At 49.7% G+C, this 123,261-nt stretch overlaps 3 protein-coding genes and 1 long non-coding RNA gene across 9 annotated transcripts; 1 reads left to right on the top strand and 3 right to left on the bottom strand.

The window, feature by feature from the left end:
• Positions 1-10,069: 10,069 nt before the first annotated feature.
• Positions 10,070-33,450, bottom strand: SLC41A1 (solute carrier family 41 member 1). 3 transcript variants are annotated; one of them, XM_010963274.3, is made up of 11 exons: positions 33,340-33,450; positions 29,736-30,750; positions 21,369-21,476; positions 20,177-20,248; positions 19,420-19,564; positions 19,139-19,285; positions 18,374-18,521; positions 17,432-17,511; positions 16,392-16,526; positions 15,958-16,106; positions 10,070-12,654 (listed from the first exon to the last, which is right to left on the bottom strand). In XM_010963274.3, exons 2-11 carry the CDS (start codon positions 30,108-30,110, stop codon positions 12,469-12,471), a joined length of 1,545 nt encoding a protein of 514 aa, XP_010961576.1. In that variant the 5' UTR covers positions 30,111-30,750; positions 33,340-33,450; the 3' UTR covers positions 10,070-12,468. The 3 variants fall into 3 exon arrangements, with proteins under 3 accessions (XP_010961576.1, XP_010961575.1, XP_074208052.1); XM_010963273.3 differs by lacking the exon at positions 33,340-33,450 and adding an exon at positions 32,455-32,891; XM_074351951.1 differs by lacking the exons at positions 10,070-12,654; positions 33,340-33,450 and adding exons at positions 12,661-14,877; positions 32,455-33,202.
• Positions 33,451-45,005: 11,555 nt separating this feature from the next.
• Positions 45,006-64,928, bottom strand: PM20D1 (peptidase M20 domain containing 1). 2 transcript variants are annotated; one of them, XM_074351950.1, is made up of 14 exons: positions 64,670-64,928; positions 62,711-62,797; positions 60,875-61,107; positions 60,339-60,425; positions 59,177-59,310; positions 58,765-58,884; positions 57,881-57,956; positions 57,440-57,501; positions 57,119-57,197; positions 55,091-55,162; positions 49,109-49,277; positions 46,946-47,045; positions 46,504-46,602; positions 45,006-45,732 (listed from the first exon to the last, which is right to left on the bottom strand). In XM_074351950.1, the coding sequence occupies exons 1-13, from the start codon at positions 64,830-64,832 to the stop codon at positions 46,551-46,553; spliced, it is 1,434 nt and encodes a 477-aa protein (XP_074208051.1). In that variant the 5' UTR covers positions 64,833-64,928; the 3' UTR covers positions 45,006-45,732; positions 46,504-46,550. The 2 variants fall into 2 exon arrangements, with proteins under 2 accessions (XP_074208051.1, XP_074208050.1); XM_074351949.1 differs by lacking the exon at positions 46,504-46,602.
• On the top strand, positions 49,980-55,079 carry LOC123619219 (uncharacterized). The gene is made up of 3 exons (XR_006727751.2): positions 49,980-50,384; positions 51,876-51,992; positions 54,909-55,079. It is a non-coding gene; the product is annotated as an uncharacterized LOC123619219 (long non-coding RNA).
• Positions 64,929-73,219: 8,291 nt separating the features above from the next.
• SLC26A9 (solute carrier family 26 member 9) lies at positions 73,220-99,463 on the bottom strand. 3 transcript variants are annotated; one of them, XM_045522817.2, is made up of 21 exons: positions 99,384-99,463; positions 92,189-92,331; positions 89,373-89,512; positions 89,155-89,265; positions 88,331-88,506; positions 86,476-86,640; positions 85,760-85,912; positions 85,345-85,427; positions 84,510-84,657; positions 84,111-84,224; positions 83,840-83,917; positions 83,204-83,380; positions 81,411-81,517; positions 80,608-80,677; positions 80,393-80,485; positions 80,141-80,254; positions 79,225-79,506; positions 78,104-78,158; positions 76,642-76,787; positions 75,077-75,148; positions 73,220-73,632 (listed from the first exon to the last, which is right to left on the bottom strand). In XM_045522817.2, the coding sequence occupies exons 2-21, from the start codon at positions 92,311-92,313 to the stop codon at positions 73,585-73,587; spliced, it is 2,457 nt and encodes an 818-aa protein (XP_045378773.2). In that variant the 5' UTR covers positions 92,314-92,331; positions 99,384-99,463; the 3' UTR covers positions 73,220-73,584. The 3 variants fall into 3 exon arrangements, with proteins under 3 accessions (XP_045378773.2, XP_010961571.2, XP_045378774.2); XM_010963269.3 differs by having other exon boundaries at positions 83,204-83,299; XM_045522818.2 differs by lacking the exons at positions 89,373-89,512; positions 92,189-92,331; positions 99,384-99,463 and having other exon boundaries at positions 88,331-88,459; positions 89,155-89,263.
• Positions 99,464-123,261: the final 23,798 nt, after the last annotated feature.

The following is a 123,261-nucleotide window of genomic DNA, read 5'->3' as shown; positions in this document are numbered from 1 at the left end:
AGACAGAAAATAACAGATGGTTCCGCATTCTCACTCCCACAATCCCTAGTCGTACACCACCACTCACATCATTTGAGCTGGAAGCGAATTGGAGTGCTTTGAGCATCTTCCATTTGTTGCTGCTTTTGCTCATGAATTATGATTGAACTACAGTTTTGCAAATATTTTTAATTTTTTAGCCTGTAACTTTTCTGACCTGCCTGCCCTTTAGGTAGGAATTAAGGGGACATGAGCTTCACAGCACAGAAAATAACCTCCATTTTCTATGCTTTTTCCCAAGAGTAGAAGAGAAAAAAACAGCATGATGGGAAAACAGCCCTGCTCGGATCTTTTGACAGCTTACTACTTACATTCTGTGAGGAAAGAACCTCAGCATGGTTCACAATGTATTTAGCCCAAAATGTTGGTTACTCAGGTACAGGGGGTCAGGCTAGGCTACTCATCTTTCCGGCTGTCTCAGGCCCCTTTTCAGTGGCCCTTTCTCAATCTCCATTGGCTTTGACATAGTTGAGCACTACCTTGAAATTTGTTTCTTACATGGCTTCCGTGACACTGTTCTTTCTTGTTCATCCCTCTACCTTTCTGATGATCACCTTTTTCTTTCATGGTTTCCTTCCATCCCATCACCCCCTAAGTAAATATTTCCTAAGGCTTGATTCTTGGTCTCTGAACTGATTGTTCTTTAAACTGTTTACTTTAATGAATTGCTCTTGGCTTCACATTTCTTTTTGTCTAAACTTTATTTATATCTTTATCTCCAATCAGTTCTGTTTAACTGCCATAAAGGTACCTTCAATTGGCTGTCCTGCGAGAGCGTCCCTCACTGCATCACCACAAAAACATATTTCTGTCCCTAGCTTAATCATTTTTCCCTTTACTCAGGCTTCAGACCTGAACATTTTTATTGTATTGCGGTTAGAACACTTAACATGAGATCTGCCTCTAAAGTTTTAAAATATTCAATCCAATACAAAAAATACAACATTTTAAGTGTACACTGTTACTCAGTATAGCTCTAGAATATATTTATCTTGCTTAACTGAACATTATGTCTGTTGATTAGTAATTCTACATTTCCCCCTCCCTTCAGCTCTTAGCAATCATTATTCATTTAACTATTTGATTCTATAAATTTGTCTATTTTAGATACCTTATGTAAGTGGAATTATACAGTACTTGTCTTTTTGTGACTTGGGTATTTCACTTAGCATAATGTCCTTAAAGTTCATCCATGGTGCTGCTTATTGCAGAATTTCCCTCCTCTTAATGGCTGTATAATATTCCATTGTATGTATATATACCACTTTTCTTTATTTGTCTTTTAAAGGACATGTAAGTTGCTTCCTTATCTTAGCTACTGTAAATAGTGCTGCAATGAACATGACAGTGCTAATATCCCTTTGAGATTCTGATTTCAAGTCTTTTGGATAAATTCCCAGAAGTGGGGTTGTTGAATTATATAATAATTCTATTTTTAATTTTTTGAAGAAACTCCATTCTGTTTTCCATAGTGGCTGCACCATTTTGCATTCCCACCAACAGTGTACAGGGGTTCCAGTTTCTCCACATCATCGCCAACACCTTTTTTGTTGTTATTGTTGTTGTTAATAGCCATACTCAGAGGTGTGAAGTGATATCTCATTGTGGTTTTGATTTATGTTTCACTGATGATCAGTGACATTGAACTTTTTTTTCACATATCTCTTGGCCATTTGTCTATCTTCTTGGGAGAAAGATCTATTCAACTCCTTAGCCAATTTTTAAATCATGTTATTAGTTTTTTGTTTGCAGACCTTGAGCATTATTAATATTTCCTTTTACACACATCCCTCTACAGCCCCTCCCTTTTAAAAAGTCAGTCACCAGCCCTCCAGGGCCCCGTTCTCTCCCACAAATATGAGCCCTAGACACTGGAGTTCCTGGGAGGGTGTTCAGGAGAGGCCCTGAGGGCAGCCCCCCTGCCCCCACCCTCCAGAAAAAAAAAGAAAAAAAAATAAAAAGTCAGTCACCACATCCTACTGATTCTTCCTTCAATGACATCTCTCCCACTCATCCTTTATACTTTGTATCCAGTGCCACTTTTCTAGTTCAGGCTTTCATTACTCATACCTGGATCCTCTTCAAAAACCTGTTTATTGGTCTCCTTGATTTTCTTTTATCTTCAGTGCATCTTATACAACCAGCCAGGATAATTTTCCTGAAACATCATTGTTCCTTCATTGTCTACCAACTACCCCAAAACTGGCCAACCTCCCTGAACTGGTGGCCAAAGCATTCTATACACTGGCCCTTCCCTACCTCTCTCACCTGATCTCCAGTGGGAATCTCCCACCTCCAGAAGGGGACGCTCCTTATACTCTGTAAATCTCAGTTTCCCTTTTGACTTTGTATGTTTCCTTTGGGTGCTTCACCCATCAGAACACCTGTCAGGCTTCTTTTCACACACCTAAGTCTGACCGCCCTTTAGATTCTTGAACTTCAGTGAGCACGAAAATCACTCAGGGGCGCTTGTTAAATATGGACATTCTGAATCTGCCAGGCTGGGGTAGGACCCAGGGGAATCTGTCGTTTTGTCAAGTATGAAGGTGATTCCGAGACCAGATTCCGTTTTGAGAAATGCTGCTTTAAGGCCTGACTTCAGTATCAACCCATTTAGGAATATTTCCCTTATTACCACCGAACTTATTCATCGCCTGGAGCCTTCACAATCGGTTTGACTTGTGGTCTTTTAACTATGTGACCAGTTTATAATTGTTTAATTTATATGCAGACAATACGTTGCAAAGTAAACAAGGATTTCTAATACAGAATTTTCGCTTTGGCCCTGGTTGTCTGTAAGAGGAACTACTTTAAGTTTTCCAAATCAGAAATGTGAGGATTGAGGACTTAAGATGGAGGATTAGCAAGTTCCTAGTGCTACCCACCCAACCCCTCTCAGGTCACAGAGTTTCTATCAAAAGAGTGACAATTCCTTTGGCGGGGGTGGGAGTATTACATTTCTTCCATAGTAAGTTGCAGTTTCCCAGAAAGACAGTTATAAATTAGACAGAAGGAAAGCACGGAGTGCCACACAATGGATCTGCACGGACATGTTTGGAACACAGGTTTTTGGCAGCTGGGGAAAGCGGTCAGCCTTGCTCTGTTTCTATCACACTTCCTACAGGTCCCTGCCTCTCTGCTTTTTACTTCCCACTTTTTCTTTAAAAATGTTTCAAACCCATAGAAAAGTTAAAAGAAGGGTACAAAGCATATCAGTATGTCCTTCAGCTGGATTTTCTTTTTTCTTTTTCTTAAATTTTTTTATTGAAGTATAGTCAGTTTATAATGTGTCCGTTTCTGGTGTACAGCATAATATTTCAGTCATACATATACACACATATATTCCTTTTCATTATTCATTACTGTAAGATATTGAAGGTAGTTCCCTGTGCTGTACAGTAGAAACTTGTTGTTTATCAATTTTATGTATATTAGTTAGTATCTGCAATTCTTGAACTCCCAATTTATCTCTTCCCACCCTCCCCCCCCGTAACTACAAGTTTGTTTTCTATGTCTGTGAGTCTGTTTCTGTTTTGTAAATAAGTTCATTTGTGTCTTAAAAAATATATCTTCCACATATGAGTGATATCACATGCTATTTTTCTTTCTCTTTCTGGCTTACTTCACTTAGAATGATGATCTCCAGGTCCATCCATGTTGCTGCAAATGGCATTACTTTATTCTTTTTTATGGCTGAGTAGTATTCCATTGTATAAATATACCACAATCTAGTCATCTGTTGGTGGACATTTAGGTAGTTTTCTGGATTTTCAGTTACTGAGATTTTGCCCCTTCTGCTTTGTCTCTTTGTGTATGTGTACTGAACATTTAAAAGTAAGTAGCACACACTTCATCCCTAACACTTAAGCGCACAGGCCCTAATAATTAAATTCTCCTATGAAACCAAAATACCATTATCACACCTAAGAAAATTAACCATAGCTCTCTAATGTCATAAATAGTTTACAGTTTAAATTTACCTACATCCCTTGAAATATTTTCCTCATTCTCCCCACCCCCCAGTCCAGACTACAATAAAAGTCGGTGCATTGCCTTTGGTTGTTTTGTTTTTTCAATTTTTTAAAAAATGGAGGTACTAGGGATTGAACCTAGGACGTTGTGCATGCTGAGCATGTGCTCTACTACTGAGGTATACCACCATCCACTTCTCCCCATTAGTTTTTTTAAATGGAGGACTATGCTGTATCCAACACAGTAGCCAGTAGACATATGTGGTTCTATATTTAAATTAATTAAAATTAAATACATTTAAGAGTCAGCTCATCAGTTGCACTGGCAACATTTCAAGTGCTCAACTGCCATATGTGGTAATGGCTACCATATTGGACAGCACAGACATGGGCTATTTCCATTATCACAGACAGTTCTATTGGACAGCATCAGTTTACAACAATCCTCTGCCTTTTTTTTTTTTTTAAGCTTTTCATGACACTGATTTTCTTTCTAAAGAGTCCAGGCCAGTTGTATCGTTGAGAGTCTGGGTTGTGAACCCACATTCTGGGTTGTCTGATCTTTTTCTCAAGGTTAGATTCTGGAAAAATGTGGTTGGTAGGAGCCATACATAAAGGATGTGGTGTACCGCTTATTGCATTGCTAATTTCAGGTTGGTGATGCCTGCAGTATGAATTCAATAAATACTTGTTAGAGAAGTGGCACAGCACCAGGAAGTCTCCTAAGGGCTTGGGAGCTTGACTTCAAACTGAGGAGTTTATATAATTGCCACAGCCTCCAGCACTGAGCTAGAAACAGAGCAGGAAGATATTTCGTGACCTGAAATGGAGACTGAAGTGACACAGCAAGTGGCCCAGGAGCACGGAGGAGAGGGAGGGACCGAGAGAAGGGTAAGGCCACTGGGCTATAGCTGTCCCTCAGCCCCTGGCTCCAGATTCATTTAAGTGATCATAACTTTTTGGTGATTGCTTCAGGCACAGGAAGCAGCTTGGTGAGGTGCCTGGGGCTCAGGTAAGCATTCAGCTGGAAGCTTCCACAGCAAGATGCTCTGGGAAACCCTCTAGAGAGAGGCTGGCATCCTCAAAGGGCAACTTGTGGCTCACTCCTCGGCAGGCTTGTGCCAAGAGTCTGTGGCTGGCTTTGAGCCTGGGAGTAGCTGGGGAAAGCATCTAACCTTAGATTTTACTGCTTTTGTTACCACATTTGCCTCCTTCCATGGATTCCATCCCATCCACCCCAAATAAGGATCAGGGAAAGAAGATAGGAGAAGGGGTAGAGGGGAATTTGGGGTTTAAAGAACTGAGTGTGTGGTCCCAATGTCAACGTGTCACTGAGAAAGTCACATCTATAAAATGAAGGCGTTTCCTTCCAACACAGATGATTCTAATTTTCTATGTCCTTTCAACTCTGTTAGAGGAGAGCAAGGCAGAGATTACTGTACCCATAAGCCATCCTTAGTTACCCACCAAGAATTTGGAAACACCGTGGCCTTCCTGGGCCTCCCAGAGGTAAACACTGAAACCAACATGTAGTAAGAGGCTCCCAGGAATGAGACTGGACTGAGGGTATGAACAAGTCTAAAGAAGAGGTGTGTTGATCTGAAGGGAAGCTGGTCAGTCTTAGAGGCAAGGAAAGGAGACACCAAGAGGGGAATCGTGGCCACACTGCTCTGACTTCTATGTGACGGACACCAGGGTCTTAAGAGACCTTCTGGCCGGCTGTCAGGTGTCTGTATTGTGGAAACTCACGCAGCTGACCAACAAGGCCTGACGCCACTTTATTTTCAAGTTACAAGGCAGGCTTGTCTGTTAGGATTCCAGAGTCTCCAGGTACCTTCTGCTCCCCGCCTTCCTGGGGTGCTTCCTTCTAGGGAGTAAATGTCAGGCTGACATGTCTGTCTGGCCCACTGACCATCTGGTCTTATGCACAGGCCTTTGTGAATTTGTGGCCCTAAGTTGGCCTCCCTGAGATGATTTCTGGATGGGATTGAGTTTCTGGGCCTCTGAGGATGAAGCTGGGCTCAAGGTCATGGTGCATTCACCCAGTGGAAACCTATGAAGCTGGCTGGTCCTCCTCACTGCACAGCTGTGCAGCCTCAACTGTACCCAGGCCACCGATGAACAAAACCCAGGGTGGATCCAGGCCTATTAACTTCTCAGCTCACTAGTTCCTTCATGTCATCCCCAAATCTATATTTGGAGTATTCCTCTTCTTATTTCAATCAACATTGTATAATAATAATAAAAGCTGATGTTTATTGAATCTGCTGTGTGCCCAACAGCCCCCCAGAGAAGGCATTATTGTCCCATCAAGGGACAATAGAATGGGACAACGGGACCAAAAGAAGCTAATTATGGCCACCAGCCAAGAGAGCTGGATTCAAATCCATGTCTCCCTCTTAAGTTTGTGCTTAATTGTTATTACATTTAAAATTAAGCTGCGTGAGGACATGAGGGCAACTTCTTGGAAGAAGAGTAGAGCGTCTTCAGTGTGCTTTCCAAGAATTGCCTCATTCCAAAAGCAGACATTAGGACTCTCACTTACTAAGCTTAAAGAAGAAGAATCTGCCTTGATGGGAGAAGGCAGCCTGGCAGCAGTGCCTGGTTGGAGGAGTAGGAGAATTCAAGTGATGCCCTGGGCATCCCAGAGGACTGTGGCTGCCAGCTTTGACCCTGACACAGGGGAAAGATAACCTAGATGGTAAGCAAACCAAGAGGTAGAGAACGTAGCAGACTGCGTGGGCACATGGCATGCTGTTCTGTCCTCTGTAGCCTGGGAGGTCCAAGGCAGAAGATCAGTGGCTGTGTTCTGCACCTGGGAGTGGGTCCCCTGAGAACTTCTCAGGCAATGGTGACATCTCTCTCCTACTCCTTCCCAATCTGTATCGAAGGCTAGTTTGAATTTTGGCTTGGCAATCTTTGTTACTATCCTATATTTGACACTCTTAGTTTCTTTTCCCACAGATTTCTTACTCCTAAAAAGCAAATACATAATTTCTGAGTAACGTGTGAGGTAGTCAACAACATAGATAATGTACTTGAAAGTCACACATGTGACAGTCTGTGCAAAGTCAAGGACAGATAGACATGTGGGTGTCCCAGCCAGGCCACAGTTTGGAGCTCCCTTAAAGCAATGTTCTCTATTTACTTGTTCAACATTTCTTTGATAAGAGTGAAGAGAAAATAATTTTTAGAAAGACTTTTATTTATTTTTATTTTATTTTATTATTATTATTTTTTAATGGAGGTACTGGGGATTGAACCCAGGACCTCATGCATGTAATCACACACTCTACCACTAACCTATAATTTCTACCTGTCCCCCCACAATAATTTCTATAATGTTCAAAATGAGAAATTTGTCCTAATGTGTTCAAAATAAGGAATTTATACTATGCACTGAGTATGACATAATATTTACTTGTTTGGAATGATTTTCATTTAACTTTTTAAAAAAATCACCAACAGCTAGACAGTATTAGTCAACCACACTTAACTAAACATGAATATAGCCATGAAGTCTTTCAAATTATGTTAAATTTTTTTTCTCTGGCTGGCCAACTGGTCCTCACTTTTCTGCAGTTTGTTTTCTTACCAGCTTAAAAAATTTTTTCTCCAAGTCATATGTTTTCTTGGGTGCCATATTAAAATATTTTCTAGCTAGATAATGTAATAAAATACACTCTAGTGCAGTAAACAGCACTATACTGTGGATTGTTTAGCTGAAGGACACAGGGATTTCAGGAGACTGTCAGCAAGCTGATCTCAGGGTTGGTCGTGTTGCCTGTAATTATGTTGCAAAAATGTCATCAGGGCTAGGCTGGCGCCTGGCAGGCATGCTTTTAAATGTCCACTGGAAGATATTGTCTGTTTCAGTAGACGGTTAACATTGTGCAGCAATATAAGGTGTCTTGAGGGCAAAAGTGAGAAAACAGGCAGCATATTTTTGATCATTTCAGTAACGTTTTTGTGTCCTCTACAGGGACACCTTGGCTAGCTGTTTCATCTGGCTCCAGGCATGGTGACTGGGAAGGCACTGGGCTGAGAGAAACCTGGGTGTGAATCTATGAACACGGGCAAGACACTTAAACCCTTCTGAGCCTCAGTTTCTCCTTTGCAAAATGTTTATAATATCCATTTTGCAGTGTTATTAGAGATACTTTTGAAGTTGTAAATAAGGCTATTATTTAAAAGTATATCATATTGTATAGTATACTGTATGTGAAAATACTATACAAATAATAATTAATAAGCAATTATCCTTTGCATTAATCCTTAATGGCCTTACTAACATATTGCTGCTTTGAAGAGTTAGTCCTAAAGCCCAGGCCTGTTATAAAAGACTGATTTCTTTAAAAAAATTTAAATTTATTTTTATTTTTTAATTATTAAAATATAGTCAGCTTACAATGTTGTGTTAATTTCTTGTGTATAGCATAGTGATTCAGTTATTTTCATAATCTTTTTCATTACAGGCTATTACATGATACTGAATATTGTTCCCTGTGCTATATACAGTAGGACCCTGTTGTTTATCTATTTTATATATAGTAGTTAGTATCAGAAGGCTGATTTCTGGGGCAGGAGAGGGTATAGCTCAAGTGGTACAGTGCATGCTTAGCATGCATGAGGGTCCTGGGTTCAATCCCTAGTAACTCCATCGAAAAACTAAACCTATTAACATCCACCTGCAAATAAACCTAATAACATCCACCCGCAAAAAAAAATTTAACACATTGTAATGGACTGATCTTCAATTTAAAAAAAAGAAGGCTGATTTCTTAAATGTTTTCATGGGGAGGGGGGAGGGGGGAGGGGGGAAAGGTAATAATGCAAAGTGTTGGCTGTTAATTAACTCCATGATGGGGAATTCTTTCACAATGTATACATACATCAAATCATCACATTATATACTTTACATATCTTACAACTTTGTCGATTATACCTCAATAAAGCTGAAAAAAAAAAAAGGGCTGATCACCGAGATGGGTAATGCTCAGCACCGTGTGCTGTATAACATTGTCGTACATCCTTGGGGAACATGTCCTGGGTGGGCAGTGGTTCCCAGCAGAGGCTTCTGAGTCAGAAAGACCTGGGTGGGGCTGCACTGTGGCTCTGCCCTTCCCTATCTGCCGTCTTAGAAAAACTGCTGTCAAAACACGTTTGTGTGTCTCATAAGGTTGTGCTGTCACCCTGCCCTCCAAACTCAAGTCATATGAACTATTTGTGGTTCCCAAAAAGCAATGGGCTCACTTCCCTGCTTAGCTTACTGTTCCCTTTCCAGGATGGCTCTTTCTTCTCCTAACTCCTGTTCTTCTCGCCTTCCTCCAAGACTTCCCTGACCCTCAAGACTCAGGTGTCCTTTCCATCTGCCTGCTCCCCAACCACCCTCCATTTATCCCTGTGGCCAGTGTATTGACATCGCCTAGGATTTTAGGGTTTAATATGTGCCAGGCACAGTGCTTAGTGCTTTATGTCAATTCTTTCACTGAAGTCTCCTAACAACCCGAGGAAATAGGTCTCAGTACAGATGAGGACACTGAAGCTCAGAGAGGGTAAATGATTTGCCCAAGGTCACACAAGTCCAAGCAGAGGAGCTGGGATTTGAACCCAGGCCTGTCTGACTCTAAATCCTTTGCTGTCAATTGTAAATTTCTAAGCACTTACAGGGTTGAGCACAGTGAAGGCACGTGATAAGGACTCAACACATATAGCTATTGTTATTTTGACCCAAGCAGATTGTAAACCTCTGGAGGGAAGGAATCTTAATCCATAAATGCTTGTACCCCCTGCACTTCAGCCCAAGAGAGGTGTGTGGATAGCAAGGGCAGAGCAAGGCTTCTGGAATACGTCCCAGAGCACCACTGAGAAACGGGTTCTCAATAAATGACTGACGTTGGTTTTCTATCACGTATCTCTGTAGTTAAGAGATATTTCATTTCTGGCCACACTCTGGCCCCTTTCCACTTCCGTGTGAGGAGAGAACCGGACTACAGAGGGGCCCCGAAACAACAGTGGAAGTTGCTTTTGGATGAGACACATAGGAACCACCAACCACCTAAATAAACGTCCTCTTTATTTTACCAAATATAATTTATCAGTTACGTTGACATTTGTCAATTCAGTTATAGTCACTATAAATAATTCTCTTAAGACACAGTTCTGTAACTTTGTAAAGGATATAAACCAATGTCGCTCCTTGCAGCCCGGCCATAAGTACATGCAGTTTGTGCAATCAGGGGAAGAGAAACCCATCTTCTGTGAGTGTCATGAAGTCGTGAGGTTCCTTTTCTTTCCCTCTCACCCCGCAGTCCTCCCTCGGCACGCACGCAGACTCAGGGCATGGGGCACGCCTACCTGCCTGCATTTTCCATAAAGGAGGACACCTCCAGGGCAGCCTGGCCCAACTCCAGGGATGAGGGAGGGGTGAGTGACTGGGGCAGGAGTGACTGCTGATCACAGGTGCACAGCCTTGGAGGCAGAGGAGTTGGTTCGGGTGTCTGTACAAGAAAGCGTCTGTGTGCAAATGTGTTTGGAGGTGGAGGAGAAGATGAAAAAAGGCCCGAGGAAGAGCAGAAGCAAGCCCAGGCTGGTGTTAATTAGCTCTGCTGGACACAACCCCCACGAGGTAACCTCTATGGTTCCGATTCTAAGGTTCTAGATGCCGGAGGTGGCCTGGGTAGAAACGGAGGGAGAGGAAAGTGTGTCTGGAGGTTCAGGGCAAGTTCCTGGGATGAAGCATGGTGTTGGTAAGAGACAGGGTCACTGTCTAGTCTTCCCCTGGGGATGCTACAGAGGGGAAGATTGATAGGGAGGCTGTGGATAGAGAGGCTAGAAAAGACCTGCATCCTCATGCCCAGATGTGTACACACGTGAATGTGGATCTGTTCACAGTAAGGGTCACAGGGAAGGTGCAGAGGTTCCAGTGTTCTTCCACTCTGGTGCTGGGCAGAGAAAGGTAAAAGTAGCTGGTTGGTGCCAGCCTCCTAGTTCTGAATCCTCTTTTGGGTGGCTGGTGAGGAGAGTTGGAGGGAAGGGAAGGTGAGGAAGGGTCGTTTAGGGAAATCAACCATAGCTGAGCAATGGGGCTGGGGCTCTAGCTGTGGTCAGTGTTGTATGGAGGTGGGATCTGGGAGGGAAATCTAAGGGCAGAATCTGGTTTGATGATAAAGATAGAAATACTTACAGGGAGGAAACTTTCTCCGCCAGATTGAAAAGGGCACACGGCCTTCGTATCTGGGGACTGAGGCCAGGTTAGAACTGTGTTTCCCTTACCCCTGGCTAGTCAGTGCCTGGCACAGTAACTAACACATAGTAGGCACTCAATAAACAGTGCTCAATAAGCTTCAGACCATGCCTGCAGGAGAACTCCTACTGGGGAGGCTGTGTTTGTTGAATGAGTGAATGAATGAATGATGAACATGGGCAGAAGTCAAGAGAGAGGAGAACTGCCCTCCCTGGCATGGAAGAATGAGTGATTTTCGGAAGTGCCAGAGTCGAAGATGACCACGTGATTATGTCCTCAGGAGAAACAGCAGCAGTGAAACACCCCTGGTTGCCCTCACCCTCCCAACCATTCTCCACATGCCCATTCTCCATCCCTAATCTCGGAACCCCACCTAGCAAGCTCTGGGGAAGGTAGTGCTTAGAGACAATTAGAGATGCAGGTTGAACAGAGATAAAGAATCAGTCCTCTGGGCCCAGGGAGGAAAGATGTAGATCTTGGCAAACCTATAGGTGGACATGGGTCAACAAGGAGACCAGACCACCACTCATTTCTTCCTGGATGAGACAATCTGCTGGAAAAAGATCAAAGGGAGGGGTTGGTGGTATTTATCAGGCAACTGGGTGGGAACCAGGTACACAATTAAATAGTCCACCCCACTCTTTTTGAAAGCAGAAGGGCAGAGAATAGGGCTAGGATTATTTCGGGCAAGGAGCAAGCTGTCTCCTGCCTAGCGCTCTGAAGTTGGTCCATTTCTAGAAGAAGTATGCATGTGGGGGAGGGAAGAGGAGAGTGCTATTTCTCCATCTGTTCAACCAAAAAGAAAAAAAGAAAACAAAAACAAAACCGAAAAAACCAGAGCCCACTCACAAAGGGTTTCCTCATTAGGTGCAAGACTGAGTTTGCTAAAGCTACACCAAATAGCCCCAGATTCCAGACAGAAACCCCTGCCCCGAGCCCCTCACCTGGAGGCACCCACCATGAAATTGCACTTGGTGATTGTCTCAAAAATCAACTTGTACTGTGCATCGCAGTCCATCTGTCCTGCCTGAATTCTTGCTATACAAACTTGGCTCAATGTATAAAAATTCCCATTGAAAATAATGAGAATTCAGTATCAAAGTGAAGTCCTAGAAAGAGGTGGGAGTGTGGAGTGGAGGGGGGGGGAAGGAGAACAAAACCCAATTTTCGAAAGAAAGTGCAGAGGGGTGGAGAGGAGCTTGAGTGGCCAGGCTAGTCCCCCACATCCGTGTCTCGGTCCCCAATGAGCCAGAGAACGTGGAAGCTGAGTGCTAGGAGCCCAGTGCCAAGCAGGTCCCCCAGGGCCGTCAAGTATGGGATGGAGAAGTTGTCCGGGTCCAGGCCCCGGCCCCACATCCAGTGCACCATCCAGTCTGCGATGTACAGGAGAATCAGCACCTGGAGAAACAGAAGGGCCCAGCCTGTAGCCATCCCCTCTCTCCAGGGGGAGCCAGAGGCCACACGATTGGACCCATTCTTTGCATCACAAGGCTTGGCCGTCCACAACCCTTAAGCTGGGACAGCTCATCTTTCCACCCGGTAACCCCTCTATGTTCCTCCACCCCACAGTTACCACCTTGAACAGAAGACAGGCGTATTTTGGACTCTTTGGGAAGGAAGATGTCGCTACTCCCTGAGGTCTCCCATATCCGCATTACTTTCTGCCTTCAAACCTACCAAACAGGGGGCTTCCTAACCTACACCCGACTGGTTGCAGGAATCCATCCCTTTGGCCTCTAACACCGGGTCATCCGATTCTCAGGTCACTCCAATTCCCGTCCTGTTGGCCTCTCTGGGAGCCCGGCAGGGGGCTGGGGGGTAGGGTTCGCCTTTCATACAGGGATTTCTCCTCAGAGCCAAGTGGGACAAGGACAGTGTTTGAGGCTGCTGCCGGCACAGTTGTCTGAGTAACAGTTGATTATCCCAAGCTGGCTTCCTCCTGACCCCTTCCATTCTGCTTTTGTGGGCGCAAAGAATGCAAGTGTATGTTAACATTAGTCCTAGCGAAATAGAATTCAGAATAAGTCAGCTAAATATAAAGCAGACAGTGCATAGCAATTCAAAAGACATTTTGGATTATCTGCTGCTTTGGTTTATCTGGGCCCTTGCTTTTCTTCCATTACTATAGAAAATAAAGAAGGATCTAGATTAGAAATCTTGCTAGTGGGCCCAGGACCAGCAGCACCGACAATAACTAGGAGCTTGTTAAAAATGCAGACTCTCAGGCCTCACTCTGGATCTCCTAAATCGGAACCTGCATTTTAACAAGAGTCACACGCACTGTTAAGTTGGTGATGTATTTGATCTAGAATACCACGGGGCAGTGGGCGGGCCTGCGTCTTCTATATATCCTGCATGATCCCTGATGTTCGGGCTTTCTAAATGACTTCATCCTGTGTGAGAATGAAGTGGTTTCTAACGGTAAAGCTCCAACACAGTCATCTGGGAGGCTTTACAGTAATTTGTAAATACTGTGCTATGCAAATTCTGCCCAAAGGGGCTGAGATACAGGAACCAGGGCTCACTGGGGGATCCGGAAGCCAGAAGTGACACCTATTTTTAGGCAAACTTGGTTGCTCTCTTGTCTTCTCTCTGAGGAAGCCAGGGGTTACAATTCCAACCCCCATCACATTCCCCGTGGCCCTGCACACGGCTGCCCTGGACTCCTGTGTCCCTGGCCCCGGCCTGGGTGAGGGCCAGTTCCTCCCCCTGCCCCCGCCCCTTAACTTCACACCCTTTCCAGCAGCTGCAGAAAAGTCCCAAATAAAGAGCGTGTGGCCAGGAGGACTTTGGGATGTGCCCCAGGAAGGGAATGGCAGCAGCTGTCCCCACATTCCAGCCTCCCGAGCAGGCCCAGGCACACGTGGCTGGGAGGTGGTGGCAAAGGAATCAGGAAGAACCTTTAGATCAAGTGCTACACCCCAGCCTGCCGCAGCCTGGAGAAGACAGCAGAGGTGACAGCAGCCTCCAGCGTGTTCCTACTGGGGAATGGAGCCAAGGCACATCCTTCCCAATGTAGGCTGAGGGCTACCCCCCAGCCACAGACCCTCAGCACACACAACCCTCCCCTTTCCCACCGAGTGCACTGAACCCCAGCACAGAGGAATGTGACAACTTGGGGTAATTGCTGCGAGAAACTGCATGTGGTGGATTCCTAGGCCAGTCCTTGCCAAGATGTCCTAACACATAAGTTGGGGATGAGGGGTTGGAGGGATAAAGGTTAACCAGCAGGGGACTGGTTAAATGAAATTATGGTGCATCTATACAACACAAGAGAATGCAGCCATAAAAATCAGTGTGCTCTTCTCTTTACACATCGATGTGGAATGATCTCTAAGACAGATTGTTAAGTGAGAACAGCAGGGCGTGGGCAGCACGTACAGTGCGCTACATGTGTGTTAAAAAGGAGGAAAACAAGAAAAACATGTCTGTTTGTTTGTATAGGTACAGAATAAAGCTTGAAAGATATACAAGAAACAGGAAACACCTGGGGGGGGATTAATTTGGAATTTGGGATTTACAGATACACACTACTGTATATAAAATAGATAAACAAGGACCTACTGTATGGCACAGGGAACTATATTCAATGTCTTGTAATAACCTATAATGGAAAAGAATCTGAAAAAGAATACAGGTACATATTACAACTGAATCACTTCGCTGTACATCTGAAACATTGTAAATCAACTACACTTCAATTAAAAAAATTAAAAAAATAAACAGATCACACCAGTGGCCTGTGAGGAAAAGAACCAGATGGCTGGGAAAAGGGGAGAAAAGAAGACTTTTTCACTGAGGTTTCACTATGAACCTTTAAAAAATTTTGAACCATGTGACTCTTACCATCTATTCACAAAACAAATCTGCAGGAATTTAAAATATAATAATACGGGTGAGTTTGGCTATGAAGGGGTTGCATGAAGGAGCCTTGTGGTGATGGACTTCTGTATCTTGACGGTGGTGGTGGTTATAGGAATGCACATAGATAGAGCTGCATAACCCTGCACGCACACACACACACACACACACACACACACACGTGTGCAAGTAAAACGAGTGCGCCTGAGTAGCTCTGTGGACTGTACCAATGCTGATTTCCTGGTTTCGATGCTGTGCTGTAATTATGTAAGATGTTACCACTGAGGAGAACTGGGTGAAGAGTCCATGGGGTCTCTCTACATTCTTTTTTGGGGGGGGGGCAACTTCTTGTGAATATATAATTATTTCAAAATAAAAGTTGCAAAAATGTAATAAAAAAAAAAAACCAGGGAGAAAGCACCATCGTATCACAGAGTGGCAAGGCTGGATGTGAGACACAGATTATCTAGTGCAGCAGTTTTGACACTTTTTCAAGCTGTGAAACCCTTTCTTCAAATGAAATCTCCCAAGGAAGCCCAGCACGTAAACAGAACCTGCAGAGCTGCGTGGCCTGGCCAGTGGGGGTAGGCCACCCTCTCTGGTCCATTCCTCTCAATTTACAAATGTATTATTGAGGCCCAGAGAGGTAAAGCAACTGGGCCAAAGTCACACAGCATGTTAGTGACTTCGCCTGTTCTCCTGAGCCCCTGTCCGGTGTTTATCGGCCACCCAATCACAGAGAAAGAGGTGGCCAAGTGTCTGATGGGCCAAGCCTGGACCTCCCCCTCCCATGTCTGCAGGGCAGCCCTGGCCCCAGCCCGTGCCCCTGCCAGTCCATACCTGGAGCAGTGCAGCTGTCATGTAGAAGATGATGAAGATGAGTGTGAGAGTGGTGTGCCCGCCCTGCATACAGCTGATGGTGTAGAGGAACACCAGGTGTCCTGGAACCACGAGGAGAAAGAGGACCCGGGCCGAGCGAGAATTCACATCTGGGACCGGGGGAGAGAGGGTGTGAGAAAGAGGAGACCTGGCTCCAGGAGGCCTTTCAAAGTCAGGAGGCCCTACGCTATACTCTGGGCCAGCAGGAAACTGACTGTCCCTACGTCTCCATCCTGTGGTTCCCAGCCCCCAGGGTGTCCCAGGCAAGGACAGCCTTCCTGCCTGGGCTCTGCCCTCCAGAACCAACAGAAAAAGAGAACCCATGTATCTGGGCCATAGCTGTTTCTTAAGTGATGGCGTGAACCTAGGAGGTGGGGACTCTGGCATTACGTTACCGGGACTGAAGAAGGTGGTACAAGGGCTGGGGCAGCGGCGAGGGGCTTGCTCAGAGTTCTCCCCTGGCATCCCGTTCATGTGGAGGAAGGTGGAGATGCGGCTGGCCTGCACGGCCACCAGATTGCCCCCAACACCTGCAGAGACACACAAGACCTGAGACGTGGTGGGGCCAGGGAGGTAGTGCATGGCCCCTGCACCAGTCCCTAGGAGAAGAATGAGACACTAAGAAGGAAGACAAGGGTACCCCTTCTCCAGAGAGTCTTCCAGGCTCCTCGCATCCTCCTTACTATGGAAATGTGGCATTCCCATGCACCCCTGGCGTGGCTGAGAGCGCAAGGAGGGACATGGGCAGATCTGCAGACTCAGGGAGCCTGCCTTCTCCACCAGAGCAGCTGGCACACCTGCTGTCCCACACAGCCAAGGGGACGGGGCCCTGCCTTGCCTTAGCCCCTCTCGGAAGCTCTGCACGGACCCAGCCACCCAACGCTAATGCACTGGTTCCAGTAACCAGTTTCAAGCATTAGGTTTGAGCTCTGAACTCTGGTACCTCTCCCAGGAACTGTACTAATTACTCTGCCTTTCCACCCCAACCTATTCCCTCAGCCTTGCTTTGAGCCCTGGGAAGCTGACTTCCACAGACTGCATCGCCCAGCCTCCCTTGCTGGCTGCTTCTAACTGGGTCTGTTCATCAGAAGGCACCAATACACAGAAAGGGTGGGAGGAGAGAGAGGTTGGGTATTTCTTTCCTGATCCCTCCTGCTTTTTGGCAGTGGCTAACCCCTGCGAGGGGCAGAGAAGGGCTCTCTCTGGGCTCCTGCAACACCATTTCCTCCCCCTTGACCCTTGAGGACCAGGGCTTCCTGTTGTTGCTCCCCTCTGGGTCCCTCTACCCTGCTTCCACCTCTGTGAGCAGCCCCGTCATTAAAGTCTTGAACTGAGTTGGATTCTCTTGCCTGCTAGAACTCTGACTGATATACAGCCCCCGAGTCCTCTGACCCTGTCCTCTCCTCCCCACCGGCAGCTGACGTCGAGACCTCACCATTAATCACAGGTGTGAAGACAGCCATCCCTGCAAAGTTGGGGTCTGAGACAGTCTTGTCCAAGATGAGGCCTCCCACACTACACAGACACAAAGACAAGATGACACAAAGATCACTGAAGATTTCGGTCCCTGGGAGGAGAGGACCAGGCCCATCTGGCTGTGGGCAGCAAGGTGGCTCCCAGGAGTCCCTGGTCTTCCAGTCCTCGCTTCCTTTGCCAGAAGCAGCTGATGTTCTAACATTGACATTGGCACAGTGCCCCGAGCAAGCTGGTGGTGCTGGGTCAGGCAGCCGCCTCCGGTACCCACCCCCAACGCTGGCCGAGGAGCTGCCTGCTGTTCTGCCTGCTCAGTATTTATTTCCCCTCCTGGGAACAGTGCTGGGCTTTTCCTCAGGGAACCACCTCTCTCGAACTCAGTCACTGTGGTTCGAGTGACAGTGCTCCAATGATAGCAAGGCCCCAGGCCCATCCAATCAGAGCAGCACATCCCCAAGGCCACAGTGATTGGCTCGGGGATAACCAGGTGACTGAGTGAGAGCCAATGAAATTCTATAGTGGGAGTCTGTGGAATTGTTGAGAGAAAGAAACTCTCTCCCCATCCTGGAATTAGTAAGCATAAGAATAGAAAAGTGCAGACCTGGAACTGTAGGCCAGCACGGAGGAAAGCAGAACCGACAAATGGAGACTGCAGGGCCCTAATGATGTCATTTATGTCCCTGAATGCAGGTGTGCCTTTTTAGTTCCCTAGCCAACGTGTTCTGCTTTCTAATGAAACCCATTTCAGGTGGCTTCTGTTGCTTGCAACAGAAAGACATGTGTCTGATCCACCGGTGAAGGCATTTCTAGAGTCCATGCCACACTCCCTTTTTCCACGGCTTAAAAGAGAGTCTATGGCAGGGACGGGGGAGGATGGGGGTGGGTATTAAGAGCCCGAGCCTACCTGCTGATGGCCATGGCAATGATGACAGGTTCCCAGCCCGAGTACAACACCTCCCTTGTGGCTGGGCTCCGTCGGGCCAGCACCACCCAGACAGGCAGCAGGGCCACGAAGAAGGCACACACCAGGGGGTAGATGTATTGCCAGACACCTGAGAGAGGCAGAGATCAGAGAGGGAGGTGAGCACTGTGCCTCCCGGCTCGCAGCCTCCCCTTGGCTCAGCCTGCAAATGTCCCAACAGATCAACAGTAATACCATGGTAAGTGCCAGTACATATACTGCCTCATTTGATGCTCACTGTAAGCCCAGGAGGTAGGCAGGGCCAGCCTTTTCCATTTTGCAGATGAGGAAACCAAGGCTGAAAGCTCCTCCCCAGACATTGGACATATTAGGGGTAGGGACCAGATGCCAGGTTTCTTGCTTTGATCCTCAGAAATCCCTGTCTCCCCTCCTCTTCTTCATTTTGCAAGCAGCTTCCAGCTTTTAGTTCCTTTCCTTTGCCTTTCCCACCTTACCCCTCCAAGGGAGGTAAGAATCCACAGGACCAAGCATATTTCTCAGATATTTTCACCCCTGCTCCTACTGCCTGCATGAATTTGAGATAAATACTTAGCCTCATCTCTTGAAGGGAGGGAGTTACTACAAACTGTGTTCCAACCAAATCGTTAAGAACATAGAAATCTTTACACATTCGTAAACCCACTACCATCTCTCCCAGTCCCACACAGGAGTCCACCCTAGTCACGCACTCGGTGGCCTCAGCCTCACCCTCCTCCAGGTAGAGTCCCCAGCTGATGCCTGAGAGCAGTGCCAAGGTGATGAGGTCGCCCAGGCTGGCAGCAATGGGCGTGGCCACATTGTCTGGGTTGATTCCTATCTTGCGAGAGCCAATAATGACTCCAATCATGATCATGCCTGGGGAGGAAGGAGATGGGCCAGGCAAAGTAAGAAGAGGTAAGTAGGCATTAAGCAACAAAAAGAGAGACTGGAGGTGCCAAGCTTAGTTGACACCTCTGGGCTACTCCCTGCCCCTCCCTTCCCTTCCTTACCCAGGACCAGGGAGGCAATGAAGGCTGTGGCCACGCTGCTGGCACAGAGCAGGAAGGCATGCGGGATACTGAAGTGGCCGTCAGGGATCCAGCCAAAGACGACGGCCGCGATGGAAGCCAGGAAGCCCACCACCGTGGCCTGCACCTGTGGAGGGGAGTGGTAACTCGGAGAGCAGAGAGCTTCTTAGCTGAGGTCACTGAGCACTTAGCCAGACCTCTTCCTGGCCCTCAGCAGCCCCAGGAGGCAGGCTGGGCCGGACTGTCCAACCCTCCCAGGCTGGAATAATCCCTTTATTTATTTAGTTTCACACCAGACACCAGTACTGGGGAGTGCACTCTGCAGGAGCCCAGGACATGTTACTAGCTGAGTGAATATTCCTCTGGGGATAGGGGTGAGACTTCAGTCCAGACACAAGGCCTGAGACCAGTCTGGAAATTGTGTGGCCTCATGGGGAGATGGGACAACAGTGGTCCAGGGCATTTCAGCACCCCTGAATCTCCTCCCGAGTCTGATCTGTGGGGACACCAGCTCTCTGGACCACTGGAAGTCAAGAACTGACACTGGAGATACTAGGGTCCCCCCATCTTTGCTGTTCTCCTAGGAAACCTGGTTACCTCCTAGAGTTGCTCTGGGAGAAGCCAGCTCAGCAGGACGCGGGAGCTTTACTCAGGAGCCAGTGGGGGGCTGACCTGAGCCTTCCAGATTCCTGACCAAGGAGGAAGCTTAGCCCACCTTCTCTGGTACCTGCTGTCTTACCTGGATGAGGGCCATGTTCCCAGTGATCATCCGCCAGAGCTCCTTGGGTGTGTCCATGTGCCCAATGTTGGCCTGGGAGAGGGGGGACAAGGATTCTGGAGCTCCAGGCTGGAAAAGGCCTGTAGCTCCGTCCGTTAGGACCCTGCCTGGATCAGTAGGCAGTGCATGTGACCTGAGACTCTGGGACCAGGGTACGACCCGCAGGGAGAGTGAAGCAGGGGCAGGGGGCTGGGATGAGAGGGAAGGAGCTGAAGAGACTTGAGGTCCTGCAACGGGCTGGGGGTGAGAAGGGGGCTCCCACAGCAGGGCTCCCCACCCTCTTCCTCTCAGGGCAGTCACTGAGCGGAGGCAGAGTTCATCCTCTGCCCTTCTCATTCGGGTGGCTTATTCCCACCTGGGTTAGAATGACATGATGGATCCCTGGCTCTGAAGCCAGCCTGCTCTATTAGGGAAGGAAATCAGCTGCGGGTGCAGGACAGAGGTTGCAAGAGTGTTTGGGAGGGAGCGAGGTGGCACGGGTCGGCCGGGAGTAGGGCCGGCTGGGGAGGGCTAGGCTGGCTGCCACTTCTCTCTGCTGCCTTCTCCAGGCTCATGGTTATGCAGGGACATCCCTGCCACCTGGCTCCCCTGGCGTCCTGAGTTTTATGGCTTCCAGCCCAGGGCCCTGTATCTGGTTCAGTCTCTGAACCATCATGGCTGATCTAAGCGACTGCGGGTGGGGGGAGGGATGAGCAGCCCCTCTTCACCTCTTCCTTCACAGAGAAGCAAGCGGCCATGGGGGAAAGGGAACGGGATGGGAGGCGGGTGCTGGGAAGGCCTGGCTCTGCTCCTGCCCAGCTGCAGAGTAGGGCTGGAGATCAGAGGAGGCCCCCATCTGTGCAGGTGGAGGGAGCAGCATGAGCCTTGCCTGTCAAAGCTGCACAAACAGTCACGAGGTGGGTTGCGAAGCAGGGGGTGGGGCAAGAGTCCAGGGATGGCTGGGACATCCAGAAACCGAGCCTGGGAACCACTCTGGGCAGGGAGCCCGTGCCCAGGAGCTGGACAACCAGCCCGGGATCTCCCTACACCTTTTTACCCCAGCCCCACACCGCAGCCCCGGGCGGCTGAGAGAGGGCTGCAGCGGTCTCCTAGTCGGGGTCTGTGCTGCCCGGAGTCCTCTGTGTGCCCCACTCCTTCCCGCCAGGACACTCACTGCGGTGGAAAGCCTCGATGCCAGGGTCATTTCCAGGTTCCCCTTAAGCCCCAGCAGCGCAGGCACCAGGATGAAGACCTCCGTCACCTTCTGGAAGACTTCCCAGTGCTACAAGGTGAAAACAGAACCCAGGAATTTCAGGGCCCCAAAGGGCTGGCACCGAGGTTGAACGTGAAACTAAGTTCACCTAAAAGCGAGTACCCTTCTTGAGTTTATGGTTAATCACTCTATCCAAAACTTTATTCCCTTTCTTGTCCCCTCTTCCTCAGTCCTGTGCTAACTGAACACAAGCCACTGGAGTCAGGTGGCTAGGACTGCTGAGGTCAGTGATAACACTGTTGAAGTACAGACTCAGGTTGTTCCTCCAGGGCAAGATGAGCTATCAGATCCTTGGGTCATGGACCATCGGATCAGAGTCTCTTAAAAAAACAGTAGGCATCCAGACTCCGAAACTACAATTAAGAAGTGTCACAAGATGATGATTAACCCCCAGCTTCTTTGCTCTTCCCCTTGAAAAACTCTCAATTCAAAGACTGAGTGGGAGTGGACCGGAGGCCTATCTTCCACTCCCTTGCTTGGCGCCCCGCACGAAGCCCTTCCTTGGCTGCACACGCCGCTGTCAGAGTTTGGCTTTCTGGCTGTGGGCACATGCACCCTTGCTTGGTTACAACTGGACAGTCTGGGGGCAGGGGCTTGAGGAGGAAATGGAATCAGCAGGGAGTGAGCACATCAGCTGCCTTTTCTCCAGGAACCCTGGAAGCAAACCAAGCCCATGGTGCTCCGAACAACACAGCCCCCCTTCCTGCCACCCAGAAAAGGGGGGGGCGTAGAGGGTCCCTTCCGGTCAGGAGACCCTAGCCTGGCTCTGCTTCCTCTGCATGCTTTGTGGGGCCAGGGGAAAAGACATTGGGGACCCACAGAGCTGAGTCACCCTGGGCTGGCTTACACCCCTTTGCGAACCTCCCTTCAAATCACCTTCAGTTTCTCTGTGGCCTCAGCCTTGGGTGGTGTTGTCTCAGCTGTTGAGCGCTGGGCTCCACGGGGCTGGGGTTGAGGAGATTAGAATTTGTTTGGTTTCTATCTTCAAGGGTTCTGGGCCTCAGCCACAGCAACCCTCCTTCAGAAAGGGCTCTGAAGTCAGACCCTGGCCCCCAAACCTCAGAGTGCTGGTCTGCAAGAAGCTTTTTATTCCCCCTCTGAACTCCCTCATCCCACAGACCTTCCCAAATCTCTCAGCTAGGAGAGGGGCGTGTCCCCCTGCAGGAAGAGCACTGATCTGGGAGTCAGGAGATGTGAATTCTCTCCCTGAGACACCCCCAGCCCTGGCTCTCCGCCCTCCCTTTTCTTCAGCTACATCTTTTAAGTCCGCACTTGGTGCTAGGCTAAGTGCTCTATGCGCGTTTTCTCATTTCATCCTACCAACCTCCCAGTGAGGGAGGAGCTATTTCAATCCCCATTCTGTAAACGAGAAAACTGAGGTGCAGAGAGCACTGCGCTCCGTAACGCCAGGAAGAAAACCTGCAGGAGCCAGGATGGGCTATTTAAAAGCTACTTTAGTTGCAACTGAAACTGAAGATGGGCAAAAAGTCTGGGACTGCGCTTCCTCCCTGGCCCCGAGGGCAATGTGGGTTCTGTTCGGTGCTCCTTTGTTTGTTTTAAGAGTGGGAAACATTCAGGTTTGGAGAGGGGAGGGGTCAGGCGGCCAGGCAGAGGTATGCAGGCAAATCCGAGCATCCTGGTCAGGAGGGAAAGTGCTCTGATGTGCAAGGGAACTGGACTGAGAGCCTTGGGTCCCCCACAAGAGACTGCAAGGCTGGGCCTCGTGCTCGCTCCCCAACATCCTCACACAAAGAGCAGTGGAGGCACCTTAGACAAGTTACAAGGGCCTTGAGCGCCTGACTATAAACCGTACACTTCAGGGGGCAGATCAGATGGTCCCAAAGGCAATGCCACCACCGACATGCTATAGTTAAAGATGAGCGAGGCTGTAAATTAAACCCACAATGAGGTATCACCTACACCCATGAAGATAGAAACTATTAAAAAAACCCAGAAAATAACAAGTGTTGGTGAGGTTGAGGAAACATTGGAACTGTTGTGCACTGTGGATGGGAATGTAAAGTAAAATGATGCAACCACTATGGAAAGCAGTATGATCTCTCCTTAAAGAATTAAGAGAACTACTTTATGATTTAGCAATCTCCCATGTGCTAAAAGAACTGAGAGCAGGGTCTGGAAGAGATATTTGCACATCCATATTCACAGCAGCATTATTCACAATAGCCAAGAGGCAGAAGCAATCCAAGTGTCCCCTGATGGAAGAATGAATAAACAAAACGTGGTCTATACACACAAGGGAAAAGCTACGCAGCCCTGAAAGGAAGGAAATACTGTTACACGCAACAACATGGATGGACCTTTATTTTATTTATTTATTTTTTTAATAACTTAGTTTTACTTTATTTTATTTTTGGCAGGGGAAGGTAATTAGTTCTGTTTGTTTGTTTGTTTATTTATAGAGGAGGGACTGGGGATTGAACCCAGGACCTCATGCATGCTAAGCATGCGCTCTACTATTTGAACTACACCCTCCCCCCAACACAGATGGATCTTAAGGACATAATATTAAGTGAAATAAGCCAGTCACAAAAAAGACAAATACTACGTGATTCCACTTACATGAGGTATCTAAAGGAGTCAAATTCCTAGAAACAGGAAGTAGAATGGTGGTTACCAGGGGCTGGGAGGAGGCGGAAAAGGGAAGTTAGTGTTCAGTGGATACAGTGGTTCAGTTTTGCAGGATGAAAAAGTTCTGGAGATCTGTTTTACAACAATGTGAATATATTTAACACTACTGAATTATACATTAAAAATGGTTACAATGATAAATTTTATGTTTTCTTTTTTAAATCACAATAAAAAAAAAAGGGTGAGCAGGGATATCAGAAAGGGCTGAGGCCAGGATTAGAGACCAGGAGAGGCTGGGCCCTGGGGTGTCTTATGGAGGCAAGGACTCCTCTTTCCCTGTTTGAGTTTTTTTGGGTATGGGTGTGTTAACGGTGATGGCAGCAGGGTGAGTCCCTACCAGGACCCTGGGAAGGGCTCATCTCATTAAGCCTAGATCCTACCCTTCCCTGAGCTCCTGGCCTGGCCCCTCACGGGTGGAAGGCCCAGGACTCTTTAGAGAAGCCCCTTTCTGAAGACTAAGGATGGGAAAGAAATCCCCTCTCCCCCGGCAACTGCTGCTGAACTTTCAGGCACCCACAGAAAGAGTCAGGAGGGATGCAAATCCCTTCTCACCCCTGAGGCCCCCAGAGCGAAGGCAGCCAGCCCCAGTGAGCCCCATCCGCCCTGGAGGAACTCGGGCACTGTTACTCTTGGACACGGCTGTGCATACCACCGGGGTTCCAGCTCCCAGCAGGCAAGGCCTTGCACCTCCTCCTCCCTCGCCTCAACTGGACACGCAGCTCCAGAGAGGAAGAATTCCCTCCCCTCCCCTCATCAGGGCAGCCGACTGTGGGTTTTCAAAGCTCCTCTCAGAGCACAGCCTCACATCTCCTCCTCACTGCAAAACACCTGCCCCTCCCGGCTTCTAAGCTGTCAGCTCTGTGAAGAGCTGAGGTCTCCAGGTAGGCGTATGTAATATACGTACACGTACTGGCAGAGTGAAGAAGCCCGGAAGGAAATACTCCACGTGTATGCCAGCAATATTTTCTAAATTGTTTGTAAGGAATATTGTTTGTCTTTATGAATGAGAAAAAATGTATGAAGCTCAGCTAAGTGCTCCCCCCGACCCCAGGCTGCCACTGTAAGCACTCCCAGGTCCTTCCACCTCCCAGCACACACGCACCCTCTCCTTTAACTACACGAGGACCTGGAAGGGATGGGGTTTTAGTGGTGATGAGATGCGGGATAGACGGGCGAGGAGAACCAGCAGCTGCAATAATAGCCGCTATGCAAAAGTCTCCCCAGCCTGTCCAGGAACAGCCTGAAACCTCCCGTCCCCGGGCCCCCAGCCCAGCAAAGCTCTGAGCTGGCACTTGGGTCAGAGTAGCCAATTCCCACACACATACTTTCTTCACCCACAAAACCCTCGCAAAGATGATGCTCGGGCGTGGGAGTCTCTGACGTGCCTTCGGGTGCGTGCACACACACACACACACACAGACACAGACACACACCGACACACACACAGACACACAGACACGCACACACAGACACACACCGACATACACACCGACACACAGACACGCACACACAGACACACACACACACACTCAGACACATACGCAGACATAGACACACACACACCCCGACACATACACACAGACGCACACAGACACACACACAGACACACAGACACACAGCTCTGGGAAGAGCCCGGGAAGCAGGGTTAGGCTAGTGAGGTGAGGAGTGGGTAGAATGTGTGCAGACAGTGTCTCTCCTTCCTCCTTAGGCCTAATTCAGGCCCATCCTGTTCATCCTGGCTGGAAGCTCCTGCCCCTGAAGTCAAACTGGTCAGCCAAGCGCTCACCCACGCCTTCCTGCTCTGCTGGGGATGGAAAAGGGCACATGTTCCAGGAAGCACTGGGTGGGAAGTGGGGACAGGACGGGACACCAGATTTCACTGCTTCTCAGAAATGCTGCTCCTCTTCTCTTTCTCTGTCCTTGGCGGGGAGTGGGGGCTCACTGGCTCCTGATATTTTAAGGGTGAGGGTAAGACTGCAGCCCCCGACACTTAGAAATAATTCTGATTCTGAGCAATCAGCCTAAGTCTCGCACCTCAGTGGCCCTGCCGCTACTGCTTCCCCGTCCTGCCAGCTTGCTCGTCTATCCCTCACTTCCTCCAGCCTCAAGGGCAGACCCTCCCCTGCCTTTGATCATTCTGCTCTGAGCCTTCTTCCCCTCCAGGTGGAGAGCAGCTGGGAAGAAAGTCACAGCCCAGAAGAGCTGTCGTCAAAGACGTGAAGAAAACTGAAATCCCTAGAAGCTGTAAGAACCAGGCTGCGGGAGGACCTGGGACGTTGGGCTGGAGTTGACCTTTCAGGGTGAGGGCTGGGTCAAAATAGATCAGAGTAAACCCAGCCTTCACCTGAGGCTTTCCCCTTAACCCGCAGACATACTCGAGGTGTCACAGGAGAAGGGCCCCCAGGCAACGCCTGGGTACAGAAGGCTGTACAAAGTGTGATAAAAGGGGTGGTCATGTGGAGCCCGCGTGTCCTGCCCAGGAATGCCAGCAGCCGCGGGGGCAGGCCAGCCACGAGAGGAATGCTCTTTCCCGTTCCACTTCCCCAAGCTTGCCATCCGCTTTCATCTCGGTGGATTCCTCTGTATACACAGCAGGGCAGAAAAGGGGTTATCTGGGGGAAGGAGGGGTGTCTCCTTTCCTTGGGATCCTCAGCAAGTGAGTAGTGAGTTAAGATAAGGACCTAGGAGTCCCACCTGTCTTAACACAGATGGACGCTCCAGTGAAGGTTGGCACGCCACCTCCTGCCACTTCCATCCGTCAAAATATTAACTGAAGAGGGGAGTGAGATGCTCTGCAGCAGCCTGAGACCAGACCAGGAGGCGGGGCACAGCATCTCCAGCATTCTTTCCCAAATGCTATAGGAACTTTCAGCCTCAGTAGGGAGCATGCAGCAGATCGCAGCCCACTTTATCCCTTCCCCACTTTTGGCCGGTACGCCAGCCCCTTATCTCACTGCAGAGGCTGGCTGTACGTGCTGAGTGGAGAGGAGGGCAGATAAGAGGAGACAGAAATGGGCCTTCTGGGGAGAGACTGGGGCTTCTGCAGCCGCGGAGGGAAACAGGGGGCCCTAGATCAAGGAGACATCTTGCAGCAACACTGGGCCTTCTGCTCAGTTGTTTGGAGGCACTGGGAACACTCTATAGCCAGCTCCCGCAGGTGGCCCCAGCCTCTTAGGCACTCCCAGATCCTGTCCCACCGAAGGCCATCTGAGCTTGTGAAGGGGGGATGCAGGTGTGAGCCCTTAGAAACCGTCCTGGTCTTCCTGAATCTGAGGCTGTCAGTCACCCCTCTCACCCCTCTGGATGTGGAATAAGAGTCTCCCTGTGGTCTCACGCCCTGGGCTTTTTGCTCCCACCCCTGCCATGACATCACTGCAGCTATCTGCAGGGCCTGCTCCGGGCCAGCTGCAGCAGGGAGGCTGGGGAGGGGGACAAAGACAAACCAGTCATTGTCATCCATACCGACCGGACCCTAGCTCTGGGGTGAGCCGAGGTGGCACACCAAGGGCAAATGCTGGCCATCTGTGGGCACACTGGGCTGGCTTCAAATTTCCTACCTAGGTCTCTCAGGCTCATGGCTGAGGGGTGGGGGTGGGGCAAGAGGTCAGAAGCCTTTTCTAGCTCTAGAACTCTCTGTGTGTGGGTTGGGGGGAGGGGCTCTCTAAGAACTTCTGTTCCTGCTCACTTGAGAATACAACTCCAATTGTTCCAGATTCCAGTCCACCCTGTTCTTCAGGGAAAGACGAAGCGAGCAGACTCCTCCCAAAGTCTTTAACCAATTGGCAAACCATGGCCGCAGTGAAGGCCACAGAGATTAATGGCGCAGGTTCTGAGTCAGATGACCAGGTTGACTTGTTGACTCTGAGCCACAGGCTACCTATCAACAAATTATATTCTACCTACAGGCCTACAGAAGGGACCCACCAAATGCTCCCTGCTGACATTCTTATTATCCAGAAAATAAGTTCACCGCCAGACCCTGGTTCTACACCCCACTGGACGCACCAAACCAGACCTGGGAAACTCTGCGAATGAGAACCAAGGCCACAGGAAAGGGAAGGAAGACGTGGAGGAACGGCCACTCTGGCCTCATTTCTCCTCCTCCCATGACCCCCACTAACTGCCCCGGGAGGAGGAGCAGCCGCCAGGGGGAGGAATCCAAAGCCCACCTTCCCAGACCCGGGCCGGCTCCCTCATCTCCAGGAGAAGCGAGTCCCCAGACAACAGGCTGAGGGGAGAGGAGGCAGCACAAGGCATTTTGGCGTGACATAAACACCATCCTCATCAGTATCCAAAGGTACAGGCTTCTCCTAAAGACCCCAGTCAAAGTGGTCCAGGTGGACACTACCGAAGCAACCACCCAGAGCCACCCACCCTCAGTTCCTGGGACACAGACATGGACACATGCCAGCAGGACTCTGTATTACCACATGCATCGTTTGTCGGGTTGACTTGGCAAAGAGGAGGGGATGCTGAACTCCACGTCCTCTTGAGAGATTCCATGGTCAGGGACACACTGGGCTGGGGGGTGGTGGCGGTGGGGAAGGACAGGGGATGATCCCAAAGAGCAAAGGCCAGATCTCCTCCAGCTTTTGTATTTCTCTGAGTACCTAGGACAGAGCCCAGCACTATGTAGGAATTTGATGAATGCTAATGATTAACTTAGATAAACCCAGCACCTTCAGAAAGCTCTGAGTGCTCTACTGAGCTTCAAAGACTCTAGCTAAAAATAAGACTTTTAACTATCTCTGGGACCTGGAGGTTCTGGGAAAGTCCTTGCTCACAATATACTAACGCAACATATCCCTGGCTCTTAGCTTCCGGGTCCCACCAATTCCTCTCCTTAATTCTACCCAGGAGCCTCACAAAGAACTCTCTTTGCCCATAGCAGATTCATGAAAGACAGGTGAGGAGTAAGGAGGAGAGACAGGTCTGCCCAGGCTTGGTTATATTTTGTCTCCATATATGTCACGTAATTAGCACTTTGATCATGTCACCGCCCCCACCCCCCACCCAAATCAGGTTATCAGACAGCATGTGCCCAACCTCCACCCCCATTCCCCAAGGGGATCCTGCCAAGGTTACAGGCAGACAAGCATCACGAAATGCCGTTAAGAACATTCCCACTTAATCTGAGACCCTCTTGGCAGCTGGACAAATTCCTGCCCAGCAGGGGGATGGAAGGGAGACTTGAAACTGAGCTTTCTACTACGGGTGTCCTTGAAACCCCAAAGTAGAGGCATAAAAAGAAAGCATAAAGAGGAGACCCATCTAAATGTCTCCCACTGAGCTGGGCTCAGCAAGGATGCCCAGGAGGGATGGCAGGCAACAACCCTGTTCCATTTCTCCTCTTCCAAGCCCGAGCTCTGGAACCAATTCTGCTTCTGGTAAGCAATACTGCCCTGACCACCTCCCTGGGGCTACCGGGCTTCCTAGGGCTGCTGTAGAAAGTAACTAGACCAAGAAGAAACCAAGGACATGATCCAAAGGGAAACAGTATTCTAGGAAGCAGCAGCTGCTTCTGACAGGGAGGTGGAGGAAAGGCTCCAAGAGACAAATTCCCAGGAGGAAAAGGTGGCTCTGGGCTCAGGGTCAAGAGCTGCCCTACCCAGGTCCTACCTGCACGATGTCCAGCACCATGCCAGCAGCCACAGTCCCAAAGCCTGCCAGGAGGAAGGGGAACAGCACTTGCAGCCCGATGGAGAAGGAGGTCTCCTTGAGCGGGGAGGGTGGTGCGGGGCCACGGTCCGTGCTGACGTCGTCACTTTCATTGCTCTGGCTCCCGTTCTCCAGCAGGGCGTCCTCCTCCCGAACCCCCTTGGCGTTGGCCCGAGACTCGATCACCACCACCTCTACCCCAGCCTCATCGGGCCCCAGGAACTCTGAGGTCCCGGCCAACGGCTCTCGCCCAGGGCCATCAGAAGAGCAGGGTGAAACAGGAGGGCCAGTCCCGTTCAGCTGGTGGGTGTCCTTTGGCTCCGGCTTAGAGGACATGACGGGAAGGGAGGAGGAGAAAGGGGAGCTTTCCTCTCTTTTTTGGCTTTCTCTCCCTTTCTAACTTGGGAAAAAACTTAGTCTTGGGGTGAACCCAGGCTTGATTGCCGCGGGACCTCTTCCCACGGCTCTCCGCTCCTACCAGGCGCTGCAAAAACTGATCCACCAACAGGCAGCCCCATCAAGCACTGAAGCCACGAGCTGGAAGGAAGCAAGAAAGTCTTAACCAGACTCTGCAGCTGGCCGCTAGGGGTGCAGATGCCTGACCCAGCCGGCCAGCGCCGGGCTTGGGGGAGACTTCTCTGGCCTCTTCTTTGGTTCTCAGCGCAGGCTCCTCTGAGCAGGGGGCATCCAGAGGAGTAGAAGAGCCCAGTCAAGTCTGGGGTGCCCTCTGAGGTGGCCTTCTTTCATGAAAAGTAGCTTGAGTTCAGATCTTTCCGAAGGCAGCCTTGGGCTGGGGCTGCAGCTCCTTCCCCGGCCTCTGGCTGGGCTCTTTTCCACAGCTCCTCGGGCTCTGCTGGTCCCAGGGCAGTGTCTGCCGTCTCTCTCCCTTCTTCCAGAGATTTCCTTCCTTCCTGGGAAGACCTCGTAGCTTCCCAAATCCCTGGTCCTTAAAGTCACAAGAATCTGTATGGAACACCTTACGTGGGAAGAAAGAAGACAAGAAAAGGAGAATGTTACGATACAGAAAGGGCAGGTCCTCCTGGCAGAATTCTCCCACGAGGCAGGCATAAAGAGTTTGCCATTTGCCTTCCGTTTTTCACTAAAGTCACCCATTCCTGCCCTGAGACATTTGGATGTCCAACAGGCACCATTCCCGCCATCCTCCCAACAGGCCACCCCCCGCCCCACAGGGATCACCACCATGGTCAACGGCAATGAGATGGGGCCCGCCTGGGACTGGGAAGATGCTGGGCAGGAGGCCTTGGCATTGCCTTCTCAGCAACCCGGGGTGGGCAGGGATGCCCTGGCAGGGAATCCCTTCTTGAATGCCCAGTAAGAACCCAAGATTATTTAGGTGTGGTCTCCCAGTGGGGTCAGTTACAAATTCAGTCACCAACTCCCTGCCACACAGCCACCCCGCTGTAGAATGTGATTGTTTACAGTCACAAGACAGCCACACAGGGCAGATAAGCAGGGAGAATTTGACCACTGAGTGAAGGTCCCCAGACCCCCTAAAAGCCCTAGTCTCGGAGGAAAAAAAATACCAGGAGGACTCCCTGGGCAATGGGGCAAGGCTGCCAGACCAAGGCCAAGAGCCAGAGGCCTACCCACTCCTGCCCTTGAGAGTCAACAGTGTTACAAAAAGCTCAGACACTGACTTGGATCCAGGCCTCTGTCCCTACTTCTCTCCCCCTGCTCTTGGCCTTGTGAGCTTGTCAGATAGGACAGGGTGTTATCTCAGTTTGAAGGGAAAGAGGGTAAAATGATTGGTTATTATGCCCACATTTAGGTTCTCTAAGTTCGCCCTGTTCCCCGGGGTTACTGAGAGTTGGATATAATGGAATTCTTAAAAAACAAAAACAAAAACAAAAAACAAAAGCACCAACCGAGGAAAAAAAAAAAAAAGCAAAACAAAAACCAAAGCAGCATAAGCGAAAATGCACTTATCCCCAAATGCACAGTCTCTTTAGCTTGAATGGCCCCACTTTCCTTGCCTAAAGGAATCCCCAGGCCTTGATCCCACCCTATTCCATTTCGTCAGAATAGCTCTCACAAGTAAAAAATATACTTAAAGAGAATTTCCCTAGGAAGGGATGAATATGTCCTCAAGTATTCCAAACACACGCAATTAGTCAACTACAGTTTGGGAAAGGGTGGCTCAAACTCCAGTAACTGGCCCACGGAAATTGTTTTCTCTTTCTATCCACTCACGTCACCAGGACTATCCTTTCCAGTCTCCTTAAACACTGTCCTGTGGTTCTTTCAAAAACCCTCACTAGAGATCCAGAAGCAAACCTCTGAGCAGGAGAGAGTTCACTGCCCTTGTGCCAGAAAAGTTTCTGAGTCCGCTAAAACTTGACCCTCCCTCCTTCTCCCGTCTTCCTGGCAGGTCACCTAACCTGGAAGGGGGCTCGAAGGGAGAGAAGCCAGTCCCTCACCCAACTCCTTCCTGTAAAGAGACTTCAGAAGGGCCTAAGGCCCTGGGATGAAAGAAGCGAGAGTGACCCAGGATGCCCTGAGGAGTGGACGAAAAAAAGACCGTTTTAGTATCCCCAAACCCGGGGCGGGTGGAAGGGGGTAGTAACTGGGTGTCCTCCCGCCTCTCCCCGATCAGATTCAGCAAATGCGCTGCGCGCCAGGTCTCCCGCCCTCCGCCACCCACCCCCTCAACAGGACTGACCTGCCCCTCGCTTGGGAGGAAGGGGGGCGCCTGGCGAGTGGCAGCAAGGACCCGTGGTCTCGGGGGGTGCAAGGTTCCCCCTCTTCTCATCACTTCTCCTCCTCGGCAGTCCTCCTCGGCCCCCGGCGTGCACCCCCACACCCCCAGGCAAGGCGAGCGTCCAGCCGCGACACCCAGCTGGCTACATTTCGCTTCTGCGTTACTGCGAGGCCGCCGCACCGCTTCCACGAGGGGGAGGTGGCCGGGGAGGGCAGAATATACCGCCCCGGGCTCGGGCGGGGGGCACCCAGACGGGGGACCGCGGGGCCGAGCTCACTCGCCCCAATCGCTTCTTGCCCGCGGACTTGGGCCCGACTGGTTGGCTGCTAGTGGCAAACGTGATCTGGGGCAGACTGGGTGGCACCCCCACTCCATCAAAAATAGATTCTAGATGGACAACAGCAGTAGCCAATCGGGGACGAGGCGGGGGCGGGCTCAGCCTCGGCCCGGCCCCTTTCCTTCGCTTCGTGCCCCGGAGGCGGGGCGCCGGGGAAACGCAGTGCGAGGAGTGACGGGAACGCGGAGCTGACTGTCGGTGCCGCGAGCTCGCGGGTCCCAGCGCCCATCCGCTGGCGGCCGGAGGTTCCCGCTTCCCTGCCCTCCAGGCGCTGTGCCATCTCCCTCAGGTCGTCTCTGCCGCGTCGGGCCCATTCCCTCGTCCTTCGGAGGCGTGTGCGCCTGTGCGCGTCCACTCCTGCGTCTTGAATGTTTCCTTGAGCCTCTGGCCGTCAGCAAGCCCGGGCAGCCTCTCTGTGGAGCCAGCCAGCTCTGACCACCCCCCGGGGCTCAAGCAGCCACCTCCGCGCTCTTTCCCCGCGCTCGGTACCCGGAGAGAACCGTCCTTACCTTGTTCCTGGATACAGCTCCTGTCCTGCTGGCTTGTCACCTCGCGCTTCCGCCGGATTCCGCGTTCCTCCAAGCGCATGGCTCAGCCTGATAGAACTGGCCTTAATAAAGTCCCGGCCTAGAAAGGGGTGGGGATGGGCGGGCGGGCGGGAAAAGAGGTCAGACTCACCGCTGGGGTTCCACGCGCACCACCTGAGGCCGGGGCGGAGGGGAGCCTGGCTTCCTCTGACCCACCGATCCTGGTGGCAGCATGGGAAGAGCTGTCTCCATCCCAGGCTAAACGAAGTCCAACTTTCCCTGACGCACCTTAGGGGATCAAAGAGGGGTGTTCCCATTTCGCCTTTGCCACTTCCTCCCTGGGGTATCTCCACCTCTCCAATGCAAACTCGGTACCAGTTCTTTTGGGGGATGTTTTTGTGCAGGGGGTGTGACCTCCATAAAGGAACCGCCACCCCTAGGTTTTCCCCTCTTGTCAGTGGAACCTGTGACCAGAGGTTCCTTCCTGTCATTTTCCTCCCGAAAGTGGCTCAGGGGGCATTCGAGCATGACTCCAGACCCCTGGATGGGGTTTGGAGTAGAGGTGTGCCTCGGAAGAGAACACAGTACTGGTATGAAGCTTTTGGCTGTCCCTGCCTCTTACACACACACAGACACACACACACACACACACACACACACACACACACACACACACACACACCAGCATACACAACCACAGGAGCAGGTAATTCCCTTGAACAAGGATGACAAACATACAATCTAGCCTCCCACCTCCCACTCTAGTAATCAGAATTATTCCAGTTTGGCTGCTGGGACATTTGCCTGCAGTCTTACAGCACCCACTAGAGGAAATGTTAGTGTCAAAATTGGGGTTCTAATTTTGGCTACCAACACTGAGTGTCTCTGCCTGGAGACAGAAGTAACTGCTAAACTAGGAAATCTTGGGCTTCGTCCAAAAAGATCCATTTTTTAACGGGTGATGTAGGGTCGGGTGGGAAATTAAGACTGATGTATCTGGAGACTTCGGTTAGGGGCTGGAAACAGTTCCTGCCCTGCTTCATTCAACAGTCCTCCGTGCTTCCTTTTCATCTTGCCACAACTCAGCCACCTGTATGTAAAATCTTAATCTGCCTTCTATTCTCTTCCCACCTTCTCCTTTTTTTAAACTCTCTGAAAGCATTTCCCCTCTCCTGTGAGTTTCTTTTTTTAAAAAATTGAAGCATATGAGATCTATGGGAAAGTGCACAAATCCTAAGAGTGCAGGTCAACAAATTATGACACAGTAAATATACCTGTATAACCGCTATCCAGATCAAGAATCAGATCATTACCAGCACCCCAGAAGCCCTCCTCATGTCTCTTCCCAGTCACTACCCCACACACCTTCCCAAATTAACCTCTGTATAATCCAATATGTTAGTTTTACCTGCTTTTGAACTTTATATAAATGAAACCACTCAGTAGGTCTTATTTTGTGCCTGGCTTCTCTCACTCACTATTATGTTTGTGAAATTGATGCATAACGATGTGGTGGCAGTAGCTCATTCATTTTCATTGCTGCATGGTATGTCATTGCAAATATTGATGAAAAGTTAATCAATAGTCGATATAAGAAAGAAACAGACAGTTTTATTCACGCCATCCTGAGGATTATAACCTGCGGGTCAGTCTTTCAGAAAGCTCTGTGGCCTGTTCCACCTGTTGCAGGTCAAAGCACAGTTATATACGTTTTTGAGACAAAGGGTTATACATCAAATGATGTATTGACAGTTTGTACAATCCAGAGCTGCAGTACAAAGCAAGTAGTGGGTCCTTGTAACCCCTTACAAGATCAAGAAGGACTGTTACCTCCTAAGGAGGTCTGGTTAAGGCAGATGCACCATACACACCAAAGGGAAAGAAGGAGGCCCAAAGGGCAGAGAAGAATTGTATGTTTAAATTTTTCTTTTCTTGCCATGAAATATGAATTATATTTCATCACCATTAAATGCATATACCACAATCTATTTTTCAATTATTCTGTTGATGGACGTTTGGCTTGTTCCCAGTTTGAAGTTATTCTGAATAATGCTTCTGTAACAGTTTGGTTTGTGTCCTTTGGTACACTGAAGTTTATATTTCTGTTGGATATATACCTAGGAACAGACTTACTAGGTCATAGAACAGACCTATGTTTAGTGTCAGTAAATGCTACTAAATGATTTCCAAAGTTCTCCTGTTAGTTTACACTCCTTCTGGGAATGTCTTCGCATTCCAGTTACTCCACATCCTCATCAGCACTTTACAGTGTCAATCTAAAAAGATTTAAAAATTTTAGCCATTCTGATGGGTGTGTAATGGTATCTCATTGTGGTTTAAACTTGCGTTTCCCTGATAACCAATGAGGTTAAGCACCTTTTCATACATTTATTTGCTATTTGGATATCTGTTCAAGTACTTTGTCCATTTCTTTTGTCCATTTTCTACTAGGCTTTCTGTCTTATTGCTTTATAGGAGTTCTTCATACATTTCAGATATGAGTTCTTCACTAGCTATAGGTACTGAAAATATTTCTGTGAGTATATAAGCACAGAAGACGTCAGTATTGGGAGCTTCTGAAGCCTCAAGGCCACTATGTTGAGAAGACTATAAGCTCTATGTCTATTTTGTGTGTTCCCAGCTCCTAGCACTTAGTAGGTACTAAATAAGTATGTTGATTGGATGATGGATTAGATGGATGAGACCCATCCAGGTAGTTTGCCCTGTATTGTGCTGATCCCTAGGGCCAAACACTGAGAGGGGCTGCGGGGAGCCGATTTCCTTCTAGCCCTGCCCGCTGTGACCCTGGCGAGGGGAAGACACCCAGCCCTCCCCTACTGAAAAAGCAGAAATAGCTACAGTCTGTGAAGAGAGAAGCACGGATGTAGGAAGCAGAGGTCACAGATGAAAAGACAGGAACTAGCAGCAGGTAGCAAGCCAGCCAGATGCTTCAGAAGGAGAGACTCAGTTGGGGGGGGGGAGGGGGTGGTGGTGTCAAGGAGACAGTGAGGGTCTCTGGCATGACAGCAGACCTTTATGTAGGTCATGTAGGAGCTCCTCTGGCTTCAAGATATGCTTACTCTTAAAGCTTGTCAGCCCAGAAAGTTCTTCTACTCTTTGCCTCTCTGAAGGATATGCCCTGAGACTTTGGTTGCAGAGTCTCACCCCTACTTCCCCATTAAAAAAATCTCTTTTTTTCAGATATGGCTTTAACTTCCTCATGGCCTGTAATGTCCATCAAGAAGATGGAAGACCACTGCCAGTCTCTTCATCTCCAGGAAGCCTTTCCCCAGGCCTGCTGAGTTCCCTTCTGTCTTCTGTCACTGTCTTTCTCTCCAGCATCCTCTCCTTCTCCTCTCTCAGCTATAACTGATACCAGTTCAGGTCAGACGTCTCTGACCCACGCCCATTACTATAGGAGAGAGATTTCCCCCTTGCAACATGGTCACAAACTCACTGCATCCCCATCCAAGGTCCTCCAGAAGACAGTGAGGCTAGCAGCAGCTCCAGGATTTTCTATATAGGATAAGCTTGGGGTAGCAGTCTAGTTGGAGAGGGCGATGATGTGTCATGAAATGGCATTTGTATAGCAAGCACAGTGTTTCACTTAGCATATGAGATTTTTGGTGGGGGTGGAGAATTCTGGAGAAGGAGGAGGTGTTGATCACTGCCAGGGGCCAGTGGAGGAGCCTATGAGAGAAGGACCTCTGTGAGCAGCCTTCTTCAGTCTTGCTTGGTGCTTTTCCTACCATGTGGTTCATTTAGCCATTATCCTGGGGTCCTCCGGGTCCCATGACTTTCCTTCATGGATAGTTGCTGTCTACCAAAGGCTTCTCCATGGATGACCTGGATACTTATCTTGCAACATCATAAAATTCCAGAACCCTGTAAATCCTGGATCCCCCAACGAGCATGGCATAGTCACAAGACTAGCCTAACACGGCTGGAAACTTTTCTGTCTTTTGTTTCTGCCAGGGAAGGGGTGCCTCCTCCCATTTTTCCCCTTGCTATAACCCCTCCCTTGCTGTCTCCCTCGCAGAGGTCAACTTCTTTCCTGCTGCCCAGAGCTAAGGTGATATCCCCTTCCGGCTTCATTCAGTTCTAGGAGGATGTAGTGATGGGGGTGGGATGGGGAAGTATGGCCATCTGTGCTCACAGCTAGTTGCTTTCACCATGCCCTTTGCTTCTCTCTAATTGAACTCCCTTTTCCCAAAGCCCCCTGGAGACTCTCCCTCGATTCCTCTAGCCTGAATGGTTCCAGGTATTTTGGAACTGCAGTTCTGAAATCACTGGGTATAACTGGAAAGACATAGCAGCAAGCAAAATAGTCCGGTGAGCTATAACTGGGGAGATGAAGTAATCTTTGAGAGGCAGGGCTGCAGAGTGGAATGTGCCACAGCTTTGTAATCACATGGGTTTGAATCCATGCTCAGTCACATATTAGGTATGTGACCTTGAGCAAACTCCTTTATGTCTCTGGGCCATATCTAAAAAATGGAGACACTATTCTTTCATAGAGATGCTGTGAGAATTAGTGACATCATGGCATTTGGAACATTTCCCGCACATAGTAGGAACAGTATGATCTCACCAAAGAGGAAGGAAGAGCCACAAATAATAATTAGGCATCTGGAAGGGAAAGCTCAGGCTCTTTCTGGGAATCACACTGAAGTCTAGACTTCACAGAGTTAAAGGGTTAAAGATGGCCAGTCTCTGTCACACGGATGTGGGTGGGGCGATAGTCCAGGGAGGTATCACTCCTGCAGTAAGTAAGTCATCAGCCAAAGATGAGTAAACTTTACCTTTCCAGGGACAGGATGCAAGAAGATCGCATTTTGCAAACCAGATTATCTGGTTTCAAATTGCCCTCAGTGTTTATTGCCCTTTGATTATCCACTAGCCCAGGGTTTCCTAAATAGGCCTCGTCATAGGAATCACCTGTGGGCACTTCTTTTAAAATATAGATTTCCAGGCCTCTCTCCTGGAAATTCTGTTTCCAGAGATCTGGTGTAAGGCCAGGAAATCACCCTTTTAATTAGTGCCCCAGATGACTCCTATGATATGACCTGTTTGGGGAACATTGCCCCAGTCTGATGGTTCTCAATCATGGCTGCATATTAGAAACTTTCTGGAGGGCTTTAATAACAATATGCCTTTGTCATAGGAGGAAACACTGAATGCTAGGAAGGCTCTGGAAGTCTTCAAAGACATGGAGATGCTTCAACTGAGTCTTCCTGTGTGGATTTATACATTAACTCAGTTAATCCGAATAGTTACTCTGTGAAGTAGGTTGTTGCAGTATACTAGGTCAAAATCAAGTCAGTGGATTGGAGGAAAGTAGGTATGTTTAAAAGTTATTGAGGTTTGTCATTAGGGAAATGCAAAGCCACAATGGCATACCACTTCACACAAACTAGGTTGGCCATAAAAAATAAAGAGCAAAAAACAGAAAACCTAACAAGTGTTGGTGAGGGTGTGGAAAAATTGGAACCCTTGTGCATTTGCTGGTGGGAATGTAAAATGATGTAGCTACTGTGGAAATACTTCAGTGTTTCCTTAAAAAGTTTAACGTAGAATTAGCATATCACCCAGCAATTCCACTCCGAATTATAGGCCCGAAAGCATTGAAAACAAAGGAGAAAAGCATTCTAGTTAGAGAAAACAGTGAAACGGCAGGCAGGCAAGGGAGAATGTGGCGTTTTCAGGGAACAGCAGGGTGTTGTTCAACAAGTGGCCTCATGCATGTAGAGGAATGGAGGGTGAAAGATGAAAGGGGAGCTTTGATGATATAAGTTATACAACTTAAGACTCATTTCACATGCACCTATTGTTTTATGTGTTGGTTTTGTTTTCCCACCCAGACTACAAAGTCCTTGAAGATGGAGACGTTATATTTTTACATTTATATTAATTTTTAATGCCTTACGTTTTAAAATTTCTGTGGTGTTTGGTAATGCATGCTACTTTTTAAAAAGACTATTTTTTACAAGAGCAGTTTTAGGTTTATAATAAAATTGAGAGAAAGGTACAGAGATTTCCCATATATCCCCTGCCCATGCATAGCTTCCCCCATTATCAACATTGCTCACCAGAGTGGTACATTTTTCACCAAGGATAAACCAATTTGACACATCATAATAACCCAAGTGCATAGTTCATCTTAGGGTTCACTCTTAGTGTTGTATATCCTATGGGTTTGGACAAATGTATAATGATATCGCTCTACTATTATAATACCATACGGAGTATTTTCACTGCCCTAAGAATCCTCTGTGCTGTCTGTGTTCATAACTTTCTTCCTCCCCACATACTGATCTTTTTATTGTCTCCGGAGTTTTGCCTTTTCCATAATGTCATAGAGTTAGAATCATACACTACATAGCTTTCTCAGATTGGCTTCTTTCACTTAGTAATATGCATTTAAAATTCCTCCGTGTCTTTTTCATGTCTTGATAGCCATTTTATTATTTTTATTTACTTAAATTTTATTCATAGTTTCTTTTCAGTGCTAAATAGTATTCCATTGTCTGGATTTACCACAGTTATTTATCCATTCACCTACTGAAAGATATCTTGCTTGCTTCCAAGCTTTGACAATTATGAATAAAGCTGTTATAAATGAACATGTGCAGCTTTTTGTGTAGAAGTAATTTCCAGCTCCTTTGGGTAAATACTAAGGGACAGGATGGTTGGATCATATGATGAGTATGTTTAGTTTTGTGTGAAACCACCAAACTGTCTTCCAAAGTGATTGTACCACTTTGTATTTCCATCAGCATTGAAAGACAGTTCCTGTTGCTTCGCATCCCCACCACCATTTGATGTTATCAGTGTTCTGGCTTTTGACCTACAACTGTAATGGGTGTGTAGTGGCATCTCATTGCTTTAGTTTGCATTTCCCTGAAAACATATGATGTGGAACATCTTTTCGTATGCTTATTTGCCATCTATATATTTTTGATGACCAAAGGTCTTTGGTCCATTTTTAAATTGGATTGTTTAGACTTGTATTGTTCAGTTTTAAGAGTTCTTTGTATGTTTTGGATGACAATCTCTTATCAGACATGTCTTTAACAACCTAATTTAAACTTACAAACTTGGTTCTTCTTCCTCGATTGGACCCTTAGATATTGAGTATCATTTATGGTGCTCTGTTGATGACTCCTGAATATGACTTTTCTTCTGAGCTCCAGACTTGGATGGATCAGCACTTCCCACTTGTCACATCCTGGAGCTCATCATCTCCTGGATATCTTCTCCTCCTCCAAATTCCCATGTCAGTGAATGTAGTCACTCTCCCATTGGCTCGGATCAGCTAGCTGGAAGTCCATCTTGTCTCCTTCCTCTACTTTTCCATCTCGCTACCATCCATCAGTCACCATGTGCCATCCATTGACTCCCCCTCCTAAAGACTTTTTTTTTTTTGGATTATATTTTTTGAGGTAGAATTCACATAACATAAAATTAGCCATTTTAAAGCATGCAATCCATTAACATTTAGTGTATTTACAATGTTGTGCAACTATTACTTCTTAGTTATGAAACATTTCATCACCCCTAAAGGAAATCTCTTAACCATTAAGCAGTCACTCCCCATTCCCCATACGCCCCCCACCCCAGCCCCAGCTCCTGGCAACCATTAGTCAGCTTCTGTCTCTATGGATTTCCCTATTCTGGACATTTCATAAAAATGGAACCATGCAATATGTGAATTTTTGTGTCTGGCTTCTTTCACTCAGCATAATGATTTCAAGGTTCATCCAAGTTGCAGGATGTGTCATTTCTTTTTATGGCTAACAGTCTATAAAATGGATACAATGTATTTATTTTGTTTATCTATCCATCTATTGATGGACCTTTGGGTTGTTTCCATGTTTTGGCTATTGTGACTAGTGCTGCTCTGAGCTTTTGTATATTTGTTTGAATACCTGTTTTCAATTTGAGTATATACTTAGGAGTGGAATTGCTGGGGAATAATGGTTATTCTATGTTTAACTTTTTGAGGAAACAACCAACTGTTTTCCAGAGCAGCTGCACCATTTAACACTCCCACCAACAAATGTACAAAGCTTCTAATTGCCCCACAACTGCCTCACTAACACTTGTTTTTTTCCTTTTTTTTTTTTTTTTTTTGATTATGGCTAACCTAGTGGATATGAAGTGGTGTCCCATTGTGGTTTTGATTTGCATTTCCCTAATGACTAACCTAAATAACTTTTTAATACGCCTACTTTTCTCCAATCCACTGACTCGATTTTTCAACTGTCACATTGCAATAGACTACTTCATAGGGTAATTAGGATTAAATGATTATCCATTCACACAAATATATATAGACAGATATAATTATTTAGAACAGTGCCTAGCATATAGTAATCACTGAATAAGTGTTAGAAAGAAGGAATAAAATGGAGAAGAGGATGAGAGGATGGAAGGAAGGAAAAAATAACCTCTTAACTGTTCTTCCCTTTCCCATTGTCCTTAAGTCAAGTTCCAGAATTCCTCCCTTGACTTACACGGCCCAAACAGGCCTCCTTTTAGTTTCCTGAAGACATCGTGCTCTCATTTTCACACTTGATTTTGTCTGGTGCAACATCCCCACCCATCCTCCCGGCCCCGCCCCAACTTTTTTTGTTAACTCTTATTCTCAGCTTACTCATAACCTCTTCACCACAGAAGCCTTCCTGATTTCCCCCGACCAGGCACCATGGAGTGTTTCAAATAAGACATTATCTGTTAGACATGGGCAAGAGAATGCCTTGCCCTGGGCTTCATGTTTTAGAAGGTACCATAGATGAAAAGCACAAAAGACCTAAATCTATTAAAAACATAGGGGTGTTTCTGTCACGTGGGGTTCAGCATTCGGTGCTGGCACGCATACCTGGTCAGATTAACACTTGTTTCTGAGACTCAGGCTCCGGAGAAACACTTCTCAATATAAATTGCCCTATGTCTTCAGAAAAGAAAAAAAAATTGCATCTGAAATGCCCTGAAGGTTTGTGGGGTGTGTCACTGTGAACTCGGGAGACAGACATAACTTTGGAGTGAAGGGTGGAACTGAGCTGTCAAAGTGCTTAGCTAAGCGAAAAGAAAATTGACGCGTCAGATCCTTCCTCTCAGATAGTATGACTGCAGTGGATTCCTGCAGGACACGTCATTTCCCAGCAGTGCTGGGCAACCATTTTCTTGCTCCTCTTTGAGTTCCAATTTCTGGTTCTGGAGGCACTCGTGAATGTATAGGATGTGCTACACTGCACATGGTGGCTGAGGAACACTTTGTAGTATTAAATAAGTCATAACATTCTTACCTTTGTAGCTCTGGATGTAACATACATGAAACACGATACCTACCCGTTTTATTGATAGCCACATGGACACTGAACACAAACATTGCAAATAGTTTCATTTTTATCAATATATTTAATTAGGTTTACATTTTCAAAAAAAATGAATGAAGTGTCCAGCTCTTCAATGGGAACTTTTTGTCTCTTTCTATTATTTCCACTGGAAGAAAAGAATATTGGATCTTGAAGTTTTCAGAAACCCAGGTTCAAAATCAAGGGACTTCAGCCCAAATTTACTACTTTCCCTTCCCACTCTCCTTGCTTATGAATAAATTGTCTTCCTTCCAATCTTAGGGAGTGAGGTCTGAGTTAAAAGCTTGAGCTAAGTCCTTGATGGGGGTGTGCGGTGTCCTTCTGATTCCCTGCTGGAGCTCCTTCAAGGTGGATTTGAGGAGTGGTATGATGGATGTAGGTAAGGGTGGAGGAAAGTCACAGATTCATTGTCCCATCCTGCCCAGAATCTTAGGGCTCATGTTGTTCTGGCCTGACCAGTGCTTTCAGCTGCTCTTTCCAGAAGCCTTCAGGGGCCATAGGCTGGTATGTCTGTGTTCTTAGAGCCAGGATTTGGACCAGTTCCCTCTCAAGGCCTTCCTTCCCCCTCAGAAGACTATCCTTTCTGATGCTAGAAGAGAGTGGTGAGACCAGAGGGAGAGAGGGTCCCCTGCTCATTCTTCTCCCAGTCATCCCACAGATCTTTAGAGACCTGGCTGTCCCCAGAGTCAAGAAGGGAAAAGACTGAACCCAGAAGCTGGGGTGGGGGTGGTAAGGAATGTTGGCACATAGAGGGAGGGGTGTGAATAGGGAGAGGTCAGCCAGGGGAACCCAGAGAGCTTGAGCTAAGACCAAACCCAACAGCAAAACAGCCTTTGTCCTTGAGGTCTCCCTGGATCAGAGTGAACGAGCCACACACCACGGCCTCCTGGGGCAGGCAGTGTGCTGTAACTGACAAAGCACAGGACTTGGGAATGTTTGAGCTGCGTTTGACTTCTAAGGCTGCCCCTTAAGAATGGTGTGATCTTGGGCAAAAGGCTTCTCTGAGCCTCAGTATCTTCTTTAGGACTATTAGCACGGGCTTTGGCTTCTGCCCCGATACCTGCACGACCTTGGGCAAATTGCTTAAACTCTGAGCCTCAGCTGTCTCAACGGTAAAAACCGGGGGAGTGACACTTTTGGAGTTGTCAGCACTAAATAAGATAATCAATCGACGGGAAGGAGATTTCCTCAGTAACGTAGGATCATGGAAGAACAATGAGCTTGGGGTCAGGTGACATGGGTTTGAATCTGCCCCCTGTTAGATGTATAACCTCTCTGAGAACCAACTCCTCCTTGGTAAGAAGAAGGGCACCTTCTTCACGGGGCTCCGATGAGATAAGGTGTATGAAGGCACTTTGCACAGCTCTGTACGAATGAGAAGAATCCTTTTGGTTCTTCCCTCACCCTCTAACAAAGGCTGTATAAGTACTGAATTGGCCAAAAAGGGAGGGTGAGGGAAGGAATGTGAAATCTTAGGGGGAGTAGCAAAAAACCCTCAAATAATCCCTGCACTGTGTTTCTAACTTCCCATTAGGCCCAAGCTCCTAAAAAACAGCTCACATCCCCAGGCAGGCAGATGGGACGGGGCAGGGGGCTGTGAAGAGGGAAAAGGAGCCCACTGCTGTCAAACCCCAGGAAGGCATGGAAGGTCCTTGCCTGGAGAAGAAAAAAAGGGAGTTTTTCAAGTCCCAGCTCCCTCTGTGTCTCCCTCCATGACCTCATCTCCCTTGTGATCCACAAAGCACAGCTCCCAGCCTTGAGCCAAGAAATGCTGCCTTTCAATGCCCCCCACCTGACAGCTACTGAGCAGATTCAAATATGCTCAGGCTTGGATTCCAGAGAAAAAAGGCAGGAGTTCCGTAGCCCCCAAAGGGAGGGCAGTTCGACCTCCTCTCCTGCCTGATCAGCCAGGGCAGAGCCCCTCAAGCCAGTCCCCCACCCCATGCCCTCCAATTCCCTGGACATGATGCCAGGGCCAGAGCCCTGCTGGTCCTGCGCTCCAACGAGAGGCTGGGTCATGAGTGCCCTTCTCTTGGGAGCCCGGCCCGCAGGATGTGCCAGGGAAATGTTTCCACAGATTAGTGCCTCCTGGGGTGGGACAGCAGCAGCAGGTGGCAGGAGTAGGACAGGGGAGGGAGCAAAGCCCCAGGAACGCTTGGGAGGAGCCCAAGGACAGAGGCTTCCTTCTCCAGGCTCCAGCCTCCAGAACCAGGAGGTCTGGGGTTCCTCCAAAGCCCTGTGCCTCTGTTTCACCCCTCAGTGACCAGTTGATGTTGCATAGATCATTTTATTTGACCAACTGTTTGGGTAATTATGGTAGCAGAGTTTGACTAAGTCCTGCTCCAGGGGTAGAACAAATTAGAGGGTAGGGGGAAGGATGTAGGGGCAGGAGAGGAGAGATGAAAAGTCAGCTAAATAACCCAAGGAGAGTGGGGGCAAAAAAGGGAAAGGAAGTTACAGTAAGAAGAAATATATAATTGATGAAGACAGCCTAACAAGTATGTCCTAAATTAAACACTTGTAAAAGGTAAAACCTGGTTGTTATTTTAAAAATCTGCATTTAAGTCAGGCCTTAACAAGGGGCAGTTAAATCACCAGTATAAGACAGACAAGCCAGGTACCTTCTAAGATCGGGCCAAGAGGGCAGTAAATGCCAGTCAGTGGATGGCTGTAGTCCTCGGGTGGAAAGGAGAAACCAGATTCCTGCTGGCCCTCCCTTCCCCCTGGCCTTGCTCTTGGGTGAGTCTGAGGAGTGAGCAAGGCAGGTGGGCGAGGTTATTATAATGACCCAAGGTTTCATCAACACTGGCTTTCCGCCTTGGGTTAGTCCTGGCCCCAGCCTCAGGCATCCCTGACCCAGCCGGCTCCCCGACCTCATAGTTCGTGCAGGTGAGGAGCTGGCATCCGGTCTGCGTCAGCATTCTGGATCAGCTCAAAGATGAATTTCACCTGCGTCTCATAGGCTTGGACTGAGATCTTTTCGTTGATTCCATGGATGCTGAGGGAAAGAGATATGGGGGGCAGAGTCCACTGCTGTAGTACAAGTGTTATTACAGAGCACCCCCTCACCCTACATCCCCGGAGGCAGCCATTTGTAAGAAGTGAGGGCTCATATGACATGTTGGTCATCACTCCAGGATCCCTGACCATGGCAAAGAACAGTGCGGGGAGATAGTAAACTGGGGAGTTCAGAATTCTCTCCTGCTCTGGAATCCATTCGATAATTTCTCCTTTGAGAGGAAATGATCTCTGTAATTCTCTCTTTTAGGCCAGAGTCCCAGCTAGACTTATCTCTAAGCCAGCACCCCCACCCTCACATTACTAGGGACACAAATGGAAAGGGAGGGCAGCTCCCCAGGGTACCCACGGGGTTCCCTACTTCACTGGGAACTTCACCACCAGACCTGATGCCCACAACCTGCCTCCCCAACATAACACAGTTCAACACCTGACCAAACCACACCTGTAACCTCAAAGATGAAAGAATATAAAGAAAAGCTACCCCCTCGCTACTCCCACCTCTGTGAAAAAATGAACCAAAGAACATCCCCCCATGAAATCTATACTTTAGCTCATATTCAAATATTTTTGTTCTGTTGGCAACTGACTTACGATGAGGAAATCAGGGCTGGATATGCTAAGGAGCAGAGGGCTAAATGGAACCCCCCCACCCCACACACACCCCGGGACTAACAAGTCGCTGAAGAACCCACAAAGCAGTAATTCACACGCAGTAGTTGAAATTGGTGAACATGTCTTCGGTTCCTACCGTGGGTGTTTCTTTTGAGGATTCAAAGCACGAGCCCACCTTTGACCTCATCCGTGTTTGCATTTCACTGAGTGGTAACTGAGAACTCTGGAGTCTCTCCTTTTGGGGGAGAAAATGAGGTCCAGAGGGGAAGCACTCTCTCAAAGGGAGGCAGAGCTGGGATTAGCACCCAAGGGTCCCAATTCTTACAGGCTCTCTCCAATCATCTGATTATCCCCATCCCTGAAAAATAGTCACCAATTCCCACAAACTCTGGGGAGTGACAAGACTCTGGTGCTGAGGGAAGTTGGCCAGTTGGGTTCTACAATGTCTTAATTTTAGTTTGTGCAACCCCAGGTTTCCCCCATTCTGTGGACTGTCAGGAGAATGGGGTGGGAAACAGATAGGTCAGTGTATCTCCCCTCTCCCCACCAAGCTGTCCAAACCTGTTGCACTCACACACCTGCGGAAGCCCTGAGGCTGCAGGTAGATGGGGTTGAACCGGTAGATGCCAGTGGTGAGGTTCGTATAGTGTCTGCTGTCTGTGTTGCCGATGCAAATACCTAGAAAGGGAGAATCAAGAGGAATGGGGCTTTATGAGAGCAGCCAAGCCAAGACAGTGGTGGCAGGTGGCCTATCTGGAAAATCAGGACCCCTGAGTCACCCCAAAAAATATCTGGCCCCTCTTTGGGAGCCTGCAGCTATGAATTTTTATCCTCAGGCTACTAATTCTCAAAACCTTTCTGAGAAACCATTTTAGCCAGGACCATGGGATCTCCTCTCAAGGGCATTAGTGAGACACCTCTTGAATGGTCCAAAGCTAAGTACCCTTCTCCATGATGACCAGGGAGGCCAATAGGTTCATTTCATACCCATTGCCAGGTTATCCTAGAAATCTAGACATCCAGAAATCTAAGTATCACTTCTTTATTGCCTGAGCTTTCTTGTATATCACCCAGGCCAGAAATAAACACTCTCGGGGGTAAATTTCCTGGTATTCTTGTCCTCTGAAGGAGGACTCTGTTTTCTGAGAGTCAGACTTCAGGTCTGGAAAGCCCCAGGACACTCCTGGTGTCCTGCGCTCTTAGTGTCATGGCACTCCCCAGCTGGGGCTGGGACTTGTCCCTACTATAGGAGGGGACTTTGAAAAAAGGCGCCCTGGAGCATGAGTTAAGGATGATATGTGTTTTGTTCTATTTTCCACTCCTGATTTCAAATGGGTAATCAGCCCCTTCACAATTCCTTGCTTTGGGGATTTCTGCCAGTTGATGCCTGCCTATCTTTGTTCCGTGAAAAATCAAACTCTGTTGATGGGATTATGGCAGGTGCCCCAGAAGGCAGAGGGGAGGGGAGGGAGCCTTTGAGGGCCTAGAAAGGAGAATCAGGGAGTGTGAAAGCCGGGGTTCCTAGATGGTGGGGACCCAGTTCCTGTTCTGTGGCAGGAGTCCAAGGAGGTGGCAAACCTCGGAGGGTATGTTCAGGAAGGATGTTGGGTCTAAAGTCAAAGATCCCACTCCCCAGACGGGCCAGGAAATCAGAGGAAATCTGCAACCTGCAGTGACCCTGTGGCTGAAACAACGGATGTCTCCGAGGTAACCATGAGGACCCATGACCTCAGGCTAAGGGACCCTGATGCCATGTTGCCACATAAGACCCTGAGGCCTGATTCAATGTGGGGGTGGGGGTGGGGGTGCTTGGAGTAATGTCTGAGGTTGAATTTCTGAGGAGTGAGTCAGATTTAAGTTGATTTTTAAAAAGTCTGCTTTTTTCACACCTGAAGAGTTTATGGATGCAGAATTTCACTGTACTCTCCTTAAAAGCCCATACCTAGCATGGGGGCAGGTCCTAAGAATTAGCTTGGAAAATGAGGGAATCCATGACTAAACCCAGAAAAAAGGCAAGTGGACACAGGGCCTCACATTAGAGCATCTCTTCCTCACATCACAGACCAGAGATTCTCAAACTGTGGTCAGCCATCATCTGGTGTCAGAATCCCCTGGGGCATTTGTTAAAACGGCAGATTCCAGGGTCCTCTGCAGAGCTGGCTAACCCCAATCTTTAGGAGTGGGTCCAGGTAATCTGCATTTTAATAAGTTCCCTAGGCGATCCTCTTCTACTCTGGAAATTGAGAACCTCTGTCTATGCAGTCTGTAGATCTGGAAGGTACGCTGCAAGACTGGGGAAGGGGCCGAGAGGCACTGCTGCCGGGAGAGGTCAGGGGGTTCATGCAAATGATACAGTCAGGAGGACTTTCTGGGCTGCAGATTCCGAGCTCTGTTGCTGAGCTGTTATTCTAGAATGGATCAGAACCTACCTTGGGGGGAACCTGGGCCCCTCTGCGTCTCCTCTGAAGGAGGGGGAGGCTGGGCTGAATCCTCTGAGAGTGACTGGCCTAGGTTAAACAAGGACCCAGGCTTGGTTGACCTAATTGTTTGTTTCTGCTCCTTTCCTGTTTGCTTTCTCACTTCCACTTGGAGGGGAAAATACAGTTCCAGTCCCATCATGAGAGGAAGCAGCCAGCTGTTTCCAGGCTGAACAGCTGGGGTGGGAGTGGGGCAGTGAACACTGGATAGGAAACAGTCCCAGCCCTCACCGCTCCCCCAGCCACCCCTGATGAAGTCATTACCTGGGACAACAATGTTGATTTCCGGGAAGACAGAGTGTATGGTCTGGCGGAGCAGCTGGTAGCCCAAGGCCTGATAGTCAGAGGGGCTGACCGGCAGGGGGTCAAAGGCATCCAACACCTGGAACTGGACCCGGTCATCAGCCACAATGTCCTTGGCTAGTTTTAGGACCTGGAGGGAGGAAACAAAGAGAGTTCAATTTCTTATCGATCTGCCATCCAAGTACCAGGTGAACTGACACAGTCCTGCTTTCTCTCCAGCAAGGCAGAGCCCTGCGGTTTACAGAGGGGACTCATTTTAGCACTGGGACCTCAATTTCAGCTGACTGGTGGTAAGAGATAGAAGAGCTGGGTCTTTCTGGAAATCTCCAGCAGGGGAGATTTAGGTTAAGTGTTTGCGAGGCTTGCCTTACAGCCACGAAGCAGGCGGGGGATTGGACAATCAGGAAACTGTGTCCTTCCCCTTGGGTTGTGAGCTATGGGCCGGATGAAACTAGAGAAGAGACAGCACAGTGGAAACCATCTCGAGGCAGGAGGAAGAGATGTGATGACCTCACTTCAACCTGGGAGAGCCTCAGACAGGTGGTGAAAGGGTCACACACTTTTCTTTCTTTCCCCTCTCTGGGCATCCCTGCTTCCTGTTTGCAACCAACTGCACCGGAGCCAGGAAGATGAGCTCAACAGACAAAAAGTCAGGAGTTGGGGGACTGGTATTCAAGTTCTCTCTCTTTGCCTCCTTTCCTCAGGAAGGAACCTGAGGAAGCTTCTAGAAAATTTGGTCTGAAATGACTAGGGCAGGACTCAGCAAAAGTCCTGGTCCTAGGCAGGATGTAGACCAGACCCTGAGGATCAGAACACACAGAGCCATGTGGGAATGGACCAGGGGGCTGGTTTAGGGTGGCCCACCCAAACCCACCCAGCTACCCAGAGATAGCCCCAGCACTGGTCTCAACCCATCTGATTGGCAGTTGCTTTAGAATTGTCTCTGGGAAAAGGAGAGAGTATAGCTCAGTGGTAGGTGGGGTGTGTTGGTTGAGTTCAACCCCCAGTACCTCCATTAAAAAAAATTAAATAAATAAATAAACCTAATCACTCCCCCAAAAGCAAATAAGAAAGGAAGAAAGAAAGAAAGAAAGAAAGAGAGAAAGAAGAGAAGAGAAGAGAAGAGAAGAGAAGAGAAGAAGAAAAGAAAAGAAAAGAAAAGAAAAGAAAAGAAAAGAAAAGAAAAGAAACGAAACGAAACGAAAAGAAAAGAAAAAGCTGTCTCTGCTGTACAAGGGTGAGTGTCTCATGGCTGGAGGGCGTTGTCTCATGAGCACCCCTTTTGGGTCGGTGTCCCCTAGCAGCATGCTACGAGCCGAGTCTGGAAAGGAAACGAAGGTTCCTACTTCTGGCTTAGAAATCACCATTTTTTCTGCCATTGGACTGGGGGAGAGGTCAACTCACTCACCAGTGCTTATTTTCACTCTAGCCCGTATGTCCAAAACACTCTAATACAAGAATATAAAGTCTTGATATATTCTTGACCCACCGGGAGGTTCCCAAAGTCATCCCCTATAAGGTGGGTTGGGACTGTGCCCGCTGCCCCCCGCCGAGACGGCACACTGACTGGACCTCCTTCAGTGAGAATCATAAGAGTCTAGGTTTCCCACCTCATTCCTCTATTTCCAGGGCCAAGAACATAAACGGCATGCAGTGAACGTTGGGTATACAAAATTGAAAGATGTGAACCAATAAAAATAACAGTGGGGATTGTCTCATTAAGTAACTTGCCCGAGGTTTATAACAGTCAGTGTCATGGGCTGTGTGCCCGAGCCTGGTCTGTCTGACTTCACAAGGACGATGCTTTACTGCTTCCACAGTACAGACAGGCTGGGGTGGAGTGGAGAAGAGACAGAAAGACGGTGGTTTTCATTTAAAACAAACTCCTTAGTGGTATGAATTTTGAGCCAGAATTTGAAGGATATGAGACTGACGGAGAAGAGACAAGGGGTAGCCTGAGCACGGAGAGAAGCACGCACAGAAATTGAGCAGAAGCACCGAACTTTGTCGCTCAGGTGGCCACTTGCAGTTGTGTGACTTCGGGCAAGCTCCGTAAGCTCTATGTCTTGGCTTGCTCATCTGTTAGCACAGGATACTAGTAGCACCTGCCTGGTAAGGCGGTTGTTACCCTTACCGGGATATATGCCATGTGCTTAGCTGGTTCCTGGCACACAGTACACACACACTCCAATATATTTTAGCTGTTATTTGCCTTTTTAGAATAGAGGGACCACCCTGGGTGATAATCAGAGACAGAAGGATAGGACCAAGGGGAGGGACTCATCAGTGGTAAGAGGACCTCAAAGGTTACTTTAGAGCAGACTGACCCATCATTTCTTTGAGCTCCTAGTCCTGACAGCCTAGTCCCACACTGTGCTGACTTCTGTTTTAAGCAAACTCTTTTTTCCTGAATCCCTCTCAAGTGAATGATAGATTCGTCTAAGGAAAGGACAATGAATGCTTAAAAATTGGTAAGGTGTTTAGTTAGCAAGAGCAGCTTCGTCCTGCTGTAAGGCTGCTCATTAGAGCATCCATGACAGGTTGTCATTAGCTTGTGCTTGAATAATTCCAGTGGCAGAAAGGTCACCATCATGTGTTTTTAATCTATTCCACATTTGAACAACTCTGTTATGAACTTCTTCCTAATAATGAACTGAGATAAAGCTTCCTGTAGCATCTAACTTCCCTCCATCTCTCTCTCTCTTTTCTTTTTTGATATTCTATGTAGACCACAGATACAGGTACTGGACACATCAGCCGCATTTCACCTCTGTTGAGATGAGAGGCCTGAGCTCTTGCTGCCTGGATGCTGTTCCCAGGTTGTTGCTCCTTCTTGGGTCTCAAGGTAAGTAGCCCTCAGAGACGGCTGACTACTGTATTTAAAGCTGCTCACCCCCTACTCCCTCCTCCACAACCATTTTGTGACACTTCATCCTACAATCGTCTTTGTGGTCCCCGCTTCTTAAAAAACCACCTGGTTCATTCATTTGATTACTTGCTTACTGCTGCCTCTTCCCCGTTAGCATGTAAGCCCCAGTAGGATGGGGATCTTGGCTGTCTTGTTCAGCATTTTCCCAAGTGCTTGGAAGGATGGCTAGCCCATAGTAGCCACTCAGTAAACCCTTGGCGAATGAATAAATGGAGGAAGAAAGGAATTTTCTGTAAAACACTCCAAACAGGTGGACATCCATCCTCTGAGAAGCTCATTACCATCCAAGGTGCCATACTCGAACATATTTAAGTGGGTGCTCCTTGAAGCATCTTCCAGTGGCCTTATTTCTACTCCCCGAGGCCCACTGAGAATAAGCTTTCCTTTCTACTCAGTGGTCTGTCACATGTCTGAAGGCTCTTGTTCCTCAAAGATGGATGCCAGAGACCTATCTGGCATCTGTCTTTGGGACAGACCACTTAAAGATGGAGGGAGAGGGTTCTCAGAGCCATTTAAGTTCCCACTTGACCCAGCCCAAGGCTCTGCACCCTCGGCCCTCAGACCAGCAGGGAGTGTCCCTGATGCATGGAATCGGAGCACGAGGAGTGGAGTGACCAGGACAAAGCTGTGTGCTTTTGGGACGATGGGGTCTTTCGTTCCTCACTGGGGCAGGTGAGCAGGATGGGCCTGGGGATTCCAGGGAATTCATCAGATAGGTGGGGAAGGAAGGCCATGGTGGCAGGGGACTGGAGGGGAGGGAAGAGTGCCAGAAGCCGGGGAGATGAAAGCCCCAGCTGGGGGCAAACGGCCCTTGGAAAGGGCATGGAGTTGGAATGAGGCTGGAAAAAAACTGGTGGAAAGAAACTCAGTGAGGGGAATTCGGTGATTTCCTGGCCCCATGAGCCCCTGGGGAGAGGACAAAGGTTGGCACTGGATGAAAAGCAGCAGAGCCCAGGTCTCACACTGTCCCAGCTCCCCCTCAATGCTGGGTGATGCTGGGCAGGCTGTCAACCTGTCCCCCTAATTCCTGCGGCCAGGGGTGTGCCTCCCACCCTCTGTGAGGATGCACAAAATCCTCCACTGGGAAGGCTCTATGGAGAAAGGACAACAGAAGTCTAAGCGTGGTGGACCCTGGATGATTTGTGCCAGGGACTCCGGAAACACCACCTGCCCCTCACTCTGCTTAACTCTGGAACATAATATTCATCTGACAGTTGTTATGTTGCTTCTTTTGATCACTTTTTTTTTTTTAATGGAGGTACTCAGGATTGAACCTAGGACCCCGTGTGTGCTAAGCATGCACTCCACTACTGAGCTGTACCCTCCCTTTTTTTTGGATCATTTTTGGAAGGATCAGATTTACCTTTTTTAAAAAAAATTTTTTGGGGGGTGTAGGTACTTAGGTTGGCTTACTTATTTTTAGAGCATGCCTTATGTATGCTGAGCATGCCCTCTACCACTCGGGCTATACCCTACCCCCCTAGGTTTACCTTTTGAATTCTTTTTAGCTCAACCTGGTGTTTCAGTGACCTGGCCTTTCTTACCGGTGTCATATATTCTGTGTATTTCCTGTCATTCCTTATCTTTCAGCTCAAATGTCACAACCTTAGGGAAGCCTTGCCTGACCTCCAGACAAAGTCTGTTTCCTTGTTATGTTCGGTTTATAGCCCCCATTCCTCTTCATCACAGCACTCATCATGGTTTGCAATTATACATTCATTTTTATAATTTTTAGATTGATGTTTATAGCAGACCAACGCAAGGCTCTGTCTGCAACCCTTTTCTCTCCAAAATGTACACATCCTTCCCATAGGATTTTATTGGCTCTAGAGGATTCAATTAATAATACTCCAGCCTCTCTCTCTAGTTCATTCTCTCCCTACACATGAGGTGTTTATAATTGCTTATTAATGTATTATCAGCTTCTCAAATTTCTAAACCATGATATTTCTCGGTGAACTTGCTCTTCTTCCCGAATTCCTAATCTTGGTTAAAGGCAGCAGCACTTGGCCAACTACCCAGGTTTAAAATCTTGGAGCTGCCCTGCCTTTCACTCCCCCACATCCATTACACGCCGCATCCTACTGAACCCATCTCTCACACCCGTGGCCCATGTCCTCTTCACCCCATGACTTTGCAACAGCTTCTTAGCTGTCTCTTCTCACTCCAGGGCTTCCTCAGCATTGCCACTAGCACTGTCTCCCTAAAAGAGAATCTGAGTACATCACAGTCCTGTGATATACAAGACCCCTGATGGTTCTCTTTTGTCCACAGACAAGAGCCCAAACTCCACGGCGTGGTGCACAAAGCCTGGATCCCCAAACTACAGTTCCGTCTTCATCTCCCATCACTTCTCCCCAAGTTAACTTACTCTTTAGACTTTATTTTAGCCTTTCTCTGAATGTCTTACTTCTAGCACAGACCTGCTTGTCCTTTAAGTCCCAGTTCAAATTTCTAGTGATCAGAAAAGACTCTCTAGATCCTCAGAGGCAGCATCCGTCCCCTTCTCTGCACTGGCCCTGTGGGAATTTGTTTGTCCTTAATTGTTACAAGTGCAGTATAGTTTGGGGGCTAAGAGACAGACTCTGGAACCAGCGCTAGGTGTGTAATCCTGGGCATGTTACTCCCCTGCTCTATGGATCGGTGCCTCCGTTTTCCCTGTTAAATGAGGAGAATACATTTCCTACCTCATAGTGTGGGTGGGGATGAAATGAGTGCGTGAACATGTTAGAACAGGGCCAGACACGTAGCAAGCCCACTATGTGTTTGCTACGATTTCTTTCCTTTGCTGTTTGTCATTTACTGTTGTTATCCTTCGTCTCCCACCCCCAGACTCCAAGTTCCCCCAAGCCACAGACTGTCCATCCTAGCCAAGCACCTGGCGCATAGGAAGCCTTCGAAAAAGGCTGAACAAATCAGAGAATGGGCCAGCCCTGGGACTGCAGCCAAACCCCAGTCCTGAGAGCCACGCCTCACTGATGCCGACCCAGTTGTTGGGAACAGGGGGTACTTACCTCCTGGACTGTCTGTGCGGGGTCGATTCGTAAGTTGACTATGGCCTGGGCCACCGGGGGGATGACATTCACCTAGAGAGAGAACCACAAACTGACCTGAGGCGACCTCAAGAACCCCACACCTGATCCCTGCCCAGGAAATGCCAACTACCACCAGCAGGGGGGAGAGGAAGCTGATTTGACTTAAAAATCCAGGACCTCATTTTCTCAGTCAGCCCCTGTCTTCTCTGCACCCTTGACATGTGGTTATGTCCGAAGCTAGAGGTATGTCTCCGTGTCAGGCCAGAGCTTCATCCTTCTTGGCCCTGGAAGTGGTCACAGAGAGCTGCTCAGAGCAAGGCTGCTTCCTCTGTGACTGCCCAGACATCTCTGTTTTGGCCACTGGCAGTCTCCCGTGCATGCTCTTTCTGGGGGCGCCCGGGACCTTTCTGCAGCGGTCCACATTAGTGCTCACTCAGGACAGCGCACCCAGAGCCTCCCCAGGCCTCGCCATGGCATGTGGGATCCCCGACGGGGGTGATCACGAGGATGGTGGTTGTGTTTTCGCACATCCAACTGCAAAATTTGACTGTGTTCTCCATCTGGCTAGGAAGACCCTGGGACTAGCTGGAGAAGAGAGTTAAGCTACAGAGGGATTTTTCCCTCAGAGACCGGATTCCCCAACTGCGTGTCTTTCTTTTAACTGGCATGATGCAAAAAAGTGCCTGGCTAGGGATGGGAGAACTGGGCTGTTACAAATTTAGCCATGTGATTTTAAAGAATTATGACCTCTTTGTGCCTCTGTCTCTCAACTGGCAATTGGAGCAATAATCCTCTAAGAGCTGTTAGGAGGATCAAATGGAGCCACAAATGTGAAAAGGAGTCTGGACAGATAGAAACACCATTCAAATGCAAGGACACAGTACTACTGTTTTGGTGAACACTCAAGGCAGCTGGTGAAGACGGCTCGGGTCTGCCGTCACACACTGGACACTCCAGTCAGTTATGCCAGCAATTAATTCTGAGGCACCACTCACTTCTACTCAACCTGGGCTCCAGATGAGCAGAGCGCCACAAGGCCACATTGTATTCTAGGTGAGTGGTGCTCCCTGAAGCCGTGCTGGTGGTACTGGAAGAGCTTGGAATGATCTACCTCCTTTCAAGATTTTGAAGGGCCTCAGTGCAGGCAAACTAGTGTGGCTGTGCACGTTCCTTTAAAGAGAGAAGCCCCTTAGTGGCCAGTCCAGCTCGAAGTACACCAGTCTGCTGAAAAGTAATTCTTAGGAAAAAAATGTATCGAAGTATTGGTTCACCTGGAACTTCTTTTTATAAAAGTAAACGTCATATAGAATTTATGTTTGCTAAGGCCCCACAATATTTAGTGTACTTTGGGGAAAGACAATGTGTACATACATATGTGTGTGTGTGTATATATACATAAATTTTTTTCCTTTCAGCATTTTGTTTTTGGACAATGTATATATTTTAAGTGTTGTATGTATCACAAATGTTATAGATTTTTAAAATGGCAGGTGAGTTTCTCTCATTCAACTTAAGGTAACATTAGGGGAAAATAGATTAACCATTCCTTAAATTTGTTAGGTGAATAAATCTTTCAAAATACAAGGAAGAATAATAAAAAGGCAGTGGAGAGGCTGGGAATCTTTAGCTTACATGACCGAAATGCTAGGTAGGTATGTTACTGTTGAATGAGTACTGGTCACCAGAGTTAACTCTCAAATAACGCCTCTTCACATCCGTGTGATGTTTGTGTCTTTGAAGGGGGCAGGCACAAAGAGCCTGAGGGGGGCCCCTGAAACATATGGAACTGGGTCAGGGATTTCAGAGAGTTTGTAGACATTAGCTAGAACCCCTTCTCTGGAGACTTATCCATCTGATGACACAGGACAGTTCAGCACTGGGCCTTCCGATTATTATTCAAATTGTAACCAGAGGAGGAAGGAGGAGCCAGGAAATAAAGGGAAGGAGGGGTGTGTGGGCGGTAGGGGGTGGGGAGGAAGGTGTGTAAGAGGAGCCAGGTGGTGTTACCTTGACCCCCGCGTTGAACATGGTGAGTGCCGTGGTGGTCCTAACCAGTGCATTGGTTATGTCATTTCTCTCCATCCACCTAAAGCAAAAGGACTAAGTCAGGCATTGTCCAATGGAAAGAAAGAATGGACTATAGGTCTACCCACTTTCCCGAACCTCAGAGACCTTTAAGACTAGGAGGCATGACCTCTATACAAATTAGATGTAGTGTCTGGTGGCTGAGGAGATGGTTGGTCAGGCGGAGCTAAGCCAAGGGGAGGGAACTGGGAAGTGGGTAGATTTGGCGGGGGAGATGTGAAGGACGGGACAATAGAACTTTACCTGCTTACAAGGGGCCGAAATAGCCACAGGTTGCTCAAAATTATATTGGCGGGGAAGGGAAACTGAAAGGGAAAGAAGCAGGTTTTCAGCAGGATTTCAGAGGGGTCAGCAAAGCAGGGTCACTCTTCCTGGGCCCGGGTCTCTCCTGACTTTAGATCTGCCTTAAGGGCCCTTGGCAGTGGCCTCAAGGATGATTGGGAAAACCAGCTCTCCCCAGGGCTCCCAGTGTATTAGGTTTCAAGTTCTTGGCCTGAGCACCAACAGCCCCAAGGAACAAGCCAGGTCCTTGCATCTTGGCTCAGCCACTGGCTGGGAACAGATGAGAAAGGGCAGAGCACTGGTCAGCAGTTGGGACATTTCATTACTCTAAAGGCAACTTCTCTGCCACCCTTCCTTCCTCTTCCACAGCCAAGCAGGAACGTGTGAGACCCCTTCTCACACCTCATTTGCCAGTTTCTGCAAAGCCATCTTCATCGGCCCGTCTCCAAACATGTTGGGCATCGGTGTCTGCTCCAGTCTGGAAGAGAAATGCAGTTTTCAAGACTTACCGAACTCAGTTGAGACCATCGGCCTGAAGAGGAGGAGGGAGACAGGACATTTCAACAGGCCTGGCCAGGAGGTCTCCCATTCACCGCCCCATCACCTCCACCAGTCCAACCATTCCAAGATCTCAAAGCATAAGTAGGACCACCTCTACCCCACCAGCAGGGGCTGTTCCTGTCTACCGAGTCCACAGGGCATCACCCACTCTCAGAGTACCTACCACACGGTAGCAAAATTGTCAATCTCTTTTGCTAACTGTTGAGTTCCTGGAGGAAAGGGACTGTCTGGTTTTTCCACCACTGTATGCCCATCACTGGGCACAAAGTCTTGAACATGGTAGACTGTTAAATATTTAACTGAATGAATAGGATTCCTCCCGCTCTGCAAGAAAACTGGCCAGAGGTGAGGTCTGTTGTCACAGACCCTGCTGTCCTCGCCCACAGCCAGCAGCCTTTATTTGTCTTTGTCCTCTTCCCAGGGCAAGGGGAGAATTTAGATGGTCCTTTTCCAGCTTGTGAGCTCTAACTTCAGGCCTGGACTTTGACCTGTTCCAGCTTCTATCTAACCGAGCTTTCGTCTGCTGGCCTTTGCTTGTCACATGCATTGATCTTCTTGAGACCTTTGGCCCTTGCCTGGATACTGGTAGCTCTGCCCTCCCGGCAGCCCCCAAGGCGGCTTCTCAGCCTCAGGACAGGAAGCTTAGCCTCCTCAAACTCAAAGTAGGCAAGTGCCAGGTCTTCCAGCCTGAGTCTGGCAGGCGAGCAGGGCCCGGAGTCGCCTACCGGCTGACAGCGGCGGAGAGGATGCCAATGCTTGTCTCCTTGGGAGGAGCTGAAGAGTGGCCTGGAGTCATGTTCACTTGCAGCATGAGGTTCATCGCACCCTTCTCAGAGACGGAAATCCTGTAGGACAGGACCAGAAAGGGCCCCCCTGACCTCCACCCTGAACCAGCCCGTCGGCCCACAGGCCCATCTGTGCAGTGGTCTGGTGGGCCAGAATCTCAGCTTCACGCTGCTTAAAAAACTTACACTAGAGGAGGAAGGGAAAGGGGACCCCAGACCTGCCCCAGGGCGACTAAAGCCAAGAGGAGTAAAATAAAGAGCTGTCTCAGCGTGACTTACAGATACCAGGCTGAGGTCACCTCCCGTGGGGTGAGAACACCTTCCAAGGTTGGGGATGGGATACTGTACTCACATGGCAAAGGGCTTCTTGAGATTGGGAATGAAACCGTCCAAGATGAAGCTCCCCTCATCCACGATGAAGGCCAGCTGGATGCCCCTTGCCTGCAGCAGGGCTGAGATCTTCTGAGCCCCATTTACCCCTGACACCTGCAGGCATTGAACCCAGAGCCACTGTCCTTCTCAGCCAGCCCTCCAGAGATGACTCATTCAGCTTAGCTAGGGGCTCCAGAACCTCCCGCCCAGACTCCTTCCTGGGGAGCAGGGCCCTCAATAATCCTGCCTCACACAATCCTGCAATGTCAGGTTCAGAAGGGCCCAACCGCCCTCACTTCACAAATGAAGAAACTGCGATCCTGAGTGTGAAGTGATTGGCCCAGGGTCAAAGTAAGTGGCATCGCTGGAAAGAAAACACATTCATTGATCTCTCTTTGGGTCTCTTCCCATCTCACCAATGTTTCTCAAGGTGTAGTTGGACTTTGTTAAAAATTCAGATCTGTGACTATCACTAAGTGAAAGAAGCCAGTCTGAAAAGACTACATACTATATGATTCCAACTATATAGCATTTAAAAAAAGACAAAACTATGGGGTCATTAAAAAGATCAGAGGTTGCCAGGGTCTGGGGGAAAGAGAGGGATGAATAGGCAGAACATAGAGGCTTTTTAGGGCAGTGAAAATACTCTGATACCATAATGCTACCATATACGTCATTAGACATCTGTCCAAACCCAAAGAACGTACAACACCAAGAGTGTACCCTAATGTGTACAATAGCTCTGGGTGATTATGATGTGGCAATGTAGATTCATTTGTTGTAACAAATGTACACTCTGATGGGGGATGTTGATATTAGGGGAGACTATGTATGTGTGTGGGTTGGAGGAATAAGGGAAATCTCTGTGCCGTCTCATTTTTGCTATGAACCTAAAACTGCTCTTAAAAAGAATAGTCTTAAAAAAAAAACCAAGTTCAGATCTATGGCCCAGGGCCCAGGGATCTGCATTTTGGTCAAAGTCCTTAGATATTTCTGGCAACAGATAAACAGAGAAGTTGGCAAACTACCACGCCGTATCCTGGAGACTGTGCCGCTGGGGAGCTACTAACCAGGCTAGGATGAAGTGTGCTCCCTCCCTCAGTAGGGGACCCAGAGGTAGGTACAGGGTGAGGGGGCTCTACCTCTTCATCATGGCCCAGAGCAATGAAGAAAGGTCTTCGGGGTATGTAGTTTCTGATCAGCAGAAGCTCCAACGCCTGCATGATTGCCTGGTGGACAGGACAACAGAAGAGGAGAAAGGCTTTTTTTATCTAAGTGGGAGCACCAAGGCATCAGAGACATTCAGCTGCCTGTAACAGGGCTGATGGGATCAGGATGTAATAGACTCTCTTTAGAGAGAACAAATTCAAATGGTCCCCGGGAATGGGATGTAGGGAAGTAGAGCTCCACATAAAACCTTTCCCACCTGGAGAAAAGCATAAACTTATCAGCATCAGAGCAGAAAGGGTGCCTGGGGGTTATCTCTTCTAATCCCTATTTCACAGCTGAGAACTCAGGGCCCAGAAAAGGGAAGTGACAAACTGATGGCTGGAACCCAGGTCTCCCAGAGCCAAGGCTCTTTCTCCCATAACCTCCTGCCTCTCAGGGGTCAGCCAAGCTCCCCCATCCTGGGTTGATCTTCAGGGCCCCACGGCAGAGGGAACATAACATTTCAGACCATAAGAGAGTTTTTGTTGTCCAGTGTGCCTCGACCATAGATGAAGCCATCACGCTCCAACCCGGAGAATGGGGGCACGTCCCAGCCTTCGTCAGGGGCAGGTACCACGTCTATGTGAGCGAGGAGCATGTAGGGCTGCAAGCTGGGGTCTGAGCCTCGGACCATGAACAGGTGGCTGTACTCTCCCACAACTTCATGCTGGATAAAGCTGGTCTGGAACACAGTAGGAAAGACTAGAAGCAAATGAGAGAAAGCCAGATTCAACAGTTGCCTTTGGTTTTCCTACCATCTGGTGCTCCCTCTCCTTATTTTTTTTTTCTTTAAAACATGCAGCCTCCTTTAGGAAGCCTTCTGGGACAAAGCCAGTCTGATTTCTGATTTGCCCAGACCATCCCTAAAATACCTCCTCCCCATAGTTTGATGTGCTATTACTATGCCCGTCAAGACGCTCCATTATGACAGTTAAAACCTCAAGATCTGGCTCGGTCTGGCCTATAATGTTGTCACAAATACATGTCTGTAACAGAATAGGCTATGCAGACTAGGACTATGTTAGGTTTTTTGGTTGGGGAGGTAATTAAGTTTATTTATTTCATTAGTTTTTTAATGGAGGTACTGGGACTTGAACCCAGGACCTTGTGCATGCTAAGCATACACTCTACCACTTGAGCTATACCCGCCCCCTTGAGTTTTTGGTTTTTTTGTTAAGTTTTAAATATAGTAGCCACAGTATCCAAATCACTTGGAACCAAACATGACACATACATATCTCAGAGATATCATATATATATATAAAAATCAGGGATTTTTTTCTCTTTTACAAAACAATTCTCCTACTGTTTGCATTCTGTGTAGGTAAAAGATTGTTCTGTCTAGCACATGGCCACACTTTTGTTTGCAGGTGTGGGTGTTTCCAGGGTCAACTGTTCAGGTTACAGACAGATCTTAGCACAGGCGGCCTTCAATACATGGGAGAAAGAACTTTGACCTCCCTCTGTGCATACCTGAAAACAAACAAATAAAAAAAAGGAAGAAGAATATGCTTTTATCTTGTCAGCCAGATTATCTAGTTTACCGTTACTGTACATTTCTTTCCTGATTTTTATCTCCTTTTTAGTGAAGACTTCCAGCCTGGCTGCTGGGGATTGATCCTGGGCTCACCTGCTCCAGAATGTTAGCGAGGGGGCTACTTGCTGTGTCTACGCCAGCCTCTCACCCCTGCCGACTTTAGAGGGGCTATTTTTCATTTGATTTAGGAAGGTGGCTTTACTATTCTCCACGATCTTTTTATATGGGGAAGGGGAGCTCCAAGTCTCCTTTTTACCCTAACCCATCCTTCTTTAGCTCATGGACGGTAGGGTGCTGGGAGAGGACTGATGTGACAGTTCAGAGTCGTTGATGCCTAGAAGCTCAGAAATGTGCTAGTAATGAATCTGGAGTGGGGTCTGGGTGGGTAAGTGTGTGTGTATATGTTGTAGGTGTGCATGGAGGTAGGAGTGGGAGGAGCATGAGGCATAGTTCTGGAAACTCGCACAGGAAGAAGGAATTCCTAGTCTGAATCTTTTGATTATATCATATTTACTCACTGACACGTATTGAGGGCACAGATTGGGGGAGTTCAAACTACAACCCAGCAGCTGTGTTCTTCAAAGGGCAAATCTATAGTCCCCACTCTGTGTCTACTCCCACTCATGGACTTTCCCTTTATCCCTCCCCACTATGTACAAACTTTTGTCAAGAGAGGCTCATGGAAATTAGGTTGCCCTTTTATCATCTTGTAAAAGAACTGTCTTCAACGCTACCTTTCCTACCCCCTTTCCCCAGTCTGTGGCTGACCTTTACGAATGTATCTTCCAAATTCAGTCAGGGCTGTCGTGTTGAGCTCCTTGGAGCTGAAGGACACTGTTGGAATCTGGATGGCACCTGTCAGAGTCAGAGACGGAAGATTACAGATGATAACAACCATTGATTTTTCCACAGCCCTTTGTACATGAAAAGCTCTGTTGCATGTATTATTTTATTGCAGAAGGAAAAACAATTCTTTGAGGTAGGCACTGCCGTTTTCCCTAATTCAGAGGTGAGGAAACAAGCTGAGACAGGTTAGGTGAGCTGCTCAAGGTTGTCCAGAAACAAGCAGTAGAACTAGGGTTTAAACCCATGCCCTTTGCATTCATTTAGGCTAATATGGTTCTTAAAGGAAAGTAAACCCCAAGATGGGGTGGAGGAGGGACATTGGACAGGAGTAGATTTTGCACCCTGACCCAAAGTTCGAAGCTTCTGTAAATTACTTCTAAGGCCTCCCTCTGCTCTGAAGCCACCATTCCTTTGATGAACCCAAGCAGCCCACTGTTCTTGGTCCCTACACCAATGATGCTTCATGTGCTTTTCTGTACAGAGAGCAGCCTTATTCCCTGTGGCCTGGCTCATCCAGTGTCTCACTGATCTCTCAGCCAAGTCCAGCTTTGGGGTCACATGATGCCTGAGAAGGTGTGAATTTAAAAGTTCCCAAACAAGCTCCTCAGCCATAAATAATTTCATCCACTCTACACAGATGTCTTGGTTCCTGGATTGCCACTAAGATCATCCCTTGGTGAAGGCTTGATTATTTGAGTAGATGGCTGTCCAAAAACAGTGGGAACAAATGCTCCTGGGGGAGCTTGACGTCAGGTGAGGGCCTCTGACTTCTGTACTCAGTTTTGCTAAGGATCAACATCATAGCTCACCACACAGATGGGGGAAGCCGAGGTTCAGAAAGACAAAATCAGCTGTCTATATGAGACTGAGTTCAGACTCAAGATCTAAACTCAGGTGTTTTGCCCCCTCTAAGCCATGTTGCTATAAGGCCCCTATGTTAAGTTCTTACCTAGCTTTTGCTTTCTCTCCTGCAAAGAGACTCTGGTGAGTGGCTACCCAATGCCTTTCAGAGAACAATTTATACTATGATGCTTTGGGAAAGCCCTGCTCTGCTTCCCAGGCTGATCACTCCAGCACAAGCCCAGTTTATATTTAACAACAAGGGTTAGCTTTTGGTCCCTGAATCTATCTGCCTGAACATTATTCTATAGGCAGTTTCTTTTTATCCATTACTTAATGGAAGGGAAAAGACTGGCGCTAAGACCAAAGGTGAATAAGGATCTCATTATACTACTGGATCTAGAACTCTACAAAAACTTTTCCCTTTTCTCTTGGAAAATGCAGATTGACAGGGTAAATAAGTTTTTAACCTTGGTTTTAGGTCTGGGGAGGAGATGTCCTTCAATTAGGAGAGGGAATTAGGGACATCCCACACACCTGTAACACCCCACACCTCTTTTCAGAGCCATCTAGAACCCAGAGGATCCTACAGGCACTAGATGTTCCCATCCTGTGGACACCCCTTGACGGGGAAGATCATTTAACTGACCTAAACTTCCATTTCCGTCATCTGTAGAAAAGATTAAGATTATTCAGTATTGGCTTAAGAGATTTAACAACTGCAAACTATCGAAGGTTAAATAGCTGTTGTAATGCTCCAGGCAAGTAGGGGTGGGGTAGGATGGGTGATAGTCACACCAACACGGGCGAAGTTGAAGCTTCCAGGCTAGGCAGGGAACACCGGAGTCGTAGGAAGCCAGGTCTAGAAGAGTGAGGTCCCCAAGGCAGGCAGGAAGTGCCAGGAATGGGGCTAGGGCTCCTCTAGGGGGTTACGGAAGTCGAACAGTGGACCTCTGAGGCTGGAGACGGGAGTCACGGGTTAGCTCGAGGAGACAGGGAACTGCATCTGAGAATAAGTGGGCGAAGGGAACCCAGGTTCACCTTTCAGCGCCTCCTTCATCGTGACGCGCTCCTTTTGGCTGAAATGAGAAGTGATTCGCGGCGTCCTCTCATGCTCCTTGCCCAGCAGGCCCTTCGACCTGGAGACGGCGGCAATACCTAGCAGCAGCACAGCCGCTAGCAGGCAAATGTACGGCCGAGGCATGCTCCTCTCAAGTCCACGCTGCCAGTCGGCGGCTGGAGTTTGGACCTAAACGCCCACCCAGCCCGCATTCCTCTCCCTGTCACAGATAGAATTCTTTCAACTTCCTTAGCCCCACCCCACCCCCAGAGATGGCCAATCATTGCCTGCCTGGGGATGCGGAGCAACCAATCCACGGGAAGGCCCCGCCCCAGGCCCGCAAGGCCTTTTGGGGGTCGTGGTTTCCTGCCGCTACCGAGCAGAGGTGAAGTTGGGCTCCGGGCAGTTCGCAGGTTTTGCCTGCACTTGTGTTTTGCTTTGAGATACCCATAAATCTCTTTCTGTATGTCAGCAGATCAAATTAGGGGCGGGGAGGGAAAGGCAAAATAAATGAACAGAGTTTATCAGACCTTCATCTACGTCTCACTTCTGAAGCTTAGGGCTTGCCTACCATTTCCCCAGATTCCACTGGGGAAGCTCTCCCGGCCCCTGGCTTGATTTCATTTGAAATTGGAACAGTACTGCTCAATCTATAGACATTGTTTTGAAGAATTAGATCAGAGGGTTTGCCTCTGTTTAGGAATTCGCTGAAAGTGTTTTTTTTTTTTTTCCTCTTTTCAAAATTTTATTTTGGGGGCATAAATAGATTTTATTTATTTGTTTTAATGGAGGTATTGGAGAGTGAACCCAACCTTTTACGTGCTGGATAAGCACTCTACCCCTGAGCTGTACCCTCACACCTGACAGTGTTTTTTATATCAGTGTTAACACTACATTTTTGCAGCTCTAGGCAAATAAATTAAGACTGAAAAATTTTTTAGAAAGATTATGTATTTGTAATTTCAGTCTATCCAACAAACGGAAATTTGACAACTATTCAGAGTAGAGGATCACTTAAAAAAAGTCTCTAAGGATACAGAGATTTAAAATTGGATTTCTTGGAGCCAGAAGAAACCTTTCCTTCCAGATCCCTTGATGCAATTTAATATGGTACCACATTAACATTTTAGAATTCTCTAGAGAAATTCATAATTGCTATACAGCCAGTAGGGCCGTGTACTAGTCATGACCAAAGCTGCAAATTCACACTTCTGGTGTTTGCCAAAGCTCAGAGAAGGAGTGGTTTGCTCCGACTTTTTCATTTCTCCTACTTAAAAAAATAAATAAGCAAGCCCCTCCCCTACAATCATGTAGTTATTTTTCAATAGCAGTTAAAAATAATATTACAAAACACTTCACACATTTAGAAAGATATAAAGAATAATATAATAAACATTTCTGTATTCACTACCCAGTTTAACACCTAGAACATTAAAAATAGTTGAAATGATTTTTAAAAGTGGACACGGATAAGATTTTTAATACAAAGTAGTTTAATTCCTACCAAACTTAAACAAATTTTTTAAATTGTAAAATTAATAGACTATTTATGCCCATGTGAATTATTTGGAAAACACAGGAAAGTATAAAGAAAAAAATCATGTGCCATCCCAATATCCAGAGATATTCACTCATAATATTTTGATGATAATCTTTTTTCTGCACATACAAATACTCACATATGAAGTATCAGTTTTAAAATGAAACAGATGCGTACTATATGCAAAGTCCCATATTCTGTTTCTTTCTTTGAGCATTATCATATTTCTCTGTTCTTAAATATTCTTTAAATTCTCTTATTGTGTAATACTTGATACTTAGTGAATACATATGCTATGAGTATGTGAAAAAAATAATAACGTGAACAACTGTGACCACCCCCTCCCCACCCCCAACAAATGATCAATAACATTGAAGTGGTATGTGTCCTAGTGCCCCTGTGCCTCGGTTCCTTGCCCAAGTAACTACTATCTGAAGCTATGTGAGTCTATGTGTGTGCTTTAAATAGTTCTACCACATATATATGATGCCAAATGTGTATATATATGAGAGCTGAGAGTTTGGTTTCGCTTGCTTTTATCAAAATGGCAGCATGCTGTACATAGTCTTGTGCAATTTGTGGTTTTCACTCCACATTGTGTCTGTGGGATTTGTTCATCCTGTTATATCTAACTGTAGTCTAGTCACATTCACTGTGATTGATATTGCATTCTGGTATCATATATAAGCATTTATTGCACATGTCTCCTGGGCCACCCATGGAAGAGATTCTCTGGTTATATATACATCTTTCTTCTTGAATCTCAGGCCTTTCTTCTGGAATAATTTTTCTTTTTCCCAGTGTTCATCTTTTTGAAGCTACTTTATTGAATGTAGTGAACTGTCTTCCTTCTGGCTCTTTTTAAGGACTTCTCTTTGTTTTTAGTATTCTTCAGTTTCACTACAAGGTGTCTAGATGTCAAATTTTTTTTTTTTAAGAAGTCCAATGCGCTATCCATTGCACAATGGAGCCAAATTTCTTTTTTTTTTTAAGTTTACATTTCAGTGCTTTTAGAATGTTCACAGAGCTGTGTAACCATTGCCACAGTCAATTTTAGAACATTTTCATCAAAAGGAAATCCTATACCCTTTAGCCATTATCCCCTAATTCTTCCCATCTTCCTCCACTTAGACCTAAGCAACCACTAATCTACTTTCTGTCTCTATATATTTGCCAATTCTGGACATTTTATATAAGTAAAACCATATAATTTCTGGTCTTTTGTGACTGGCTTCTTTCACTTATAATTTTCAAGTTTCATCTACATTATAGTATGTATCAGTACTTCATTACTTTTTATGCCTGAATAATATTCCATTGTATGGATATACTGCATTTCATTTGTTCATCCTTTCATACATTTGTGGACATTTGGATTTTCATCTTTTGGCTTTTATGAATAATGCTGATATAAACCATCATGTGCAAGATTTTGTGTGGACCTATATTTTAATTTCTCTGAGGTATGTACCTAGGAATGGAATTGCTGGGTCATATGGTAACTCTATGTTCAATCATTTGATATAATTCTGTACTGTTTTCCAAAGTGTCTGCACCATTTTGCATTCCCAGCAGCAATGTCTGAGGATTCTGAATTTGCCACATCCTTGTCAATACTTATCTGACTTTGATTCTAACAATTCTGGCAGGTGTGAAATGGTATCTCATTGTGGTTTTGATTTGCATTTCCCATGTGACAAAAGATGCTGAGGATCTTTACACGTGCTTCTTGGCCATTTGTGTACCTTTCTTGTCTAGTTGGATGTTTTGTCCATTTTTAAATTGGATTATTTGTCTTTTTATTATTGAGTTATAAGTGTTCTTTATATAGTCTAGGTACAAGTTCCTATTACCAGATGTATGATTTACAAATATTTTATCCCATTCTGTAGGTTGTCTTTTTACTTTCTTATGGTCCTCTTTGAAGCACAAAAGTTTTTAACTGTGATGAGTTCAATTTACCTATTTTTTCTTCTCTTGCTCAGGCATTGGTGTCATATCTAAGAATGTTTTGCCAAATCCAAGGTCATGAAAATTTATTCTATGTTTTCTTCTAATATCTTTTATCTATATTCTTCAAATAGCTATTTCTTGAACAAATATTTCTTCATTTGCTGTTTGCCCTTAGGATCATTTCTAGAGGCTTACATTTTTAAGAAAATAGTCAACAGTTTCACTGGAGAGCTGGCCAGTGTAACGCCTCATAATGTCATACCAGACATTGAATGCCCTAAATCAATATGTGATAAAAGTCTTGAAATGATAAAATATACATTCCAATGCTAAAGCAAGAATTATGATTTTTTCCCTACTTTTTTGAGGAAGGAGGTAATTAGGTTTGTTTGTTTGTTTGTTTATTTATGATGGAGGAACTGGGGATTGAACCCAGGACACTGTGAATGCTAAGCACAGACTCTACCACTGAGCTATATCTTCCCCTCCAGAATCATGTTTAATGAGAAAAAAGTAGAAATATTAGCGTTAAAATCAGGGACAAGAAAAGAATGCCTACTATCACTATTGTTTAATATTATTTTGCAGGTATTTGTCAAGACAAGTAAACAAGAGAATGAGATTAAGGTATACAAAATTGGAAAGGAAGTACAATTATATTTATGTGCAGACATAGGATGTGTATCCGGCAAACTTGAAATAATAAACTGCCAAACTACTACAAAACTATTAGTGTTGTAAAAGAATTCAGCAGGTAATCTTGGTATAAAATTAATATACAGAAAGCAATAACTTTGATCTATGCAAACAACAACCAGTTAGAAGATACAGGAAAAAATTCCATTTGTAACGGGAAAGATGATAAAGAAGAAAAATATAACTAGGAATAGACATGAGAAATGTGTAAGATCTATCTGAGAAAATACTTTTTAGATTATTAAAAGGAGATTTAAATGGAAAGGGATACCGTATCTTTGAATAAGAAAACTGTATCATAAAAATGTTATAGGTGGGGACTAACCCTATCAGATATTTAAAAATTCTACAAATCCTCCATAATTATCTATAATCTATCTATCTATCTATCTATCTATCTATCTATCTATCTATCTATCTATCTATCTATCTATCTACCTGTCTATCTATGGCTACATCACTGGTATATGGTATAGACTCAGTTCTTATCTTCAGTGGTTTAAAATGCATCATTGTATTTATTTTGGTGCCCAAATTATCCTATATTTGGCTAGTAGAAGTTGCTTGAATCTGATTCCTGTGTCCTTGTGATATGCCTCCATAATTAAAAAAAAGATTCCTTGTTTTCTGGCATAAAAAGTTGTTTCTGACTCATTTTGTGCCTGTCCTACCCTGGCCCTGGAACCAGCCCTTTCTCAGAGGGGCCTTGGTTCCGCTTAGTAAGGAATTGCATTAGACACCATGTTTAGGAATACACAGTCTTAAATTACCCCATTCCACTGTAGAATGGGGGATGATCAATCATCTTATAGAATTAAAAAAATTGAGAAATAATTGACATACAACATTATGTTAGTTTGCAGTGTACAACACAATGGTTTGATATTTGTATATATTGTAAAAATGATCACCACAATACATGCAGTTAACATTTTATAGCTGTTTTGACATTACTCCCCTAAAGACTTAAAACAGCCACAGCCATCTTGTAGTCTTACAATTAAAGGTAAAAATGGGATTTAAAGATGAGAAGTTAAGGAAATGCATCTGATTTAGATGCCGCCATGTGCCACGCCAAACTCTCCTGTGAAGCCTCTTTTGGGGTGACAGTTCGGGCAGTCTTACCAGCTGGCCCCTCCCTGGAGACAAGCATACCTCTTCCTTCCTGCCCCAGGAGACTTCCTTGATGCCCTTTGGGGACTGCTCTGTGCTCACATCGGTGCAAACTATAATTGTTGGAGCGTTAATACCCAAGGGATCACCCTTGACCAATAGAAGATGGAAATGATGGGTAATTATTTCTCTAGGACAGTTTGGAGATACACTTCACCGGGCTCCTGGGAGGTCCCAGGAGGGTGGAGCCCCAGCTGCCCTCCGCAGTGGCAACCTCAGTAACTCATTTTTTGGTTGGTTTTCCCTCCCTGCCTGTTTCATTCTTTCTGCCTTTCACTCCTGCTCCCTGGGGTCACCTCCCAAATACCCATAGGCAAGCTCATGTCTCATGTTCTGTTTCCTGGGGAGAAGGGGTTCAAGCTAAGATAGCATCAATTTTTATATATGTATGTATATATACACACACATATATATATACACACACACATATATATACACACATATATAAAATTCAAAACGGAGGGATGATAATTGCTAATTTAGTCAGATCTTACAGGATAGTCAAAGAGCAGGCTAAAGCAAGATTAGTTTATTTTCATAGATATCATTTTGGAACTGACTTTTCTCAGTTCTCTGCAGTGTATCCTCCTCCTCCTCCACCTGTTTCTGTCTTTCCTAGCTTTCCTGACCTCTTTGTCTCCACGCATCTATCCCTCTGATCTTCCTTCCGCCTCTGCTTTGTCTTATTTCTAGTCCTCCATCTCTTTCCACTTCATCATATTTGTCTCCTTCATGCCTTTGTTCTTTTTCTGTGATTCCTCTTATTTCCTCCCGTTTCATACAGTCAGCAAACAAAATTGAGAATCTACCTAGCTCGTCGGACACCTGAGTCCTTTGGCTTTACGCTCCTTGCATGGTCTCATAAACAGAGGAGGGAAATGGGGGATTAGATCGTGTGCTCCCCCAAACCAAGGGTGCTGAAAGCTTTGCTGAGTATGGGTGGGAATAGCCCTTGACAAACATCCCATGAACGTTGAAGGATTAGCATGCGAAATGTATACAGAAGAGATGGTGGAAATTCAACTTCCCTGATGGCCACAGACATCACAGAGCTGGCTCTGGGAATTGGTCCTGAGTATAAGGATGCTTTAGTTCAGTCTTCTGGATCCAATCTCTGCTCTTCGGCTGGATCGTGAAGGGTTATTCATTCCCAGGAGTGGAAAACCAGAAGCTGGAGAGGAGCTGGGAGACTCATGGAGAAGTTGCCTGCCCCCTGCACAGGGCAAAGCAAGGCCATGTTTTCCCGGACGTGACTGGATTTGCCTCTCTATAAAACCACCCAAACACATGCATTTGTTCACATTTCAAAACCACTTTATTAGCAAAATGAACAAAAGGAGAATGACGTTTAAATTAAATAAATTACACAAACATCTCAAGAGTCCCGGTCTCCCCCGGAACCACATCATCACAGGTCAGTATCACTAAGAACATTTAAAAGTATTGAAATTCTGGATTGTTTCACTGCCTTGCCTTCCTTTCCTGCCTAGGTCAGGTCCAGTGAGTGGTCTGTGTGAATCTGTGTTCTTTCCAAAGTATTCCAACAGTGACGTTTCTTCACGGTCTTCGTCCACCCCAGTGTTTCCAAGCTTACCTCCACCGTGGGCTCTGTGAATACTTACACCCTTGCACTTACTGCAGGATCTCTCCTTGAGCCCCATTTCCAGGCCACCGGGAGTCAGAAATCCCTTTTAGGTCTGGAGCTGGCCTGGGTGTTAACGGTCACTTCCCCAAGTCCTCAGGGGTTCTGGACATTTGGTTCAAAGGGCACCTCTGACTTGGGATGTCCTGAGGCTCTGTGACCTTCCCCCATCTCTTGGGCCTGAGCTGGACTTTGCAGGAGGTGGAGTAGGGGACGGTGAGTTTTCATTGGCTAAGGTTCTTGTCCTCTTGAAATTTGGCACTTCGGGTGCTGGGCACGGTGAACCCCAGATAACATTGTCTTCGGCCTTCCAAGTTTTGAGTTCAATTGGCAGCCAGATGGCATAATGAATTCTCAGAGAAGCAATGCTTTTAAGCCAAGAATCTGTTGGCTTTTCGACAGCACCCCCTCCTTTAACTCTAAGAAGACTTGCTTGCTGAGCGCTTCACTCAACATACGCAGACCACACAATGCAGGTCAGGCTGAAGTTGGGAATTCGGACGTTTTTCCAGGCTGGGCCAGCCCGACCTGTGAGGCAGGGGTCATTACACTGAAAGAGCTTGGGAGAAGCGGTGGGGAGAGGCCAAAAAGTTTTCTGTGCATGTCCATGGAGAATTTCCCAAACACTCGCACGTGGGGCCTGTTTATTTTCAAGTCAACAGTGGGGTGCCTCTACCTTCTTATATATATGGAGAACTTAATCCCTCTTCTCATCTTCCCTAGGAGAAGATGGCCTCAGTTCTCAAGTTTGTGAAGGAATGCCTGTGGAGGAAGACTTAGTCTGAACCAGCCCTACTCCTCGTCCTGTTCTCTGCTGGGGTGTGACCTTGGGGTGGGGAGGGGCAGCCTCCCTCACCTGGGTGAACGATTCAGGCCCCAAGCTGATAAGGGAGAGTTAAAATCATTGGCTCTTTGCCAAACGAAGAGAACAAGGCAGATTTCCCAAGTCGGGGAGGCATGTCTGAGGTGAGGGGGACTGTCAGGGCCCAGGTCCCACCAGTCTGCCCTGGGTTGACACTAGCACCCCTTCCCTCTCGTGTCTCCGGTACAAAGAGGGATTCCCGAAAGCTTTTGTGCCGAAGAACTGGTATCTGTTGCTAGGTTGCCAGAGGATTCTGCCAGCTACCCCGCTGTCCCTTTTGGGTTCCCACCCAGTCTCAAGTGGAAGGGAACAGCCCCTGAGAGCAGGGGGCATGGTCACACTTCAGGAGGCTGGGGCAGCTACTTGGTGGGCTGCCCCTGGGGAGGTAGCTCTGGTGGCCACTCCCCAGGCCAGAGTCTGATGTGCTAAATAGCAGTGGAGGTTCTTACAGCCTTGAGATGAAGAGGAAGGGGACATAGTCACCAAGACAGAGATCCCTGCCTTGTGGGAGAACATGGTCCTAGGGGTGCAGAGCCACCAAGGACAGACTTGAGGCAGCTGGCGGGGGCAAGTCACAGAGTCCTAAGCTAGTTCATCCCTGTGTCCTGTGACAGCTTGACATCATCTGACACCAAGTCACGCTGGCCCCAGGATAATTTTGAAGCTTGCACCCTGTGTCCGCACATGGTTTCCCCTCTGTTCTTGGCTCACTCTCAAAGGCCGACAGTCGGGAGTCCCATCAGCTGCCACGGACAGGGTGCGGGTGGGTGTGGGGGAGTGAGCAGGAGGCTTGCTCGTTGCTGGCTGGGGCCCTGAGGATCAGCAGAAGGGTGAAGAGGTGGCTCTCCCTGCTGCAGATGTCAGGAGGGAGGTGGGGGGATGGGAGAGGATGAGGAGGAGGATGGAGAGGTACTGGAGTCCTGGTGGAGGCGTTTTCCTCTACCCGCCACTCCCTGTGATCCCAGGCTCATCCTTCATGGGGGCCCCAGGTGCCAGGCGCTCTGGAGGCAGCACGGAACCGGCTGTGCCCTCACAGGGCGGTCAGAGTCTCTGCGTGAAACATGCTCCCGAACATCTCCTGCAGGGCCACAGGGAGGAAAGGGGAGGGGGAGAGAGCATTAGATCCAGTGTGTTCAGAGTGGTTGCGATCACCAGGTGGCTGAGCCCCGGGCCAGAAAGAGGCACCATGGGGGAACGTGTATGAGTGTGTGTGCGTGTGTATGCGAACCGCGGAGAGGCAAGGTCAGCCTAAGAGATGAGCTGGTACAGAAGGAACAAGAGAAGATGCTTCAGATCTAATTCTGAATCACCCTAGGAGTGCTGTGTGACCTGCACAGGTCGCTCCCTCCTTTTAAGCTTCACTTCATTAGGTAAAATGAGGGTTGAGCTCAGACAAGCTCTGAAGTCCTCTCTTGCTCTGATAAGCTATTTTGGTCCTATCCAGGTTTTTTGGAAGGTGCTGGAGATTCCACGGGGGGACAGAAATCAGTGCTGAGTGTTTGTGGCCCTGGCTCTACTTTCTAATGCCTCTCGCATGCCACCCATACTTGCAGAGACATGTTCAGAGGACCCTGGAATTCATGCTCAAAAAGAATGGCAAGAGGCACAAAGTGGGGTGTTATTTCTAAGAGACTCAAAGCCAGCTTTCTCTAAACCTGGTCATCCGATTTCTCTGAATTCAGGGCATCGAGTGAGGCTACTTTTCATGTCAAGATCACAGGATTCTATGTGAAGTTAACACTTCACATCTGCATAGCTATCAGTTCTTTTTATTTTAAAGCTATATCTTTTCTTTCTTTTCTTTTCTTTTTTTTTTTTTTTTTGGTTATTTCTTTTTGGTGGGGAGAGGTAATTAGGTTTATGTTTTCTTAATGGAGGGACTGGGGATTGAACCCAGGACATCGTGCATGCTTATCACGCGCTCTACCTCTGAGCTATACCCTCCATGGCTCCATTCTTAGTTTTTAAGGCCTGTCCACTTGCAGTAATATTTGTATCCCTTGAATTTGCACCCCTAGAATTCATCTGACCCTACCCGAATTTAAGTTTGCTAAGGGCAGGGATCTTTGTTTTGTTTACTGCTGTGTGCCCACCCTGGAGGAGTGTCAGGCAAGTAGTGGGCACTCTGTAAATACCAGTTGAATTAACGAAAGAACAAAAGAATCCCCCACTAATCTTGTTAGGTAGACAGGACAGGTATTACGCATATTTCCCTTATTTGACAAAGATAAAAACTGGGCTGTGATGTTACGTGACTTGCTCAAGGTCACGTGGCTGCTGTGTTGGAAAGTTAAGAATAGATATTAGCTCTCTAGGACTTGGTCCAGTGACTCTCCCTTCCCCCACGATGCCTTGCAGGGAGTGAGAAGAATTAGGATCTGCTATTAAAAGAACGATGAGAAAGAAACGTTGTTGCCTTCAAGGTGACCGCTCTGGCTTGGAGGTGAGAGAGCCCAGCCAACACTTCGGGTTTGAGAGGGTCTCCTTCCTTCCCATCCTGACCCCCCACCCCACTAGCTTACCTGCTCTAAGTCCCAGTAGCTGGGGACGTCATCCTTTGAATCATACAATGACAGCTCAGGGTCCACTGGAGGCTGGAAGGGGGAAACCAGTGCAGAATGAGCTCCAGTAACGGAATGACAGATTGGCATCAAGGGCAGGCTGGGGGCTGGGAGGGGGCACTGTGTGTTCTGACTCATAACTCGCCCTCCTGCCCCTTCCCTCTCCTCCCTCATTTGCCTCACAAAATTCAGCACAGCTGTGGTTTTCGTCCTCACACCAGACAGGGGTGCATCAGGGTCTGCTTCCTCCGTGGGCATTTCAGAGGCAGGGAAGGTTTACTGAGCTTACAAGGGTGATTGGCTAGCTGCCTGACCTGGGGGCTCCATTTCCCTTCTCTGGGAAGTTCTTTCCTCATCTGTAAAAGTAGGACCATCAAACTCACTTTGCTGGCTTTCTACCTCATCATGCTGTTGAAAACTGTGTGTATATAATTCATATATATATGTGAAAATAGTCTGTAATATGTAAATATATAATACATACAATATACAGTTTAAAGAATATATAGACAGTATTAACTGGACATTATTTATGCAATGCCAGATGATGAAGATTCTTCCAGATACTCCCTTTGCTCTGGTGACAGGGTGCATGAGGCCAGAAAGGCGGTGGCTCCCCCAGTTTCCCTCTGTGGGCTGTGGGCGGGCGCCAGGCCCCGTGTCTCCCTGGGCAGGCATTCAGTGCTTAGAACAGATGGCTTCACCTTGCTCGGTCTTTTAAAGCAAAGAGCAAATGGTTGCTCTAGGGCCAGAAAAGCCTTTCTTACGACCCACAGAGGGCAGGAGAGGCTTTTATCATGAGCTGCGGCACAGAGTCTTGGGAGGCGAAGGGCAGCATGAGCTGGGAGGGGAGCCTGGGTGGTGGGATTGGCTGGGGAGCCCTGGGCAGGGACCCCAGTGGGATGGGCTTTCTCTGCCTCCCCACCTTCTGGAGTGTTATTTGTAGACAATGTGATTTGTAGCTCATTTGCATACCACTTACTGAGATAGTAAATTAAATGTCAAGAATCTGACACAAAACTCTGATCCATACTCTTCATCCATCACTAGCCTGAAATCTCCAAGCTCTGCTAAATTAAAATGGGCAGGCTTACTCCCCTCCCTTCCCCAAAACCCCTTCGAGAAAGGGTGAAGGAGCAGGAGGGGGAGAAATGCCAGGACACCAGGCATAACCTACTATGCTCTGGGTATTTGTGTGATCTGGAAATTATCTCATAATAAAGGATTTTACAATAGATTCCATAATCAGGGATTTTACAATAGACAAAGCTCTTTCAAGTGACATAAAAGATATAATTATCAGTTAATCCTAAAACAAAAACAAAAGAACACTTCAGTGCGGTAGCTGTGTTACTTTAGGGTACCCATTCCACAGATAAAAAAAATTAGATTCAGGAAAGTTAAATGACAGAATTGGTTTTGGAACCCAAACTGTTTCCTATGTTCTTTCTGATTGTTCCCCCTACACCCTGTCCTGCTATTTCAGTGCCCTGGGGCTGAGGGCTCCCCAGGTTCAGGCATCTTACCCCTTGGAAGTCATGTCCTGGGGCCACGTTGCTGGTCTTTGCCTGGGCAAAGAGGACCGCATCGTGTATGCTGGGAAAGACGTGGTTGCGCTCTAGACACCCATCTTCAAAGACACCTCCGTGGCTAATGTCATTGTACACCTGGGCTGGAAGGAGGAAATATCACCTTCAAAGGTCACACCACGGTGGACTGGAGTTGGGGGTGGGGGAGATGGTGAGAGGGAAGGAGATAAGATCCCTGACGGTTGTGCTCTTGCTATGTCCTACGGCCTTGCCATTGGCCTTGCAGTATCAGTTCTGGACAGCAGAGGGCAATGTGAGCTCGAGGATGCTGAACCTTCAACCCAGGGCAAGAAGGAAGCAGTTTGATTCAGGGATTCCGTACTTTGTGGTGATTGCAGAGGGAAAGGCTAAAACGACCGCCAGTTCTGCCCCTTGAGAGGCTGTCTTTCCTCTTGTTTACCTAGAACTGTCCCACAATGTCCAATGTGTGGCACAGAGCCTTTACTCCCACCAAATCCTGGAGATGATTTCCTGAGGAGGGTTCAGTGAGGGTGGGCAGCATCTTCTGACTCTAACTCTGGAGCACATGCAGAACAGGTCACCGTCAGCACAGACTCCCTGAGGGCAGCCTGCACGGAGCCCGGGCCGTGCTCAGTCAGTGCTGAAGCTGGGTAGCTGGGCCTGCAGGAAGGGGCTGGCCCTCTGCGGGCAGCCGGGTGTGTGTGTGTGTGCGCCTTCCCACTCCCTTGTGTGTTTGTGTGTCCACGTCCCTGCACTCCACACGCACGCTAACGAGGTGACAGTCCGCTGCGACGCGGACACCTCCTTGGGGCTGTGTATGGGTGCCTCTTGGAGATGGTGTGCATATAAAAATGTCTATCTGCCTCTTCCTGCAATAGTTATAGTATGTGTGTGCTTTATGCTTATTCATGGACTTTTGGATTCGAAGATTCCCAAATTCAACCTCATTTTACATAGGTGGCAATTGATCCCTGGACAGATAAAGTGACTTGACCAAGGATACATGGCAAATTAGTGATGGAGCAAGTGAAAATCCTAATTGTGGGACCAGGGTATAGCTCAGTGGTAGAGCACATGCTTAGCATGGATGAGGTCCTGGGTTCAATCCCCCAGCACCTCCATTAAAAATAAATAAATAAGCTTAATTTCCTCTCCCCCGCCACACAGACACACACACACACACACACAGACACACACACCCTAGTTGTCCATTCTTAACTCCACGATCTCCAACGCTGTTGTTGAGACCCCTAGGATGTCTGTGTAACCTGGCCGCAGTCTCTCCTGACTTGTGTCTGAAGCTTTCATGAGCAGGCAGTAGTTTGGGGGAGCACTTGGATGCTCTTATTTCCAGCCCCCTCACTATCCAGCGTCCCACCAACCTGTGCTCACCCCATCACCTCCCCAGCCCTCCAGTCCCCTCAGCTTGTCCTCTTACCATGAACGTTCACCAAGAAGACCTTCACACCGATCTTCCCGAAGGTGGCGCTCAGCTAGGGGAGTCGGGGAGGGTGTTGGGGTAGGAGACAAAAGGAAAGGAATGTTCTGAGTGGGTCTCAAAAGTGATTCACAAAATGCACTTCCGAGGGGAAGCAAACAAACAAGCAGCCCCGAGAGCCCTGGATAAAAATAGCCACAGAGCGCACCACTTGTCCCTGGAGTGCCGGCCCGCTGCTTTGCACAGCGGGGCGGACGTGGCCCTTTGCCAACGGGACGGCCACTTAAAGTCCCCATGGCCCCTTCTTATGGGGCCAGGCCTTTTCTTTTAGTGGCTTAGAATCCCAGACTCTACCTCTTTCCAGACTTCGTGGCTTTAGGCAGAAGCTTCAGGGAAGGACCGAGGCCCAGAGAGGCTAGTGCTTCGCCTGCCTGGACGCCAGGTCCAGGCCAGCGAAGCAGACTGAGCCCATGGCTGGCTTGGAGCCTTCTGTGCACCTGGCTGATGGTGACATCAGCCTGTGTGCTCTCTGTACCCCTCGGTTCCCCTGATTGCCTCTCTCTGGGCCATCTCTGAGGTTTGCTGATTCCTTGCCATTGGAGGTGGCTGCTGAGAAGTTATCAGATGTGTTCATTTATTTAAGGTGTCCCATAGGCTGCCTGTTTGGCCTAAGGATGCAGGGCCCTGATAATATTTCTTGTTCTTTCCTTGGTTGGCCGGTACCAGCTGATGCTAGAGTGTCTGGGTGAGTGTGTGAAGGAGCAGCAGACTATGAACCAGGGCCAAGCTGAACTCTACTCAGAGGACCCTGGGGTGGCCTGAGAGGGAACTTGCAATGGCCTCTGCTGGAAAGATGCTAGGACAGGGTGGCCCAGCAGGGCTGGAGCTCTGGTACCTCTCCCAGGCCCTCACTGTCATGGGCTGCAGGGGTGGCTCTGCCAAGAGCATCCTGTCCTGGTGGCCTCTTGAGGAAAGGGATCTTAGGAGCTGTTAGCCTCCTTGGCGAGCTTTCTTGCTCAGCTGGTTGAAATGAGGCCTCCCAAGAAAGGGGGTGTGGGACAGGAGGGGTGCAGGTGCCCAGGTGCGGGTGGGCTGGCGCTCCCTCTGCCCGAGGGCCTCACCTTGGCCAGGGCTTTGATGCCCATCAAGTCCACAAAGCTGACCCCACTCATGTCGAGGATGAGGGTGTGGAAGGTGACAAAGGGTGGGACGCTGGCCAGCATGTCACTGGGCTCAGTGGGGGTCTCAGCAGGGGCTGGTGGCTCACAGCTGGCAGCTGTGGCGCTGTCAGGGCTGAAGGTGATGTAGGACACGCTGGCACCATTAGCAGGCGTCTGGTTGTTGTTGGGGTCCGTGGGGGAGGGGTTCTCAAAGTCCTGCTGAAGCTCCTGCAGGGAGACAGTCTGAAGGGTGGGAGTAGGGGGCAGAGTCAGGGATCATCAGAATCAACCAGACTTGGCTGTAGCTGAGGCCGAGGCAAAGAGCGTAAAAGTGGAGGTGTGTCACTGAACTTGGTGGTGGTGAACACAAGCCCCGAAAACCCCGTAGGACCAGCGTCTCCCAAAGCCCCTGCACATTTGGTTTCTCACACCCAGGTAAAGTTGGAAGACTCTTCCAGGAGAGGCACTGAAGCCTCAGCCCAGTCTGCTCTGAGAGGAGGCCCCTTGGGAATGACTGAGCTCCTTTCTGCATTTATCCGTATCTGCCGCCTTCTCTCCAGAACTCCCACACCAACATCTGCTTTGCTAGCTCCAGGTTGGCTAGTTGGGTACCCCAGAAAATCACTGCTGCTCCCCATCTGAAGCTGTTCATAAGTCCATGGGCATATCCTATCTTAGCCAGAAAATGAGGGGCCATGGGAGTCCAGCAGTTACCCCAGGGGCTGGCAACCTCTCCCCCAAGGAGGGGATACCCACCAGGCAACGGCCACAGAGACCTGATGTCTTTGCCTTGAAGCATGCTGGGAGGTGGGACACCAGGTGACAAGACCAGAGAGGGCCGGGCAGAGGGCATGGGCTCTTCCTAGCCTCAGCTCACCTTGGTTTTCATAAACAGAGACTTCCTCTGTTGTTTGGGCATGATTTTCCCCTTCTCCTGCTTCCTGAGGTATTTTTGCTTGGCCAGCAGTACCTTCTGGGGATCCACACCCGTCTGTAGGGAGAGAGCCCAGAGCAGCCTTGACCTCCACGCTCTTTGGAGGTGGCCTGCTCTTGGCTCCCAGCTTCCTTTCTTGCATCTTCTGGGCACAATCTGTCCAGCCCCTCTGTTCACCAGAGGACTGAGCCTTACCTTGGCAATGACCTTCTGCCTGAAGATTTCCGAGTTGGCAAAATAGAGTGGGGAGCAGTAAGTGACGATCTTAACCCCCTGGACTTCCTGGGCCTGTTAACAGGGACACTCAGCTCAGGGAGCAGCAATGTCTTTATTGGCTTTCTTTAAAAGCCCTCGTTTATTGGGGGGGTGGGTAGGGCAAAAGAGAAGGGTCATAAGCTTGGATTACGCACCTTAATATAGGTCTTGGGGTTCACATAAATGTCAGTGTCCGTGATTTGGGCCAAAGCATAGCCATTTCGACTAGATGAAGAAGGAAAAGAAAAATACAAGAGAAGGCTATTAGTGGATGGGCCGGGAGTGATGCTGGGGCAGGGGCTTGGGGGCTGGTCAGAGGCAGGGCAGAGGGTCCCTTCCTCACTCTGAACTGGTGTTTGTCTTTCTGCACTGGAGACACGTGACTGGTGGCCTGTGGCTGGGCTATTATTAGAGGGATGACAGACAACTCCTTGACATAGCTCCCAGACTGGGGCTTGCGGGGGAGAAGGGGTGGGTTACACAAGGTGACAAGCTTAAGTGGCCTTGAAGTCATCACATCCTGGTTCTGAGTTCTCAAGAAGAGAAGACAGGGTTTCCCTAACATTCAGCATCCTTCCTGCCCTGGCCTGGACCCCCTTGTCTGTTCTACTTAATGTTTTTATAAGAAGGGCACAGCTGTCCTCTGGCCTGGTATTCCCTTGGGGTGGGGTCCCATTTAGTCTGGGAGCTGGCAGTGCCCTTGGAAGGACACTGAGGCTCACCCAGGTCGTCCCCTACTTTCTCTGGGCCCCCAGCCCTCTGAAACCATGATGGCTTCTTCTGAGTTTTCAGGATACAGGGAGTCACACAGCCCAGCCTGTGAGAGTCCTGGCTGGACTCGGCTCTCCTTCCAGTGCCAGGCCCAGAAGGCGGCAGGACGCAGAGGGCTGGGCCTGGCCTCAGCACGGGAGCCCAGGGGCCCCACTGCTGGGCCTTGGTGGGAGGGGCTGTTACTTACAACTGGGTCTGGAAGACCACAACCAGGACGGAGAAGGCGACGCCCACCGCTACACCGTACGGCAGGCTCAGGAAGAAGGCAGAGAGGAAGCTCACCACCCAGATGCACTGCGGGGAAAGAGATGTCAGAGCAGGCCCGGGGAGAAAACTGCCCCTTTGGGGAAGTCTTCCTGCATCAGCCAAGGCCATTCTCTGCCCGCACAACCTCAGGCCCTCCCTTCCCTTTTCATGGCATTTTTGCACTGTTTTATGTATTTGCGCTTTGGTTACACTTGCCCAGTTCCCTTAGACTGAGTGTAATAGCAACCCCAGGACACACAGGGAGGCAGCACGGTGTGGTGACGAGAGTATGCGTCTTGGGTCAGATACGTCTGGGTTCCAAGTTTCCTTCTCCTGCTTACTGGCTATGTGAGCCTTAGTTGCCAAATCCACAAAGGGGGAGTAATAATACCAGCTTCACGAAAGGATTAAGGAGTCAAGGAAGGCAAGCTCTTAGCCTAGTGATGGGGACCCAGTGAGCGATCAACACATGTGAGTTCCCTTCACCCAGCTGTGTGCCTGACACGTGCTCAGCTGTGCTTCCTGGCCTGGTGGCCTGGGGCCTGGCTAAGGGTGGGGAGGGGCAGGACTGGCTGCAGTTTTGACTGTTCTCTCCTATGGTACATCAGTGTCCCCCAGGTTCCTCTAAAGGAAACAAATCTGCCCTCTCTGCTGCAGAGAATTGTGAAGCTCAGAGGGGACCCCAAAGCGCTATGTAAATGTCAGGGATTATTGTTGTAGTGCGGGGTCGTTGGGATGTGGTAAAAGCAGATTTAGGGGCTGGGAACGGGGACATCATTTTCCCCCCTATTCCTCATTCACTGGAGGACCCCAGATGGACCAGTCACTGCTCTGGATTTAAGAATGTCCTTCCCTTACCATGCAGGCGAGCCTCCTTCCCTAGGAGACAGTACAGCCCAGAGGTTTGCCGTCTAAGACTTGGGGTTCCAGTCCTGACTCTACCACTTACGACTTCTGTGGCCTTTGATGAGTTACTTAACCTCTCTGAGCCTTGGTTTCATCATCTTGAAAGGAGGTTAGTAAATCCCCTTCCACAGCTTGTGGCGGGGCATAAGTGGGGATAATGCAGTGGCGTCAATACAAGGTAGCCTCATTTCTACTGTCTAGTGGAAGATGTGCTGGGAATGTGAGTAATCAAAACAGTAAGTCATGTCTGCTGAGTGTTTTATGGTCACACGGTTTCCCACTATGATCTCGTTTAATCCTCAGAGCCAGCGTGTGATGCAGCCGCGGCTATCACTGCCACTACAGAGGAGGAGACAGAACTCCAGAGAAGTCTGGTAACTTAACCTGCTCAAGATCCTGGTCCGCTGGCTTTAGGTTCTAGGCTTTTTTGTTATTTTAAAGTGATTTCATTTTGCTTTCTTTGGAACTGTAAATCATAAAAATAGTCATAGCTAAGTTTTATTGAACCCGAGTTACAGTTCAGATGGTATGTTCTTTCCTTATCTTATCTTATATCATAAGCATCCCTGGTGGGTGAAGAGTATAAAATACCCATTTCGCAGATGAGGAAGTCGAGATTCAGAGGTTAAGGGACTTGCTAATTGGCCACGGTTGAGTTAGGATTGGAAAATCAGATGTCTCACTCTGCAACTTGAGCTCTTAACACCCGGCGATGCTAATTAGGGGGCAGCCAACTGGAGGGACCATTGATAGAAGAGCTGACAGGGCTGTGGGTTTGGAGAAGGTGGCAGCGGCACGATGGGTACCCAGAGGTCGCCCAATACCTACACAGTCGAGCTTGCTCTTCCTCCACAGGTAGTAGGGGTCGGCGAGTTGCTTGAGGGAGTTCTTGAGGTTGACAGCTATCAGGGCTCCTAGCACAGACTGGGGAAGCAGAACATTGCTCCTTGTTCCCCGGGGTGTCCCCTTCCTCCGGCCCATCCTGCAAATGCCTGACCCTGCAGCCTGGCAGGACAGAGCTGCAGTTCTAGAACGCCTCCGCTGGCAGACCCCCCAGATCTTTGCAGCGGATCTTAGGGCTGGGGAGTGCAGATGCTACAGACACAGGGCCCATCTTTGCCCTTCCCCTCCTCCCTCATCCCCAAGCGGCCCCATGCCGAGAGCCCTCCTGGCCAGGCACCCACAGGCACTTGTCAGCACTGACTGGGGCATGGACTCTGAGGTCTGAAGGCTGCAGTTTGAGACCAGCCCGGCACTTGTGAGCTGTATCACCATGGGCAGGTCACCTAGACTCTCTCAGCCTCAGTTTCCCTCACCTGTAAAATGGGGAGAATTGACTACTTCACAGGTTGTGATTAGGACAAAGTGTGACACATTGTAATCTGTAAGGTGCCACACAGCTCTTAGGGATTTTGGTCTTACTGGAGCCTCTCGCTGGCCTCTGCTCTCGGGCTGTGCTCTTACCTTGGGGAGAGGGTACAGATAGGTCCCCAGGACCAGCATGGTGATCATCACCACCAGGGACACGCACAGGCTTGAGATCTATTCAGAGAAAGGGTTGGGAGTAGGGCATAGGTGTGAAATTCTCCCTCTTGATTTATTTCCAGTAGATGCCTTTGGTGGGGTGGAGACTAAGGAGGGGAGAGGAAGGTCGGAGATGCAGCTGGCCTTCTCTCTGGGGCAATTGCTCTGGTCACCTCCCACTCCTCCCCTACTCCACTGGTCCAGCGCTCACCTGAGACTTCCCTCCAGCGCCATCCACAGCCAGAGTGACGGAGAGGGCACAGCAAATGACATGGATTTTAAAGAAGGAGCCGAAGAAGTTGCTGCAGCCCAGGGCGATCATCTCCTGTGGGCACAGGGGCGGGATTGGAAGCTAGGGTGGATGGGGGATGGGATGCAGGGTACAGGCCAAAACAAACACAAGCTTGATCTTGAACTCAAGAGCGCCCCTACTGCTATAAAGCCATGTACTCCCAATCAAGTAGAAGTCAGCCTCTTGGCATTAGAGTCTTCCCTCCCCACGGGCAGGCAGCCTTCCTCACCTCAACCCAGAGCCCCAAGCTGTCTCTTGCCAGGACTCCGTTGGTTCTGGGCCATCCTGCTCAGCCCTGCCGGGGGTGGCCGGACCTACCTGGTTAGAATCCACGTCATAGCCGTGCCTGCTGGCCAGGGTCCGGCCCACAGCCAGGTTGATGACATAGCCCACGATGGCCACGGAGAAGGCTGTGCCAATCATGTCCTTCCACTGTGAAACCGCAGGTGACACGGGAGTGGGGAACCTGCCAAGGAGCCAGAAAGGAGGCAGGGCCCAAGGGTGTGAGGAGAGGGAGGGCTCCGAGTCCTTCATCAACCCACAGGGACAGCCGGGCCCCACTCTGTGCCATGGCCTTTACAGGAATGACCCTTTCCAGTCTGAATCCCCAGGACCATGCTGCAGGGCAGCTCCATCGCTCCCATTGACAAAGCAAAAACCAGAGGCTTAGAGAACACAACTTGGCCGAGGTCACAGAGCTAGGAAGTGTTAGGGCCTCGTCTGTTCACATCCAGAGTCCGGACTCTTTAGGCTCACCCGTCCCCAGATCCACAGCCCCCAGTGCTGTGAAGCCTTTTCTCCATCACCCTGTCCAACTCTGCAGCATCACCACTGCCCGTCCCCACCCAGGGCCCAGCGTGGTACCTGGCACAGAGCAGATGCTTAATGAATTATGTTGATCCTAATAGCTTCCCTTCCACATGGTAAAAAAGCCAATGCATTAGAGCAAGGCGAAGAACCAGAGAAGGACTGATCAGAGAGGGTTTGCTTTAACAGCATCCATTGAATGAGACTTGGGAGGTCTGTGTGGCAGTTAAGACTTCCTGCTCTTGAAACAGCCAGCATTAGCTGGCTTCATAGAGTTCATCTCATCTCAGCCCCTGAGCCTAGGTGGGGAGTGTGATGTGGGTGGGCCCAGGCTTCCCTGACTCACCCCTGTTGGATCTCTCCCACAATCTGCATCTGGTACTTGCTGGGCATCTTGCAGCCTCCGGAAATAGCTGTTGCCACCACCACCTGCAAACCCCAAAGTGGAGAATGGGGATTGGCTCTAAGTTGGGGCCAGGGCAGGGATCTCTCTAAAGCCTCCTTTTCCTCTGAGGACCTCTATTCCCATGGCCCTGCCTTCTTAAGGAGGAGCAACCCGAGGAGCAGGACGAGTGGGAGCCAGGGCTGTATGGGGGGTGGGTGGAGTGGATTCACCCCTACTTCCTGTCACACTGGCTGACAGTGAGCAGGGGGTGGGGATGGGTGGAGGGGCTCCCTGGGCTCTGGCTGGAGCTGGATCCCTTTTTTCACAGCCTTTCCTGCCTGGGCCCCAACACCTCAGTCCCAGGTGGGGTCCTTACCACAATCAGCTCTGTAGGGATGGGGAAGTGGATCTTGTGCCTGTAGCGGGCATTCAGCTCCTTCACCAGCACCAGGAAAACACCGCTGATGAGGGCGAAGATGAGCGAGGCGACGTTGGTGTGGGGGAGGTTTTTGCAAATGTCAATGAAGGTCTGGGGAGAGAGCATCACACCCATGGGCTCCCACCCCTTCCTCCTGTACCACCCCTCACCCAGCTTCTGGCTCAGTGAAGGGACGTCGTCAGCGCTCAGGGAGGCACACCAAAGCAAAATCCAGACCCTGCTCATGCACCCCGCCCCACCTTCCACCACCGTCTCCCAAAGGGCACGTCTGGAGCTCATACTGGGAGGGCATTGCTGATCCCATCCTCTTTCTCTAGAAGGAGTTCAAGCTAAAGGAGAGGGATGGAGATTAGACATAAGGAAGGACTTCCCAGGCAGGAAGGGTTTGAGGCACTGGAACGGGGAACTGATGGAGACTGTACCTCTCCTTTTCTGCAGGGATTAATCACAGAGAACCTCAAGGTCATGTGTTTGATGTGTTTGACCCTCCCTCCCAAAGTCGGAACCCCTCGAAATCCTCTCTGAACAGCTGGTCACCCGGCCTGCCCTTGAGAACATCTCATAGAGAGGCGCTCACAACTTAAGACAGTCAGCTCCGCTTATGTGCCTGCTCGAGCCCCTCTCTGTTCTCAGGGCTGTGTTCCTAGACTCACAAGGACGATGGCCCCTGGGCCCGTGTAGGGGGGGATGGTCAGTCCGAAGATGTACTTGAGCACGGAGATCAGGATCTGCAGGCCGGCGGCCGTCATGAAGCCCCGGATGAAGGACTCGGAGAGGTAGATGGCCACAAAGCCAAACTGCACGAAGCCCAGGCCCATCTGAGAGGAGAGAAGGGTGGGAGGAGACCAAGAAAGGTCGGCAGTTCCCACACCTGCCTGACCCACACCCAGGGCAGAGGTCTGTGCAGCCCTGGGATGGCAGTATCTCCAGGGAAATGCGCCCTTGGTGACCTTGTCTTTTACTGCCAGCAGACTTTTAGTCCCTCAGGGCCCGGGCCTCTTGCACTTCACCCTCGTTGGCTCCAGTTTCCTCGTCTGTAAAATGAACCTGGTACTCACCAGTGTTTCCTCTCTCAGTAGGTGGCACCCCCATCCACCCAGTGGGCCAACTAAAAATTTGGGAGCCATCCTCCCTCACCTCTCATGCCCGATCAATCACCAAGCCCTGTTCATCTGGCTCTTGGCAAAATGTTCCTCAAGTCCACCCTGCATCTCCATGGCCACCACCCTGGTCTCAGCCCTTATCACTCTTGCCTGGACCTCGCATCATCTCCCAACAGGTCCCCTGCTTTGATTCGAACCCACCTCCCACCCATCATCTTCCCCATGGTCTGAATGATCCAACTGGACCCAAAGCTACTGCTTAAGGGACCTCAGACTTCATTGTCTGGCCCCTACCTTTCTGGCCTCTTCTCTGGCCCATTTCCCAAAGGCCCCCTGCCCTCTGGCCACACCAAACTCCTTGTCTTGCTATTCCCTGGTCAGTTCACACTCTCTCAGGCCTCAGTGCTTTGGGGTGCTGTTCTCTCTGCCTGGACTGTCCTTCTGTGCCCTGTTCATTTGGTTATTGGTCAACTTCTAGTCATCCTTTAATTAATTAAAAAAATTTTTTAACTTATTAAATTTTTGGTGGGGGTGGAAATTAGGTTTATTTATTTATTTTAGTGGAGGTACTGGGGATTGAACCCAGGACCTTGTGCATGCTAAGCACACACTGTACCACTGAGTTGTACCCTCCCCTCTCTAGTCATCCTTTTAGGCTGAGGTCGTATGCCACCTCCTCTCTTTGAGGAGAGGCCTTCCCTGACTTTCCCTTTGGTGTTCCCACTGCTGTTGGTACATAGCTCCATTATGTTACTTATCTCACTGCCGACACATTTATTTATGTTGATTTGGCTACTTCCTTCACTGGGCTGTGAGCTCCTTGAGAACTGGGTCTCTTTCTTTCTTATCTTTTATCCCCAGAGCCTAGCCTAGTTCCTGGCACAGTGAAACAACCAAAAAAACATTAATCAAATGAATCAATGAACGAAAGGTGCCCTCGGAGGTTGCTTCCTGCTCTGATATTCTGTCCAGCTGTGTGTGCCTTCATAAAACCTGGCAGTCCTTTGCATGTGGTGGAAAGGCAATTTACATCGTGCAGGTGATGCTGCGGCTTGGAGCGGAGGAGGCTGGAGCGGGGTGAGGGATGTTAGAGAAACTGGAGGACTGTGCTGGCAGAGAGCCGGGCACTGGAAAGGGTAGTGGAAAGGGGCCCTGAGTCCTCTGGACAGCCATTAGCTCAGGACAGTTTTCTTAGAGCAGATGCTGGTCTTATGCACCTGCTGGAGGCAGATGAGGAGATACTCTGACTTCTCAAGGTCTTTTGTGGCCTCAGAATGGGAAAGAGGAAGGAAGCAGAGCCCTAAATGGCAGCTTCAATGTCAAAACTGGGACTCTGTGGCAGGGCCAGGGTGGGCTGCTGCCTCCCTGAGGTGGGGCCCTGGCAGATGGAGGCCGTGCCCCTCACCTGGATGATGGCAGTCAGGCAGGCTAGTGTCGCCGACACGTGAAGCCTCTCCGCCTCCATGGCTGCCGTGTCCACGTAGCTCTCGTTGGTGGTATAGTTGAAGACCCGGAATTTCGACTCTGGGGCCAGCTGCAGACAGATGTTACCCACCAGCATGCTGATAACGGCAAAGGTACCTGTGGTGCCCCACCCAGCCAGCAAAAGTCAGAGGCTTGGACCACACCCATGGAGACCAGAGAGGGGCTCCCAGTCCCTGCGGGGGTGGAGTCCCATGCCTGCAAGGCTCCTCTCCTGCACGACAACCGCTCACATCTAACCAGGATCTACACTCTTCAAGGTGCTTTCACCCCAACTTAATATTATTTTCTTGGACACATGAGGATATGGATTGGGAAATACAAGCAGAGCCTGAGCCAGAAAATAGACCTTGTGGCCAGGCCCTTTTTCTCCATCTCACTTAGTGCCGGAGGACTCCAAATGTCCCTGAAGTGGCCTGCTGGGACCCCTCTGGGAGTTAGACAGTAATTTCTCATCTCTGTTGAGCTCTTTATGGCATATGGTGTATCTTGTTCCACCCAGTCTTCCCCACAATTCCAGGGAGGGAGACTGAACAGCTAATGCTAAGTGAGCTCACAGAAGCTAAGTGGCTTCTTCAAGGTCACAGAAGACCTGGGACTGACACTCACAGTGACAGTCCCTCCAGGACCACCCAGCACCAACTAGAGGACAATGCAGATGGGAAATCACCCAAATCCTCTTTGCCACCCACCCATCCATCCTTGTGGTCCAGGCCACCCTGCCTGCTGAGAGGGGAGAGGACTTACCTGGCACCATCTGGCGTATGCCCCCCAGGAAGAAATAGGTCAGGAGGGGGAAGAAGGAGGAGTAGAGGCCGTTGACTGCAGGAAGGTTGGCCAGCAGAGCAAATGCCATGCCTGAACAGGACAGAGAGGATGAAGGCCCAGGGGCATGGTCAGGTTATGGAGGTCGCAGAGGGTAGGGGCGGGGAGAGGAATAATCTGGGCTGAGGGGATCCCCTCACCTTGTGGGACCTGGATGGATCCACCGCTGAGGCCCCCAAGAAGGTCCGGGACGAGGTAGTCTTTGATCTTGTACTTGGGGAGCCAAGAGAGCACGGGGAACAGCCCAAACAGCGTGGTTTTGATCTTGGCTGGGGAACACCTAGAAGGGATGAAGGCAGGTTTCTAGTCAGCACTGCACAGCCTGGACACTCCAAGTCGGGAAGAGATTATAACATCCTGTTCCTGGTCATCCATTCATCCCCTCCCTCATTCATTCCAAACTCTTTCAACAGTCAGTGAGCAGGCACACTGTGGGGTGTGCAGGGATGCTGAGAAGTAAAGGCAGGGACTTTCTCTTGAGAGCCATCTCCACTTCCTGGGCATCAGCTGGAGGTCTTCTGAGTGCTGGCTGCTCACCTGTGGAGTCTACAAGTTTTGGCTAAAGGTATGGATTATGGGGTGGCCTAGCCTTCCGAGATGTCAAGTCCAGCCCCCATCTCAGATGGCCTTTCTCTGGCCGGATGGGACACAGGCACCGGGCAGCCTCGTCTGGGCTCCTGCAGCATTGTGTGTACCTTGTGCTGTAATTTCTTGCTTTCCATCTATCTCTCCCACTACGCAATAAACCCCACCATGGAGAGAAGTCTGTTCGTCTTTGTATACCTCGTGCATTACACTGGGGTGCTTAGTAGATATCTGTTGATATGGATGAATGAATAAGAGAAAGAATGGGCCTGAATTAAAACTAGTTTGAGTGGGGGCAGTTTCTTGGAACTTCCCCTCAAAGGAAGGTTCCGTTGTCCCTGCAGGGTGCGCCTCTGCTGACGCACCATCCTTCGTGTGCAATGACTCCAAGGCTGGAGTTCTTTCCCCCGTTAATTCATCAGGAGAGGGAAGAATGGGGAGCTGTTCGTTGGTCAACACAGGGTGGGGAGAGTTGCTTTCTCTGCTGTTTGCTGAGCACCTTGAGGTCTTTTCATAGCAGCTCCGGAGCGGTAGGAACAAGGGCCTTCAGTCTGAAGGGTGACAACTGGTGGATTGATGACTGGAAGAGGGTGGGAGGAGCTTGCTTTCCTTCTCCCAGATGAGGGAACTCAAATACTCAGGGCCCATCAGGTGACTCACTGGCCTGCTCTGATTAGGCCTCCTTGCCTGCCCGGCACCAATTGCTGCCCTCTGCTATTGCTCAACCGTAGTTTCCCTGACACCGGGTCCTCTGGATGTCACCCAAAGCTGAAATTGACACAGTCAATGCTTCCTACCCTGTAAAGTCTGCATAGATTTTTCTGTCCCAACCAACACTTTGTGAAACAGCATCACCATCAACGTCTGATTCCTTGGTCTCCTTGAGGGCGGGGAGCTGCCTCTCCCAACCCTGGGATGGTGGATGGGGAGTTGGACTTGGACTAGTTTAAAGCATCGTCCTAAGAGAGAACCTGCCCTTCAGAAACTATCAGGTTTGTTCATGTCAGGGAACTGGACTCGTGAGTGGAGAGCTGGCTTGGGGAAGAGAAACAGCCCACGGGAGGGCTTGTACATGCCCAGCCTTACTTGCAAGCCTGTCATATTTGGTGCAAAACATTCTGAAGCCTAAGAGAAGAGCTGGAAACAGATGCCAAACACTTAGACAGAGGTTCCAGAAGCCAAGCGGGAAATGGACAGAGGGATTCACTTTCTAGACATTCATTTATTCATTAAACAAATACCTATCAGAGCACCTTCTGTGTGTCAGGCACCGTTCAAGGCTCTCCTGCCAGCCTTGTGGGAATTTTTAATTCCCTTTATGATTTTCATCATCCTCACCTTTCAGGACAACAGCAGATACCCTCATCCCTCCAGCACAGAAACAACCCAAACTTAAACTCTCTAGACACAAAGGCCGGCAGAGCCCACCCATCCGAGGGGCACAGCTATAGAAATGGTGCCTGGACACTGGCACTCATGGTCTTGACTGTAACCGGGCAGAGAAGGAGCCTCCCAGGAGAGGGAGGGTTGGACCAGGGCTTTCAGTGAAGACTCAAGTGGGTGATTCCCCCAGCCTGAACCAGTTCCACCTGCATCTCCACCTCAGCTATTGCCATTGACCTGAATCCAGGTAACTGAATCAGCTCTTTCCCCAGGGGAGTGAGGATGGGTAAGCCAGACCACAGTGAGGCCTGAGGGAGGTCAGCCAGACGTCTGGGAAGGGGGAAGGTGAAGCTTATAACCTCAGGCAGCCAGACTGTGGGTTTAGGTCACCTGGCAGAGCCCCCTTTTTATAGGCATGGTTTCACAACACCCCAGCCCAGGTCCAGGGATCTGAAAGCGGAACGAGCCCGGGGGCCGGTGAGACCACCTGTTGGTAGGGGCACTTTAGGAGAGCCCAGGAATGCAGGGGCTGCCTCTGGGCGTTGTCTGGACTGGGGAAGGGAAGGAGCACCCAGGAGGGAAAGAGGACAAAGTGCACAGGTGGTGGAGGCTTCAGATTTTTCTTGATAAGGAAGAGACAGGACACAGAAGAAGAGGCGGGAGGTAGCAAGCTCTTCTCCAGCTCCCTTAAGAACCCAGGAGAGACTCAACTGGTCTGAGAATATGGCAAGACCTCACCCAAGGGGGGGTGGGGATGCCTTACAACCCTTCTGAGCTGTGGATGGTCCCTGCTCCCACTCCCCGTCCTCCTTGGGGGTCTCAGTAGAGATGAGATGTAGGATCTCAAATGCAGGGTTCAGAACCTCACTTCCCCAAGGCTTCCCCAAGTCCTGTCTTAGGGACGCTGATGCAGGAGCCATGCCCCTGGTGCAGGAGGATTTTAGTGGGAAGGAGAGGAAAGAAGAGTCTGGGCTCTGGGCCACGTTACCTGAAGGCATTGCGAAGTTTCTCTCCCAGTGGGTATGTCCGGTCCTTCTTCTCAAACTCATCATCGAAGAGGGTGAGGGAGTATGCAGCTCTGTCTACCACGTAGCGGGGCCTGGGCTGGCTCATGTCTGGGGCATTTACAAGCTTTGGGAGAAGCAGAGCAGGGGAGAGTGAGGGGCATCCCTTTCCAGCGCCGGCCTGGGCCTTCTCTCCAGTCCTAGCTCAGCAGAGTTTTATTCTGTCTTCCCCGCCCCCAGCGAGCAAGGTGCCTCCCTTCCTTCTTTCAAGTCTTTCCGCCAGACTCACTTCTCCTGGTGGCCTTCCTTCCCAGGCACCGATGATGCATATACTTGCCCTGGCTGTTTTGCTTGGCACCCAACATGTGGCTGGCACTCCACACCCGTGACATCGCTGTCACCCCCGCTGAACACCAGGCAAAAAGGAGGTGGGAGTCACAGCTGGGATTCAGCAGGGTCAGCCCCTTCCCCACCCCCAGCGTCAGCCCCTGGTGCCCCCCACTGTCCCCTCTGGCTCCCCAGACCTCAGTTTCCCTGGCAGAAAGGCTCATCCCGTTCAACCAGTCAGCTTGGAAGAAATAGAGAAAACAGCCTGCCTGGTAGGGGCTTAGCTGAGGTGACCTCAGGAGGACCTTCTTAAAGGAGCTGCTTAGAACTTCACCAACAGGTTTCCCCAGGGGGACGATAGTCTGTCTGGGGAAATCAAGATGGTCCACATCAGGCTGGCTCTCCCACGGCTTCCTGTGTCTAACCTTTCCCCCACCCTTGTGTACTGGCATCTTTCTCCTCCTCGCTTTTTGCGCAACCTTGCTGACGTTCCTGGAGCTGAGCAGGACAGAGCTAAGGGCTAGGGCCCCTGAGGCCCAGAGGAGCTCCCTGCAGGGATCTTTCCCTCCTCCCTCCTCCCGCTGCTGGTCCCTCTCCTGTCTCCCGCCCCCCCAGAGCTGGCAGAAGCCCTCCTGGAGGACCTCAGAGGAAGACGGAGGGAGAGGAAGAGATGGGGCAGGCTTAGAGAGAGATTGACATCCGGGAGGTGGGGAGTGTGGGATGGCTGTGGCCAGTTTGGCAGAAGACTTGAGATGGGAAGGATATAGCTCAGTGGTATAGTATGTGCTTAGCAGGCACAAGGTCCTGGGTTCAATCCCCAGTACCTCCACTAAATAAATAAATAGATAAAAACCTAATTACCCACCCCCCAAAAAGTGAGATCAGGATGCCCCCAGCCTTCCTAGCGGGGAATGTGGGTGAGTGAGAGGTTATCAGAGGGGAGCAGGCTGGCTGATACCTTTTGTGGACGAGAACACAGCAGTAAAGGCCCAGAAACCTGGGGTCTAGTCCTGGCTTCACTGATGAAGTGGAAGGGGCAGTATTAACCTTGCTGAACCTCAGATTCCTTGTCAGCAAAACTGAGGTAACATATCATCTCACAGGCTTGTTCTGAGGATCCAATGAGTAAATGGACAAGAAAGGGTTATGTAACATGTAAGCAGTGATGCAAATGCGAGTTGTTATTGTGAATAAGACTGTGTCCAGGTGGATGAAGGTTGTTCTGGTGCAATCCACTCATGTGGTCACAGGACCCTGGGGTCCCCCAGGACCTGTAAGGGTGGGCTGGGTGCCTGGCAACCCCCACCCCCTCACAGATACCCAACTGGCAGGGAAGTGGGGGAAGGAGCCTGCCCACAGCGCCTGTGCCCAGCCCCTTGCCTGGCACTCAGTATGCATCCAACAAATGCTTGTTGAGTGAATCAACGGATGCTGCTTTGGAGAAGACATGGCAGAAATGTAAGTAAGAGTAAGAGCAGTGGCATTTGAGATATTTCAGTGGGAGAAGTGAGAAATTGAGCCGCATGAGGAAAACAGCACAAGTTTTGGAGCCAGAAGGACCTGGGTTCAAAGATTCAGTTTCTTCACCTGTAAATGGGGATAATAACAGTCCCAGGTGGTTGCCGTGAGGATGAAATGAGATCATATGTGTGCAGTGGCTGCTTTTCCAAGGGCACCCAGTAAATGGTAACGGCGATGATTACTATGATTAAGATGGGAGGGTGCCTCTTTCCTCTTGGGAGAGATTATTCAGAGGCTTCCAGCCCTTTGCCTCCAGTGAGGCAGGGTGACCTTGCCTCTCCTTCCCCTCTCCACCCTCCCCAGGGTCTGGAAAGGTCCAGTTTTCCAGTGGTTTGCCTGGCAGGCCCTTTGGGAAGCAATGAGTTGAGGGCATGACCTTCCAGAGGAATCCAGAGCTCCAGCCCCACTTCAGAGGAAGACCTGTAGTTTGGGGAGTCAGTGCCCAGCCACCCAACAGGCCGCTTGTAAAGGAATAGCCAAAAATGTCAAGGGGGCTAAACCAGAAGAGGGAAGGGGGCTGATGGGAGATCTTGTTTCCATGCCAAGCAGCAGATGGTGGTACCCAAAGCCCCTTCCCAGGCTGCTTTCAAAGGTGCTAGTGGTGGTAAGTTTGTGGAGAGGGGGTTGCTAACACCTGGTCCTACTGACACTAACCCGACTCCCCCGCCCCATTCCCCCCGACCCCGAGCACTTGTTCCTGCCCTTCCCCTCCTGCCAGCCTCCACATTCAGTTGTTCATCAAATCCCATTGCTAATTCCTTCCAGTGTCTCTCCTGTCCCCACCCTCCCAGGTCTTATCGCACACCTGGACTGTTGCATTAGCCTTGGACCATGCCCCCTGCTCAGAAACCCTCAGCTTCCTCATTTCCAGGAGGATCAAGCCCACCCAGACTCCTTATTTTGCGGCATGTTTGTCCTTTTACCACCCGGCCCTGATTTGCTGGACTCAGGAGATGTATCGGCTGGATCTGCCCACTCCATCCAGGCTGTCTACTCAGCACCCTCAGGCAAGCTTCCTCAGTTTTCCCTCTGGAGTTATGTCCACACTTTCCTCCTTCCCCGAGATGCCCTGACTCATTCTGCCTTTCTAGCCCTGCCCATCCTTAAGACCTGTTTAGGTTCCTCCTCCTCCCTCTCCTCCCTCTTCCCACGCTCCTCTTCCTCTTCTGTGAAACCTTTCAAGACCACCCTGGCCTCCTTGGATCTCCTTTATTGGGCCCTCTCCAGCCTGTACTCCACTGTTGGCTTTGACCGCTGCTGGTTGTCACTTGCAGGGAAGGGAGGCAGGAAAGGGGGTGATGGTGCTAGAAATTCTTCTGAGGGCACAGGTGGATGTTGCAGGAATGTTTCTCCCTCTGGGGGCGGGCCTTACACAGGTGAGGGTTAGATGCTAGGGGACCTCCTGCTTACACAGGCTGACGGAGGAGGGAAGCGCCCTTGCTTTACTGGAATGCAAAATCTGTCCCTTTCTTCATGCCCTCAGCTCACTTCATTCCAGAAATAGGATATTGAAAGGGAGAAGGCTTCGGGAGCTTTCCCAGTCCTGAGTGTACATGACATATAAAAACGGGAATCCAGCAGCAGACGCAGAAAGATTTGTTCAGAAGGGAACCTGAGGACAAGGCGGGTCCAACTCTCTCATGTTGAGGAAACTGACTCTTAGAGGCGGGATGGGAATTCGAACAAGGCCTTCAACTCCCGCTCAAGTGCTCCTGTTGAAAAGGCCCCAGACCTGCCAGAGACGACCCTGATCCTGCTCTCTGGGGTTGCCCCTGAGTTGCATCGGACCACCCTGGTGACCTTGCATCCCAGCCAGTGATACAGGACTTCTGGGCTCTGCTGTGGGTCCTGACGCCTCTCCTGGCTTGGCTTTCCCGGGACTGGGACAGAGTGGTGAACTGGCAGTCACACGAGCTGCCCCAGCTCCAGGTGAGGAGGTGCCCTGGTCATACTTCCTAATTCCAAGAATAGGAGTTGAGGCCGGGTGGGGCTTAGGAGGGGAGCTTACTTCACCCGCAGCCAGTCCTTCAGGCCAAGGAGGATAGGGGGATGGGAGAGGCGGAAGAGGGTGAGCTGGCCTCCTGGTGGGAGGCACCTCCTCTCCTAGATGGCTCCCAGGGTTCTCAGAGAGTTCAGGGGCTCCCTGGGACCCCCAGAGAGGGCTCCTACAATGCTAGGTTGGGGTGGGAAGGTGAAAGAGGGAGCAAGAAAGGGAGAGAGGTATAGGGAATGTGAAGACTTGATCCCTAGTTAAACAAACACACAGCCCTGCCAAGTGATGTCAGCATCGCTGAAAAAAGTCGAGCACTCTATTGCCTTAAGTGTGTATCACCGAGCCAGGCCTCCCATCCACCGCCTCCCATCCCCCACTGGTGCCATGTGACAATATTGAGGGACAAAAGCGTGCCCCTGCCCCCTCCCCCACTGTGGAGGAAAGGAGGAGGGTCCTGAGTTGCTGGAGAGACCTAGATGGGGGCTGTGGGGCTTAAGGGTGAAGAAGGAAAAGCAGAGATCAGAAGAGGTGGTTGTATGGACAACTCCCCCGGCTTGGCAGGTCACATCTGGGGCCAGGGGATATAGGGGTCTTGCAGAGAAAATGAGCTGGGGATGGGGATGAAGGGGAAATGGACTCTGCAGGGAGGGCACAGGCCAGAGCAGACCCGCCTCTTGGGCTTCAGGACCCTCATCAGAATCTTAATTTCCTCCAAAGTGAGCTCACAACAAAGAAAGCCCACTGGAATCTCCTCCCAGTCATATTTCTGGCTAGGTCTCTCTCCATCACCCTTGAGAATACTGTGGGGAGGGGTGGGCTCAGGCATAGTGCCCAGGTTAATGCATAGGAAGGTTTGGCACGGTGCCTGCCCACTGTACACGTGCAACAGATTCGGACTGTGTGGTTCTTATTACTCTACCCTGGAGGGCTCTCTTCCTCGCTTCTCTGCAACCTCAGGAAGGTCACTCTGCCTTTCTCTCTCTTCCTTTTCCCATCTGCTCCTACATGTGTCCCACCCGCCCTTCCCCACTCCCGTGTTCCTCCAAAATTTCCCAGAACTGGTGAGAGAAACACAGAAAATCTTTTGAGGAGTGGGCAGGACATCCGGGGAGCAGGGAGGCGAGGAGCCTGTCTGTGGGGCTTCGGTAGGTCTGGAGGTGACCCTGTCATTGTGGCCCAGGCTGACTTGGTCCTCAGTCCTGCCAGGTGAATGCATGTGTGGGGGGGTTTCTTTGATGTGCACATGTGCCAGGCACAGGAGCAACCCCAGCTTGGCCAACCCACCCTGGCTTTCTTATCACTGGTCCCTACCTGGGAAATCGCTGTGTTCTGGGAAGAAGAAAGGTCACTTTGAGGTTTCCCCTCTGCCCTAGCTGCTGGTTCCTCCTTGCCTCATCCAGGGTGGAAGCCGGAGGGAAAGGGCCTCCTCTGAGTGACAGAGTGGGTGGGGTGGGAACTGGGGATGGGGTAGGAGAGATTGGGTCCCAGCTGGTGACCACGTCCCAGGCAGGAAGAAGTGAGGCTGTAGAGGCTTGTGAGTTTCCAAGGCATTTTATCAATACTCCTTTTATTTCGACTGTCCCCATGTTTCTGGGGCAAAATTTCCCACCTCTCTTCACCCCAGCCTCATTTCCTCATTAGTAATGGGAGGGGGAGCATGAGATACCCTCGCTGCCTTCCTGCTCTCTGGCTGCTCTAGGGGCTGGTATCCCCCTGGAGAAGAGCCTCAAATCCCCACTCCTTATCTCTAGGCGGCCTTTCCCGGTCCTCTTTGCTTTCCCTGCTGGGGACGGCTGCAAAACGCCATCAAAAGAGGCTAGACTTTGAAAAGCCCTTTCTAGCAATGAGACCTGACCAAGGTCATGGGTCCCTGAAACGGACGCTAAAGGTTAGACTCCTAGAGGTCTGTAAGGAGACTAGGGTTAGTCTCATTTGGAAGCAGTTGGGTGTCCAAGGAGACCCGTGAAGGGCCCCCTGCTCTGGTTCAAGGAATCCAGAGCTTGCTCAGTGCCTAGCTTGTCCTTCATTCCCTCAGGGAGCTCACTGGGACCAGACTTGGGTTGTTTAATTCAGTTCAACAGTACTTACTAAATACCTGCTATGTGCCAATTCCTGGGAAGTCTCTGGACAACAAGAGAGAAAGAACAGTCCACCTGTGCCCTCATACAAATGAACATTCAGGACATCGGCCAGGCTCTGGAGGGCGCCCCAGGAGCCTGGTGGGGGAGGAGCCGTGGGCTGGTCTCAGTGCTGCCCAAGGAGGGTCTTGCGGGTTCTGAATGCCAGGGCCAAGGGAGGGATAGGGGAGGACCACGAGGCTCCGGGAGAGGGGTGTCTGTGTGAGTGAAGCCATCCAGGAGGATAGCCCTCCCTTCGTCTGCCCTGCTTAGTTAGGATGCTGTGCCCCTCCAAGGGACATGGCCTTAAATCCGGTCTTCCAACCTGCGCTCAGACCCAGTGGAGTCAAAGTGTGAGTGGGGCAGTTTATGCTAGAATGATAGAAGATTTGCTTGGCCTAGGCTGGAGACCCTGTGAGCTGATTTTGAGGAATGTGGGCATTGCCTGAGGGTGATTTGGGACCCCTCAGAGCTGCAGGATGAGGGCGTAGGAGGCCGGGAGCCAGTGGAGCTGGCCCAGACGCTCCTGTGCTATAGCATCCACTAGGAGTCAGGTCGCTGGGTCCTGCTCCTGCCTGCCTGCTGGACCTGGTCTCTTGCTCGCCCTCTCCTAATGCTCACTTTCCCCTCCTTCCACCTCCTCCACCCTCTCAGGACTAATGGGGACACATGGGATCCTGTGCAGCCCACACAGGTGCCCCCAGCTGGTGGAGAAGTGAATGAGTGAGAGAGGACACCTGGAGGGCAGAAGGGGGGGAGACAGCCACACAGACGGGTGAGCCAAGCATTAAGAGATTTTTGCTTCCAAGACTTGAAAAGAAAGGGAGAGGTGCAGCCAGCAGCTTCAAAGGCTGGCGCTTCAAGGAAGGTCCAATATTTTTTTGTTCTTTCCTCTGCAAGGGAAAGAAGCCATTGCAAGGGAGCTGGCTGTTCCTCCTCACCCCATCCCGGGGTCTGGCAGACATTCAGCCCCCTGCCCTGCGGCTGAGGTCCTTACAGGGAAGTGAGGACCCCATGGGCTTCTCAGAGGTGAAGGGCTGGGGGCGGTTCTCAGACTCAGGGGCCAGAGCCTCCTTGCCACTTGTGCTCAGGGTGGCAAACAGCCATCCCCTTGATAGGCTGGTTCCTGTCATCCCACCTCTCGCTGCCCCAGTGCCTGCCCTCTTCCAGGGATGACCCCAGCCCGGGGTGGGGGGTGGCGGTGGGCTGGGTGGGGCTTACCGGTGGGTGAGCAGAGCCAGCTGGGCAGGGCTGCAGGTGTGTCTGGGGAGCGGGCAGCCGAAAGGTGTTCCAGAGGTGTGCGAAAGGGCTCTGCTCAAATAATCCAGGGAGGCGTTTATAAATAACTTTACCTCAGGGCCACGGGGTGAGCCCTGGCCTCCGATTGGCTCGGAGGGGAAGTGGTTTCGAACACTACACCATAGCTAAGCCCGAGGAGATAGGAAAAGGAGATAAGGAAGAAAGGTCCCAAATGAACAGCCCTTTTTTTGTTTTACCTGAGGAGCAGGGCTGTTTGATGGGAGCCTGGCACTTCCTAAATCCACCCCGAAGACAATAGGTCACATTCAGCGGGGCCCCGGCCCCACAGGCTCCCTCAGGGCGGCCAGCTGAGGCGAGGAGGGGACAAGGCAGACCCCTCTCCAGGCCTGCTGTCCTGCTGCTCTGGGGCTGGGGTCAAGCCAAGCAGCCTCTTGGACAATGGGACCCATTGAGGCCCCCCGAGGGGTGGGGTCCTGGGGCTGCTTGCTTTGAAGGTTGGAGAGCTAGGGTGTTGAGGGGGACAGGAGGACGCTGAACACCCCTGAGGAAGGGGGCAAGCCATGTCTAGGAAGCCCTGAGGGCCCTTGGGAGGTTTGGGGCTGTAACGGAGAACTTGAGTCATCTGTAAGCTCTGTGCCTTGATCTGTGCAATGGGGAAGTGTTCCTCGCCCTCCTGACTTCTCAGGCAGGGCCAGGGGCCAGATGGGGGTTTGCAATATGGTAAAGGAGCTCAAGAAACTGGACTTACAACAATTTATGTGTAAGGTGACCTGAAGTCTAGCAAACCTCTAACTCGTAAGCCTCTGTCATTTCCAGGAATGAACGTCCACCGGGGTCGTGGCTCAGCTCAGGCTGAGAGGGGGAGTCCCCAGCTGGGGCCAGGGGTCTCTTCCTTCAAGACATCTGGGGCGGCACTGCCTTGATCCTAGATTGTCCTTCCATCTCTCCAGAAGACTCCAGAGGCACTGAGGTGGGACAGGAGTGATTCAGTAAGACACCCTGGAGGTTAAGGAGAAAATCCTGCTGGGAAGGTGAAATGATCTAGCTTCAGCACATAATAGGGACTCAATAAATATTTGTTGTTTGAAGGAAAGAATGAATTGTTTGCAAGCCCAGCCCAAGGGAGAGTTTATAGATGCATTGCTTGTGGGGACTAGGGAAACACCCGAGGTCACTCAGAGTTGCTGGGGTGTAGCCAGGGGCCTGAACACGACTGAAGAAAGCTGGAAGGCAAGCCACCCAAGCGTGCTCTGTCACCTGTCGAAGGCAGGAGACGTGGGTGGACAATCCCTCCAGCAGCCCTCCCCCAGGCCCCTGCACTGGCTTAGCTGCCATGCCCCATGGCTTCCTCTGCTTCACCATGGTAGCAATACACTGATCACAATGGATGGTAACCATGCGTTCAATTGTCAGTCTTTCTCCAAAGACTGTGAACTCCATGGGGAGGGCAGGGCAGTGCCTGTTTTGTTCGCTTCTGTATCCCTACCATCTCGCCCAGTGCCTGGCACTTAGTGAAAGCTCAGTATAGATCTGAGGGTCAATATAATGACCGTGGGATGGACTCTTCAAACAAAGTAGAGCCAGAGGGCCAGAATTTGTCCATCCATCTCCAGCACTGTCCTGTGCATGGGTAGCCGGACCTGTTCTAAACTTTGGGCAGATGAGTTATCAGACTCTCTCTATAGCCAGGTGACAGTGGCCAAAATGACTAAGACCTTTGCTGGGTTATCATGTCAGCCAGGGAAATTTTGGTTGTAATTTGGTTCCCTCAGTGCAGAGAATGCACTGCCCGATTGACTGGAGTATCTGGGGCTGCCTGCAGGTTACATTTCTCTCTTTTAAATGACCCATGGACATCCTGGGCTATTGACTGGTCTAGTGTGAGTTTTGATAATGTGAGTCAGTCTCCCCTGAGCCCAGCTGACTTTGGGTAGTGATGCTGGGCTTTCACACGGGTTATCTGGTTTAATTCTCGTAACAACCACATGATGTAGGCATGTTGCTCTCACTTTACAAGTGAGGAAACAGAAGTTGACTGGAGTGAAATAACTTGCCTAAGGTCTCAAAGACCTGGATGGATGAGGCAGGAACCTAGTTTGGCTATTATGGCTTCAAATACCATGCCTCATCTATTACCACTTTAGTCTTTGAACCTGCAAAGCCAAGGATGGCGCCTTATGGAAGCCCCCACTTCCAGCCTCCCCATGGGGCGCACCTCCCAGGGCAACATGGGTAAAGGCGGCTGAGGCCTCCAGAGTACGTGCCAGGGCTGGGAACTCCTCCCCGACCCTTGTCCTCCTGTCTCAGCAAAACTCTGGGCCGGCAGATTTTGTATAATAGAGACAGAAAGCATAAATGAGCCCAGAAGGTTCTCCGAAGTCACCAAGCACCTCCGAATCTGGGGACCTCCGAATCTGGGGACCTCCGAATCTGGGGACGGGTCACAGAAGGGACACCCAGGAAGGAGAAAGTCAGACCAGAAGCTGGAGAAGCAGAGGACAGGAGGGAGAGAGGACTGATGGCTCCAAAGGGCATCTTGGGGGTATTTGGGGTAGAATTAAATTGTGGGACAGAGTTAGGGCTGGTGGAGGGAAAACAAAGACATGGAGAGGTATGTAACACATGGCAGGAAGGGAAACACAGAGAAGAGGCAGATTCAGAAACAAAGAGCCAGGGGCAAAGAGTGCATCAGATCCTAGCAGGTCAGAGTCTTGATTCTTGTTAAATCATTGTCTGTTGTTCACAGTGAAAGCAGGTAAGCGTCGACCCCAAATCTCTTTCAGGAGCCTTCAGATTCTCTTTTGGTAGCGACTTATTCCACCCCCACTCCTAGGGTTAAAAGCTATATTCATTCATTCATTTATTTACTTAAAACCCTTATCCAGTGCCAGGATGCTGCCCTGGGGATACTGATGTAAATAAGGCCCAACCCCTGCAAGGAAAGACAGGGAGGTGAGGAGACCAGTAGGGGAACCGGAGGAGACCCGGAGGACCTTTCTTGGCCAGAGCCAGGAGACCTGAATTCTGAAGTCCAGGTGGCCACTCCCTGGAGGAAGCGGGATGGGGCTGTCCCGGGAAGGGCTACTTTTATAGGGGGTTATCAGCTTGTCCGCAAGCCCTCTGACTCCTGACTCCATCCCAGTTTCTCTCTTTAAAGCCCATCCCTGTGTTCCTGTCGGATCAGAGTTCAGTCATCCTCTCCCAACCCTATTTTTCAACACATCTTCCAGCACGTGCTCATACACACACACTCACTCAAACCAAACAGGTTTCAGGGATTTACTACGTTAGGCAGATAAAGTCAAAGTACTCACAAAGTACCCTCCTGACACACATCACCTTTGAGATGGTCCAGCTAAGGAAGAGCTAGTTTTTATGTGAGCAAACTGAGGCTAGACCTCCCCAAGGTGATGAATTCTGCCACCTCTGTTCATCCCTGGGCTTCTGGCCTTATCTGCACCTACTGGCTCCTTGCACCTGGGCCTCGCGTGAGGCCTGTGCCAAGGGTGTGGGCAGTATCATGTTTTGAGCAGAGCAGCCCAGTGACTTAAGCAAACAGCTCAAGGCTGGAGACAGGAGAGTCTTCAGTACCTTGACCTGCAGTGGCAGGATCTGACCTGGCCCAGTGGCTGCCAGTTCCCTGAGTGCATGGGAACTGGCTGGGCTGCAGAGATACCCAAGGAGAAGCCAGTTCTCACTTCTCTCTCCAGGGAAGCCAGGGGCTCAGTGCCCCAGCAGTGAGCATCTTAGGCCGGTCAGGAGACAAGGGAGGCAGGGTGAGCGGAAGTGATGCCAACCTGTGTTCGGTCTTTCAACTCAGGGAACCTGAGCTCTTGCTGTGTGTCCAGCTCTGTGCTAGGTGCTGGCGACCCAAGACCCATGAGAGCCAGTCCCTGGGAGGCCTTGACTCTGAAAAGTAGAGGGAGGCTCCCCAAGATACACACAGTCACAGGGTTGGGGGGCAGTATGTTGGAAGGAACCTAAGGGTGGATGCGGAAGGGTGGTGGGTAAGGACAGGACCCATCTGGAGTCAGATCAGAGTTAGCCAAGACCCCCAAGCATCTGAGGCCAGAGGAAGGGGAGGGAGTGTAGCTGAACCAGAGAACGGGGAGAAGAGGAATGGGCCTTAGGGATCTGAGGCACCTCCCTTATTTTACAGATGAGAGACCCGTGGCCCCAGTAATGGGAGGTAACTGCCCAAGGTCACCCAGAGAGGCAGTGTCAGAGCTGAGCCCCGAGCTCGGCTCAGGACCCCAGCCTACCCCTCCAGTCTGGTCCTCAAGTACAAACCAAGCTCTCTCTCCACAAAGCGGGTGGGAGGTTACTTGTCAACCCCCTTCCTCTCCCCCTTCTCAGTACCCCTCAGTTACTATCCAGAGATGCAGTGAACACGTTTTGGCTGCAGAGGGCCTGCCCTGCTCGCTTAGCACCAGCCACCTTTGTTAAGGGAGAGGTTTGGGGGAAACAAGTCTGCAGTGCCAGGGCCTGGGATCCCGGGGATGTGGCCCCCAGGGGGCTGGTCTTGCAGCTCCCAGAGAGAAGAAATGCTTCTGCTCAGAACCAGAAACTGGTGGAGTGGTTGAGGGTGTCCAGGGCAGTTCACGCTGACCTGGGAGTGCTGAGAATGAGGCTGGAGGTGGGGAGAGGGTGAGTTCTGGGCTGTTAATGTGGACTGCAATCCTGGCTTTGGTGCCTTAAGCCAAGCACATATTAACCTGGTGGAGGGGCTGCCATGAGGAGTGGGCTATAGAGGACCTAGACCCCATTTCTGGGAGAACTGAGAGAGCGGGAGAAACGCGGAACTGATCTTCTTGGTTCCAGGGCCTCACCCAACCCCAGGGTCCAGCTTGGGCAGCGAGAGGTTTCAGCCAGAAGATGCTGTTCCATTGACCTTGGAGAGTCACTGGAAGATGATCCCTCTCCGTTTCCCCTTTCCTATCCTGCATGCTCCAGGAAAGAGTCAAACTGGAAGGCACCCCTCCCTAGCCACCCAGCCCAGTCCTCCCAACGCTTTCTGCCCGTCACCCGCGACCACACATGCCCCTCTTCTCTGAGTGCTGACAGCTGTGCTCTCCAAACCCCAACCAGCCAAAGAGCAGGCGTTCTAGGTCTCCCAGCTGTCGCCTCCCCAACAGCTCTTTGAAGGCAGTGACGGCGTCACATGTACTTGAGAGGCATCAGGATAACGTGAGAAGAGCAGACTTCAGGCTGAAATCCTAACTCTGAGTTTGCAGGTTACGTGCCTCCGGGACTAAGTTTGTACATCTGTAAAAGGGCACATGCGGCAACAAGAGGTGCTTTTGTAAGGCAGGCTCCTTTCCTTCGGGCACGACTGCGCCCCCGCCGGCTGTTTGCCCATCTCTGTCATCTCTTGGATACCTGCTGCCTTCAGCCGCTTGGCCACACCCCAGCCAGGGACACCCTTTCTCCCGCTGCACCACAAATGACCCTGGCTCCAGGAACACGGAATGTTGAGCTCCCACGCACAGGGCTTTCTCTCACGGCCTCCCAGGGATGCAGCCAAGTGGCAGAATGGGTTGAAGAAGGCTCTTCTCCCAAGCTCCTGTAGCAGAGCAAAACCATCTGGGCATTACCTTTGCCTGGGCCTGGGAGCCCCCGCCCCCCTGCCCCTTCTGCCTCTGGGAGGTGCCACGTGGGGAGGGTGTGAGTCTGAGAGTGCATGTGTGTGTGCGTGTCCGAGCTGTGGGTGCTGGGGGAGAGGAGAGATGCTTTTCTAAAAGGGAGTGGGCCTCAGGGCACGTATACACCCTCCCTCTTGCTCCCTCCTCACCCCACACGCTCCCTCATGACCATCTGTCTGTGGTTGTTGCCTCACCGTCTGGTGGGTTGGGGTGTGTCCCCTCATCCTCTGCGTCCTGGAGGCCTCCTGCCTGAGGAATAAACCAGACTTTTTAGGGCCAGACCCACACTAGATGTGGGCAGCCCTTGCAAGAATAGTCTTGCAGCTGGGACCCCCGTCAGTTCACACTGGAGAGAAAGGACGGTGGAGGGGAAGGTGACTCCCCTGAGTTTTTCCCCAGGGGCTGCGTTTAGGGGACACGTCCAGAAAGTTATCAGTGAACCTCCCCAAAGAAAGCCTCATTTATTGTGGCTTTTTTTTTCAACTTTCCAAAGTCAGGGCACCTAGCACCTTGATTCCTACATCTTCTTTCCCAGAACTGCTCACAAAGGGCTAAGGCAGAGGTGGGACTGTGGTCAGGGGTAGGTTTTCAGCCCTAGAGAAGGGGCTTGTCCACTCTGGGTAGGAGACTGGGACCAAGACAGGGCTTCAGCCTGGGACACACCCAGGGTTCCTCTGTCCAGTCAGTTCTGAGCAGCTTGAAGCCCAGTCTCCCTCTGGGAGTCAGGGAGATGGAAGACACGCATGGAATTCCCCGAGAATGTGGGTTCAGTGTGAGGGTGCAGTAGAGGACCAGGGGCCACTTCTCTGGGTCTCCCAGCAAAGTAGGCAGAAGTGGAGATGCCGGAACCTGGCTGAGTGGCTCTGGGGTCCGAGGCTTAAGAATCACATGTCCTAACTCCTCTGAGTGCAGGAAACAGGCCACAGCAGAAGCGGGTTCTGAGGAGTCCTGGGGACAGCTCGGTTGGCTGGGGCGAGTTCCTGTCAGCCCTCCAGAGCTGCGCTCCGGCCTGGGCCGCTTACAGAGCCGCATTGTTCCCTGGCAGCCTCCTGAGCACTTAGCTTGTCTCGTCCTGCTGGTACGCTTGTTGGCTGTGATTCCCACTGAAGCACTGAAGGCATCTTCAGGGGCGGGCAGGGCGCCAGGCTTGCGGGCAGGACCCGAACTGCTCCACTGAGCAGGGAGCTCGGAGCAGTCGGGGCTCGTCAGCCTTCGAGGTGACCGTTGGGGCTGTTTGCCAAGGGTAGCAGCAAGTTCATCTGGGACATTCTGATGCCACTGCTGGCCCTGGCGATGAGGCTGACAGCAGACTCTGCAACCAGAGTGTCCTGGGATTGGCTCTGGCTCCCTAGGAACAAGCTGTGTGATTATAGGCAAGTTACTGCACCTCTCTGAGCTCTCAGTTTCCTCATCTTCAAAATGTGAGCAATGACAGCACCCATCTCAGAGTGATATTGGGGAGATTAAACAAGGTGATGCATGAAAAGCATTTAGTGCAGAGTCTGGCAATTTCCAGAGCACCCACCTCACCTGCCCTGTCCTTTCTCTTATACCCTGTCCCCGTCTAGCTTGAAATGTTCTCCCCTCTCTTTCAGTTCTCCAAGTCCTTCAACTCAAGTCCCACACCTCCTCCATGAAGTCCACCCTGTTTGCTCTGATTGCTCAGGTGATAACCGCAGCTGGACACATGACCACGAGCTTTTAGGGATGTGGCTCTGATGGTTTACAAGAAGCTACCTTCCAGTAGCATCGGATTTGGGTGTTTCGCTTCTATTGTGTCCCTCACAGACCAAATGTACTAAGCATATGAACAAGAGTGCTTATTATTGACTGACCTACCTATTGACTGAATTCCCATCCTGGGTCCTGCGCCCGGGCAATTACAGAAGAGCCATCATTTATTGCGGTTTTAGCCATGCTCCATGAAGGGCCAAGGGTTCCAAAGAGGTGCTTCATTTGCAGCCACACCCCAGCAGCTGGTGAGCTCATATTATCGTGACTTACCCACATTTTGCCTGTCGCGCTCCCTCCCTCTGACTCAGGGCCTGAATCCCCTCCCCGGCCGCAGTTCCCTATGGTCAGGCTTGCGAGGTTCCCAGGGTCTCTGGGAAGGGCTTTCTGCTCCAAAATCATTCTCACTGTCCATTGCCCACCTGCCACGGAGAGAGGGCCCCTCCTGGGAGCTCTGCTCTGCTGCCTCCTGGAAATACAGCCCTTAAGGGTCCAATGCCTCATTGCCCACTGTGACCGGAAACCACTCCAGGTGGCAGCTTGTCGCCAGTCTGTGTCACATTGTGTTGGCTCAACCCTAGTGATGCCGTGGTGCCAACTGCTCCCTGTCTACCAGAGACTGTGTTATGGAGGGCACATGGCGGCAAGCTGGACTCCATGTCCCAGGCTCATTTATGATGTGCCTGAACCCTCATCGAAGCATCACAGAACAAGGCGAGCCACTTCCAGGTCATAGCCGTAAGGGCCTGGGCGTGCCTTCTCCACGCTCTTGCCTCTTCCTGCCACGCTGGTGACACAGCACCGACCATGCAGGATGACAATGGCCTGGCAAAAGGGAAAGCCACAGATGAAAGGGATCTGAGCTTGTGAACGATCTCATGAAGCCAAAGGCTCCAGTAGCCTGCCCACCTTGGGAGCTGTAGGAGAGAAAAATTCCTATATTCTGCAATCCAGTGTGTTGAGGTTCTTTCGACTGCACTGCAGTTCAGTCTTTAAGAAGCACAGCGGCCCCGAGTGTGATGAGAACACAGCCCCTTCAACTTCTGCTCGCAGGCCTGCAGCCCATCCCTCTAAGGTGGACTGATTCCCAGGGCTTGACTCTGGAGAGAGGATATAGAAGTCCATTTCCTGGATTCTTTTTCTCTGCCCCAGCGACTTGACCACAGGAACTCTTCCTCCCCAGTAAATAAATGTCTGGAGGGCCTCTGATTCACCAGTTCGTCAGACACACCCAGTCTCTGGATCCCAGTTTGGGCAGTGGGACTTCCAGCCCGGTGCTTTGTAATGGATGCCCCCAGGTAAGGCGAGCCTCCCCGCCGAGGGCTCAGCCCTCCTGCCTGGCTCACCTCTGTCTCCTGCTTATAATGAAAAGACAGGGGAAGGGTCGGGGGGTCTTCAGGGTTGAAAAAGAGCCTTGTGGGTTGGTAGCGTCTAGACTCTTAGAGTCTCCCTGGGAATAACAAGCAGGTAAGAGACGGAGTTTTGCTACTAACTGAGGTTAAGGGGGAAAAAATGGTGCTTTAAGAACTCCTACATTTGCAGAACACTTAGAGTTTCTAGAGTGCTTTCTCATGCACTATCTCATCTAATTTTTGGCCCCAGCCCTGTGACGTGGACAGGGACTATTTATTCCTGTTTTACATATGTGTTTTTCCCAGTTACCCGCACCTAGGAAATGCCCAAGCTTGCATCAGATCTCGGGGTTCCTGACTTTCTAGCCTAGTGCTTTTATTTGTATATCCTGCCAGGCTGAAATATGATGTATTTTGACTTATACTTGGAACCTGTTGGACACTGAGGACCGAAGAGGGCATTGTAGAGACTTTGGGTGAGCCGCTTAGCCAATCCAGCCCTCCGTTTCTTCTTCTGAAAGGGGGGGAGACATCCTCGCCATCCCCAGACAATGTGGAGGATTTGCTGCTTTTCCCACACACCCTGTCTCTATCCAGTTCCTGCCCTTATTCCAAAACCACAAGGCAAATGGGTCTGTGGACCTAAAGTGATCTGGGGAGGTTGGGGTCGGGGTGGGGGGAGAGGTGTCCTGGGGCTGCTGCCCTGAGATGGGCATGCCTGGGGTGAACCATACTGAGGAGGTGTCACCTGAGAAAGCCCTCAACCCAGGAAGACTGGCGGATGGAGACTCGCTCTTTCACCTCGAGTGGCTCAGCCACACCAGGTGCCTGGGTGGAGTGCAGGATAAAGGCCAGTGGGGAAGAAAGGTTGGTTTGACCCCAGTGTTCCTGACTTTGCTGCCCCACCAATTACACAAACACAGCCCTGCGCACCTGACACGAGCACATTCACATGTCTAGAGCAGAACAGACTCCAGGTCCCAGGCCTCATTGGCTTCTATAGTAAAGCAGCATGCAGGATTTAAGTTAGACACAAAGGAGAACTTCCTGGGGTGAGGGTATTAGATCAGAGACTAGACAGCATGGAATCTTCTGAAGGAAGTTTGATAGTCTCTATAAATGTGAAAGAAATGCTTATCCCTCTGGTTTTCTGGGGGTGAGGGAGACACTCAAGCTGGACTTGCTGGTGGGGGAGGGCGGTAACAGCGCAGCAGTAGGGCCCACTCATAACATGCACAAGGCCCTGAGCTCAATCCTCAGTACCTCCAGTAAAACAAACCCAAAAAAACAAAGAAGCAAACAAACAAACAAAAACTAGACTTGCCCAGAGATAATCAGATGAATAAGGTGTGTAGGCCCTACTGATGAACACCTTCAAGCTAGGCAGATGGAGAAGCAATAAAAGAACAAAGTAAGGGGAGAGTGGGAACTACACCCCTTACTTATTTCCTTGCCTGGGAATGGGAGAGAAAGAGGGAATTCTGGGCTTGGGATACTGCAGCCAGGGCGCTACTTGCCTGCTGGTCAGAAAGTTACCAAGGAAGAAGGACTCTTCGGTCCTTAAACAGGGAAATGGTGAGGAGTCTGTGAGATGACATTTCTCTGAGTCCATCGTGCCAGTAACATCTGGAGTGGTCATCAGGTTGGCTTGAGCCAGAACTCAGGGGACAGAGCAAAAGGGAGGTGGGGTGAGGAGGGATAAAGAAGAGTCCTGGACCCCTGCTCGCTCAGCCAGAGTCAAATGAACCAAGACCTGTGAGAGGGGCTCAGAGGGTCCCAAGGGGGCAGCACGACTCCCTGATGCTTTAATTCTTTTTATTTTCACATTTTCTTATGAAAAATTTTAAACTTACAGAAAAGTTGAAAGATTTCTCCAGAGAACATCATATACCCACCACCTAGATTCTACTACCATTAACGTTTGGGGGGAGGGTGTAGCTCAGTGGCAGGGTACATGCCTAGCAGGTGTGAGGTCCTGGGCTCGATCACCAGCACCTCCAGTAAAAACAAATGAATAAACGAATAAACCTAATTACCTCCCCACCGACAAAAATACATAAAGAGCTAAAAAAAGAAAAACATTTTGCTGTATCTTCTTTATCACATGTCTATCCAGCTCTATTCATCCATCATCCCTCTTATTTTTGGATGCATTTTAAAGTTAGGTGCAGACATCGAGCACCCATCTAGGCCAAGCTGTCAGCATCATATCATGAACAAGGGCTCAGCATTTGTTGCAGTTACTTTGGGTTTTTTGGTGGTAAGTTTGACATATGATGAAATGCACAGATCTCAAGTGTGCCAAGGATGAGTTCAGACAAATGCATACACCTGTGCAGCTCAAATCCCTGTCAAGCTACAGAGTATGGCGATGACTCCAGAATGGCCCCTCCTGCTCCATCCCAATAAATCCCCACTCCACCCCCGCCCAGCAACTCTTCTGATTTCTTTCTACCACGCGTAGTTTGGCCTTTCTGTGGCTTCATTCACATAAATGAAATCATACAGAAGGTACTCCTGGGAAGGCTTCTTTCCCTTAGCATAATAGTCCTGCATTTTTTGGAGAAAGAGTCTGCTTTATAATAAAGTCAGACTGTTTTTTTTAACCACCAAAAAACATGTCCCCAAATCTAACCTTCATTAAGTGCAGGGACACTGTATTTACAAAAGCATGATCAACACTTCAGCACCCATTCTGTTTGTCCTTGACCAGCTAAAGGTATACAGGGCTGGCCTGCCCTGCTCCAGCCTCTAGGGAGATCTGTGGGGGGTGGGCATCGGGGGGGAGGAGGGGGGTGCAAGGTTTCTCAGCACACTCTCTCCTCCTTCAGCTGCGAATTGAACTGCTCTTTCAGGCACCCCCCACCCCTTATATCTTCTTCCCACTCTGGGCACGTAGGGCTCTGCCTTCACGCCCTCCCCCATCTCCCTAACCCCCACCAGGAGGATCTGATAACCAGTCATTTACACTAGATAACTGATAGACCAGTTACACTGTAACTGGACCGCCTTCCCCCGAGGTGCTGCCTCTACCGGTATTGACTTGTTCCCGCTTTTATCTCCAAGTGGGGCCCAACAGGCTCTCCACGCCATGCCTCTCTGACTCCCCCAGAGGACAGGGAGCCCTGACTGCTCCCCGCAGGGGCCTGATGTCACAGATTTTCAGTCATTCTTAGAATCAACCATAGATAAAGCACAGACGCCTTAAAACTTTGACGATATAAACGCAAGGCTGTGCTGGGAGAAACACGGAAGGTGGAATGGGAGAGATGTCAGTTTCCAGTTCCGTGTCCTTCCCCTGAGGGGAGGCCATGTCACTGTCTAGAACTGACACGTAGAAAAAAATCATAATACATTTAAACATACTGAAAAACCCAAAGGCAGCTGCCAGACGACTCAAAATAACAATAATTGTGAAAAGGAGGAAGGGTGATCAGAACGGTTTCAGAAGTGTCATTGAAGAATTGTGTATTTCCTCAAAAGTGCATGTGAATGAGACATCCCACTACCACTAAGGTCAGGTAATATGACACCACCCCCGCTAAAAACACCTTGCTGAATCTCTGCGTAACCTCGAGACTCTAGGATCTGTGCCAGGTTCTCCCCTTGGCTTGGGCTCCCTGACTCCCCCACGCCCCACCTCCCAGCAGGCCCTGTGGTTGAAATTTGCACAAAGGCATTTCAGGCGTTGGTAAGAAATGGGAACCAGTAAGTGGGATCCCAGGGACTCAGAAAGTCACTCTAAGTCCACTCCACTGGCCCTGAAGGGAAGTCCAAGTTGACCCACTTATCAGGACGTTAGTTGTGGGCGAGGGTGCACAGTGGTCTGGTCGCCTCTCTGCAAACCCCACCCCCACCCCAGAGCCTTTGCTTCCCCGGGGGACTGCGCTGTGGCAAATTTCTTTCTGAAACAGCAAGTCCAGTTTCTTCCTTGACCGGCTCTTCCAGAATCAGGAGGCCCCCACGAATGGGCGCAGAGCTCCCTCCTCCCCACTGTCCTTCCTTTCTCAGACCTAGGCTCCCTGCCCCCTCCCGCCCTAACCCAGTGGTTCTTCCGCCCCAGACCCCCATCCTCATCTTAACCACAGTTAGGATTCCCCAACTCGGCAGTACTTTACAACTACCTGGAGGGTTCAAAAAATAAATGTACAGCCTCTCAGACCTTGTCCTTAGATATTCAAGTTTACTATGTCTCGGGGGACCTGGGCATGAGTATTCTGTAAATGATTCAAATTCATAGTTAGGTGAGAGAAATCCTGCCTTACCCCTAATCCTGCTGCTTCCTCCACTAGCCTCCCAGATATGTTCTCCGGGCACAAATGATGGGATTTTGATTGGTAATAGATGATTTTTCACATCATCACTTTAAAAATCATCATTCTCTGAAATGTCCCTCAGTCTCCTGTGCTGTTTCCACCCTGATATTGAAATCCATCATCTCTGTCATCAGCAGTGTCATTGAATGAGACATGTCCCTATCTTCTGGAGCTGCTCTTCATCCACTGAGGCTCTAGAAGGCAGACCTCCCCACCAGGAAGAGAGAGCAGCTTCGCCTCATTCTAGCCAAAAGAGGAGTGGTCAGACAGGAGACTGGCCCCGAACCCAGAGGCTCTTCCTCTGAACACCTGGCTTCTCTCATTCTTTTCTTGGGAGGCTCTCCACAGTCCCCAGTGTGGGGAGGGCGTGGGTAATAAGGCACCCCAGCCAGGACCCCTGATCTGTCCCCAGGGACCGCTCCCCTTTCTGAGCTCGTTAAGCGGTAGAACCAATAATATCAATTTGGTCTGTGATCTCTGCCGAGGAAAACACGCACCACCAACAAACGTGCGTCAAGTTGTTGGGCTCTATCAGATCCTGATCTTCCCGGGCATTTGTAGTGGGCGCCGGGGGGCGGGGAAGGAGGAGCTATAGGAAGAGGATGAGCAGTGCCTAACCCTAAAATAAAATTCCAAACCCCAGTGAAGGAGAGGTTATTCTGGGTTGGAGACATTGTTGGTGCCCCTCAAATTGCAGCAACTTCCTCCAGACCCAGCAGAATGGATGAAGAAACTGCCAGTGTCCTTGCGTTTGAATGATACACCTGAGTTCCAGCTTGCAAGTTACTCCCTCCTTCCGATTTGTCCCAAAGGACAAATAGAGAAAGATCCTACTAATACTGAGAGTGTTTTGTTTTTTTTTTGAAGATGTCTATAGAAAACTCCTTTGAAGATCAAAAAAAATTTTTTCTTTTTGTAAATGACCTTGTTTAAAGAGCTTCATGCATTTCGTCCTTCACTGGTCTAGTCCAGTTCCAGGCTAGAGAGTGAGGTGGTGGAACAGAGACAGGGGCCAAGAGAAACACCCGTATGAGGCGCCTAGAATTCCCTGATGCTGCCAGCAGACCCGTCTCCCCAGCTCACTTCAGCGTGAGGAAATTAGGAGATTTAGCTGGGAGACCCGGAGCCCCAAGGATCTGCTTGTTCCCTGGAGCTATAGCTGGAAGACATCCTGCTCCAGCTGCCCTGCGGCTTTCCTGGAAAGGACTTGCCCAATTAATGAGCACTGCAGCCATCGCCTGCGGGCTGGAGTCAGACCCCACTGCTGCTCCAGGCCCTGGGGACTTTTGACCGCTCTCTGCATTTTCTCCTCCAATTTTACACTCCCCAAACACCATGCTTTTCCAAATTCTATCATCCACAAAGCATTCTAGTGTTTTGGTGTACTAGTTTTTTTTTTTTTTTTTTTTTTCTGCTTACGGACGTCATTCCTGCTCATTGTAAAACATTTCAAACAAAATTAAAACGTGCAAATAAGAAAGCCAAAGCCTGCACAACCTAATTTTCCTGAAATAACCAGCCTCAGCAGTGGAGGATACACCCTTCCAGATCTTTCTGTAAGCATGCACAAGCAGCTGACGCACGTCACGCTCTTTGTTTCCCCATACCTTTGCTTGTGCTTTTTGCATCTGCTTCCTGGAATGTCCTTTCTTCTCTATCTTGCCAGGTTTACCTCTATACATATTCTGAACTCAGCCCACTTTCTCCATCTGCCGTCCCCCAGCCTGGACCAGGTGCCCCTTCCTGGGCTCCTTGAGCCCCTGCACAGCTTTATCAGAGCATCTGCCTCAGTGAATGGTCTATTCCTCCTTGATGTCTCTGTCTCCCCCGTTAGAACACAGGTAAGTGGCTAAGAGGTGAGAGCCAGGGAGGACCCCAACCCCCCTTGGAGCCCCATCCCCTCTGGCTCTGCTGACTGTCCTAGCCACTTGAGCAGGCTTGGTGCCTCACACATAGCCCGACACATGGTGTTTGCTGAATGAGCAAGTGAGTGAGTAAGTCCTGGCTCACAGTAGCTGTCCCCACCATGGGACTTTTATGTACAGGTGGAGGGTTATAGGGAGAGGCAACAGCCCAACAACAGAAGACCTCCGCTTGGCCCAGTTCTGAGAGCCACCACTAACTTACAGTGATTGTGAAACTTTGGGGACAATCCTGTCAGGATGTTGTGAGGGTAAGAATTTACGGAGTGAGGTCTCCTCTCACCTCCTCCCATGGCCACCGTCCCACTCCCACTTAGGAGGCAGAGGGCCCTTTTCCCTTAAGCCCATGAAACACAGAGACCTCAGGTCTCTACCAGAGCTGGTCTTGATTGGCTCCCGAAGAACAGAGCTCCAGATGTGTTAGCTGTGTGACCTTAGGCAGGTACAATACCCCCTCTGAGCCTCTTCCACTACAGTAAAATCAGAATGCTATGGATAATACCTCCCTCACAGGCTAGAGGAGAAGACTAAATGAAAGGTGAATGTTCCAGGGCTTTGTACATTTCATGGCTCTATATCCTGGCTCCCTCCCAGCGGGGTTCTGAGTAAGATCAGGGTGCTAGGAAATCTGGACTTGCGCTCTGTCCCTCACTCCCGAGGTGACCTTGGACCAGTCACTTCCTGTTTCCTTGTCTGTAAAGTGGAGGTGGGAAGGGATGTGGGACTAGATGTTCCCTAAGACCCCTTCCAGCTCTAATATTCTATGTTCTCTGAAAAGTACATTGCAAAACGCCCCAGGTCCTCATAATACCATTAATACCATTTGGCTATGAGCACAGAGGTCTTCGTCAGCGGCCAGCATGACCAGGGAGGGTCTCTCTCACCAAAGCCTCTGAGAAGGAATGGTGAACACCGTGGCTGGCAGGCCACCAGCTGGGACATCCCCAACCCTGAATTTCCGTGCTGGGCCATCATGACATCACCTGATACTACAGAATCCTCTGCTAGCTTCCAAGTCCCCAGAGAGGGACAAATTTGGGAATGGTTTGTGTGATGTGCTATGACATTTGACTTTTTTGGAACTGGATCATTTAAAGCTGGGATCAAATAGGCAATTCCTAGAGTTTGCTCTTGGGGAATGTGAGGTCTAGGTGGGGAGAAAAGACTGGCAGGTGACCCTGATTTGGGGAGCAATGAAAGCATTCCTTGCCAGCTGGAGTCTGCAGACTTTGGGAGATGCATGTAGGTATGTGAGGGAGGGAGTGGGGGTGGTGCAGAGGGCAGGATGTCTGAGGACAGGTGACAAGGCCAGGCCAGCTGGGGCTGAGCAGGTGATGTCTAGTCAACAGAATGTACATTTGATTGATCAAGCACTGCTTTTCCAAGAGTACCAGGTACCACCCTGAAGAAGGACAACAGTGAGGACATCTTTTTTTGGAAGTCACCTCCTTGAGCATCAGATAAGCTGAATAGACGTCTCTCTTCATGGTTTCCCTGGATGGGGCTCTGGTAGGAACACAGAGAACATACCAAACTAGGTGCCTCCACATGGTTTATTTCATTTGATCCTCATGGGTTCTCTGGGAGGTGGGGATTATCAGTCCCACTTTACAGATGAAGTAACTGGGGCTCAGAGATGCTGGGAGGCTACCCTAGCTCACACTGCTAGTTAGAGGGCCAGGCCTCCAGACTATAAATCCGGAATACCTGGAGCTCCCCGGGGATGGGGTGGGTTTGCACAGAGCCTGACAGAATCAAAGGGTCCATCGGGACTGCGGTGGGGGCCTGAGACCAATGGAGTGAAGGGGTGATGAGGGTGTTTGCTGCTCATCTGTGGACAGGGCATCTGGGGATGTCAGGAAGCTCAGGAGCCTCGAGCTGGGCTCAGTTTCAGGGGCCGAAATGACTCCCAAGAGACAGAGAGGCAGAGACCGGAGGGACAACTGGACAGCCTTACAGATCACCAAGGGACCACTCACCAGGGTTAGGGTTGAGGACCATTGCCCTGTCCTTCCCCATCAACCAGGTGGCCAGTCTCTGCCCGTTCAGTGCCCTGGGACAGAGTAAAAACTCTGTCACTGCAGAAGCTGCCCGACATTTCTTCTCCTGGGGGTGCTTTCTGCTCCTCCCTCCACTGGCTTCCTGCAGCTCTGGGCTCTGAGTTGGAGGATGGTGGGAGGGGATTTCACTTTCTTGAGGTGGCCAGATCCAAGGTCCTTGCCACTGTCCTGCCCCCACCGCTCCATCTGCCTCTTCTACCTGGGATGGGCAGCAAGACCAGGTCCCTGCCTCCCTTTGGTTTCCTGGGGAGATGGTCCGTGAGTATTTCTGGACCATCAGCATCTTGGGGGCTGGCTGAAAATAAGCCTCAACCCAGATCCTTGGAATCAGAATTTTTGAGGATGGGGCTCGGGAATCTGCATTCTAACAGGCTCCTCCAGGGAGTGCTCAGGAATGGTCAAAGTGGAGCGCTGAGAGCCGGGGCACGAGATCATCACGCTGTGTCCTGCCGGGAGGGGCTCGTCTCCCAGGATGCCAGGAAGGGGTCTGGGCTGGTGGTGGTAACATAAGACGGCTTGAATGAGCAGAGCTTCAGAAACTCGGGCAGGGAGGTAGTGCCCTGGCTGGAGGCCCTTGAAGTGGAAAATTGCTCTCACCTCCGGGTCCCCACCCCCACCCCCACCTCAGGCTTCTTCACACAGGGGCTCTCTCCTTGGCAGAGCTGGCCAGGAATGCTCAGGGTCGGGTCCAAGGCGGAAATCGGAGGAAGGGCTTGGAGATGGGCCAAGAGGAGAGCCAAGGAAGTGATGAAAGATATTTTTAGGATTACTTATTCCAGAAAAGGCCACGGGGGCAGCTTATCTCCATCCAAGACCTTGGAGAGGCTACTTACTAGCTCTTGACCCAAAAATTGGGGATTAAATGGCAGCTGAAAGGACTGAGGGGAGGTGAGAGGAAGGGGCCTGTGAGGTCCTGATGCGGAAGAGGCTGTGGGAGCTCCTGTCCCGGTGGTTTTTGAGGACAGTTCATCCCGTTGTTCCTCAGGTGTTTGTAGGCGCCTGCTGTGTGCCAGACACTGGTTCAGCACAGGGGGAAAACCACAAACAAGGGCCTGAGCCCTGCCCTCCCGAGCAGCTCGGGTGGAGAGTCCCTTCCATTTGGAAAGCCTTCCTCCTTGTGGAGCAACCTCGTCCAGGGCAGACACCTGGATGGCGGTGCCCCACTTCCCGCCAACTGCCTCTGTGCCCTCACAGGGAAACATCCAGAGAGCTTACTGGCTGCCAGCTCCCAAGCATGTCACCACTTTTCCGTGGAAGCCTCCTTCCATGTGACTATAAGGCGGGTCGGCAGGCTGGGCAGCCCAGGCTGCCCCGGCCTCTGATTGTCCTTTTGGGGAAAGCCCGTCTCAGCACCAGTGCCCCTGGCCTGACTTGCCAGGCCTGTCAGGTGCCCTCCCAGAGCGCCCCTCCCCAGGCTGCCAGAGTCACCTGGGCACCGCTCCCCACCGCGGGACCTCTGGACCCCCAGACACCCCTGGTCAGCACGGGGCTCCTTAGTACAGCTTCTCTGGGGAGTCTGGAGGGATCAGGGGACTGCAGCTCTGCTGTCTGTCTCTCAATACATCAGCCATCCCACTATTTCTTTTTTGAGGGTTTTTATAGCCCAGCACTGCCAAGCAAGTAAGGGGGACACGAGAGAAACTTCTGTCGCTGCCTCACTGGGTAGCCTGGGCCTGCACACATGAAGTAGTGAGAGAATGATTCAAGCCCAAAACCACGAGGAAATGGGAGTGGAAACTGGGGCGTCCTAGGTCTGTGTCCACCTCCCATCTCTGAGTCACCGCTCACCTCTGGTCAGTTCCGGATCCTCTCTGGGTTCTCCTTCTGTAAAACGGGAGGATGATCTCTGCGTTTCCCTGAAACAAGGTGAGGGTGAGTGCAGGGACGGACAGGAGCAATGGGCTGTGTGGGTCGGGCACTTGTTAGGGGCTGGAGACAGTGCTAAACACTTTACCTAGTTATCTCATTTAAGCTTCTTAGCAATCCTGTGAAGCAACACTGTTATTTCTGTTTTACAGAGGAGGAACTCGAGGCACAGAGAAATGAGTAACTTGCTCACTGAGTGGTTGGATTCAGCCCCTGGCCTGTCTGACCAGCCTTGTTACTTCACAGGGAGAGTGAAAGGGCAGGTGGAAAAGCAGGGTGAGCTGGCCTTCAGGCTTCGGCATGAGCCACCCGGTCCCAGAGGTGCACCCTCAGACCCGGAAGCGGGACCCCGAGTCTCCATCCCAGCACCTGTTCCTGGGTAGCAGCAGGGGGCCTGCTTGGAGAACTCCTTCCTCTTGTGAGGGGGTCGGTCCCTTTGCCTCCAGCCAGGGTCCTTCAAGTCCCCCCATGTGACAGCTCATATATCAACGCCTTTGCGATTTTCAGAGCTTTCTCTCACTCCATCTTCCCAATGTTATTCTCCCCCTTTGCCAGATGAGCAGACCAAGGCTCAGGTGGCTGGAGTCCCCTGGTCGGTGGACTCAGTCCACTGCTTTTTGCTAAACAGAGAAGTCTCCATAGACGGCAGTGAGAGATTCTCGGTCTGTCCCTCCCTGGGTCCCTTCGTGGGGCTGAAACACCATTATAGTTAGAATTCAGAGGGTTCAAGGACCAGGCATAGCCCACACTTGCTGCATTCATTCAGTCATTCATTGGTTCAGCCACATTTATCTTCCATGCTCCTTAGAGCTGTGCCGCATGAGGGCACAGTGATGAGCTGCCCTGGGAACCTCAGAGGCCTGGGTGTCAGTGGAACAAGGGAAGCAGACAGTGAACAGGCAGTTACATTACCAGGTGTGAGTGCTGAGGAAGGACACCTAAAATTGGGAGGCAAGGATGGCTTCCTGGAGGAGGTGATGAGACAAAGTCTAGGGTGAGACCAGAAGGATGAATAAAACTAGCCTCTGAAGATTAGGCTGGGGAGTGAGGGAGGAATGTTCCAGGCAGATGGAGCACATGGTACATCTGCTGCTGTGTCCTCAGCTCCACCCAGGGCTCCCTTGCCCCAGATCTTTCCACCCCCCACAACTGTCTGTGACCCCTGTTCACTCCCAGGGTGCCCAGCTCCCCACTTCTCCTGTGATGGGCAAGCCCAGGCGTGGGCACCACTGCCCACCGCCCTGGTGCAGGGATGATGGTGTGAATGTGGATTATTTCCCTTCAGGTGTAACTGGAGAAGAAGCGGCAGGTGAGGCAGCAGGTACCGTATCCAGGAACATCCTGGCACTGGCTCTGTCCTGGAGCCCCGTGGAAAGCCTTTGTCCTGAAGGCCTGTAATGGGTTTCAGGAGAGAGCTTCAATATTTGCAGCAAATACAGTCACAAAGGATGTGGAGGGCTATTGTGGACTCTCCAAAAAGGAGCTAATCCTCAGGCGAGCCGCTTGGGCCAAAAGGAGTTCAAGTGCTGGGCAGGCCGCTGGGGGAGTTGTCATTCATGCGCAATTGTAGGGGATAATAGCACAGGTGGAGGGAGGTGGCGAGAGGCACTCCCCACGGGGGATGAAGGGGGACAGCACCTGTCCTGGAAGCTCAGCACACAGGTGATACTCTCCCCACCCCCACCCATCTGACTTCTGTGCTTCCTCCAGGCAGCCTGGGCTACCTTGTCAGCTGTCCTTCACCCAGGGTCACGAGTCTGGGAAGGGGGGCTGTCACCAGGGCTCTCAGGCCTCTCTTTCTTCCCTTCTCTCTAGTTCTCTCTCTGGGCCTCTTTTTGGTCCACTGCACATAGACAAGTCATTTCTTGGCTCCAGGGGGCCAAGAAAAGGAAACCAGCTGTATTTGCATATTATTAGCATAAAGAGATTCTATTTGCATGAGTCTATTTTCAGCTCCTCCCTCCTTCAAACTTGCCCTGTCATCGCTGAATACAGTATATAAAAGTCCTGTACAGTCACTGGGACAAGGGACTAGCTTGAGGGAATCAGGGTTGGTAAAGGATTTCCCTTTACCCTAATCCAGGTCCCTTCCAGGGATGTCTTGTGGCCCGAGTGGAGGGAAACAGAACCAAAGTAAGAAATCTGCAGTCCCGGGGTTGGGAGAGGTTGGAAAACTCAACTCTGCAAGCTTTGCATCAGCACAGGAAATTCTGGCAAGATCCTCTCACCCCCGACACCTCCAAGGGTACAAAAAGCTGGGGTTGGAAATAAAGAGGAAGAAATCGGACTGTGTACTGATTTCCAGTCTGCATAATTCTATCTCTTTGCATGGGGGAAATAACTCAGTTGTCCAGAAGTTTTCAAATTCAATCTTTTTGTTTCTTAAAAGTTTTCTTTCTTGGAGTTTCCTTTCCTTTGCTTCTTGTCAGCTTCCTAAGATTGTGGATCAGCTCCCTCTCCAGGAGGGAGAAGAGGACTGTGTAGGAACATGGTGAGGGGGATGGGGAGGAGAAGGCAGGCAGTGTAGACATCTGAATTGGAGAAGAGGGGCAGTGCAGACATCCAAGGTCTCTACCAGGTCCCAGCAGTGCCATCTCCCCTTTCCATTGTCCCTATTCTGTGGGATCTTGTTTCCACTCACAAATCCATGGTGGCGAAGCAGGAGTGAGGCTGGGTTTGTCTGCCTGTTTCCCAGAGGGCAGCCAACGCTACACAATAAAAACCCAGAAAACCTGACTCTCGGGCTGCATTCTGACCAAGACTGAACTGCATCTAGAAATCAAGAGCCTTGCTCCTGGGGAGAAGGCGCTGGTCTTAAAAATCATCCTCCAAACTATTCAATGGATATCTTGCTCCAGAGAGCAGATGGGTCCCCACACCCTTGGGGTTCTGGGCCACCTCTCTCCTTGAGGGTGGAAAGAGAAAAGGGAAAAAAATCTGATCTCTCTCACAGCAGAGCCCCAGAAATCTATTTAGTTATTTCCATTTACAGCCCTTTATTATCATATATAAGATAAATGAGGCTTAATTCTGCTGAAGCTCAGATGAAGGGAAACACCTGCAAAAGTCAGTTGCTGAACCACTGTCCCTTCCCCCAGCCTACATCCACCTTCCCAGACCTCTTCTTCTCACTGTCTCTTGTCATCTGAGCATTGTTATAATTATTATTGGCAACCTCCATGCTATTTAAACAATTAATACTATTAATAATATTTCTTCTAAAGCATAAATTCGATCACATCGCTCTTCTGCCTGGAAACCTCGGGTGGTCCCCATGCTCCTTCCCGCAGTCTATGAGGCCTGGCAGGTCCAGCCTTCTTTTCTTACCTCTCCTCTTACCACTGTCCCCTTTCTCATGACTCTTCAGGTCAGTCCACTGACTGCCCTACAGCTTGAATGGAGCACATTCCCAGCTCACTGACACCTCATCTTCCTTGCTTCATTGGCTCTCCCTCCAAGGTCTTCTAAAAGCCAGGTTCTTTTCCTGTTCAGGGCTCTGCTCTACAGTGCTCAATTCAGACAGGCCCTCCTTTGCCTCTGCACCCGGATGGACTCCCAGCATATCACATCTGTGCCTTATTTATTTATTTATTTATTTATTTATTTATTAACTTACTGATTCTGTGCCCCAGTGTCCAAAGTGCTCAGAAGATTGCCTGATACATGATAATCCTCAATACATATTTGGTAACTTAAAAAGAGCCAACCAACCCACCAAAGTATCTTGACTCCAAGCCTAGTGTCCTTTCTCTATGCCGCTATGCAGAGCTGTATAGTTTCCAGGCAACTAACATATTCATGATTTTATTTTATCATTCTATCATCCTTGTGAAGTGAGCAAGGAATAATTATTGCTCCCATTTTACAGGGGAGAAAGCTGAGGCTAGAAACAGTACTGGCTCAAGATCACACAAAGGCGTGGTTAAAATTACCTGACTTCAAATCCATGACACTGTGATTCCACAGGTCATTTCCTCCCCTAAATCTAGCCTGAAACGTTTGGAAAAAAATTCAAATCAGAGACTAACAGAGATTCTCAGAAGGCCTAAAAATCTCAGTCTCTCCTACTTTCAGGGTTTGGAAATCCATTTAATTTTCTCCAATCATGAGCTGTCATTGTGTATGAAACAAATGTTACTGAGACTTTAAAGTCAAGGGAAACTCCTACAGATTCAATAATGATGGATCCAAGGCTGTAGATATCTGGGTAGCCCCCTGCTGACCAAAGGCCTTTCCTCCCCAAAAGTAGCCCTCATGGGCCTAGAACTGTGCCAGGTGCATGAAGCAGGGAGGACACCATGCACAAAGGTTCCCTCTTCTTCACATCTTCGCCAGCATTTATTATTTGTGGACTTTTTGGTGATGGCCACTCTGACCAGTGTGAGGTGATGCCTCATTGTGGTTTCAATTTGCATTTCTCTAGTAATTAGCCGCGTTGAGCTTCTTTTCATTTGCCTATTTGTATGTCTTCATTGGAGAATTGCTTGTTTAGGTCTTCTGCCCATTTTTTGATTGAATTGTTTGTTTTTTGATATTGAGTTATATGAGCTGTTTGTATATTTTGGAAATTAAGCCCTTGTTAGTTGCATCATTTGTAAATATTTTCTCCCAGTCTGTAGCTTGTCTTTTCATTTTGTTTATGGTTTCCTTTTTTGCGCAAAAGCTTCTAAGTTTGATTGGGTCCCATTTGTTTATTTGTGCTTTATTTATTTTGTCTTGAGAGACTGACCTAAGAAAATACTGCTATGGTTTATGTCAGAATAACATTCTCTGACATGTTCTGTTCTAGAAGTTTTATGATGTCATGTCTTATATTTAAGTCTTTAAGCCATTTTGAGTTTATTTTTGTGTATGGTGTGAGGGTGTGTCCTAATTTCATTGATTTATATGCAGTTGTCCAGCTTTCCCAGTACCACTTGCCAAAGAGAGTGTCATTTCTCCATTGTATAT

The sequence above is a fragment of the Camelus bactrianus genome, chromosome 23 (genome assembly GCF_048773025.1).
Source record: "Camelus bactrianus isolate YW-2024 breed Bactrian camel chromosome 23, ASM4877302v1, whole genome shotgun sequence".
NCBI lineage: Eukaryota > Metazoa > Chordata > Mammalia > Artiodactyla > Camelidae > Camelus > Camelus bactrianus.
This window is presented reverse-complemented; position numbering and strand designations above follow the sequence as displayed.

What these genes read in the sequence shown, in the direction of transcription:
- SLC41A1 (XM_010963274.3), bottom strand. Translation starts at nt 30,110, where the DNA reads ATGTCCTCTAAGCCGGAGCCAAAGGACACCCACCAGCTGAACGGGACT. An exon ending in CATCGAGGCTTTCCACCGCA is followed by an intron (nt 20,249 to 21,368) that starts GTGAGTGTCCTG and finishes CCCCTCTCCCAG; the next exon opens with GCCAACATTGGGCACATGGA. An exon ending in TACCACCTTCTTCAGTCCCG is followed by an intron (nt 16,107 to 16,391) that starts GTAACGTAATGC and finishes CCCCGGTCCCAG; the next exon opens with ATGTGAATTCTCGCTCGGCC.
- PM20D1 (XM_074351949.1), bottom strand. Translation starts at nt 64,832, where the DNA reads ATGCCTCGGCCGTACATTTGCCTGCTAGCGGCTGTGCTGCTGCTAGGT. An exon ending in ACAACAAAAACTCTCTTATG is followed by an intron (nt 60,426 to 60,874) that starts GTCTGAAATGTT and finishes CCTGTCCACCAG; the next exon opens with GCAATCATGCAGGCGTTGGA. An exon ending in TGTTCAACGCGGGGGTCAAG is followed by an intron (nt 55,163 to 57,118) that starts GTAACACCACCT and finishes TTCTCTCTCTAG; the next exon opens with GTGAATGTCATCCCCCCGGT.
- SLC26A9 (XM_045522817.2), bottom strand. Translation starts at nt 92,313, where the DNA reads ATGAGCCAGCCCAGGCCCCGCTACGTGGTAGACAGAGCTGCATACTCC. An exon ending in GCCCAGGGGCCATCGTCCTT is followed by an intron (nt 85,913 to 86,475) that starts GTGAGTCTAGGA and finishes CTCTCTCCCCAG; the next exon opens with ACCTTCATTGACATTTGCAA. An exon ending in ATCTGTACCCTCTCCCCAAG is followed by an intron (nt 83,381 to 83,839) that starts GTAAGAGCACAG and finishes CTGTCCTGCCAG; the next exon opens with GCTGCAGGGTCAGGCATTTG.